The sequence below is a fragment of the Leptosomus discolor genome, chromosome 22 (genome assembly GCF_034619465.1).
Source record: "Leptosomus discolor isolate bLepDis1 chromosome 22, bLepDis1.hap2, whole genome shotgun sequence".
Classification (NCBI taxonomy): Eukaryota; Metazoa; Chordata; class Aves; order Leptosomiformes; family Leptosomidae; genus Leptosomus; species Leptosomus discolor.
This window is the reverse complement of record NC_141412.1, coordinates 4,050,038-4,193,140: the sequence shown is the minus strand read 5'-3', so window position 1 is coordinate 4,193,140 and position 143,103 is coordinate 4,050,038. Positions and strand designations below refer to the sequence as shown.

Genomic DNA, 143,103 nt, shown 5'->3' with positions numbered 1-143,103 from the left:
ACTGCTGCAGAGACACCCTTGTTCTTGGTGGTGTTTGTGGCTCTGAGAGCTTGTGTTGTGCTCGCCTGGGTGACACAGGTACATCCACATTGCCCGTTGCTGTTTCAGGCAACGTCTGTCCATGCGCTGTATTATTTCACATCAGTGAAAAGCTCACTCTAGAGACAACAAACGTTGCCCTTCTTATTCGTGCTGCTGCAGAAGAGAAGAAATCTTCCTGCACCTCACAACCCTTCCCGACAGCTGTTTCTCCTGCATGATGCTGTAAGGGCACCTACACTTTGTAAGCATCGCCCAGGAAAAATCAAAGTAGCAGATTAGGAAAGAACTCACAGCAATGCAATGGCAAAATGGTTCTTGCTAGGAAATATAATGCGTATTTCTTATGGAAGCTGGTTGTTCATGGAAGTCCAGTTCCTTATTGATTTATTTCTATATCCCCTAACCCTCACTGTGGCAATAGTCTCCCTCCTCTCCTGCATCCTTCTTGACCTCGCAATACTGCCTGATCAGGGGAACCTGGTGCCTTAGGAAAGAAGATTAAAACAGCAGGGCCCAGTGTGATGCATCCAGGTTCTGTCTTCTCTGTTTGCTTCCATGGGCCCGTGAAGAGGGTCACAAGAAGTTTTATAGGAGCCTTTGTCATCGAGCTAAAGGAAGGTACGGGGCCTCCCGAATCTCTAAATTCACTTGCATGTCTTTTGTAGGTCTTTTGCTGTGGTCTTTAGGCAACACTTAGTATTTTGTGTCAAATCTCCTGCAGTTAGTGTCCACAAAAAAGTGTTGAGTTAAATCGTGAGGTTGATGCTGAAAAGTAGGGCACCCATGAGATATGCGTATATAAGGAACTGAAGCACAGAGACATGAAGGTATGCCAATCTAGATCCTGTTAATCAGCGTTAGACCCCTCCATCCTTCCAAGGACACAGACCAAAGCAGCTTGTGCAGGGTCACTGGCTCCAAAGTCTAAGCCAGAAATGATAGTGAAGCCCAGGGCTGGTGAAACCGCCTTGCTTGAGCACCTCCACCCTCCCTGTCGCCTGGGGATGTGACAACCATCTACTCTCATGTCCCAGGACCAGGTGGGATGAAGACAGCAAGCTGCCACCAGCCTCTCCAGCGTGCTCGCTGGTAGGTAAGGTCCATTAGAGGTGGTTTTTAAAGGGTGCTAATTCTCTCCCGCAGCTTGAGGTGAAAAGCAAAAGGAATGGAAATGGGCTTTGCTACAGCCCTGCAAGACCTGTGAGAAGCAGCCGAGGTGGGTGAGTCTTGGTGTGTCTCCCTTGAGCTAGAAGGTGCGTTTGAGTCCACGGCTCATTACAGGCAGTGCCAATTGATGCTGGGTATTGACTGGGCCATTCACCGAGCTGCAATGGAAAGTGTCCTGAATTTTGTCAGAGTAAGTTATTAGGGAGCATTAATAAAACTTGTTACCCTAATTGAAACAAATACTTCAATAAAAATCAAGGCTTCAGGCCTTAATGGATGTGCGCGTGGGAGAGGGAACAGCACACGAGTAGCCAGGCTTCCTGTCCTTTTAGGGTTGGATAGCAATAAGCTTACAACGATGACAGCTAAATTAGAGAAGATGGCTTTCCCTAATTTCTCCAAACAATCACTTAATGGGAGCGGTATAATTCTACGAAATAGGTGAATGGAGTACTGATCCATTTTATGGAACCATCAATAAACGAAACCTTGCCTGCTTTTAAGATTAAACTAAAAAAAAAGCCAAAAAAAAAAAAAAAAAGACTACAGCTAGGGAAGGGAGAAAGAAAGAGTATTTATCTTTACACATAACATTTGTGTGCTAGTAAAGTGCAGGCAGTGACAGGAATTTCAATTATTTAATCAAAAAGAAAATGAAAGTGGCTTTAAGTGTTGTGATTTGAGCCAGTGAAATCTAATGTGGGCTCACATTGAATATGAGGAAAATGGGAAGAAAATTAAAGCTGCTCCTACTTAAATCATGTGGTTACAAATGGTAAATTAGTTTCTCGATGTTTCCATTTAAGTGTTTAAGTGGAAGGTTTTATTCTTAATGTAGTGTTGTGACACAGAATAAAAACCTTATCTGTCTCTACAGCTTTTTTTCTTCCCCCTCTGTGCTACTGCCTTAGAAGGCAAAAGGGGAAAAAGCTGCAGCAATATTAGACTGCTTTTGTTAAAATTGGGAGGTAATATGCTTTCACCACAAGCTCATTAAGGTAATAGATGAATAATGTCTATTAAAAATGCACTAGGCTAAATGAATTTAATGTGTGTTGGGAGGGAAATTGCATTTGCCAGAGGATACAAACTGGAAAATTCTCCTTTCTGTACTTATTTTGAGACTCAAGTACTGATGTCAGTTGGACAGAAATGCACAGACAAGGAGACACACAAGCGTGCACACACACGTCTCTTATTTGGGACCCTGTTAGCAAGATGCACAATATAGAATATAATATTCTGAAATACCCCCTTAGCTTTGGCGACGTTTTGTATGACACGTTGTTTCCCATAATTGTACTGCTGTTTTCCTCCGTTCAAGCTTATGGCTCTTGACCTGTTGAACTTCTAGGTTTTATTTTCCATGTATAATAACAAATGGCAAACTAATTTGCAAAGGCTCTTGAATGCCAAGTCTTGATCTCCCCAAAGTCAAAAGAAAACAAAAGCAGATTTTGGCAGAGAACAAATACTTTCCTTGCACTGGTGAAACTGGTGATTACGTTGCATTGATCGTTTCTAACATCAGCTTTGAAGAACAGATAACATATTTATGAATTAGGAAACCCCGTAAGGAAGCTAAATCAAGAGCAAAAATACTGGAATTTGTGCACCCCATAAGTAGGGAGTCATAGCGTGTTTCTAAGTCTGCGCAGTTTCTCAGCACGCTGCTTCTGTTCTAAAAGACCCACCAAACTCTGTATGTAACGATTTTTTTTTCAAATTGGGGAAGTCTTGAAAAACTTGTAACATACAAGTCTTTTTGTTATCCAGAATGTGTTTAGCTCGTGTACAAAACCCTTTAGCAAGCATATGAAATGCAAAGCTGTTCCTGTAGTCCAGTTACATTTGTCAGAAAGTTACCATTCCCGCTAGAAGCACCTAGAGACTTTACTGGCTAATTAAAAATGATCCTATAATGCTCTCCTATTACTTGAACAGGCCCTGGCCATACACTCCATAGACTTCAACGCATAATTAAAGGTGATCCTATAGCACCGTCCTGTTGCCTGCTCTGAAACTGCTACAATCCCAATAGCCTCCTCCCGTGAGCTCACTTCTGTGCATTTGCTTTTGCTACACCAGACCCAAACGAGGCCGTTGGGTTTGGGGGGAGCGTGGGGTCGGTGGCCGGGAGCCTGTGTGTTCCTCCGGCCTCGCAGGTCAGGCTCACACCGCCATCGTGAATGACCGCTTCTATTCAGCTGCTTATGAAACATTTGGGGAAAGCGTACGTCTGAGGCTGCTAATCGTCCGACTGATTTGACTGAAATTGGCTGCTCTGTTGAAAGCTTACCGCGGCGAGGGGAAAGAGGAGAGTTAGAGAGGGGTTACAAGCCTCATTTTTTTTTTTTAACAGGAAATCATACTAAAATAAAATACCTGAAAGGGCAAGGATGCATCATCACTTGTTTGAGATGACCTACAGCATTTTAATATTTCCATTTAAAAATAATACTCACAAGTATGAGGAAGTGTTTTTAACATTAGACAATATTGTATTACATCATATTGCTATTTGAATATCTCATCCTTGGAAATGTACAAAATACCATTTCAAAATGTAATTTCCCGTTTTAAAGCATTATTTGAAGATGCATTTGTGAGATGCTGCCTAGATTCTATCTTTTTCCCCCAGACCTGTCATCCACTTCTGGAGTGCTTAAAATAAAGTGCACGGATACAGAGTAAGCTGAAACAGTCAAGAAGCAATATAATACAAAAATGTTTTGAGTAAAGTGTGTTACTCAGATCTTTCTAAAGTACATTTCTCCCTTTATTCTGAAGGCCACAGCACAGACAACTCTGACTAATGCAAGTAATGGAACCGATCTCTTCCTTTGATCATCAAAAAGGTTATCTTTTTTGTAAACTAGGTCCAACTAGTTTTGCAAGCTGTTTGGAGCAAACATGAAAGAAAAAGGTTTAATTATCTTTCAATAAAGAACGATTCCTTTACTTTTAACAAAACGATCAGCTAAGACAGCACCAGTCTGTGACCACCACTGTGCATGTGACACACAAGGCGTGAGAGGTGCATGTAAGATGTGACATTTGTGTACATCTTCTGTCTCAGCATTAGACAATACAACAGTTTGTCTATTTAAACTAGGAGGAAAAACTGAGCCAGTGTGTTGAGGCTTGTCCTAAGTGATTTATAAAATCAGCTCTCTAGTAGAGAGTGACCTTTTAACTGAAGGCTGAATCATATTTACAAAAGCTTAGTGCAGAGTTTGTAAATAATCACAGGTTTTTCAAGGGTGCTAGTCAAAATATAAATACAGAAGAACGGAGAGCCTTGCTAGAGATGTAGAGATTAGAGAAAGCCGCTCATTCATCTTATTTATAAACACATATTTCCTATGTATACGTTGTGATGTATCAAACATAATTTAAAAAGTTAGAAAACTGGTATTCTTATTCCGCAGGCTGCCTAGGTTGGATGTTTTTTCTGAGTTTGATATAGGACTTAAGGGATGAAACTGGCTTGATTCAGGAGGTGAATCAAGGTGGTTCAGGAGGTCAGACTGGGTGGTCATAATAGCTTCCTCTGACCTTGGAGTGCACCATTTGTGTGCTTTTTATTTTTAAGGCTTCAAAATTAGGCACTTTAAAGTTGGAAAGTAAGGAGTGGAATTGAAAAGAATCAAAGTATTTGTGTCATTTAGATTTGTATGCTCCACTGGTTTTTATGTAAGTTACTCCTAATTTAGGCCAGTCTGAGATCAGACTTGGGGATTATATATTCCAAGTAGTCCTCTAAGTAGAAAAGGCATACGAGGTTTTCATGAGGAACCTGGAGCTACAGAAAGTGTGACAGATAGTCAGAGGAAAAACCCAAAGAAGAGTAGGAATACAATGGGACAAAATAAAGGTTGAATGGAAAAGAAAGGGAAAAGGCAGATTATCCTGCCCTGAAGGTTAAAAACAAGGATGTACAAGGTTCATACATCATGAAATTAGGGAAACAAGGGAGGTTCTGAGTTACTAGTACAAAAACGCAAATCAAAACCTTGATTTGTGCAGATGATTGTTACGCAGCTGGAATGGAAGAAAACGAATAAGTGTTAATGTGCTAAAGGCAACAGCAAAGCAGTGACTATGGCAGCAAGAATGGATTTTTTAAGAGCAAAGGATTAGCTGAGATCCCAAAGTACAGATGGTCTTGGGTGAAATAATCACCTTTGCCTCGAGGGAGTAAGTAATGCCCATGGGTTGGTCACACGATGAGGAGGAATTGATATGTAACCAAATGAAGAGAAGACTAATTGAAAGCAGGTCCCTGGGAAACTTCTAAGCCTCCCTCCCAATTTCTGACTCATTCCAAGAAAAAAAGAAAGAAAGAAAGAAGAAATAATCTTTCTGTGTTGTGGAATTGTACAGATAACCCTGCTGAAGTTGAATGCAAATATTAAGTAATTAAAAAGATCCTAGGTCTTAGTTAATAAGAGTCACTATCTTAGGGGAAGTGTTTAGACCAGATCTGTCAATGTTAGTGTTTTCATTTTCTTTATGTAAATACCCTGCCTTCAGAAAATGTTCAGGATTATCAGATGACGAGTGAAATTTTCAGTACAGAGGCAAAATTATGGAATTACGAATGAAATCCTGGAGCCCCTGTGTAGATAGTTGGGTTTGGCAGCCACGTAAGGAAGCTACAGTCTAAGATTTTACTCTCTGAAACAATTTTTTTTTTGGTCATTGATGACATATTCCTTCTTCTCACAAAAACTCTTGCAGCTATTGGTAACGATACAAGCTTCAAAAGTACCTTCCTGTCTCAATCCCTTAACGTGGCACCCTCGCATCAGCAACACCTCCATCCTCCCCTGTATTTTTTACCTAGAACTGTAGCCCTGAAATTACCCTGATGTTTGTGAATTCAGTGATTCAGTCAGAATAACACAGACCCAGCTTTTAACCTGAGCATTTATTGTCTTGGAGTACAATTAACAGGCTGATTACTACTTTATTTCTCATTCTGTTTTCTCTTCACGTCAGCTACAAATGAAGGAGAGTGTCAGTCCATGGGCTGCTGGAAGACATAGGTTCGAGGCAGCAAAAGCCAAGGGGTGGCAAAGGTAAGGAGCCTTGGAAGACCTGGCTGGATCTTCTCCTGGTGCTGCCATCAACCCCGCTTAGGAGGTAAACTCCTCTTTGACACTTTCTTTCCTCTCCCACCCTCTCTCAGCCCTGTCGTTTGCACTATCTGTCCTGAGACGACCTGCTAGGCCCTGTTATTTTAGGCAGCACTTGACCTCAAAGCCCATCTACCGAGCCCTCCTTGAACCTGAGCTGATGTCAAGGCATACTAGAGGGTTGCTGACATTAACATATTACCCGTGGCAACACTGAAATGTCAGTGAAAGCTTCTAGGGCAGACCTAACTTGGTACTGAAGGGGCTTCCCACCACTGCCTTAATGTCGTGTCAGTTAAGCTGAATTTATAAAATCTCTCACCTTGAACACGGCCTCCCTGCTGCTGAGAGCCACGGTGTTCCATGGTGAGCCGGAAGGGTGGTAGGAGGCAGGGCTGGGCGCTGGATGAGGCAGGTCTGGGAGACCTGCGGAGAACTGGTAGACACAGGCAGGCAAAGGCAGACGGAATGTAGATGGGGCAGGGGGCTGCAGTGAAAGACAGGAGTGTTTTTCCCTCTTGCCAGCAGCACCCGGTGAGCCCCTGGGCAAAGGCACCCTGCTGCTTTGGGGTGCGGAGCGGTTTTGCCTGAAGCACCGTGCGTGGAACATTCTCCATTAAGGCAGCTTTGTGTTCAAAAGCCCTCTCTCTGTGTTACGTGTGTGGCTACTCAAACTGAGCTCTTCAGACCTCTTTCCTGCAGCCAGCTCCCATTTTGATCATATCAAGGCTGTCTGTTTTTAATTTAACCCTTCCTTTTTGAGTGGATTTGTCTTCAAAGGCATGAAAAGGCTGGGTTCCCAAGCTACCTTACCTTTTCAAGAGCTACGGGAAGGTAAGTGCATGTAATTTTCAACTGCACCAAATGCAACACACTGAAATAAAGCTACCTTTTAAAGGACCCCCTAGGCTTTAAGTCAAATAAATTTCTGTTTTCCTTGGCAAAATTTCCTCATAATACCTTCAAACGATCTTAAGTATGCAAGTAATGACAACTGGTGTTTATGTAAGCGAAGCACATGTGTCTTATGTGTGTTATCAAATCATGAAAGGGGGTGTGTGTCTATAAATATATGGGAGATGTGTGTGCATCGCTACCAGTGAAGTCCATAAAGCTCTTTGAGCCTGTAGAAATCATTTTATTTTATTGAAGAAACAAACTCCACAGTAGTGTGGCTACCTGGGTTCACAGATGCGTGCCTCTAGGGGAGGTCTGAATGGTTTGGGGTTCCAGGCTGAGACATTACGCAGTCCTGCAAGGTGTTCGGGAGAGGATGCAAGAGCACAGCGTCGAGGGGCAATTCTGGTGCTCCCCCATGGGAAGGGAAACACACAGTGAGTAAAACAGCCAAACCTGCCTCTTCTCCCTACCTTGCACCAGACCCTCTCATTTTTCTTTCCTACATGTGTCCCTCCGCCCAGCAAGACCTCAACTTCTGTCTAAGTTTGGGGCAGTTTCTGTCAAGTCTGGGGAAAAGCTGAGGGACCACCTTGACAGGGGACCCCTGCTCCATTGAGAGGAGGCCACAGAGGGTCTCTTTGGAGACCCAACTCATCCATGAATTTGGCAGTAAATGGAATTGTGTGTGTATGCAAAAGTCCATAGGAATATCTGCTTGTGTGCACGTGTCTGGCCAGCCAGAAAAAAAAAGGGCTAATTGTGATCCGGTGGCTGGTCCTTGGGGAGGGCTGAGGGTGCAGCTGGGGCTGGGTGTGTTTGGGGGTCCTGGGGTGAGATCCATACTGCTGGGTTCCCATCACCGTGGGGGCCTGCAGAAGAGGGCCAAATGGGGAAAAATAAGTAAAAATCTTGTAGGGCAAAGAGGCCACCCTGCCAACAACGCTGGCTGGTGGTGAGAAGCACCTGGCACCCCCTTCCTGTCACAAAAACCCGTGAAATGTTAAATTTAAAAAATGTGTGGGAGTGAGGACTGCAGTGCAGAGGTCTCCCCTTCCTGGCGGTTTACCTTCCTTTTAGGGGACTTCTCCACAGACGAGGGGTTGTCACCTCTGCTTCCTTCCCTTGAAGCAGCACCACCAGGGAGAGGCTGCAGTGCCTGAAGTGCCACAGCCCGGTTTGGGGTTGGGTTTTGCTGCTGTTGCTGCAAGGTAACACCAAGGCAGTGTCTCCGTTCCCCCCGCCCCAGCTGTACCCTAAGTAAGGAGTGACTCCGAAAAGCAGCCCCTCTCGATGAGGCTGTCAGGCAAGCAAGCTCCTCCCTGAGTCCTAAAGCTGTGACCCAGTCTGGCTGAAGTAACACGACTTTAATCTTCTAGATCTGCTTTAAATATATATATGCACACATACACCCCAGTGGTGAGCAAAGCCCCAGCCCTCCCGGCGAAGCAATCTCAGCTGATGAAATGGCCAGTCAAGCAGCTTACACGTCCCTGGCTGCGCTCCCTCCATTAACAAGTTGGGCGTTAGACCCGTTTCATCACTGTTAATTCATTTGCTCCCTCGTTTGCTCCTCAGAGAAAGTTGTTAGCCTGTCGTATTTTTAAACCCCCGGCCAAAACCCCGGGCTGATGCCGAAACGGGCGTTTCAGGAGGGCATGCTGCAACAGATATTTGGGGTTTTAATCTCTAATTTTTTTTTTCCATGGAGGCAGAGGGGGCGTTTTGCCGGCAGCACGGGGACAGCAGCTCCGCGGGCTGCAGCGAGCCTTTTCCCCCAGCGCCGCACCTCCCGGAGCGCTCCTGCCCCGGCGCAGCGCTGCGCCCGCTCCCGCGCTGCGCGGGCACGGACGTGCGCGTCTGTCCGTAGATTTGCAGGGGTCGCTTCGGCGGGCGATGCGCGCAGCGGTGCCCCCCCGCGCGTGGGAACCGTAACCGCAAAGCGAAGGGTGTGCGTGGCTGTAACACGCACCGCCTGCGCGGAGAGAGGAAAACGCTCCCGTGGGTTTTCCCGGTGAGGCGGGGGGAGCTCTCTGGTGTCCCTTGAGTTTTTTGGAACTGGTGAAGGAGCCGCGTCTGTATTTTAAGAGCTACCAGGCGCTGCGGCGGGTTGCTCCGAAGAGCCGGAGCGGGCGCGACCCGCTGCCCTGCCCGCCCGGGGGCTGCCCGCGCCCACGCGTGGTGGTGCCCGGCGGCGGTCGGGCGCTCCGAGTTCCAGATTCATTAAAACCGGACGGTTGCCGCTCCTATTCTTTTAAAGGTTTTTCCTCATCTATTTACCATTTACCAGCTCATCCATATGGAAGACATGGCTTACACTTCCCTGAGAACTGTACTTTTAGGACTAATTGATTCTGGTAATTAATTTGTTCTACCTGCTGGATCAGATGGAAACGCTGTCCGTGTGCCCAAGGATTAGCACTTGCCTTTCTAACATCTTTCTTAATTATCTAATAGCATGGGTTGCGCGAATTCTGGCTCTATTAGAACACTTTTACTATTAACGGTAGTGATTGGAATTGTGATGACAACTCGATTTCAACAAATTAGAGCTTAAAATCAGGAGATGAAGGAGAAGTGCCTTCTTTTAATTTCCCTGAGTTTAACATCAATAATTAGAGCAATTTTCTGAGATGCGAACAGAAATTATCTCGGCTATGATGTGGTATATCACCCTCATTTTAGCAAATTGACTCCGGGGAAATGAATGTTACAGATTAGGGGGGGGGGGAGAGAAAAGACAAACAGAGGAAAGACCAAATAAAAAAAAAAAAGAAAAAAAGAGAGACATATTAGCACAACACTGAGCGGGGAATGGATGGGGTAATAACCTGAGCGGAAAGGCACAAGCTGCGTGCGGAGGGACAAGTTAGGAGCGGAGCGTGCGACACCTCGGGACAGCGCCACTAATTTTTTTTCCCCAAAGTTGTTTTTTTTTTTTTTGTTTTTTTTTTTTTTAAAAAAAAGGAGAAAACACTCATGTCTGGGAAAACGCCCCAAACCCGCGGCTGGGACTGGGGCTGAGAGCTGCCGCGCTGCGCGGGGGAGGCTGCGTGGCACCGGAGCGGCCCCGCGCCCCCTCCGCGCCTCGGCGGTGCTTTGGGTGGCCCGGTGGGCACGTCCCCCCCCCCGCCCGCCCGATCGCGATTGGCTCGCTGGAGAGCCCCCTTCCCACCGCGCCTCAAAGGCGCGCATCTCCCCGCGCAGCCCAAGCCCACCCGCCTCGCATCCCCCGGCTCTTTCAGTCTATTTCTAGCTGGGGAAATATATATATATTTAAATTATTATTATTTATTTTTGCTCCGGATTTTTTTAAATTGGTATTTATTTATTATCATTATTTTTATCTATTATCTTCGGGCCCGGGAGGTGCAGCCGGCCGCCCTCTCTCCTCGGGCAGCCAGCGCTCAGCCCGGGTCATTCCCTTCCCCGCTGCCCGAGTTGGGGGACACAACCGAAATGAACCTCAACTTCACCTCGCCCGTGCACCCCGTCTCCGCGCCCAGGCCCACCTCCTTCTTCATCGAGGATATTCTGCTGCACAAGCCCAAGCCCTTGCGGGAGGTGCCCCCCGAGCACTTCCCCGGCTCCTTGGCCTCCCGCGTCCCCCTCTTGGACTATGGGTACCCCCTGATGCCAACCCCGACCCTCCTGGCGCCTCACCCGCACCCTGCCCTGCACAAGCCGGAACATCACCACCACCCCTACTTTCTCACCACCTCGGGTAAGTGCAGGAGGAACCTGTGGAGTTTGTGGCCAGGTGGCGTTGAGGTGGGGACTGGGGTCGGGGGGGACAAGAGCCCGCAGCCCCGGACGGGACACAATCCAGCAGTGGAAGACAAGCCCCTCCGTGTCGCGGGCACCTCCACCGAGGTCGTGGCTGCGTCCCCCCGGGGCAGGAGCCGCCCCCGGAGCGCCCTTCGCCGCGGCGCCGGCTTCGTTACGGGGGAAAAGGAGCCCACCGCCCTGCGGCTTGTCAGTCACTCGATTGCCCGAGTATTTTTTAATTATTATTATTACTTTATTTTTGGACCCATAACGTATCTTTTTCCTTGCGTCGTCCCTCCAGACGGTGACCAGGCTTCGCTTTTCCACCTTCGGCAGCACGGCTGGGGCTGTGCCGGCACCCCTCCCCGGGGATGGAGAGGGTCCCCCCGCCCGGCCGGAGCCTGAGGCTCTGCCAGCGCAGGGATCCGCGCTCAGCCCTTCCCGGGCCCGTTCCTTGCTCCGGGAGGAAAACCTCCTCCAAAGTTTCTCACAGGGCAGCCCAAGTTGTGTACCGGCGCAGCCGCCGAGGACCGCCCTCCTCCCCCCCGTTCTTCTCCCAGCCTTTTCCAGGGCTCCCCTGTTTTTTCCGCGCCCATTTCGTTGTTGGTTTAATCGCCAGGAGGGTGAAGGTTTCCCTGCCGGCCTCGCCTCGCCGGGCGGTGGGAAGGCTGCGGGCGCTGCCCGGGCTGCCTTTGCCTTGCCGGGGAGGGTTCAGCAGAGGCGAAGCGCTTTGCAAAGCCCAGTGTTTTCAGAGGAACAAGACACCACCACCCCACCCCACCCCCCCCCCAAACAACCAATAAAACGAAATAAACGAAAAAAAAAATAATAAAAAAGAAACGGGGCAGAGCACACCCCAGAGCCGCTGCAGCCCACCCAGGGGGTCGCAGAGGAGGGAAGCCCCCGGGCATCCCCGGCTCCCTGCCCGACGGCAGCCCGTGTGTCCCCCCAGGAGTGCCGGTGCCAGCCCTCTTCCAGCACCACGCTCACGCCGAGCTGCCCGGGAAGCACTGCCGCCGCCGCAAAGCCCGCACCGTTTTCTCCGACTCGCAGCTCTCCGGCCTGGAGAAGAGGTTCGAGATCCAGCGCTACCTCTCCACGCCCGAACGGGTGGAGCTGGCCACAGCCCTCAGCCTCTCCGAGACCCAGGTAACGGGGCGGCGGGGACCGGCACCACCCCACCGGGCAGGGGTCTGGCACCTGTCCCCACCCTTTATCCCATGCAGCATCCCCACCCTCGCTTTTTAATTTTTATTCCTTTTATTTTTATTTTTTTCCCCCACTTCTCCCCGCTCCCCTCCCTCCTGCTCTCCTCAGGTGAAAACCTGGTTCCAGAACCGGCGGATGAAGCACAAAAAGCAGCTGCGGAAAACTCAGGACGACCCCAAGCACCCGGGCGGCGAGGAGAGCCGGGAGCAGAGCTCCCCCGAGCCCGAGCTGCCCGAGGCGGCCGGCGCCGACCCCCGCAAGGGCCCCCCCGGCCCCTTCCTGCTCCAGGACCCCGAGGACGAGGTGGACATCCTGGAGGAGGGGGACCTCTGCTCCGGCTCCCACCGCCTCTAGGAGCGCCGGGGCCCGGCCCGGGCTCACCTGCCTCTCCGAGGCGGCTTTGCCCCAGCCCCGGCCCCGCAAGCCGCCCCTGCCTCCTCAGCCTTGAGTAGTGCCGGAGCCCAGAGGGAAGGGGGTCGCGGTTTTGGCAGGAGGTGCTGATGCGGGGGAAATCCCCTCCCCGGCAGGCGGGCCCGGGGCGAAGGCAGCGATGCCCCGGAGAGGGCTGGGGACCCCGCGGTACCGCCGGCTTCCCCCCAGCATCACCCCAAGCTTGAGCTTTGCCTGATGGGGGAAGAGCAAAAAAAGGGAGAGTTTTCTTTAAGTTTCCCCTTCCTTTCGAAATACCGGACTTTTCTCCGTTCCCCGAACTCTCCTCGGTTTTAAAATAAATGTATACCCGTGCCAGGACGTTGTCGTTGCTGAGAGCGGCAGGCAGGGCACAGCTCGTCCCGACCACCCTAAAACCTCGCCGTTCTCAGTGCTCCAGCGAGCTAGGCTGGTGCTCGCCGTCTCCCTTTTTTGGTTGGAACCCGGGCAGAGCTTCCAGGGCACCCACATAGTCCAAAAAAAAAAAAAAAAAAATTGTAAGAACGCCCTCCAAAGAAACAGGTAAGACCAAAATTACCGTCTATTTAATTCCGATATGGGGAAGGGGGGAGCATCACCAATAACTCGATCCTGCCAGGGCTGCTCGGAGCAAACGCAATCCCAGCGAGCAAAAGAGATTTTCTACGGTTTGGAGTACCACCTGCACGGGCAGCCTGATTCCTTCACGGCTTCCAGGTGTGAATCACCTTCCGGATACTGTTGTTTTCCTCTCCGAGAGCCCCGGAGCTGGTCCCACGTTTGGCTGCTTTTTCCCCCTCGCCTGCATCTGCCCCAAAGCCTCTCTGAGCTCCGTATTGCTGTCAGATAGAGCAGTCACCGTCTGTGCTCGCTTTGCCTTTATCTTCCTGCCAGGGAAATGGTTTTAATTTCCAGGTAAATTAAGATTTTTAATGTGTTTTATTATTATTATTTTATTGTTGTTTTTCTCTGGGGTGAGCTGCTGGCTGGCAAATGTGCTGGGAGCGCGGTGGAGGCTTCGCATCTCCAGGGGAGGGCTGGGGCTTTCCTCCATAAAAACCTGGAGGAGAGGCTGTGCTTGCTCAGATGTCGGCTGTGCAGCCCCTGCTGCACCAGCAACCCGGTGGCATGTCAGTGTCCCGTTAAGTTTTTTTTTTTTTTTTTTTTTTTTTTTTTTTTTTTTTTTTTAACGGGAAGTTAATTTGTTTGTCTGATGTCATTAGCACTTTCTGGGCATTTTGGATTATGGGACATGCAGTTTCGTGAGGGAAAATGTGTCCCTGTTTAACTTGTAAAATATAGATGATTGAAGTGTGTGTTTGCTTCCTTTTTGTGAGTTTCACTTTATGTTTTTTACACATAAAATAATAAAAAACACACGTTGGGAGGGAAAAATAGGCAATACCCAACCATCTGTCCAGAAAACGGCTAGTTGTCTTTTACATGGACAACCATTTTCATCAACAAAATTTTCTAAAATGCTACTCACCTCCCTAAAACTTATAATTCAGAAGGCAAACCCAACTGATTTCCTCTTAAAGCCTTGGTGTGATTTGAAGCACCGCAGAGAGCCAACCGCGGGGTACAGCAGGTCATTTCACACTGCCACGCTGCTGGCTGGAAACGCTTCTCCCAGCACTGTGGCTCTTCCCTTCTTTCAGCACCTACCCGGCCGTAGGCAGGGAGGTGATGGAAACTGTCTCGGAAACCTTTCAGTTTGATGCTGTCGTTGGTCTGTACTCAGTCATCCACCGGGTATTTTGTTTGTTTTGCTCTGTGCTGATTGTCAGCCTCCCCCGAGTGCGCATTTCATTAGGAACTATTAAAAGCGATATAAAAAAGCAGCTCTACTGTGATATTTATATGATATTTTTTTCCTGCCCATGTCTACCGCTGCTGTTCCCAGGGCTGGGCGCTGTGCATCGCCGTGTGCGGTGCCGTACAGACGCCTGACTCGGAGCCGGCCTGCCCAATCGCACTGTGCTGCGGGGGTCAGTGGCTTCACACCAGTCACTTGCCTTTGGTAATAGGATGGGGCAGCAAAGTATTTAGAGAAGCACAAGAGAAATCCCTTTTGTTTAGTGAGAGAGAGTATCAGGAGCTAGTATAATGATGTAATCATTAAAAAAACCCTGCACTTGAGTGAAGAGGGATATTAAAAATCCTGTTTCTTTATATTTGCGTGTGATTCTTTTTACCTGTGCAAAGAGTTGTTCATTCTCTCTTATTATTATTACTAAAGACAAAGGTGTGTAAAAATACTCTGAGCTAGAAAGAACACAAAGAAAAAAGGCAGGAGAAGGTAAAAGTAGAAGATTAAGAAGCACAAGTTTTTGGGTATAGACACGCGAAAGCAACTTTTTCCTCCTCTGTGCGTTCACAGGGCTCTTTTGAAAGGCATCCAGCGGATGTCAGGAAAAGGGTGGTGTCAGCCCGTGGGCACAGCCAGGCTCTGCCCTCCCAACACTGATCGAGGAGTGTGATCAGGTCCTGCGTCTCCAAGTACGTTCCCGCTGCGCCAAACACCCCAAAAGTTGGTGCTCGTTTCCGTTGCAGTAGCAGGGGCTGGGGCATTTGCACACCTGTGGGCTGGCGATATTGATGGTCTGGTGGTGGTTCTCGAGGGAGAGAAGGACCCTGGGATTCAGGTGCAGGCACTGGAAATGTGTCCAGGAGCAGGCTCTGCAGCACAGGACCTTTACTGTGCCACAACACAGACAGCGCTGCAGATGACGACGAGCGAGGCAGCTAAACCCCACAGGTGTCCTCACCTCAGTCCCTGGGGCAGGGCCATGTGCATGGGATGCTTTAGCAGTGAGGTGCCACGGTTTCTCTGGGGCACAGAGGTGTTACGAAGAGCCCTGCTCCCCTTTCTGCCAGCAGCATCATCACACTTAGGACACGCCAGGTCAGAATATGAATCAATTAACATCCAAGTCTCTGCTGCCTCTCCCCTGCTACTACAGGAACTTTCTCCGCAAAGTATTTATCCGATCAATAAAATAAAATAAAATCCACAAATAAAATCCCCAAATACCCACCTATTTTCTTCTCTCTGCAGTTCTAGGCACCTTGGCTAACATTTAGAGTTACAATTATGTTTAAAACCAAAGCCACTGATCACTAGCACCCTCAGTGACAAATACACGCAGAATGTGAACCACCCAGCCCCGGGGAAGTCCCCATCCCAGCCTGGACACTGCAGTGGTGTGCGCTGAGCCTTGCAGGTAACAGGCAAAGGCTTTGGGAACAGGCTGCTTATGCCAGAAAGTTTGGTGCAAACAAGGGCAAAGCCCCCTGAGACTGAGACAGATGAAGGAAACAGTCGCTCCCTAAGCCATCCTCTCCTTCACCAGCCAGCTCCTTCCAGGCTGGGAAGCAACGCCTGCCGGGTTGGTGGTAGGAGGCTGCAGTTTCTAGACAGTCTGGGCAAGCTTTTGGGAAGAGGTTATCATGTGTTTGGAGAGCGCAGGGGCCCCTGGGAAGAAGGAAGGGCTGAAGAGGCATTTTGTTCATTTTTTTTTCCAGAGATTTTTCTCTTGAATAAATGAAAAGAGTTTTTACTCCCCAGTCCCAACTTGTTCAGTGACAACTGCTGGCTATTTCCTGTTCTCCCTTTGCTGCTCTCCTCAAGAAGCTCGAGGAGTAGGGGAGAGATCGTTTAGAGCTGGCTATCTTTTTTTTAAAAAAAAAATATTTAAATTTTTTTTTAGATTTTTATGTGTTTGGGAAATGCTGGGGTGGAAATGGCTTGCAGGAAATAATTTCTGGAAATAGGAAATCTTGGTGGATTTCCTATTTTTCAAGAGATCCACTGAAGTATTGTTTTTCATTAAAATTATTCTGTGAGGTTTTTTTAAATTAAATTGTTTCCTGTTAATTTATTCTAACACTTAAGTGGTTAATGTTTATTGTTTTCTGTAAAGAAAATTAAAAACCGGTCTCTAAAATCCTTCCATGAACCTTTGCTTTCTGTTTTGATTTTGAGCATTTTCCTGTTTGCTGCCCTTAACATTTTTGACTTTTTTTGGGGACTGGAAAGCAGTTCCGACCCAAGTTTTTCCCTTCTGTGGCAGGAGCTATGTAAAAGCAGATCGGACACGCAGGCTGTATGGGCAGTTATATTTGCAAAGTCTTGCTGTTAAACACAGGTGTAGTGTCAGCCCTGGAAGTACCACGGTGAAGGTGTAAACAACCTACAGCCAGGCCCATCAGTGAGCCAGGCATTGTGCGCGCTGTGTAAAATTCTTTCTACAACTTCCTCTCATTCCTTCTCTCTGCTGGCTGATGGACTTGGTGGCATTTGTTGCACTGGTTTTCTGGAGTTTCTGCAGGCGTGGGCCATGCTGAGGAGCAGAGGAGGGGCAGGTGAACGTAGAGAGGATGCTGCCTACAGCACCATGAACTCCTGAGTGTTGTAGCCTCCTGAACTGGTGACTTTGCTCTTCCTCTCTTCTGGTCCCAATAACAAACAGCATCACCTGAATTAACTACAAACTCCTGCTTGGATGGTCTCACTGGGCTTAAAATTGGCTTATTTCTGTGCCGGATTTATCTTGTTTCTATAGCATAATAGGCTTAGATGAAACACTTTAACTCCACAGCTAGAAGTGCCTTGGGGTGGCTGCAGCTACTGACATAGTATTCATGCAGCAGCAGCAATACATTGCGCTTGGTGATCAAGGCAGGTGGGTGTAAAGTGCATGCGTAAGAGAAAAAGAGGTGATCCCACAGCAGACTGCAGTGTCTTTTCTACCTGCTAGGGTACAGGTAGTCTTTCAAGGAAGAAGCTGGTTTTAACTCACGATAATGAGGTAACTCTATGATACAGGTTTCTGGAACGCCGGGAGCAGAGGCAAGCTGACCAAATTGCGTGACTCACTTTGTTCCCCTCTTGCTGAGACCACTCAACTTGCTTTCCCAAAGTAAAGACTCAGTGTTCTCTGGTGTTCTGTATCTTGTTGGCTTTGCTGTGGCTGCTGGAACAAACCCTTGAGTGCTCCTATGACACACAGAAAACTAGCCCTGTGGTATTACCTGCAGCTGCCTGCTCTGCACTCGTGATTATGCAAAGCTCTTGCTGAGCTGCTGGGTGCTGCTTTAGCATCTGCTCTATCCAGGTTTTTGGCTCAGTATCACTTCTGTTCAAAGCAGGCTTTTCTGTGAGGCAGGCTGCTTTAACTCACCCTGGCCAGCTGCCACCAGTGGAGATTCACTGCCTTTACCTATCCCCGTGAGTTTGTGCATCTAGAGCTCTTTCTCACACCACATGGGTGGTCACCGGAGTTGGTCCTTTCTTCACGTGCCTGCTTATTCTCATGAGAGAGCACTTAAGTTTGAGCAACGTGCAGGAAAATAATTGAAAAAAGGGGTATTCTTTGTGCTGTTATAATTTACTGTAGAATTGATCCCTAACAGGGGATGATAATGATCAAATGCTCGGCTTGTGGGTTGTTTGGACATTACAGCTTGTTCATGCCTATTTGAAGTATTCAATCACTGCAGGAGTGAGCCATAATCTCGTCTGGTTTACAATCCTCATCTTTGACAGTTTATTTTTAGAGATGTAATGACGGAACATGGCTTTCAGGCTCTGCCTTATTTAATGTTTTTGACTTACGAAACAGTATGTTTTTGTCAAGAGTCGGCAGCCTGTGAGCCAGCTGTCCCTACCTTTTGTGAGATGGTGGTGGGAACCCGACTCCAGTTATCGTTGAAAGAAACGCCATGGCGATGTCATTGCAGCAGCATTGCTCCTAGGTAGAACTGACCCCGGGTCTTTGACCGCTGAAGGTGGTCTCAGCTTCTACGCTTCCTGGATCTAAAATACTCAGAAATGGTGGCACTAGAAAGGGCCGGGCAAGTAAATGTGGAGAAGTTCCATTGGGTGGTGTATGCACCCTGTGACGGCAGCCTGTGCTCACGGTGAGTAACGCCGTGCTCTGTGGTAGCTGTGCTGGAGCCGTGGGACCATGGCAGGCAGGTTCTACTCCAGCTCAGTCTCTCCCTGAATACTTAAAGCAAAATTCAAGGCCTGCTTATTACTTAAATTCCTTGCCTTTCTGATTTGAAACACATTAAGTTTTGGCCGCTGCTTTCAAGCAGATGGATGTTCATAATTTACTTATATGCTTGCTCCCTTTTTGCGCCACTGTATCTGTTAGGTGCACGAAAAATTTGCATTAGTATTGAGGTAGATCAAAAGATTTTCATCCCATATATGCTGCAAATAATGTCTTTTTTTCTGGTAGAGAAAAAAAAACCAAACAAGAGTCCTTTCTAAATGATTTATGAGATGACCATGATCAGTGTTTTTAAAAAAATCTAGCCCCCCCCGCCTCGATGCAACATCGTGTAAGTATACATGGCTTCTAGTTTAGCACGGGTTTAGTATTTAAAGGTTTCCTAAAAGTTATTGTTTTATCAAAAAACTCCAAACGAAATACACCACCCACCCAAAAAGATCACCCTAATTTACAGGAGCTCTAAAAGGCAGTAGGATGACAGATAGGGAGGAAGGTGATCAATTAAGACATTAAGCATTTTGCACCACATGGACGCATCTGCATGTCAGCCAAATAATAAGGCCATCAGCTCATTTTCAGGGGGCTGTTGCCTACTTCAACTCAATCCTCAGATCAAAGAGAAAATGTCTGCTTGCATTTTCTAATCAGAAAAGGGATGCTAATTTAGGTTCCTTAATGTGTGGTGGTAAGAGACTTCTTCAATTAACTGAATTCTATAGCTCAGAAAATAAAAAAGGGGGATACAAAGGGAGTCAGGCTGGAAAGGCAGAAGTTCTCATTAAATCAAAGGTCCAATATTCATTACCTCCAGCATCTGGGGCTAAACACTAAACATGGAGATCATCAAAGGGGGTTTAATGGGTTAAATTGAGAATATAATCTAATTAAAATATTAGATACGAGTAAATAGCTCTTTGATATTCATCTGAAGGTTTCATTAAAATAGGTACTTGAGGTTTGTATTAAGGGGGGATTATCACTTTTAAGCAGAAACAACAAGTTGAGGTTCCTTAATCAGAAATGCTTCAAAGTGTTACCATTTGGTTTAAAAATGAAAGTAGAAAAGCAGCCACTGGCAGAGGACGGAACCATTTACCCAGCCTAGCCCGCTGGATCGTACCACAGGCATGCATACCCTACAAAGAGGGGGCAAACGCAGGGCCCAAAGGCGAGGAGCGAGGAGGCCGAGGCAGAGGACGGTCCTGTTCCAGAAGCTGCACTGCGATATCCAGAACGTTTCCCCTGCAGTCTGGCCCACATTCCCCACATCAGAAGACACTTCTTCCACCAAGCTTCCCCCAAAGACTATGTATGTCACAAACGTGCCCTGCGAAGCCTAACAGTCGAATTCAGCACGTGTGGTGGGAAGCTTCCTCTCTCTCAGGCGGCCAGGAGGGCTTTAAGGAAGGGAACATGCCCTTTTTCCATGATGGACAGATGCAGTGTGGGGACCAATTTTTCCCATATTAGTTGTGAGCCCGACTGGAGATCTTGCAGGGTGTATTTCAGCACCTAACCCAGTATTAGGATGACTGAGGCATCCTGAGGACTGTAGAATCTAGGTCAAACTCACCCAGGACTCTATAAAGTGAAAGGTATAGGACTTTTCCAGCAATGTCTGTCATACCTGCAATGCCTTGACTTCACTGTACACCTACTGGAAAATTGTATTTCCTGTGACACATCCAGCCAACGAAATGTTAACCCAGATATGTGTTAAGTCTTACACATTTCTGTCTTTAACAAAAGGTGCAGCTAGAAAAAGAGGAAGCCATTTCAAAGATACTCTCTCTTTTATTCCCCACCTTACCTTTCCATTGTTAGCCTCCTTCAAGGAGACTCAAACCCTTTTTTTTTCCTAAAGACTAATTCTCTCCCTCTTCTCATACAAAAAGGGACCTAATAAATTTGATAAAGCAGTTACACATAATCACAAGGTGGTTGGTTTTTTTTCTTTTAACTAGCCTATTTTCTAAGAGATTGTAGTGTGTTTTCTTCAAAATTCCCTTGCTGTGAGTTCTAATCACATTTCATATGTTGACTTAATCCATAATTTACAAAGTTAAAGAAATGGAACCATCATAAGAAACCCATCTGTTTGTTGTTATTTTTATGTATTTAATCTATTAAAAGCTGTTTCCTCTCAAACGTGTAGCTCTCAATTATCCTTAGTTACTCAATATATTTTGCAACTGCTTCTGGCTAATAGCAGATTGTCTGCATGATCAGCCAGTACTTGTTTTGAATTTTCTTGTCCCAGATGAAGCCTCAAAATTTTGGTCTTGATGTGACAACTATTCACTAACAGATAACCGAGTAACATTTGAATAATTAGTATTGTATCATTACCAACTTTGTTGCACATTTTTGTTCTCTTTCTTACCAGAGATGGATTACTTTTGGCTTTATTTCTGGACAATCTGCCAAAGTCTCCTCTGCACTTCAAAAAGAGAAACACTGCCGGTATTAAGATCATCAAATGAAAATAATGTTTATTTTTAATGTTTTGTAGATACGCCCATAGGCTTGACATGTCTAAAACTGATCCAGCTGTGACAAGCCAACAGCTGATTAGGCTGAAAGATGCAACTGCTAGATCAGTTGATTTCTAAGAAAAACAACAACAGAGATGACCATATTTAAAATGCTACATATGCAACTGTTTACATTTTTAAAAATTAGGTATAGTAGAACAGATTCTAAAATTTAACAATGATTAAACTTAAGCCACTTCACATTTCATTGGAATGGGAAACCCATATATGACAGTCATAGCTCATAATTAAATAGTTCAGACGTTTTTGCCTTGAAGAGATCCCTAATAATTTCAAAATACTTATAAGATATGAAGGGTTCTGAAAGCAGCTACAACTTGCTTCTCCTTCTCGTGTCTATTTTGCAAAGTTTCCAAGAATGTGATTTGAGGTAAACCGTCTCCATTTAAAGTCTGTAGCAGAACTCTTTCCTCTTTCACCTCTTCAGGTGATTGTCTTGCCATGAAAGTCTTTGGTTTAGGAATCTTCTTAGCATATTCCAGCGCCTAAAAACATGAAAATTGGGGTAACTGATTAAGAGAAAACCTGACCGATATTTCCAAGAAAATTTAGGCATTTCTATGTTGAGTCAAATTAATAGTTCTCCTAATTCCTGATCTTGTTTCTGACAGTGTGTTCAACACTACATCCTTTAGTGGTGACTGCAAGAAAAATCCGCAGTGGGCAAAATAACCCACATCAAGGAGATTTGCTTTCTGACACCACTGGAGCCCAACTTAAATACTGAAGCAGTGTTTTTTCTTTAAAAAGCAACATGACTCTATTAAATTTATAAACATTTTTTTCTCCCTCTTTTTTTTTTTTTTCAGTCTCATTAAGCTCTTGTCCTCAGTCATATCTCATAGCAGGGAGTTCTGCAGGTTAATATGACAAGATGGAAGCAGAGTACTCCTATGACAAATCCTAAGGAAATGTACTGAAAGGCCTAAAACGTTAAAACAAGTTTTGAAATGAAGTCAAGGTAATTGTTTTAAATTCTCTGGAACCTGGTTTAATATAATCCCTCACCAAATTCCTTTTAGGTTGATTTCAAAGCTAACCCAGTTCTGAAGAAGAAAAGCTTTCTGAACAAGTGAGGACGGTATTAGACATGCCAATCCTTAACAGGTAACTGTTTCAGAGTAAAACAAAGAATGGCCTCCCACAGACTTCCCAGAGTTCTGATGTAACCATGTATACTCTATTGCGACTGGAAATTTCTTTACCAGTAACACCCATTCAGCGCAGGACCCACACGCACTGTACCGAATACGAACAGCAGCAAGAAATAAACCACCCCTCCAACTCTTCCCTACTTCATACGGTCTGAATGTGCATATGCTGAACAAACACGCTGTGAAGCAGAGGGAAAGGAGGGCAGCAAAGGAAAACTGATAGGGACAGCGTATCTTGAAGAGCCGTACTTCCCACACCGGGCGAGTGTTTCTTTCCTTCGATCACGCGCTTTTCCAAGTATGCATTTCTGCAGCAGCATGTCGGTAAACTTGCATGTGTGAATGTGAGATGTAGGTAAAGCCTACGTTGCGCGAGCAAGAAGTACGTCAGCTCTGTTCAGCTGGACTCAGGTTCTACTGCATGATAGGCTTGACTACCAAAATTAAAAAGGAAAACGGGAGCATGCAAGCTGTTGTTCTAGATCTGCCATGTCTCACCGAAGCTGAGCAGGGCCACGCAGAAAGATGAGTGCAAAGAAGAAGCTGTGAGAGTGTCAAATAGTATGGAATGATGTATGGAATCCGGGAGGCTGTCTTGCAGAGGGAATGGAAACAGTACCACGGAAATCCTGAAACTGAGATTGCCCTGGTTTAACCTGGGATATTTTTTGATGTTTCAGTTGCATATATTTGGAAACTCCTGTTATGTCCGAAGTGGAAGCTGCATGATCTCATGTTCTTGGTGAAAGAGTGCCTGAGAAATCTTCTGAAGGAATCCAAACTCCTTCTGACATCCAAAGAATACAGTTTCATCTCTGTGGTTCACGCAAGGTTTGGAAATACATGTAAGTAACTGAGGAATTCAACTGATGTTAAACTCCAAAACATTTTTCCTGAATCATGCAGTTCTCATTTATCAATCACCTTGGAGAAATACCTGGTAGCATGCTTTCAGCACCAGGCAGGTGAGCTCCTGCAGAACTGATCGGACAAAATATATGCTATTTCCAGAGCTTTATTACTTCCTGCAACAGGGAAAAGGTGCTCCCTTTGTTTGTTTACATACGCTACTGTCATGCAGTCAGTCGTTGCTCATTTGGGCTATTTTTGAAGGCCAGTGAAGGCTAAAGTGATGTTGTATGGGCTTGAAAAATAAGACCAATTACTGTAGCTATGCAACTGAAGTGAAAAGAATTTGTGAGTGAGACTGGCAGGCAGGTGGATAATAGACTAACAAGAGGATATCTGTGGTCCATTAGAAGAGTGCACTCTGCAGTAGCGTGGTCTCTGCTGCTGACGTGAAGCAGAGCATGTCCTGCATGGGGTAATGTTCCTAGCAGGGTCCCACTTTCCTTTATTCCCACCCTTTCCCCAGGAAAACATCAGTAGCTGTTTAAGCCAAGTTGAGTGCTGGTAGCTTGGACGGAGTGCTGCTCCGTTTCCACTTGGCAGGCTCTCACGAAGAGCAAGGCAGACGCACGGACTGAAGACCGCTGTTGGCAAAGAAATCGGCGACCCTTGGCATACGGCTACAGCCATAACAGAATAGATGCACAGGTGAGCATTTGCCAGGATCCCATGAGAGTAGAAGTCCTTAGGGTTGTTAAAAGGAAAATCAAAATGGAGAAACCATTTTAGCCTACTGTGAGTTTAGTTTATGCTTTTTCTTTCTGCAAAGTCCAGAAACTCTCTCTGTACGTGTTTTAAAGGGACCCTGTTCTTACTTTCTGTCTTGACAGTGAAGATGTGACCTGTGGTTTTGTAGGCAACCTCTGAACCGAAGCAATGCTTTTCATATTGTGTTCCTTAATTTGCTTTGCATATTCCTTCTGTTGCTTTAACTTCTCTTTCTGACAAAAGGAAAAAAGTGTATGGTTAATTAAATGTCTCAGTGGATCCATCAATGAAACACTTTCTCTGCTGGCAGAGTCTTCCATTTACACCTCTGTTGCTGTTTAACCTGGCTATGCTATTGATCATTCCTCAGCAGAACACAACAGGAAATCCTGATAAATGGCACAGCTTTTTTAGTCATGCTTCATTGTTAAGAGCTTTTTCTTGGACTGTATCGAGGACAGAGCTCAACAGAAATGCAACAGACACATCTTTATTCTGAATGTTTCAATGTATCTGTTCAGTTCTAAAATGACCATGCTAATTTCTGCCAGCTTTTGCAATGACTTTTAAAGCCTCTGTACTTACTTTTAAGGCCCTGAACGACAGGCTTCATTTACTTAACTGATGCTGTGTGTCTTACATTTCCAGCAATTCATTATGCTCAAATTCAGCAGTACGCTCTACCTTGCCCCTGTTACCAGCCCATGTCAATTATTTCCTTTCAATGCAAAGATGCCCCAGTGGCATGCCAGGTTCCAGAAGTGTTATAATGGCGTTAAAAATGCACAGAGTCCTGGGCTATGCACCACTCTGTCCATTCCAATTTCAGATCTCTAATCTGTTTCATTTATAGCAAAGAGGAAGAAAATACAGGGGCTTCTCAGTGACTCCAAAGGGATGATCATTTTACCCTTTTTTCCTTCCTGCTGTCTTACAATGTTTCTACAAAGAATGCCACATGAAGCCCCTGATGTCAGATTAATAGGGTCTCAAAGCATGCAGGATGGAGTCTGCAGCACCTTAGACATACAGCTGCTACCAGACCCTCATTATCAGCAGAGAACAGGTCAAACGATACCAATTGTTGAGATGCTTGTTCTGAACAATCTGTTTCCATTTCAACAGGGGTAATGCACACCCAGCTATTTTCTTCTTATGTTTACACAACTTCTTACTCCCACTTTGAAGGCTGGGCAAATCTTCTACACTGGGAATGACAATGCAACTCAGTCACGTGGGTGTATAATTTACTGATGTGCAATTAGCCCTGTTGAATTCTGTGAACCACTCCCAGTTTCTGGAACTGCAAAATCAGAGCGTTAAAATCGTCCACAAGTCGTCTTTCCTTCTATTTGAATCTCCCCTTAGGATCTCAAGCTAGACCTAGAGTCAAGCACAGAAAGCACCAGACAAACGTAAGTTGCTTCTCAGCAGTGATTTCTTTGCCACTGCCCGAAGTGCACTTTGCAGAGCTGAAAAGCAGATCGTGGAATAAGGACCGCTTACTTTCTCTTTGATTGCTTCATAGTCAGGTCCAAGGCCTCCAAGCTTCACATTCACATTCAGATTTATGTAGGCTTTTGAGCTACATGGCTGAAAAACAAACACCAGATTTTCCTTTGTATGATTTCATGGAGAGCACAATTAAAGCAAGTCTTGTGGTGGACACCCAAGATAAAAGCAGGATTCAACTTGCAGTCTCAGTCTTACCTCTGGCATGTAAGTGACCAAAATGATTGAGTTAATTGCACAAGTAAAATTAGACTGTATTTCCTTTGAATCTAGGTGGGTAATCATCCAAATTACAAAGCAATGTTTTCTCAGTCAAAAATGATCTATTGTGAGCTTTATTTTTAAACAGCTTGAAGTGACCCATTTGACTGTTATTAAAAAGTACCTGATTTTGGTGGTAAAAAAACGAGGCAAACATTATTAGTAATAGTAACCTTCCTTTGTTCTCAAAACTGCAATGGAAAATTGTTCACAGACAGTTGAAAAAGACATGCCTTGCAGCACAGCAAAAGCTTTACAAGTGCCCAGGGAAGAAGAAGCTGAGCAATGGGTTATGCCATTTCAATACTTCATGACATTACTCGAAAGACCCCAATACTTCCAGAATCTTTTAAATCTCTTTCAAGAACATTAGATTGATTTTTAGAAGTGGGTGACATTTAAAAAACTCACTATGACCAGCTCTGTAGTAATTTCAATCACAAGAGTAATGCAGAAACACCAAGAAATTTCTACAGGAAAACAAAATGTGCATTTCTTCAAAGGGCATGTCCAAGTTAAACTCAACTGCAGAGAAACTAATTCCATGCACTGAATTTTCTATTTAATGTTTCTTTGTGTCAGTTATCCTTATTCTTTTGTGACATACTTACACCTAACTTTTAATTAAAGGTACTGTGAAGAGTTAATCATTCAGCTGTCTACAGCGAAATCAGGGTTTTCTCACTTCATTTGATGAGTATGACTGCATTCGTTTATCAGGAAAAGCCGGATTTTTCTGTGAGACATAAACAGTCTTATTCTCTGTGGCATTCCTCACATGCGAAGCGTGAGAAAGATACTGAAAATACAGGACAAAACCAATGGTTTGAACTCAGGAGAACAGAAAGGGAAGGAAATCTGCCCTTCAGTTACTATCATAATCCAGCTAATTCTTCTTAGAGGCATTCAAGCAGCAACACACAAACTGCCTCCTAGATGAAACACACGAGTAATTATTCCAGCTTAGTTTGTCTGCCCTGAGACTTGCAGCTAACTTCTTAAACATTTAATTTGTCATGGACACACAGGGATATCTCCATGCTGTTCCACTGCATCTGTGTTAACTGGTTACAGTATGAAACCGGACACACAGAAAAGACAAAAACAACCAAGTTTCAATAAGGACCAAAATTGGATCATCAGGGGACTTGTAATAATGTTTATGCCGTTAGCTTTACAAATCCTCTAAGTTTGTTGTTGTTCCACTTGATTCCCTTGGAAACCAGGAGATTTGAGTTGGATAGCAAATGAGCATGACCAGGGTAATGGTTTGCTCAGCTCTGAGGCCTGGCTACCTGCTGCTTTATACAAATAGCTTTATTCTAAATCATTTTATCACTGGGTAACTTAAAGGACAAACACTGCTCTGTGTGTTCTTAGAGCTAATCAAGACTGAAAGTGACACAGGGTGAGGTGGTGGTGAACCGCCTTGCTCTTTAGACTGAAATGATTGCACTGTCTGTTTCCACCTTTGTTCCTTGGTTTTTAAAGCTCTGGGCAAGTCAATGTGTGACAGTGTGCTCTCTGTAACAATGAAATACTTCTCAGTCCCCATTATTTTTTTTTTTTTTGGGGGGAAGATCTTTGGATTATTAAGAAAAAAAATATTAGCGAGAGGGGGAAATAGAAATGTGAAACCATCCAATCCACATTTCTTCGCTTACCTTGTTGCTGGCTTTAGGCTGTTTTTGCTTTTCCATTTGCATGAGATACCCTTCTGAGATCCTTCGGCTTATTTTCACTTGATTTCCTTCACTGGTCTCCGGATCTACCTCTGAACCACTTTCTGCCTGTGGGATTATAGGTGGAAGCAGGCTGAACAAGTGCCTGTCAGCTAAGTGAGCTTCTGTCAAACGAGTGATTTCTTGGTGACGTCGCTCCATCATTTGTGTAAATTGGGAGGTTGTGCAAGGGGCTGTTGGTGAACTGTGAACAGAAGATTGAGAAAGCCTCAAAAAAGAAAGAGGGGTAAAAATAAGAATCTTTATTCGTATATAGCAGATGGCTCAACAAGAAATCTGTACATGGAACGATCCTTGCTTACAGAATATATGGGGAACACGAAGATGGAAAGATGGGTGTTTCACAGTGACTGACTGCTTGCACCCAAGTGTATGGAAACTGTTTAAAATAAATGGAAAAATTGTAGATGGGGAAACTTTCAGCCTGATGCAAAGCTAGCTTAAGCCAACGAAAACTGCCTTTAAATGGCTTTGCATTGGGCCTGCCAAGTACTGAAAGAATTAATTGTCTATATGAAATAAAACCTTCATTTTTATCAAGGCAGGTGAAATTCTACATAACTAAGGATTTTCATGCCCTTCCCCATGTGTGGCAAGCCAGAATTGGCACTGGAATGACTCTGGATATTCATGCTGCAAGGCACGTTTTGATATAATTCTGTGCAGCTATCAGCAGACTTAGTTTATGCGCAGTCCTCTTTGCTAGCTATTTCTTAAACTTCACCTTTTAGCCTTTCAGAAGGAAACTTTCAGTTGTGGAAAATTCTGTGTGCAACAGAGCCTGGAGTACAGAACTGTCCTTTTCCAATACCATATTTAGCAATCAATAGTTGTAATGCATCTTAAGTTGGGAGTAATCTATAGTGGCAGAATAATTTTGTACTCTGAACTTTAAAACATTTTCTTGTCCATTTCTTTTTTGTTTCTGGGCATCATAGTGTTATAATACCCTTTCAACACTTACAGCCTTACCATAAACTACTGATAGCATGCTGCTGATACCTTTTATCCGCATATATGGGTCTTTTGCAATCCTGAAGTGATATTTGATTCTTCACCAATTCTTGAAAATTGGCACTAAAAGTAGATGAAATATTCCTCTGATTTGGATGTGCTTGACCATTGGTACTGTTACGACTTGTGAAACACAGCACAGGGACATGGTTGTATAAATGTTGCTGGTCACGTGGAAGTCCATTTGGAGGATCATGCTGATACTTCTTGTTCTCCTTGCTGGTATATGCTGGAGATACAACCTCTGCTGGGTTAAATTTATGTAATGTTGGATGAAAAGGATAGGTAGATGTGGTAAAATCATGATTAACAAAATGTCTTGAATTTGGAAAATTATTTAAGCAAGTATCTGAATTTGCTGCTGTACTAGTGTCAGGGCCAACACGACGTGGATGCGGCCATTTCTTCAGTGCGCTGCTGTTGTCTTGCTCTACTGCCTGCACGGGAGCAGCCTGAAATTCTGCTGTTTGGTGGTGCCTGTGATGCCAAGACTTTGGTTCTGCTGGTCTTCCTGGTGGTGGTTGGCTATCATGCCTTCGGAAAGCTCTCCCTTTGAGACTCTGATCGGATTTAATTTTGTTCCTCTGGGAGGATTTATTTTGGTGATCCTAAAAGAAGTTATCGAAAGTGGGGTGAATTTCAATGGCTGCTATTTTATATGTTCATTAAGATCAACAATATACAAGTGTATGGGCAAGTTTGCCTCTCACAATGTCTTTCATGAAGCTATGTCTTAGAATTCTACAATTTAACTGATTAACTGATGTTTTGACTAGATTGCATCATGTTCTATGATGCTAATTCAGGACAACATTCTTATTTTAGCCCTTAAAAAGCTGCACAGGTTACAATGAAATGAGTTCTGGACAGGTACTGAACTTTGAAATGTGTTGAAGCGGTGCCTTGAACAGGCCTGAACAGGCTGGAGTGCATAATCATCTATCCTTTTAAAATCAGTGATGTATGGGGCCAGCCACCCCTGTTTAATGTACACTCACAACTTGAAGAGAATTACCGGTTTTATAGGGCCAAGTGAGTATCGCGATGGAAATTAGTTTAAAAGTGAGCTCTTAGCAGGGAGTGAAGTGTAAAAGTAAAAGCATCTGTGTCCTGAAGTCTAGTATGGTATGGAAAACAGTCTCTCTTTTTGGTATTTGTAAGGCTTTGGGGTTTTTGAATTAACAGAACATGTCCTGATAGAAGGGCCCTTAAAGAGACCTAGGTATGGTATTGGTCCTTCACGACTATGAAACAGTTCTTTACTGTACTGATAATGAGTTAGGCCAGTTGCACAAGTTTGACTAGACTGGTGATGGCCTGGATAGACTTAAATCCAAAATTAAAATATGTAGGAACCCCTAGTCAAGAACAGAAGCACAGATGCTATTCAGGTGCTGCACAGACAATGTGTAATACTGCATAGAAGCTTTGCTTAATGGCCTGAGACAAATTCTGAAGCAGAACATGATGAAAATGTTTCTTTACAGATGCAGACCATATCTAAGAAATTATGCTCTGGTAAATATGGAATGAGGGAGTTCTATCTGAATGAGGTGCAAAAGTAGGTGCCCTTAAATGCACAGGACTACCGTCAACCATCTCCAGAAAATGTTTCAAAAATCAGATCAGTTCTTGGGTTTTATCCTCTACTGAAAGTAAACACTACTAAATTTCAGGAAAAGATGGCTACGTACACACTATGAGGCTGGTCCACAGTAGAGACAGACTGACGTCAATGACTTACATAATTTTGTTTCTAAACTAAGCACTCCTCCCCGCCCTGTATCCTGCAAAACATTACCCAAATGATAAGAAACAATTTAAGAATTTAAACAGATCAGGACTACTGTCTTGAGATAAACTGGCATACTCTAAAGCTGGAGTTTATTTAAGATTCATCACTTTCCAATTACAGCATCAGGTGTTGTCCATGTTGAGGGAAGACATGGCTTTCCTTCTAGGGAATATACAAATCCATTCTCAGTCCATTTAATCTTTGTCAGCACTAAAATCCTGCATTTCATCCTCCTGTCTCTCTAGGGTTCTTTTGTTAGCAACACTTGCAATCACTACGTAGCATATGCACTCAGAATAACTACTTAATGGTAGGTATTAAATCCACGTATAGAGCAGAATGTTTTGGCAAAAGCTTTAGCGCTGGGGAATCCCGACTCCTGGTGCCAAGATGATGATTTGTTAGCGCGACCTCTGCTGTAACGATTAATGTTCTGGCATACTGTGCCACTGGTGGAAAGCATGAACTGCTGCCAAACTGGGACCAGGCCAGTGTTTTCCCATTTAAATGGAATGAGTGGCTCTGTAAAATACCTCCTTCATTCTGAAATTCTCTATATAAAGCCCATCTCTCACAATGAACAGCAGCATAAAATCTTGTTTGTCCTTTATAGACGTGCAGTTTCCAGTCTTAAGTGAACAGCGGGGAATTTAAACAGTCTGCCTGAATTACTTCAGATACTTGCAATACAGAGAGAATTATTAGGTGTGCCAATAATAATTCCAGTTGGCTGGGAGTTCTGGTTCTGCAGTTCTTGGTTTTCATCGGTGATGATAATCTGGTCTCTTTTATTGCTCCAAATACATTGGTTTGAAAGGCCAGCATAAAACAGATCTATAGACATATGTGCAGACAGAAGGTCAGTGCATCTTTCCTACATGTAACATTTTCTTTTTTATGGTAACTCCTTGATGTTCACGGGGGTTTTAGGAGATGGGTAATGCAACAGCAGTTAAGTTCTAGCTCAGAATCCTCATGAACCATCAAAGGTGACCATGTACTAGTTTGTGCTTTTACATTAATATCAAGCAAATAATGTGCTAAATACATAAGATTATTTGAGCTCAGAATTACAGCTTTAAATATTCACACTTCAATGCTTTTACGAATACATTTCAATTATCATGTTCTACGCAAAAGGAACCTTGAGCTGCTGTACTTTCAGGTACCATTTGTCTTCAGGCTCCATTTTCACAGTCTGGAATGGCAGGACCCTCTGAACTGGTTCCTCGTCAATAGCGTTAGGATCTTTAACCTAAAAACCAAGAATGTTTATGGCCATAGCCCAACTACATGAAAGGATTTAAAAGTCTTGGGGAAAGAATGAAAAATAATTTGCCTCCTATTAAAGCTAAAATGCTAAAGTTAGGCATTATGTAAGAGATAACAAGAAAATGAACAGCTAAAAGACAATGTGAAAAAGGAAGCACAGAACCATTTAACAGTGGTGTGGTAGTAGGGAGTATTCCTTCTACTTTTAAGAAGAAGAGAGGAAAAGAAAATTGCGGGAATTACGCACCACAGAAACCTACTTGTAAATCTCAAATGTCTGGCCTTCTCCATTTATATGAGAGCCAGAGGATGTACCTAATAACAAAAAAGCAGCTAGACAATCATCATTGTCCAAGCAATCAGCCAGTGTACCAAGATATTGATGGATGACACACACCATGGCAAGGTCTTGAACAATAGGGTCATGCAGAAAAAGATGGCAAAACATACTCATGTTGGTAGAAGAGTACAAGGAGTAGCTGCAGAAATGAAACATCTAACACACACACAGCCTGGCGACAACACCAAACAGCTTGTGCGAAACAGCAAGCCCCCACACAAGAACATCTTCACACAGCCACAGTTGTGGTAGCACGATGGCTGGAAATGAAATTTGAGCAATTTTTTGAGGGTGGCTGCTGGCGCTACAGATTTCAAAGCCAAGCAATACCCTGGTAAATGTAGCAACAATAAACATTTTTCTTGAAAACATCACTTTTTTTCCCAATCTATAAAACTTCAGGAAAAACAATGCTTTTTTATTTTTTATTTATACTTGTTTTGTCCCAACCTGTCCTGCTAATTATTATAGCAGGTGTGACCTCAATTAAGTGTGCAGTTAGGCAGTCTCACCCTAGAGACTACAGCTAACTATGTGCTGGACTCATGCTTGTGGTAAGTACCTGTGCACCGCTGCAGAGTGACACTGGCTAACACAGGAGAACTTGCACCGAGAAGATATTTGTGACCAAGAGAATTACTAACTGAAAATCACAGTCGTGAAGGAAGTGTTAAACAACCCTTCTGGGGAGCTGAGCCTCTCATCTTTGGCGGTGAGAGGTTGGGACAACTAGGAAAATGTAGGTGGGGTTTATTATCGAGTTTTCGCGTGATCTCATTGCTTCAAATGGCAATGCAGATTCTATTAGATGGGACCAGAAAAGTTCACAAATTGAAAGTTACCACACAGTTTTCCTGACGTGTGGATAGATACGGCTTTGCAGGCAGCAAGATGTTTTTGGAGGAACCAACCAACTCACCGCACTGATAGTTTACTGGGCAGGTAAAGCATACTTCTACATTATCTCTTTGAAAGAGGAACAGGACACAACCTCTGCCAGCATTTTTTGTGAACTATTCTATTAATACCAATCAAATTGAGAAAATGATCAAATGAAATTGCATTTTGAGAATCATAAGCTGTATAATGCCTATTCTGTTAAATTGAGGCCCATAATTGCTTCTCTACTGAAAAGATACAACAAAGACAGCAATCATGGCATGTCATTATCCCAGACTAGAAAACCGGCCTTTGCAGTGAGGACTTCAAAGGCTTGTGGTTCTCGAATTGCATTTGGCTGCTATTGTTGAAGCGCAGGCAATCTTGATTAGGTGTTTACACTGAGGTAAGGCGCAGTGCACAGAGAGTCTGAGTGCCTTGGTCTAGAGCCATTAAAAAATTGTACATTATGTTCCTTGCTTTGAAGTAAGGAGCTTGTAGGTAGGAAAGCAACTCATATTGAGTACAGCTGAGCTAGATTGGGCCACTACTTCTCTCTCTTTCTCCCTCTCTCTCTCTCAAAGAAACTCATCATCAGGTTCTTAAAGGATCAGGCAACATTGCAAAGAATTTGATGCTTTATAAAATGCTATATAAATTAGTAAATATACAGATCAACACACATTTATGGTATGTTTTGGTACATACAGCCTGCTTTCTATGCACAGAGATAACAGCTGTAAATCTTGCAAGAATGAGGCTGCAAATATTTACCTAATGTTATGTCAGTTGAAAAAAGCTGTAGGCAAAGTACTTACTGCAGTGTAAACACATTACCACAGGACCTGACAGCCAACAGAGACCATATCAAGAGAAACAGCGTCAACATCCTGCAAAACTCAAAATAATCCAGTTTTGGAAAAAACAGTATTCAGAATATGTTTGATCACTCCAGCAGAAGACATGTGGCTTGTTTGCTTCTTCGCATACTTGGTGTTTTTGCAATTTTGATACAGTTTTCCAGGCCTTATTTCACTCCCTTCAACAAGATGGAGCAATGGATGTCTTGATTAAGAACAAGAGAGGTATGTGCTTCTTCCTATGCTCATCTGCAGCAAATACAAAGGCAGCTGACAGTAAGTGGTGATACTTTTGCAGCTGTATCAACCTGTCAAGGAAAGAAACACACCTTTCTACACGCATGCTGCCCGGCTCCCGCTATGTCACAGCTCTGCTGTCCCCATGGCTACTTCAGCAAGGCAATCTTAGAACATAACCCTAATTTTAACACATTTTTTTTCTATTACACATCTTTGAAGAGTGTCTACACAATAAAGTCCTGATCCCTGGCTCCAGTACTTACATACGAAACATTTTCAGAATTCCCCAAATAGTAAACATAATCATATCAACGCAGCTTTAATTAGCATCAATCTACAGCAATTATTTTTACCATCAACCAAATTATAACTGAAAAAACCAAGTGCTCTTAATAGCTCTGCTAGAAAAAAGCTTGTCCACCATTACACTCATTGTAATGTAGTCAGCAGATGCCCTCTAATGTTGTGTCAACTGTTCATTAGACTTGGTAAACGTGTCACGTGAGGCCGAAAGTCTCTGTAGTTTTGCAAGTTAAGAATCTCCGATGCTACAAGCCGTGGAGTGATTCAATGACTCCCACCTTCCCATTATGCATAATAAATAGCAAGTAAAAGCAACAAACTCATGTATAATCGTTCATTAGGAACTGTAATTACATTTCCACTTAATCCTTAATACAAGTTGTCTGACATTTCACAGCCAATCGTAAGAAAGCTAGGCCCTTCAAATCCAAGTACATGATTGATATCTGCTGACTGATTTCAAAGATAAGGTTTGGTCTGGCTGAGAAAGCAAGTAGAGGGAAAGGGTTGTCTGACCACCCAAATCTAACACGTATTTCTTGGATATTCCTGCATTCATGGCCCTAAATGACAGTGACAAGCAAGAGCGTGCATGGCCCTTGAAAGCAGCGTGACCACGTGTGTCTTCTGGTTCCTAAACTCAAGTGCAACTTCACATACACTTTTTTTTTTGTTATGATCAATGTATGTGGAAAAACACTAATACGGCTTTTAAAGCCAAACGGTGACATCAAAGTTTTCCTACTGCCATTAAAAAAATTGTGAGTGTTCTGTTATTAGAAGCAATTTGCATTTGCTGCATTGAGCAAAACTTGGAAAACGCTATTAGCAGAGATAATCATCATCAAATTCATGTTGGCCAAGCAGAGAAAATCAGAGGCAGCAAAAAAGAACCACTGCTAAGGTGCAACGTAGATCTCATAGAAAGGAAGACAGCATTTCTTTAGCATCAAGATAAAAAAACTAGTGAGAGTTCACCTCTGTGACATGCTTCATGGCCAAGAACATACGCAGCTTAACTAGGCTTGTAACAAGGCCTTCTCTGGGGTTGTGAATAACTGAGGACTTGCCAATTATTCCATAAAGGGTGAACAAGATTCTTACTGGAAATCATAAGTTATCAGTTGCATGATAGATTGTAAATCTAATTACCTCCTCTGCGAACCTGATCACACAGCTATTCCACTTTAACACCAGGCAGTCCTCAGGTTGTGCCCGTTAGGAAACATGTAAAAGTCACCTACCTGCTCTTGAAGAACTTTCTCTTGCTTTTTACTGTGTAATTGAAGATAGGAATTTATCTTCTCTGAACGTAATCCTAAGGTCTGTTTATTTCTTTCCACAAAATCTTTTTTTACTCTTTGTGATTGATCTTCTCGCATCTGAAGACAAAAAGCATGGCCATTTGTACTGGGACTATCTTTGAAATGACAGTTATCTGCAGATTCCTTCCCTTTGGTATGTAGCCTAAAAGGTTCATTGCTGACCACGGCAGTTGGTTCACAAAAGCTTAGTAATTCTGTACCAAACTCCGAGAATGAATCTTGTGACTTTACCTTCTGCTGATTCTTTTTTTCTGGGGAGCCACTGGAACGGAGGTAAAACGAACCTTGTGAAAAGTCCACACTGCTTCCTCCAGCAACTTGAGATGCTTTTTCTGCCTCAGAAAATTCTGCTACCTCTTTTGTGTTCTTCCAGTTAGGATTGTATCTTAGGCTGAAATATTTGTCCACAGGCTGTTCTTTCCTATTTAAAAAAGAAACACTAAATTATTTATGCATAAATTGTATAAATTCTATATTATTTCAGTGTGCAATTCGGGCCAAGGAATGTCCTGCAAATATGGTCAACTGAATTATTTCAGTGCATACAGTATGGCCATTTGTGGGGCTGGGATCAGAACAGTTTTACCAAACATTCTTTTAGTTGAAAATTTAGGCAGGAACTCCTCTTCATTTTTAGTTTTCATTATCAGTGAATGATACATTGGCCTAACATTCAGACCACAGTAGAATACAACCTGAAGTAGAACACAATCATAAGTACTAGTAGAATCAACTAAAAGATGAAATAATCTATTGTAGCTTCTGTTGTTTCCTTTAAAATGATGTGGTCTACAGAACACAGCGTGTGTTGCTCATTCTTCAAAGACTCTGGTGTGTGAAATAAAAGTGATATTCCTGGTAAAATCGCTCTCTCAAATACCAGTTTGAGACTGCCTAACAAGAATAGCCTACAACTCTGTATTTTTAATCTCTCTTCTCATTCCTACGAAACATCATGATGTTTCAATAAAAAACTCTCTATAAAAGACTTAAAGCAACTTCTCTTTTAAAAACAGGCTGTAATTGAGATAAGTGTAGAAAAATATAAATCAGAAAGTTTTGTGGGTTTGGCTTTTTTTTTTTTTTTTTAAACAAGTGTCCAAATCATTGCTCTGAACTACATTTGCCATAAAGCAAACAAAGATGATCTGCCTTAAAAAACCCACAATTGATTCTGTTTATGATTTATGGTCTGATCCAACAGGAGGAAAATCAACTGCAGGAGCAAATACATGCAAATTGGCTTCCAGGAGACTTGCAGGCAGTGGCAGGAGTAAGGAGTGTGGGAGAAAAAAGCTTTTAACTGTTTTTTTCTCAGCTGGACCCGCTGTACAGTCCTGGTTTCTTGGGCACTGGCAAATGGTAAGCCTTTCAGAGTGACATTTATAGGCACTGAAACCTGGTTGACTCTTCAGTTCCTATTAGAAGAAATGTACTCATCTGTCGGATTCTCCAAACTGTGGCATAGTTAATTATAGTAACATTTCCATAAATTATTTATTCATCCTTTCTAAATTAGTTACATGCTTATGCCTATATTTCAAGTGGCTCCTAATTATAAAATAATCTGTTTCTCTAGCAATGCTTTCAATTTCAGGTAGCATTGGTGCCGTGGTATCCTGTATACTACAGATTAGACGATTTACATGGGTGAAAACATTATTCGTGGTTGCCATACACCACAGGTAAACAGAACTAGGTGACCATATTTTGAAATGAGTACAGAAATATGTAATATAGTTGCAATGATTCAAAGAACAAAGTGTAATGCTAAAGAGTTCTATTGTGCTGAAATGTGTGCACAGCAGCTCAATTGTATTATGCAGGCCAGGTCACTGCACGGGAACAAAATGAGTGTGAAGAGCTCCTTCATCTCTAATCATCTGCAGACAAAAAGTGCACCTTTTATTCCTCCCCCCAACTTGATATAAAGGTTAGATGGACTCTGTGCTCATCAACAAAAGTGTTGTATGTCGACAACAGATGCAGCGTTTCCTCTTCAAATTCCGAGGTTAGTAATGGATGTAGAGAGGGGGTTTCATATGTATATGCTGTGATATTTGCTCCGGTTAATGGACTGTATTTGAGTACTTACTAGGCTAAGTTCAAACAAAATAAAATTAAATTTCCATTTAATGAAGAGCCTCACATTCAGCATAGTATTCAGTCAAAAAAATTACTAAAAATTAGAGCATGTTTCTAGTACAATTAACATCATTTGCACTCACAATAAAATATTCAATAACTGGCCATTTTGCCTGTTGAGGAGGTGAATAAAAGCATGCTATTAATCATTTAGCCTTCATTTGTTTGCCATTTTATTTTAAGTAGACAATTAAATTGAAACTGCACATTATTATTACTTCAGGTTTAATTTAATCCCTTTAAGCTTGAGAATTATTCCCAATTTATACAATGTTAAACCTTCCAAGCATATGACGACAAATTAAATTTTATTTTATGTACCAAGGTAATGCTTTCTAAAGAATGTTTAAAGGTGACAGTAACCCTGGCAATTTTAATTTTATACTTGTACTGTGATAAGGACAAAATGCATTTATTCAACCCTCCAATTTTTGCCTCTAAGTTTTCTTACAGGAAGTGGCCTGGTTTGCTCAGCACAGGTGTCTCTGTAAGGAACGAAAAGTGGAGTTGTTGGTTCTGGTTCTTGTTTTCTCTGGTCCTTATTCACAGACTAGCTCCAGAAACCTCCAGCCCATGATCTCAGAGCTGCTACGCATCTGAAGGTCTGACAGTTACATGGCAATGGCTGCCCATTTGGGATGGCAGCCAGCACGTACTGCTAAATATTGTAGGGCCTATTACAGTCACTGGGGCTCCTTCCACTGACTGCAGTTCTGGATCACGTAGGCAGGAATAGGAAGGTATCTACTTTTAACAGGCCTTTACCAGAAGAAACTGCAGTTAAATGCTCCCCCATTAGCCTACCCAGTTATGTTTCTGTTGGCACGTATCTGCTTTCCACTTCTTACCTTCTTGCCTGCCCGGTTTAGAGGCAACTAAATAGGCACACAGCGTTCGCCTCTGTAGGCAAGCGCCTAAAGCCAGTATGTGGGGAGCCTATTCAGGTCTGTGAGGGACCTTCTTCATCTTACCCTCCTACCTCCTATGCTTCAGCCAACATAATAAATGGTTGAGGCTGTGTTGGAGAAATGGGTATAATAATTATGGATGTGGGTAAGATGAAACAGTACGTCTTTGTGTGTAATTAAGTCCATAGGTGCTCTTAATAGCACTTTGGCAATATAAATTGGTCTGGAAGACGTCATGTATATTCTGAGGACCATAAGGTTTTAAAGCATCAGAGCTATTCTACTCATCTACCAAAATCCTACACCTTACCTTCCATTACCACAGTTTTGTATCTCATTTATATATTGATTTGTGTCATACTCAGCTCCTTGTTCTCTTAAACTCATGTCTTCCAAGCTATCTTCTTCTAAGCTGTCGTTCTCCAATGCATCAGAACATAGTCCTACCAGCTCTTCATTTTCACGAATCCGTTGCTGGAGTCCTAACTGATACTGTTTCTCCTGAAAAAGGCTTTCGGAGTCAGACTCTTGGGAGTCGTGCAAACTTGAGGCAAAGCCCCCTTTGCTTACAGATGGCCTTTTGCAGTTCGCAGGGTGGAAATCTGGCTGCTTGAGTACGTTTTGAGGAACATGAGTTTTACTCATGTTGCAAGTGTGTGGAGAAGAAACTGAAATATACTCCGTATCCGAAGAATTCATTCTGTGTTTTTCACTGGTGGCATATGCCAGCCCTGTATTTGGAAAACATGAGAGTAAATATAAAAAGGTTGTTCACTCTCTAGTAATGATTGTGTTTATTAAAAGCTGGAATTGTGGGTAGTATCACTGGCTTAGGCTCAGAATTTGACCTTCTATAGTTAAAACAATTCTTTACTTTCATCTGTTACACTGATTTTCCTTTAAGCAGTTAACGTCAAGGTCACTGTACAGTAAATGCATGATTTATCGCTATGAAAGCTACCTTAGTGGTAACAAAGCTAATCATGTATAAACAGCTTATGAAAAAGAAAATGAAGACAAGACAAGGCAACAAAGTTTTATCTGTTCACTTTTGAGAAGTAAAAGAAACTTTATATGCTCTCTTGATTCAACTTTATACCATGGTGACATGTAAGCTATCAGCAAGAAGGCGTGTGTGACAGAGAACGCAGTAAAAAGAACTGGACGGTTCTTAAATTAGGAAGAGTTTCTTTTCATTTGATTACAATAGGTGTCCATAAGTCATTTGCACCGTCAGATACTTACAAGACGGAGGAAGGAAAAAGGCAGCGTCTGGTGAGGAAATGTGCGTTAGTCAGTTACAGCGCACACCCTGCGACCAGTCCCTTTAAAGGTACCTCGTGAGTTTCACTTTAGTACAGGGGCAACTGTTAAGGTATGGAAATGCAGAATAATTTCTAATTTTTCAGAGTTATCACTGCTTGTTAGACGTGAGTTTACCCTCCGGGATGCCTTTTACACCCGGGCAGACACCTGTATCCACCGCTGCCACCGCTGACGGCCGATGCGCGGTGGCGCACACCCTGCAGCCCCGAGAGGAAAGCCTGGCGCCGGCAAGGAAGCTTTCGCTGGGCACTGCATCTCTGGCAGCAGCCCCCGGCAGCACCCGCAGGGCGTCCGCCGGGGGAGGTGAGGCCTTGCCCGGAACCCCTGTCCCAGGAGCCTCTCCCCGGCCTGAACGCAGCCCTTCATCCCCCCCCCCCCCCCCCCCCCCGAGAAAAACCAGCCCAGGCGTGCGTCCCCCGCAGAGGCCTCGCCGAGCCCCCGGCCCCCTCCCCGCAAACCCCTCGCCCCCCCTCCCCCTTCACCCCTCCCCCCAAACCCCTCACCCTCGCAGGTCTCGGCTCTGCCCCAAGGCCTCGTCCCCAGCCCCGACCCGCCGCCGCGCGCCGTCGCCATGGCAGCACGGCGGACGCCGTGCCGCGCCTACCAAAGCGCGAGGACGGGGGGGGGGGAAGAGCGCCTGTCCCGCCCCCCCCGGGGAGCGTGGTAGCGCCCGGGCTGGGCGAGGGGCTGTGGGGCGAAGCCACTTTGCACCCGAAAATGACGTCATTCCTAGCAGTGACCTCAGGGCATTTATTTGATTCGGTATGCAGAAACGGTTCGCAGCGTATTTCTTACTTCTACTAAGAAGTAATAAAGTCCAATGAGAAGAGTAAGTGCAGCTTTCTGTTGTGATGGGTATTTCCTTTATTTTAGGAATTCAGTTTTGTATCTTTCTGCAACAGAAGAGGTTGCCGCTGACGGCGTGGCGGGGCTCTGCAGGTTTAAAGTCTTGGCGATGCTCCTAGCTCACCTGCTGGCAGCCAAGTGGCCTTGTCCCTGGATTTGAGGAGTTCCATGTGTATCATCGTGCCTCCTCCTCATGTTTGCCAACCCCTCGTTTGAAGATTTCCATGTTCTCAGTAATACCTTGGAAGCTTAGGTGACGTGGGAGACTGTGCAATTGTAGCACTCAAACGTTTTGATTTCAGAGCCCCTTGCAGACTGGTGCTGATGCCGTCTTGTGCAGCAGCAAGTGATGTTACCATTGTACAGGTGAGAAATTGAGGCAGAAGTCCTAGCAAGGGGGAATAACCTTATTTTTTTTTAACACTTTGGACATCAGAATGCTTTCTTGCTTGGTTAAATACAGCTGGATGTCCAGGTTTGTGGTCAGAATGAGACAATACAGGTCCCAGTCGGTTTGCAGGTCCCAGCGTTTCTTGCTCAGTGCCACGCTTGCAGAGGAGGTGGCTGAAGCATTACAAGAATATCCCCGTATCCTGTGGTTCTCGGGGCTAACTGCATGTTCCCTTGCCAGGACTCTAATCGCCGATAGGACCTAGATGGGATCGATGAGATCTATTTCTGACAGTGGTTAATTAAAACCTCTGAGGATTACAGGTAAGTCAGTGTGTTCCTTGCTAGTAGGTGTCTAGGAGCACCCGTGCCATCTACCTGTCTCACTGTTTAAGCAGTCCCAGTTGGCTTTTGGATTGGGGGTAGCTGTTTGCACTTCTGCTCCTTGAAATCACATTGATACCTGAATGCTGCAATATAAATACCAGGAAACAGTGGTGTTTCTGCACATTGTACAGACTTGCCATTGCTATACATCCGTTTCCTTTCCACATCCAAACAGTTTCTCACTTATTGCAATGTTTTTGTCTCTTGGATTCTTCTGTGTTGTTTCCACATATCCTGTTACATATTGCATGTTGGACTTCTGATTGACAGCTGAAAGATAAACACACATTTGTTACTGATTTTGTAAAGGGGGTGTACCTGCATGGTCTAAATATTTGATTTAAAAATATTTGAAAAAGAAGGAAAGTTTTAGAAATATTTTGACAATAATCATGAGCCACTCTCTCTTTTAATGCAGTTTAGGTGCTGCAATAAGCTCATGTTGAAAGATGGCAAAGTTCCCTAATTTTTCCCATGTGGGCTTATTATTAAACAAAAGCTGCCTCTGTTTAGACAAAAATCCAAGTGCGGAGCAGAAATACCTCAGCTGAGGAGGCTGACAGACCTGCCTCGTTCTGTTGTCACTAACTGAGGACAGGACTGATGGAGCACCGATGTTTTATTGGTGGTGAAACCAGATAAGAGCCATTCAGGACAGTTTAACAATAGTAGTATTTCTGCTACATACACATACATATTGTTTCAAATAGTGTTTCAGTAGATTATAGAAACTAGATAAACCCATTGTGATTATCCAGTCTAACCTATCAAATAAAAAGCAATGATTCTGCAACACTCTTGCTGAATCTATAATATCGGTGGTGGACCTCCAGGCATGAAAGGTTTGGGTTTAGAATGTTCAGGTTTAGAACGTGCAGTCTGCAAATATCTTTGTATAGTAAAATCAACTGTAATCTGCTCTGGGTGTGGTCAGTAGCAATGTTCTAACAGGAATTAGTTTATGTTGGTTAAAGCTTTTTACCATATCCATTCTTCTCGTGGCCTGGACTGTCTTCATTAGATTTGGATTTATAACTCTCCAGTGTCTGCTCTGAAACATCATTTTCTGTGCAGAAAACAAATGTAGTTAAGATGATGAGATTTTTCCGTGACTCTTTCTCACTCTCTGCCTTGAACATAAAAATCCTGAGAGACTAGTTACAAAATGGGGTTCAGTCATCCTGACCATCTAAGAGATATGCTTAAGACAAAAATTTTCATCGGCTTTTGTGGCACCTCCTGCCAGTTGAAGCGTGGCCTGAGGCTGCCAGTTACAGGGACTCTTCAACAGTTTTTTGCAACAAGTCACAGTCACTGTCCATGGAAGAAGGACATTTAATCGGTGGCTGAGGAGCCGCGTCTTATCTCTGCTTAACAGGCTTCTCAGCTCTCCAGCCCTCTGAACAAAGCAGCATGAGCAGTTGCTCGAACAGGGCCACCACCCACCTCTCTTCCACACTCCATGAGCTTTTTTCAACTTCCTTATAAAAAGCAGGACAATGATGAGCAGCGCGAAAATCAGAGCAGCCACCAAGATTGGCAGCAAGAGATTGTTCTCCTTCTTTTTGATGCCTTCAGATTTCAGATCTTGGTCTGTAAAAGAGGCAGATGTATGTTTGTGTTGTTAAATAGCTTCCTGTGAGTCTCTGTTAATCAAGACATGATATCCTGGACTAGGACAGATGAAGTGGGAGAGCAGAAGTCACCTTATAGGACTTACTTTTAGGATGTGAGGGCAAATTTTTTCTTCTTGTATGAGCAAGAAAAACTGACTGAGATCAGTGGACTTGTGCTCTAGCACAACAAAGAGTAAAATGTTTTTTTTTTTTTATAAACAAAACAGATAAAAATGGTTGTGTTTCTGTGGTCTCAAGATTGCAAGCCAGCATTTACCCTAGTGTACTGACAAAAGGTTTGGAGGCGGATATGTGGTCAGAGAGAACCAGCTTTGTGTAAGAAAGCATGTTTGGAAGCTGTCATTAAAGAGTTCGTACCGAAGGTGATGATGGAAATCTCAGTTACATTGTCACTTGGCAGTGGGGCTTCTGTCCTGGAAATCTCCTCTTCTGTGACATTGCCATTGAACGCTGTTTCAGTCCCTGGAGGAATGGAAAAAAGAGCAATATTACTCTGAAGGGCAAAGAAATGTGTATTTCCCCAGCAGCTTTGAAGCCCAGGGCACCTGGTACTGTAGCAGAAAGGGACTTCTGGAGCCCTTGACTTAAAGCTCTGTGTTCACTTCCTTAATGCTGTATTTTATTTTAATCTGAAGACCAGCTAAGCTTTATGAACTGAAAATCCTCAAGAGTCTCTTACACGTTGTTGAACTCAATGGCTCCCATTTACAGCCAAATTAAAACAAAGCTGAGCTTTGACCCTTTGGTTATTTGGGGGCTCTGTCTGTCCATCAATTTGCTTCTCTTGCTTGCAAAACCAGGAATGACCATGTATCCTTTTCCTTAAAGCAGATAATTGTTTTGGTATTCATATCCCTAACCGCTCTTTTACTTTCTTCATAGTTCACAGTGTTGCAGTCGCCCTGTGTGAGAATCCCTGTCCTTTGCCACTGCCACCCTTGTCTGATGATGTAAGGTCATACTGTTGGGGACATGGTAGCTCAATGAACCAGCCAATGCTTCCTTTCCTGATGCAGCTGGCGTTACTTTGGACCCTGCGCAGAGAGGTGAGCTCTGACTTTCTTACGCACATAGACAATATATCCTTGTGTAATTAACTTTGATTTGTAAAACTGAAATGATAATGTGTGCTGTGTCTACCAAAACTTCATAAGATATTTTCTTCCTTACCAGGTATGTAAGCACATCCAGTGAAAGTCCTGTTAAAAGATTCAGACTCCCTCTCCATGTCTGTTTATCAATGTTATGTATGAATAGTTTCTCGGGATGTAGCCATTCTGTGACGTTTGTAATCACTGATGTAGCACTTTTAAACAAATATAAACAAAGAGTTCATGTATTTCTAAAACAGCCAATTGATTTTTCACTGCAGGGCCTGTGACACTAAGCAGGTGTGTGTGCCCACCGTGGTAGGTTTTGGCCAGCCGACGTGGGCTGTTGAGCTCTTAATTCTGCTGGGAACAACTCCTCAGTTCAATACCTGCAACCTGCAGCCTGCTATATGCACAGATAACTGTTGTTGCACAGTGCCACCTAGTGCAACCGTCCAGAGAGCCTGGGCTCCCACCATGCTGCAACAGCGGCTGGTCCGGCTGCTGCTACAAAAGCTCATGTTCTTCTGCATCTAACGAGAGAGACTTTATCTGCTTTCATGGCTGGAAAACTGAGGGCTCCCTGCACAAGCAAGGAGTGCTGTGTTTTATGTCATATGCTTGTTTGTAACATGGAATGTAACGCTGTTCTCGGTAGCATTTCTGTCCTGGTTTGGTAAATTCACGTAACTAAGCCCAAACTTACAAGGAGGTGTCACATCTGGTTGGAGGTTTTGCTGGGTTGTTGTTGACGCTGAGCTGGTAACTACCGGATCCTCTGGTACTGCAGAAGGGACGGTTGGTTGTTCGGATCCTAAAGGAAACCCTCCCCAAACACAAGACAAAAGTCAGAATGCACTGCCGTTGAACTGATCCTTGAAAAACAAAACCTGCCCTGTATGCTCCATGCTCTGGATTGTTTGGGTGCTCTATCTGATCAGTGGTTAGACTTACAGTCCTACAGCTTCCCTGTCCTCTGAATATATTTAATGATATGAAATGAGGAAAAAATGGAAGTGAAACCCTTACCAGTATGCTGGGGGTAGCTTGGAGTAGGGGCTGTGCTGCCGTTCAGATCTGACACTGCTGCGGTCACTGGGGAAAAAACCAAAGCAGTTCTGATGGCTGTGCAAAATGTCCCTCAGTGCTGATGGCAACTGGTGACAGATGCTGTGTTTATCTGGCCTGTGCGTTAATTAAAAAGAGGCCAAGCGGTTAACGCCTACCTGTAGATTGCTTGTTCTGAGAGACATGTGTGTTCACCTCTAGTGCAGGATTTGTTTTTGTCGCTGAAAAAAAACAACAACAGTAGAACTTTCAGAGCACTTTATAAATATTTGTTGAATCAAGCAATCTAAGGAAGAATAAAGTAAGAATAATTAGATCCATCCTAAAGATGAGTGAATAGGCGGAAGGCAAACTCTACTCTGAGAATTATTAGACAAGCAGCTTCAGAGTTAATTTACAACATTTACACCCTGCTAGCTTTCCAGGTGGATGTGTCTGTCTAACATGCAGAAGACATGCAAAGCTCACAGTTTTTTGAGAACATAAAGTTTGAGTTACCTTTAAAGCTTCAGGACAAACATCACTTGAATTCTAGCAGCAGCATTGGCGAACTGACCTGCCTGGGATGCTGTGGCTTAATGTTTAATGAATTTTAAGGTAGTTAAAAAGCAGGAAAAAGCCCTAAAGTCTTGGTTTGGATTTCTTCCTTTGCCCCAGGTAGCCCTCTCATTTAAAAATAGATTCCACACACGGGGCAGCAGACTATGGGCTTCAGTTTTGCATACGTATCTGCATAACTTTCACCACTTCAGAGTGGTGAAATGGGATAGCTACTGCTGAAGAAGCCTGCAGTACCTGTCCTAGGGAGTTCCTCAAACCGGAGAGACGCCATCAGCTTCTCTTCTCTTAGTGCTTGGTGGTGAATGATGCAGCTGGCTGTTGAATTGGACCCATAGGCAAGGACTGTCAGCGTGCTGGTTGTGGTCCATTTCTTCCCATCAGCTTCTAACTTGTGCTTAGTGTCACCTGTACACCCATTGGAAGAAAGCATTTAAGTGCTTTCTAGTCAAGAGCAATTTAATGAAAAACCTTCCAGGCACAATCTCCATCACTTTGTTGGGCTAAAGCGACATCCGATTACTGTGCAAAAGTGGTTTATTATGTAAATGGATTACTTGGGAGCCCAAAGGCAGCAAGGTCATGTTTTCTTCCTCCACAGTTGTTTAAGTGCAGACCTCACTGCACCTCCTGCGCTCAGCACAAAGCCTCTGCTTGGTTTCAAGACTCATGTGGGGAAATTCCCCTGCAGCACCCTGCAGGACCGCAGGGAAATGTCCAACCACCCACCGGCATTTTTGGTCCTTACTGAACGGAATAGATCACTTTGCTGTGTGCCACAGCCATGCATGGCCCACGGTGGGGAGCCTCAGGGCAAGGGCCTGCTGTTTTGCAGCATGGCTGAGATCTGGAAAAGTTCTGATTCTGCTATTTGATATCCAAGGGCACTGAATTTGTGTCTTAATAGCTGTGGACGTAAAAAGAACTTGTGCAATATTTGTGCATATGGATAAATATGCAGAGTAAATATTGATGTGCAATGTTTAAATTTGTAATAAATAAACATTTATATAGCTCTATGAAATCCTGTGCAAGCGCTCCATCACCCCTACAACGCAGTTCTGACTCTTCCCCTTTTGCAGCTGGGGGAAGTTAAGTACAAAGATTAATTGCCTTGCCATAATGAATTAGGGAGAGCCATGTAACTTGTCTGATGTAGTTCCTAGTCTTCTAGGTAGTACTGGCTTTTATTCATTTATATGATATGGGAAAATAAAGGTATATTTCATGTGACACAAAGAGACGTGTTTGAATAGCTCTGGTGGAGAGGGAGTTTTTTTCAGGTGTTTAGCTTAAATGCCCATGGTGGCACAATAATTTCTACTGTCTGTTTATGATGTAGAGGTTCTCTGGAAACAAACTAATGCTTTCTTTTGATCTATTACCCTTGGTAACACCCTTATTTCTTAAATGGAAGAAATTCCTTGTTTCCAAATTAGCCTTTACAGATAACTTGCCGTATCACATAGACCAGTATTTTCTCAGATACTCAGAAGCTTTTGCATCCCCAGCAAGGTCATGTCAGAGCTCAAAGGGATTTCAAAGTGGTTTTGCTAGGAAGGAAATACTCTTTGTCAGCAACAGCTCAGTAATTACAGCTGGTTCGCCCCTGCTGAGCCCTGGTGGAACTGAGGTGCTGCCAGTAATTAAGATATATTAGCTATTTTCTGATTAGTGTAAACATTTGCAGTAAGTGATTAAAGCTGAGAATGGAAAGGGGAGGAAGGAGTGTTACTCAAAGACATTCACCTTCAAAAAAGCACATGCAGAAAATTTGATAAGCTGTGGATTAGGACAGCTATTTTTTCCTAGGAAACATTTTAATTCGCGCCTGCCATAAGCAGGCTGCACGGTGAAATCAGCACCCCTGCACACAAATATTCGTTCCCCCGAAAACCAGCCCAGCTGAAGCCAGCCCAGGCCCAGTGCTGCTCAATGGTGTTCCCAGGTCCCTGTGGGGTGGAAGTGAAATGTCAGGCTCCTCCCGGCTGCAGCCTGCTCTGATGGCTGGCGGGTCACTGCTACAAAGGCAAGGAGGAGGCAAAGGTAAGTGTAGGTTTTTGCTAAAATAAGTGGAGAAAGATGTCGCTGGCTTTGTGTGTTGTGGGAGGTGTTTAGTGCCTGTGTTGTGATGTTACCAAAAGCATACTTCATCAAGCCTGAACTGAGGTTGTTCTAAGTTTAAGGAAACCTCTGTTTTTAGAAAGAATACTGGGAAAACAAGTCTGTATGAACTTAGAGGTGACATACTGCTTCTCTGAGCTCTTCGTAACTTCACAGCTGGTGTTGCCCCCAGCCCTTAGAGTCACATGCAGCCAGCTCTTCCCAAACACGTGCAGGAGTTCAGAACCTGCTTTTCCAAGGGTCATCTGCTGCTCCAGGAGCATCTTCCCCCCTGCACTTGCATGTAGCTCTCTGCCCTGGCTTTCATGTGGCTCCCTTAATAGCTGTGCCGCTTCCCAAGTGCGATTTCTTTAAGCATAGGGCTTTAGATGTTGGCATTAATGCCTGTGTATCTGGCAGCCTGCATTTTTTTTATTTAATCTTGATTTCTAGTTATATTCAGGCCAGCACACTTCTCTGTTTTCTAGAGCTCTTAGTTAAAAAAGCCATTTTGGGGGGAGGCTAGGCTTTGAACACATTGCTTGACGATGCAAAATACAAATAAGAGCTTGTTGATATGTAAAGGAAAATACATTTGCATCTATGGGTATTTTCCTCATGCTTTGATACAGACCTGCATTTCCTCTCCACTGTGCTACAGTTACAGCTAATAAGGTAGTTATTATTAGAACATGGCCTTCAAAGCAGATATTTATATAGTACACAAGTTAAATTGAGCTATGTGGCAGCTCTGTTCCTTCTCACGTGTGTCCACCCAGACATGTGCAGATCTCTTACTGGGGGGGAGTGTTGTGGGGTGTTGTGGGCTGTGTTTCCTGAGCTCTTTTCTGGCTTCTGCTAGTGAGCTGCCTGGACAGATTAATGAGAGAAAGCCTACTGGTGTATGTGTGTGAGCTGCTCAGCAAAGCTGAGGAAAATCTGGCTACCAGTTACAACATGGAAATAGTTATAATGGATTTGTTAAATGATTTTATACTAGGGCTTTGATAGTTCTGCCTCCAGAGTTTTTGTTTCATTTTGTTTCGATGGAATTTCACTCCAGGCTCTCGAGGGGTTTTGGTGCCAAGTGGTGTCGCTTTGCACTGAATGTGAGCAAAGCAGATGAGCCCTCTCCCTTGCACAAACACTGGAACTCAGTGCTGACTTTTCTCCAGATCTGCGCCATGGGTGCTAAGTTGTACTAAACAAGTGGAGGATGAGTTGTAGTCCCATCTGATGTGTTGCAGAAGGTGTTTCACCCTCCAATATTTTTGAACATGCCCAAGGCTGATCGGAAGAAATTGTTAGTACTCAGTCTCTGATCCTTTAAAACTTACCAAGGAGCTCTATCCTGTTGTCCAACAGCCAGGTAATCTGGGGCTGTGGTTTACATCCTTGAGTATAGCAAGACAGTGTAATGCTTCTTTTTGCGTCTTGGGATACTTCCAGTACTGGATTAGAAGGTGCAGCTGCAGCAATAAGATTTAGAATCAGTTATAGTACATCTTTCTACTCATTTTTGTGAATGGCTGCATACATAGTACTATTTGGGGGGGACTGAACAAAGACCAGGATTATGTTGTGTTAAGCACCATACAGCTGCATGCAAAAATGCAGGCCTGGTGTTGAGGAGCTGGGTCTGTTGTTCTGCTCCTCTAGAACAAAGCAGGTGAAGGAGCTTACCTAATACCTCCACAGTCTTGCTCTTGCTTTTGAACGGGATGCCATAGTAGAAGCACTTATATACGCCTTCATCGTGCACTGTTACGTTAGACAGTTGGATGGATAATTCATCCTTTGAATAATGGATAAGTTTGTACCTCTGATCTCTTAAAGCTGTAAGGAAAATAAAACCCAGCATGATATGTGTGTTGCTACATAAGAGGAAGACAGATAATCAAAGCAGTAATGAATGAGGATAGGGTTTTTTTATTGCATTCTTTTAATTCATCAACACTTGACATAAGGGAGCAGTTCCAGCACAAAGCATTCCTAGCTGGTGCTGTGCTAGTACAGAGGCAGCAGTAAACTGAAGAAGGGGATGTGTGTGCTGCCAGTGGGGAAAATGACATGTTTTTTCTTGCTTTTATTTTCAAGGGATCTTACTCTTGGGTTCCCAGATTATTACAGCAAGTTGGGTTAAGTATTTAGGTGGATAAGTATAAGCAAACATTGGGTTGTGAGGACATGATATGTGGTCAGAAAAGTAATGTGACCTTTGAATATAGAGCATAGATGCATGAACTGAAGACCTTTCTGTTCTCCATTCCCCAAGCCTTTATTTGGCCTCGAAAAAATCACTTCCCGTCTTTGGGTGTATTTTCTGAATATAAATGAGCACTATGGTCAGGACACACCTCTTTATTAACTGCTTATTAATTGGCCGTTTTGCTTCTCCTATCCTTGTCTAACTACCTTGATTTTAATGAGACCATCTCCTAGGATATCTATACTCTGCTGTACAGTCCCCTTTTTCTCAACTTTCTAGTCTTTACTTCATTCTTTCTGCTGGATGACCCGTGGGAGTCCTTGGGGTCAGGCCAGCAAGTCACATGGACTTTTCCCACAATCGCAGCACAGAAAGCGTAACTTTCTGCCCTTAAATTGAACTGAAACTGGGGATGTGTACCAGTCATTAGGGAGAAAAAGACCTCAAAACCTACATTTTTATTTTTAATTTTTTTAGCTGGGATATTGTAAAAGTACAGAGTTGAGAGAAAATCACAGCAGTACTATAATATATAGAAGTGATTAAATGTTAAAGGATTTTGAAATCACCATGATTTGAGACTTGTAGCTAGCTTGTCATACTTTTAACTACAATGAGACTGGAGGGAACTGATTCAAAAAGTGGTTTATTGGAGAAGCAATGTAACAGAGATTCACAGTGGTGATTCAGAATAAAAAATGAAAATGTCCATGTGCAGTGTAAAGTTTGGTTTCTCTCTAAATGAGGAGTGTTTTCTTTTGTGTTACAAAAGAAAAATAATCAGTGTGTCTGACTACTCAAGGATGCAAACGCTTTGCGAATTCTAGTCCTTGTGGATGTTATATCATGTGTCTTACAGAAGGATAATAGTGGGATGTTGAAACTATGGGTTGAATCCCCAGTTGATTTAAGACAGATACTGTTTTGTTCAGTTGGGTTAGAGTCTGCTTCTATAGATACCAGTGGGTATGTTCTTTCTCTAACTTTATTAAATTGCTGTGTCAACTCAGAAAAACTTTAAGCATCAAAAGGGCTAAAGCTGTTAAAAGATGGAGATGTTTAAAACTGGATATGGGCAGCATAAACTGTCTCAGTCCGAAATGGTTTGTATAGAAAGAAAGTGTTTGTGGCCATAGCCAGGGCTGTAGAGAACTTGCATAAATGAAGGAATTCTTGCTACTCTTGCCTACCTCTATGGTGTAAAATACTGACAACATACATATGTATCAAAAATAGAGATAACTGATGGACAGGTAATTTCCTCCTAGGTCTTGCAGTTCTCACCTGCATGACTGGACTAACAGACAGGGAAGAGGAGCTCCCGCCGTAGCCTGCTGTGGCTTTTGGAAGCCTGGATGTCAAAGCAGCACAGGGAGGGTTGCAGTAGCCCTGTTTCCCATACTGATTAACTGTCAGTGGCTCATCACCGAGTATTTTTGATCCCATTTGAATCTAATGTTTCGTATGCATTATTCTGAGAGTACTGAACCTGGGATCCTGGATTCCACAGGAAAACAGTTCCTAATACATGTGTGAGTCATTTAAAATTGCTAATGAACACTCATCCCACTTGCTTTTATAAGTGAATAAATAGGAGCAACAGTTACTCATGACATTATCCATTTATAAATATTGGCAATATTTGCAGGAGATGTTAGTAGGCTGGTTTGTGGTTGGCAAGATCTGATGTCTGGGATTCCCAGAGCACCTGAACAGGACCCTCAGTTCCTGGGCTGTTTCAGGAGGAGTTGGGTACCCAATGTCATTTGCATAAAACCCAGTCATTATCATCGTTAAAGCCTAAAGGCTTTGACAAGCAGGGCTGATGACTAGGTACTGTACAAATGGGGAAGAACAAGGCAGTCTTCATCTTGCAGAGCTGTTGGGTTTTGACCAGCAGGAGGAGAGATAAGGACAGAGATATATTAGGTGTAGAGAGTGGAAGAGAACACAGTGATTGTAACTTTGGCTTTGTCAGCACATGTTAGAAATCAGTGCTTGTTTTCTAAAATTTTCCTCTTGATGCACTACATTGAATTCCATGACGAGTAGAAGAGTACTCAGGGCTTTCAGGCACATCCACTCCTGTCTCTCTTGTAAGTCAAGAGTGTGTTTTTGTGCTAATCTCTTCGTGCTGGTGTTAATGACAGTTTGTTACTAAAAGCTCTAGTGCCAGACCACTCCTGTGAGGGTTTCCATTTCATCAGTTTCCTGCCAGAAAGGGGTTGAATATAAAACCATCTTGAGCGGTTGGGTAGCAAGTGAGTCAAACTGGCCATGGGTTGGAATTGGGAAAGCCCACTTCTGAGTGACCCTCCAGCCTCATGTGGAAAGTGATGCATTCAGTTTTCACACTTACCCCGCTGGGTGTTGAGAAAAATGGCAAATCCGTGAGGGTTTAACCACTGCCGGGCAGAACTGTCGTGGCTGCTGAGGGTGCAGTGGAGGTTTAGGTCCTCTCCTTCCTTTAGAGTTATGGTCTCACTGCCAGCACTTGGAAAATCCCCTGCCAGAGATGAGAGGGGAAAAAAAAAGTATTGTGACATGAAGTAAAGCGACAGTGTTTCGCACAGAGTAATATGTCAACTTTCCTTTTCTCAAGGGTGTAAAGGTTTTTCTACTTTAGGAAACCTGCCAATATGATTGTACTGATATAAATAAACCACAGATAGGTCATCACAGTCACTGGGTAAAACTTGTGTCAAAGTTTTGTGATCTTGACCTGCTAGCCCAGCCAGATTTAGTTATTAAACATTATTCCACATGAGTCAATGCAGGTTGGTAGCAGACCCATTTAATGCACATTCTCCCTGTATGTTAACACAAACATTAATTTTTATTATTCCATGTTCTGGTCTGGAGCGGTTGAACCTGATTTGCAAGCGAATGTGACTGAGTAGTGAATGATCAGCACCTCTGAAGTTTCAGGCTTTTTTTTATTCAGGAATTGTAATGCTGCAACTGGTTTGAACTGACTTTGAGACTTCTTTTGAAGATAGAATCCACAAACCTGGCCTGGTAGAGGTTACTAAAATTAAATTTCATTCTCTCTACTCCCAGTTCATTTTACAGATGGGTAGTAAAGTGGTTTTCTCTCCAGACATTCTAAGATACTTTGTGAAAATATTTGATGACCTGGAATAAATTGCCTTTCTGAGAAAAAAGCATGCCCTTGAGAAATTACTAACAGCAGTGCCTGGGTCAGAGTTAAGTAAATAGGCAGTAAGAAGGTTTTGTTTTTCATTCCTGTTTTGTGAGTTTTGATTTTATTTTCCAGGTAGCTGCCTGCTGCAAGTTCCTACTGCACACATGAACACTGTGGTTTGGGGAAATTAATCTTTCTGGGCTTCAGGAAAGCTTTTCATTTTCTTGAAAACATTTTAAAATACACCAGAAAAGAAACTATCGTAGGGCATTCTTGCTGTACCTGATCTTTTATCACTGAAATCAGAGGAAGGACTTGTCTCGCTGTAAGACAGTATTTTCTCATCGGGATCCGTTGCGATGCCTTACCCTTGAGTTGAGCACATGTGATATTTTCTGGGCCAGAGGTGGCATGAGAAAACGATCAGTGATGTAGCTTGGGACTTCGCAAATAGCAAATACACCATAGATCTTTCCTCTTTCTTCACTATCTAATCTTTGGAGTCTATAAGCCGGTAGATTTCCTTGTAATACCTCAATATTTTTACTTCTGAATTTGTAGGTATGATGTATGCTACTTTAGCTAAGGAGAAATGGTACGATACAGATCTGCTGTCTGTCCTTACTGCACGGTGCCAGGAGACACCATAGGCTGAGTTTGACTGAATCACTGTACACCGGTGAAGCCCTGTTGATCTTAGAGTGGCTGTAACGGGTTTACTATCACATACAGCACATCGGTGCCTTTGGCTTATATTTCCTCTTGATTCCACCTCCATTTCCTAGGGTTAGTGTCTCAGCTGGTTTCTCAGGGCTTTTGCCACGTGGGAGTCATTTGCAGAGGAGCAGTAGAAAAGGAAAACCTACTTGCGTGGGTTCCACTTGTGGAGACCTGTGTCAGGAGGTGCATGTTGTTAAGGTAGCAGAGAGGGCCTTGTCTGTGGTTTTCCACAGGGCCCTTTTGCACTTTTTCATAGTGACGGTTTCCTGTTGCTAACAGCAGTGTGTGGTCTTTCGAGTCACACCTTTTGAGGTAAAAGCAGCAAGACTGAACAAGAAAAGGCTGGTTGGGGGTGTTGCTTGCTTTTCTAAAACAGGAAAAAGTAGCTCCCAGAACACAACATATACGTAATTTCTGTGAGAGACCATGGTTTCATTCAGACTGTAAGTCAGAGGTCAAATTTCCTTACTTGTATAGGCTGTGGTCTTCAAACCACTGTAGCCCACCATGGTACAGTCACTGGGGTGCGGGAGATGGTCCTGTGCCAGCTCCAGAGGACAACGGTTCTTGTACCATGTGGATCCCTGTTGCCCTGGCTACCTGGAAGAATCAGTCTGGCATGTAGTATGGTGATATATCCACCTTCTTGGCAAGAAAGGGCAATAATTTCTTGCTAGAAATTGCAGGATGCGACTGAGCAGAATGGTTTATGCCTCTGGTTGCTATTACTTTGGCCATCAGCAAAGCGCACAGAGAACTTGCTGTGGTGATACGCACTCGATGCATCATTTCAGAATTATCTTTAAAACTGTAGCCTATAGAGATGTACTGTTTAATGAGTTATTTTTGAGCTGTGGCTGCTGACCTGTGAATAAGAGTCTGAATTAATTCTGATAGCCAAGAACAGCCAGTCATTGTCAGCAGGTACAAATTCATCATGCAGGAGTCTGTGGCAGTATTGGGGGAAGAGGGGTTGTACACTGAAACAGAGTGAAAGCTGCTGATTTGGAGCAAGTCTAAAGGGCACTGCAAGTGCTGGTTCAGCTAAGGTATAACTGACAGCTCCTTAAGGCCTGGCTTCTGTTAAACCCAATCAATAGTAATAAAATATCATAATCATATAGTATTACAGTATGTTTTGTTGCTGTTTAGACACTGAGAGTGGATGCGGCCTCTGTTAACAACCCCTTTGTGCGTGAGAGTATTAGCAAAGCGTCAGCAATAGCATTGCTATGGTTTCTGCTCCAGCATTTGTTAAGAAGGGAGAGGGACTGTTGCTTCAGCCAGGACCAGGCTTATGCATGCATTCCTCCTGCAAAGGCCAGGAGTGAAGCCTGCAAGAATCCTGAGCTGTAGGTAACTGTCTTGCTGCTTTCCTTACTTAAATCTTTCCATATTTGACATGGTTAAATATGAATCTCTCATACTCTCTTGAGTATGAAAGACAGGAGACCAGCAAGGTAGGTATAAGCTACATGCTGTAGTAGGAGTAAGCAGATTGTGCATTTACAGTGCTTTTCATTTTCAAATGCTTTCTAAATTATTCTGACTTCTTCTATTAGCCTCTTTTTACACAACACCATGAACAAAGGCATACACTGATATCCAAGCTGTGGAAACTAAGCAGCAGTCTGTTGTCCAAATTTAAGGGAGAATCTTTCAATTTCCCACACTTTGCCATCTTGAGCATTCTGCCAGCCGCTAGGAGATGAATTGGTCTCATCAATACTGGGTTTAGTAGTCAGCTGGAATTCAGCACCAGAGTGCTTTGGAAACTGGGTGACAATACAGCATTGTCAACCAGAAAAAAAACAACAGCAAAGCTGCCTTGCACACGACGTGCTGAAACTCTGGAAATCGAGTTCTCCAAGCTGGCCTGCTTGCGAAGAGGAGATCATGCAAGACAAGGTGTATTGCTTACCTTGCAGCAGGAACAGAGCCGTCATGTGTAGCACCCTGGTGAAAGCCATGCTGCCGTGTGGGCGCAGGCAGTCTGTGCTGGCTTCCTCTCTCTGCTGGGGCCGCTGTGCAGCAGGTCCCTTTTCAGCACAGGGGGAGCAGATTTACCATGACTTCATCACTGCTGGGGTCTCTGCCTCCTTTCCTTCTCTCTGCTGTTCCACCACTCTCTTCTCGCCCCGTCTCACATTTCCGATGTGTTGGCGACTGCTGAGAAATTGGTGACCTCACAGGTCGCTCAAATGAAACTGGTGGGCAGCAGGACTGGGGGCACTTCACCTTGCACCTCCTTCAGCTCCGTCTCGCTCAGCGTCTGTGCGGGGGAGAGATGTTCATGGTAAAGGTTAAGAGAAACGCGGGCCTGGGGTAAGCCCGCTGGGGACCCCTGCTGCAGTGATCCTACAAGTGCACTGTGTGCAGGATTTAATTCCCCAAGATGGGGAGGCACCCAGGAAGGCAGAGCTTATTTGGTGGACACTGCTGTGTGCGGTAGTGCAGTACTGCTGTAGTGCAGTAATTGGCAATGTTGCTTGAAAACCTAGGCGTGCCGTTTAAATCCCTGGAAAAATTGCCTGGCATCACTCTGCATCTTGTACCACGCCGTGCACTGGAGGTTTGCTTTGCTCTGCTTGCAGGGATCCTGGCAAAACAAATAACAAGAGAAAGGTGATTTGCTGTGGGTAGTCTGTGGCTCTCTGGGGAATGAAGAGCATTGGTGAGGTGGTTATGAAAGGTTCACTGAGCACTGAAGCATGGGGTGGAGGGATGACTGCATCAAGGAGGTCCCAGAGGACCAGTGGCAGAACCTGGGTCTCCTGTGTCCCCTTCCAGGTCTGATTATTTCATGAGCAATCTGGGGCATAGGAAAGCTTTTTGTGTCTCCTGGGTGTGTGATGTCCAGTAATATCTCAAGATTCATCCAAGCCTGTTGTAGGCAGAGCCTGTTTTCATGACGTAGCCACGTGTGCTGATTTCCAAAAAGGCTTTGGCAGATTCTCTTCTGGCACTTCTCTGTCACTGTCCGACATTTAGTGCAAATGACTAGTAACGTCAAAATGATCTGACTCTAATAAGTTAAGAAATATGTTTTAAAAACCATGTCCATTTGCAGGACATGGCTTTGAGTGAACTGGACAAAATGCTTAATTATAAATACATTATGCATTTCACTTCTAATTCATTAGAACCTGTTCGTGTTAAACTTCCAGGTGCATGGAAATGCATCATTCTATTAGTGTATATTTGATTGATAAAAGCTATGGCTTTTATGTTAATTGTAATATAATCAGTCTTACTGGAAAAGAGAGCTGTAGGCCATAAAGTTAATGTAGATAGTTGATTTGAAAGGAAGGAGTCTCACTGGCTGATAAAACTACTGCTGGATTAAAAAATCCAGATCAAGAAAGAAGACAGGTGCTGTAAAGGTAAGCATTGCTTTGGTTTAAAAGTCGTGCTTCTGGTTCCACACATCTAAACCTGATGGTAAAATAACTCTATGGAAAAAATCCATCAAGCAGTAGAGACGCTGAAGCCACCTGCCTTCAACCCAGAGGGAAAACTCCATCCCTGTGCGGCAGACGGAAAACCAGACTTGAGATGGTTTTGTGCCATCTACTGTCAAAAAAATGAACTCCATCTTCAGTGGAGGGAAGAAAAATGTAGCTCAGAGTCCCCTTTCTCCTTGATGCTTCTGAGGCTTACAGCCCATCTGGGTGGGCATCCCAAAATGGGATGTGGTGAGGGCAGCATTGCAACCCAAACTGAGAAACAGCCCTGACTCCCTTTTTGTTTCAAGGTCCCGGTACAGACGTTTTCTAGGCACACGCCCAGTACAGGCGTCTTTCCTACCTACATCTTGCTGGAGCCACTGAAAATACTGCTCAGGTGCACCCCAGCAATGCATGGGCCACTCTGAAGGGGCACTTCATTGAAGATCTGTGTCAGATTATTCACTCCAGCAAAGTCCAACATGCTTGAGAGGAAAATTTAAATAAGGAAGGCAAGGTGTGGGTGCGTGGCATCTTTATTAAATCATCTACGAGACATTTTTGTCTGACTTCCGAGAAATCCATTTAATGTCATAAGCAAATTAAAATGCAGTGGTTGTTTCAACAGTTGTTAGCACTTGAAATTGAGTTTAAAAACAACCAACCACCTCCCCCCCACCCCCCCAAATAAAAAAATACAGATGTCACAGGTAATTACAGCTATTTTTGGCAATACAATTATTGGGTTTTTTTTAAACAGCAAACATTTTTCTTAAATAAATACAATCTGCTTACACTAAAAAACATAATAAACAGAATGATACAACAGGTTTAAAATGGGAAAAAAGAAAAGTATCCATTGATAACATCAAGTTTTAAGAGATGTCCACAAAGCGAAACTTCAGAAAATACGTTTTAATGAGAAGTAACAGAGGAACTGGCTTCGTATTTTCTGTTATGTAGCATGTATGGTTCATGAATATTCTCTGGGGAACAAGTATCTGAGGAAGTGGTGAGAAGTAAGTAGCAATTTAGAGTGTATACAGCCAATCACACTTACTACTTATTTTTATTTTGTTTGTTTCTTCATTCATTCACCGTTTTAAGTATGTCTGCTACCACTGACATTTCACATCTATTTTAAAAGTTCCAATAATTTCCTCTATGCTTAGGCTCCTTTTTAAAAACAAACCAAATCAAACCAAGCCTATTAAGGCTCGATTTCTAAACAATAGTTTTCATACAGAATTTCAATACATTTTAAGTTGTGAAGCATTGCAAACTAATTTCCAGCTGTGGGTTTAAATGAGGGTTAGTTGACTACAGCTTAACTCAAACATCTAGCATCCCTCTTTTTGAAATGAACACGAATGTAATCAAACACTAAATCCCGCTCTATTTCTGTATGCATTTCTGAAATCAGGACTGGAAGGGCTCAGCGCCGCACAGGTACGAGTTCTCCAAATCCCTCATTAAGTCAGTGGCAGGTTGAGGGGAGCAGCCTGTGGTAGGACCAGGCTTTGTGTGGCTTCATCCCAAGCCTGAGGAAACAATGAGAAATCTTCCTCTTTGTTTCCCTGGGCTCTAAATCAGGCCTTTGTAAGGACCCACAGGATGCAGAGGGAAAAGTTTACAACACCTCGCATCCAGTGCAGTACGCAGGAGCTAAGTAGAAAGACCGAGTTTGTCACAGGGCTGTACACAATCCCCTCCCCATCCTCTGAAATTTTTATTCCAACAGCTGCAGCTAGTGCACAGGCAAAGATGACAGTACCCACCTCCCTAAGATATCGCTGCCTGAGGGGCTCAGGGCTGTGGATACAAAATCATACGCTGGGAAATATCACTGTAGTGTCCCTTCAACCCTCTTTGTTTTGCAGTTACCACTGGCACTACCGTCACTAAAGCTAAATCCTACAGAGTTCTTGTAAACTTAATTGGTGATGTGAACTACCACTTTCATAATAACATTGGCACTAGAAGCTAACATCAGAGGTCAGAAGGAGGCTCCTACCATCAACTGACTTCTTTCTGAAACTGTTCAGACTGAGTGAAAAGGGAAATAAGTTTTTTTTTCTGACGTTATGGCCTGGATCTTCAGTTTGCATAAACAAGGAAAGCTCTGTTGATTCGAGTATACAGTGTTGATTTACACTCCCAGTGAACCCGGCCCCATGCTCAGAGGATTTACGTATTTGGCTGTAGCTGCCACTGCACTAAATGTAAGCGAAATGCATGAAACTTCAGACCTGGCACCTGCATTAAACTAGAAATCCCCAGGCAGAGCTCAAGCCTTGGGGTTGGGGCACACTGCAGCCCCCTCCCATCCACTTTAGCAGAGGGAGATACAAAGTCCAGTGATAAGGACAAACTCTTGGTCAAACCTGAACTTTTTCAAATACCTTGGCTTTGACCTTCTGGTGCCGAGTGTCATCCCGTCAGCTGCTGCTGTGCTAGAATTTGATTCTGCACTTCGATTCTTGTGTTCTTCTAGTCCAACCCTTAAGTTGCAGTTCATGAAAATACTGCACGAACAACTTACTCTTGTCAGATTTCCAGTTTTATTCCTTAATTGGGAAGAGAAGGAAAAACCTAGGAACTGCTATTTACCTCCTATATCCTAATTACACTGTTGGGATCTGATGCAGCTCACAATGAAGGCACGGAAAAGACTTGCCACACTTTAGATAGATCAAGTCTAATGTTCTTCTGGGACAAAACAGTGAAGCGACATTAAGTACACATTAATGAGCAGCAATGGAGTGAAAGTGAAGCAGCAATTCTTTTGTATTATTAACATCACACTTAAAAATTTATACGGAACTTTTTTTTTCTCTCAATAAGCCTTACTGACATGAGACTACTTAACACAAAACCCTTATGAGAAATCAAAATGCTAACGGAAAATAAGTTTTTTCTGCTGAGATTCTTGACACCTGAAAAATCTAATTTGAGACAAGACTACAATTGTTAAAATACTTTCCTGAACATCCAAAAATATACTTTTTTTTTAAGAAGAGAGTATTTTAACATCTACCTTCTCAAACAGAACACTCTTCTATATTACTTACTATATGCAAAGATCAGCTAGTACAATATTCAAATTGTGCATTCAGGTTTTGTTCCCTCGCTGTTTCATGCTTCTGTCTAAACAAACTCCTTGTAATTTTGCTTCACTGCAGTAGGACCTGAGCAGCCTCCACTGTTTTGTACAGGCAATATTTGTTGCCTCAAATTACACCTTGCTGGCCCATAGTGTGAAATAAAAAGCAGTCCAGAGAATTACACGTGCATCAGTAACCAAATTAGGTTTGGTGTGATTGTCATCTATTTAGTTTTAAACTCTTTGCAAATTTGCAGTGAGTAAGCATGGAGGAAAACAAGCCAGAAATGCTCTTCAGAATGTCTGTACACAGCCAAAAATAGTTTAAATTACAGGTAAAAACTAAAGTGACAGCAGTATAACTGCACGAGAGCAGTTTCTTCTGTCATCTTGTAAGTTATCTCCCTGACTTTTCAGTATACATCCCTGGTATAATAATGCACTTATGAATGGCCTACTATGTATTACACAGTCATAAATGTATAAATAATAGACTATTGTTATGGATCGTGACAATGTACATATTGCACAGGATGAGCTCTCTGCTGACTCAAAATATGTACAGAATCTGGTGTACTCTCCCTGGCAAGCTCAATAAAACCTCGAGACAAAGCTGAGCTAAAACCCCTTAAGATTTGTTACATTGCAATTGCTGAATGTTCTGCCTCATTTCAGAAGGAGGGATTGCAGTTTATCACTCCTTATTTGTTCTGACTGCTGAAAAGTGCAGCTCAATCATATCCTCGTGAGACCAGTCCTGCCGATGGCTTGATGGGTGAAAAGAAGCCACACAAAATTCAAACTTTGACCTTGCTATGAATAACAAGTCTTTGTTGAAGCTGGCCAGCACAAACTTCTGTGCCATGCAACCATTTCAAATGAGGACACTAACACTTCCTGCAGAGGAAAAGCTGGACAGAAGAGGGGTACCTAGGATGCCAGAATTTCTTTCCTGGTACTTCTGAAATTGTTTTTGATGCTATTTATGGGAAAACTCAGCCTTATGGCCCAAACCAAGAAAGGAGTATGCCTAAATCTCTTTCATCCTATTTAGGCCATTTTTTAAGTACCTTCTGAAAGCGAGCCCACTGATAAGACCCGTACAAATGTCTGCAGGAACTTTTTGATCCGAGGCTGATGACTTAAGATAACATTAACCTAAAAGAAGCCTGCTCTGAAGCCAGTTTATACTATAAACTACCCACTGTAGTATATTTTGCATTCTCCTGTGAAGCGGCTGGTATTGGGATCTTGCAGGCTGTTGCCTTAAGAGGACACTTGTGATTTCAAAGATTTTAGATACAGATAGAAATCCTTCTCTTTCCCTTCTCTCAAAATCCTAATCCTTCCTCTACCAGATAAATAGCATCTTAATAGGCCAAAGCATGTTGCTCCTAGATTTAAGTGTACTGTTTTTTCAGCTCTGCTTTGTCTTTATGACAGATGGCACCTTAGGAATGAAGGAAAAGGAAGCAAAGCATGCAGTGGAGGCTGAATTTCAGCATCTTTTGATTTCATCATTACCTTCTTAAGAAAGCTGCTTACTGCAGAATCTCACCAGGGCTGACAGAAAAGCTCACCAGGGACAGCAAGCCACCACTGTGTAAATGACCAGCACAAAATCTCAGTATAAAAGGGAAAGCCCTTTTCCAAGGTCTTCTGAAGGGAATTTAAGTGACACAAACACTTTAGGCTGCGTCTGTGCACAAGGGTGGATTTCAGTAACCTAAATAAAGGAACCCCCCCCCCAACTTTCTAAGTCCTTCAGGTTTGGTTGGAAAAGGCTTATTTCATCCCTGCTTAAAACAAACTGCTCCCACTCTTTGTTTATAACTTTGCTGTCTTTTGATGTGCAAACATTATCTGTAACTGATGTGAAATTCAGAATTTTCTTCTGACATGGATCAGTGTCAATCAGTCTTTGCCTCCACGGTATGCCCAACACAACACTTAACACAGTGCTCAAATAGAGGAGAGGAATAGTTTGATGCTGCCTGCAGAGGCAATGCTAGACTCTTACTTCCAGCTGGTGGTGGTACGCTTTATGGAAGGTGCTGAGAATTTGGGGGTTGTGAGTGAGGGGGTGTCAACACGTGCTCCTGAACAAGCCTGCCAATGCTTTGCAAAAATAGTAGTGAAAAAACCCCCAGCATCCTGAATGCTCGACTTTTACACAGTGCTCGTTGTTTCTAATGCGGTGCAGAAGGCAGTGAAAGTTACTGGTGTTATCAGAGCTCCGTTCAAGGTGGGAAAACCTACCCGAGCTACTGACTAAACAGACTCCCTGCTGTGCAAGAGCTTCAATCTGTATTTTAATATTTTTTTTCCCCTCAAATCACTCTCTTTGTATTTACTAGTTGTATAAATGGAATTTTTGCATGACTGTGGCTGTATGAGAGATATGCTAGAACAGCTGTTTGTGTGATCCACCAAACATATTATGACTATTTTTCCACTGTCAATAAACACAAGAAAGAGACATTCTCCAACACTTAGAAAGGCCATGGGTTTTCCTTGCTCATGTAGCTTTGACTACTCTTGTAGTAAGGTTTCTCTCCAGTTAAAACCTCCAGTTGGTCCATGTGTGAGAGGGAGGATTGGGGGGTCCGTAAGCTGCCAAACACCTGTATCTCCTAGTTCTTCGCAGGAACAAAACCCCAAGTATGGAATCTGTGTGAAGAGAGATGGAAATAAAGGCAATGATCAGGGATCAAGCAGTGCAAGGAAGGTGGTCCCCTAAAGGCTGAGGTCCTGCTGTGCTACTGAAGCATTTCACTGTCTTCTTTCTCCTTCCCTCTCCTCAAAGTCCATTTTCAAAAGATGATTACAGGACTCAGGTGTGACAGGCAGACTTTGTGTACCTTTGTACGTGCAAAACACTGGGAAAACAGTTTATACACTTGTAACGTTGTTTAAATAGGGGCCAATTCAAACCAAAGATGTCCTGTAGTCTGACATGGTCCAAAACCCTGAAGTTCAGCACAGCTATGGAGCAGAAACATGGATGCTACTCTGGCTCGGGTGTCCTCAGGTCAAGCATCAGCTATGAATATCCCCGAGAGTGTCTGCAAGGCTGGCAGTGGACAATGCCAACTCTGCCACCCTTAGCCAGGGTGGGAGTAAAGCAATGAAGGCAGAAGACCACATTGTATTTTTCAGGCCTTTTCCCTGACCATTAAAAGCTTTTCAGAGTGAAATGGGAAAGGGAAGTGTCGTAGGGCAGAAGTGCCCTGTTCACTGTGGTTAGGGTGTTTTCGGCACTGGAGGGCACTGTGGGAGTCTCTGTACAGCCCCAGTATCTACAAGTGTAAAGCAGTCACTGCAAACCCAGTTGTAGGTGGGCATCTGATCCCATGTATCTGTTACAGAAGTGACACATTAAGATAAGCCTCTTAAACCAATCTGCTTTACTCTCCTGATTTCTGAAATGGATGAAACTCAGTAACAGGCGGAATGATTAGATGAGAGGAACAAAGCGTCCTCTGCCTGGTTAAGCAGATTGCAAATTTCTTTGCTCTTTGTAAAGCCAGCGAGCTGTGCTCCTTGCTGGTAATTACCTTTCGGACCATCTGTACAAAGTCCTTGGAGTTCTGCGGCGAAAGCCCTTGGAGCTGGCAGGTACAAGCCTCCAGGGAGGATGCGTGTGCCACTATCAGGATGTTATTTCCTGAAATAAAGGGAGAAACGCAGGCTGAGGAGGGGAATGAAGCCAGCTTTAGGGACTCGTGCCCAAGATCAAGCTAACCATTTAAAATGTTCACCACTTATCCGTTTATCATGTAACAACACATTAAACTACTTGTATATGGGGGAAAAAGCTTGGTTTAGTAACGTATTTAGAGCATCTCTCACTTTCCAGGATAATGGTTAACTCAGTGCTACTCAGTTTTAAAATGGCTTTCTGAAGAAAAGAAGTCCAGCGAGACTGCAGCTGCCTTGTGAAGCAAATGCTTTTCTCCTACCCAAAAATCAATTCTGATTAAATGAAGTACTTTAATTTCAGTTGCTAGTTTTCCACAAGTTTAGATAGCTTTAGATTTCCATTTCCAAGATTGAGGTTTGTGGGCAAACTATTAAAATAAAAGCTTAGAATGTAGAGAAGGATAAGTGAAATGAAATTAGTGAAATCACCAGAACTTGGAAACATCCTATTTCTATATTGTGAATGAAAAATAAAAGCTGGAGATTTTTTCATTTCAATATTGTGTTTGGAGAAATGTTCTACAGTCTTCATGGTAATATATTTCAGAAGAGTAGCTCAGATAGGGGATGGAAGATGCCCCATCTGACGCTGGTAACAGCAGAGGGCAAATGGATTATTTATTCTATTGAGAAACAGACAGCTTGCATTGGGTATGGTTGCCTAAAATACTTCTGCTACTTAAGTTTATGGACCTGTCTTGTAAGCTGAGCATATCTGAACTCACAGTTCTGATACATACAGGAGTTTCCAATGTCTCTGGGAGAGGGGATGAGAGATTCAGGTATGGGGATTCATCTCCTTGAAGAGGATAAGACTGGTCAGGAATATCGGCATTCACATCCCAGAAAGCCTGTCTTGTTTTTCATCCCCTCCGTAGCACTTACCTTTGCCTTTACATTCACTGATGATTTCTTTCGTTACTTGGTAGCTTCTGCTTATGTATGTGTCATAAGATTCGGAAACCATTAACTTGCTGACAGGAATATGAGGTCTGTGAGCAGAAAAACAAATACAGAAAACTGGGAGAAGTGATAAAGTTTTAAGTGCAAGTTATGATTAATTGGAAAGTATCTGTTTCTTTAACTCTTCTAATTCCCCAAATCTCCGGAGCTGCGTCTTGTGTCAGGACCACTCTGATGATTTTTAAACTTCAAGACCACGATGTTTACCGTACCTGCATTAAGATATTTCGGTTAGCTGGGAAAAACGGTAACTCCTTTCTCTAATGTGGACCAGTTAGTGGAGGCAGCACATGACAGGCTGATTATACTCATGTTACTTTTGCAATGGCAGGCAGCAATAACGATGCCACTTTGTGTTTACTTAGGCATATGCCCTTTGATCAGCAGGATTCAGAGCTCACCCATCCACCCAAAGTTAGTGAGTGGCAGGAGAACAAAATCTGTAGCCAGCAGGAAGGGACAGTGGGACAAGGACGGTGTCGATGCAGCTGCCTGCGGACGGATGGGTCGGCTCTGCTGGCTGCGAGCTGCGTGGTCACAGCAGCGTGAAGAGCCACCGCCCAAGCCGTCCTTGCCAGACGGAGGTCTGCACTGTGCCACCACAGCTTCCAGCTCAGAGGGTGGGCTGACAACATCTGTGTCTGCCTGAGGAGACTGGGCAGCTACAGGGAGAAGTGTGGAGCGTAGAGAAGGCAGATGCTGGCTGTCTTCACTGCTCATGCTTCGATGGTGAAGGGCAGAGACAAACTGCTGCTTTGGCCATCTGTAAAGCTGCATCACTGGGAAATGCCTGGAATTAGCCGGCCTCCTCCTGGGCCAGGGCGTTTCAGTGAATTGCCTGGCGGGACTCTGGCCAATTGTATCAGCTGGAGTAGGTTGATGTGCACAGAGGAGCAAGGGATGGGAAGCAGAAGGCTGTATTTTCATGCTGTGGTGCAAGGAAAAGACCTAACTTTTCGCTCCATCCAGTAATCTGATACATCTACAGGAATTATCCTTGTGAGAGGAGACAGAGAGCACCAAGAGGGCTGTCTCCCAGTCCCCCATGTAACCAGCTGACCACACAAGAGCAGGCTCTTTTCTTGTGCCGAGAATATTTGTTATGGTCTTCCCAGAAGGCATGTGTTTTCTGAAGCAGAGGCTCTCCTGTGGTCCAGCTGCTCTGCTGAGTGTTAGCCATGTGATACCCTTTCAGGGATAAATACAGTGTAAGAACTTCTATTTAGATACCTTCAGAGTGCTGGAATTTTAGCTGCAGACCAAAAGGACACAACACAAGTAATTTATGGTATAATTAGGTATGAAAAAATCAGGTTTTCTTTTCTTTAAGTTTTCCTTCTTTTTAATGTTTCAGCTGCTTATTCCACTTGAGTGTTCTTAAACACATGGGTGCACTGGGACACTGGGAAGCACCAGCGTTTCTGGTGATACCATAAACCACAAAAGCCCAGCCACAAAATGTTTGTCACCAAGCCCATGTTGGTGGAACTCCTGTGTATATATATGTGTATGTATTATAAACATTTTGTTTTTATCTAAGATTGCTCAGCTGGTGATCAGGCTTACACTAAGATAGAAAGTGCAAGTCTTTGCAAGAAGTCATAGCAATACAGATATTTCAGCAGTGAGGTGCAGTGGAGGGCTGGAACTGTGTGACCTTTCTAGAGTTTTGTTCTTTGTGGGAGCTCTTTGAGTCTGGCTTGTATAAATGAATCATAAATTTGAGAGTAGGAAGCCCGAACAGATCATCTTGTCTATTCTTTGCCACATGACTATTTCTGCTGGGTTTTATTTAGCCTTTCTCTCTGCAGCTTACAGTAAAAAGCATTTGTGTGTTAGGCTGGAGGGCACCATGGCTGTGATGCTTCACTGGAGAGTCAGATGAGAGAGTCTTGAGTTTCCCTCCAGACTCAGGTTGCTCCCAGCAGCTCCACGGTGTTTGCTGGCAATGATATTGGGAACGCAGAGGTATGGCCGAGTGGCTGGATAAAAGGAAAGCAGCAGAGACTGGCAGCAAGGGCACGAGTTTGGGGTATGGAGCCTAAGCAGGCACCAGGACTGGTCTGTGTAGCTGCAGGGGTGGCTGGCAAAAATGCCGAGCTCTGGGAAGGTCAGCTCTGCGCTTTTGGAGCGGCTCTGTCAGAGCCCCTGAAAGCCGAGCGAATTATCTTTGTGTTTCCCTTTTCTGCAAAGCAGGAGGAAAGATCAGTGGTGCTTATCCATTTGCCATTCAAATGTTTTTTAACCACACATTTACTTTGTTTGCTTTCACCAGCTGTTTTTGGGTTGAATACCATGAAAACCTGAGTCAGAAAGCTGCAATTTTTTCACTAGAAACATATTAGATGTAACTGCTGAGAAGTGATAAATGCTTAGGGTTTAGCTCTTTGATAGAAAACCTCTGAATTTTGATGTGACAGGAGACCCTGAATTCCTGACAGATGTAAACATGTTCCTCAGGGTGATGCAAAATTTACAGTTAAGATCCATCACCATGCTAATCATAATAAGAGAGACAGACAAGCTTTTTCCTCTGGGGAAGGGAAGGGCAGGTGTGAACGAGCCCATGATTCGGTTCAGTCTAAGAACATTATGGTCAGGGAACTGAGTCAGCAAAACTAGTTCTGTTAGCTGAGCCCAAACTTTTGCAATGGCAGGCATGTTACTTTTATGTTACATAGTTTTAGGAAAAGGGTTAAAATAAACAAAAATACTTAGAGGGTTTCCTGGGCACCTGAAAGATGCACAGGATGGAAGAAGTAATGGAAAGAGGACCTCCATGATCAGCAATATAGCTGGACCTTGCCAGTGATCTGGGAAATTTGGTTTATAATAAGACATCCTCAGGTCACGCTCAACAAAGGAGCCTCAAGCCTGCTCTAACTTTATTCTGGGAGCCTCAGCAGCTCTTTCAGTCATTGCTTAAATTTAAAAACTCAGCAGAGTGTTACCCTTCAAAAACAGAGCCAAAAAGCAATGCAAGACCCTCTCACCCCCCGCTTCTGCTACCTGTAGGTTGTATCAACGCTTAGAGTAGCTGCAGCTAAATCCACAGGGGGTATCCAGGCAGGTAGTGTGTTCCCAGAGACCCACTTAGTCCATTCAAACAAGCCTGGCTCTATTCGAATTTTCAGGTTGTTCTCTTGTTGCATACCTGGAAGAGGGAGATAAGAGACCAGATATCAATGAAAGTGCTGGGGAGGAAGGCAGGAAGACTTTGCAGCTTTAATACTTCAGTTTGATTGTAAATTATTTTTTCTAAGGAGTCAGTTAATTAAAAGTAGGTATGAAAGAGGAAGTATTTAATGTATGTATTTGGCATATGATATGCCAGGGAATGTAAACCTCTGGCCAGCAGCTATACGCAATATAGTGAACCTAGGTGTGTATTTTAGAGCTGGTTTTGGACTTTTTCCAATGCCCGGGCATCTCATGCGTCTATCACTATTTCCCTTCCCAGTTTCTGCAGTAAACTATTCTTACTGGGGTTAGCAAGTTTCTCGGTGGTGGCAATTGCTGTGGGAGCATGCAGCGATGAGCAGCTGCAGGCAAGGGCACAGGGCACGCTGAGCTGGATGTGTCCACCCACCCCGAACACGCATCTGGCAAGGCGGGCAGTAAACCCAACCCTGACCGGCAGCTGGTGTTAGGGCCAGCACGCCGCCCGCCTGAGCACTGGTCACACCACGCAATTAGAAAAGGGCTCCTTATGGACAGTGTTGCGCTAACATAAAGTATACTCCCATGGAAATAATCCTCACCCCAAATTATCATTTACTTGCATCTCCCATGCCAGGCTCCCTTTTATCTGGTTGGCAGTTTTTCTGGTTTTCCCCAGCAAGTGAGGAGAATGCAGCCTTTCTTGCTCGTTGGGTTCTTACCTTTCAGTATATTGTGTGCTGTCTGTACACACCGTAGGGATGGAGAGCTGTAGATGTAGTCTACAATGGTATTAGTTTCTAGCAAGGCTTCACCTGCAAGCAAGTTTCAACACCCGTGAATAAAACCAGAGAAATGGCATTGTAACAGCAATAGCAGCATGCAGGGTGTCTGCCACCCAGCAAGGCGCTAAAGCAGCTTCCCAGCTGCACTGCTTGTGTTTTGGGAAATATCATACTTTATTTCAGCAGCGTGCTGGGCACTGTGATGTGCACAGCTGCGGAACTGGGTTACATTTTTCTGTGTGTGTTGTCTCACATCTAGGTACTTAACCAGGTATGCAAAGAAATCACAGCAGCTTTTGCTCAGTTTCTGCTTCTCTTAGATTTAGCCAAAAAGCAAACAGTGTGCTGAGAAAAATTGTAGAGAGCCTGAATTTAATTTCATCTAATTTATAAGCTGTAAATCAGCGTGATTCAACTTAACTCAAACCCAACTTAATTCAATTGGCTCAATTCTTCACTAGTATAAATTACCATTTCATTACACAGGTGGAAGTTCACTGAAAATGAGATAAGAATCAACTCTACTATTAGGGTTATTAATATTCTTGCAAAGCCTAAGGGAACCGAATGAGAACAGGAATCTGCTCAGCATTGCACAGACTTGTAATAAGAAAGAGTTATATTTTTGCTATATTTGAAGAGGCAGGACAAAGAAGTGGGAGCAAGAAGGGTTATTAACCTTGACTTTGTATGTTTAATGATGGCTGTAACCATGTCAAACCAATCTATAAATCTCTGGAGAGAAGTGGGGTAATTTAGAAGGAGCGGCACATCTAACAGCCCTCCGTCACGGGGAAGCTGCTCATTTGCTTTGGTCGTCAGAGGAATTACGGCTCCAGCAATCGTCAAGGTCGAGTCTGTGCCGCTGCAGCGGGGAGCGGTTGCCTGCAGATGGCTGGCACGCCGCAGCTGCGCTGGCAGGTTGATGGCGTCTGGGTCACGTATGCAGTTGCGTACTCGGACCCATTTAATGATATCAGCAGAGTGTGCTGTGATTGCTCCCAGATTCACCTTCTGTTATGTGCATATTGCAAACCCTGATGCCATGTGGCCGGGAGTCTGAGCATCCTGCTGTTCTACAGTGATTTATTTTTGTTTAAAAAGCAAGTATAATTTTAGCTGCCCTAGTTTGAATGTGACCAACTCAAAGTACTCGAAAGGATATGAATCTGAGAAAATGCTAACTACTGCTCTCTGAAGCTCATGTCTTTAAGAGGCTGGGCTCCCCTAATCACAAGGCTCAATATGTGCTCTTCGACTAGCAAATAATTTTCTGTCTATACACAACCGACTCAGAAGTCAGGGACAAGGACTGGGGGGTGGGAGAACACCGAAAATAATTTAGACTGTGTTTTTGCCGCAAAACCATACAGCCATACAGGCTGATAAAAGTATATTGGTGTAGCAAACTGCAGGCTAAAATTTAAGATTGTCAAAGTCAAGGAAAAAGCATATTTTGCATGAGGTGATTGTCACACTGCTGCATTTCTCACCAACAATGATAATAACAGCGTCTTCCAGTGTGGCACGTTTACAGGGTGGTAGTGAACACTCTGCAACCGCACTGCTGATGGCTCTGATTTCATACCATGTCCTACATTTTGTGCTTTGTCTTTTCTTCAGCTGCGGCAGCTGAAGGAGACAAGGTTTCCTTTGAAAGAGGCGGCTTGCTGGGGAAGGTGAAGGGACTTTGCAAAGGTTCTTGAAATGTATAAATCCTGTTAGTTCAGGGCACCCAATTCATTTTTTTCTGCCTTGCACTTTCTCTTTCTCTGGCTGGGTGTGTGGGAGGAAGATAACAAAGCTTCCTGGGCAAGCTCTTGTCTGCTGAGGACAACTTACCAACCAGCCTTGCCTGCGTACAGCCCAGCACGGTGATTGGTGCGTCTTTCTCATAATCCCTGAAACCGCCGCTTCTTTGAGGTAAACTGTGAGGCATATTCAGGTTACTACGCATGTACCTTCCTGTGAGGGAAAGGTTAGAAGCAGTTGCTGGAATTATTTGATCAGAGAGAGAGGCAGAGAGCATCACGCCTGTTTCTACCCTCTTTCACCACAACGTCTGCATCCTTGCACCTAGACCTGGCTGTGGAGCACTTTTTCCTGTGTAAAACTATCAGGAATCTGAAAAAATCAAGTTAAGCAGCTGTATCAGTTCAAAACCAGCAGAGAATGTTGCTAATGTTTTTCAAGTTATCTTTAGGACAGATTTCCCCAAAGGAAAATAATTTCTGTCCCACAACAAAGTAACCTCAAATGCTACACTTTTATGGGAGGCTAAAAAGTCAGAGCTCTTCGCATGTAATTTAGAAAGAAGATAGTTGTAAAATCATCGTTGTTTCCAGTAATTCTGACTACAAGATATTGGCATTTTTTGAATTAAAAAAAGACTTTTTGGACAAATTTCTGATCAGCTCTAATGCCAACAGAGCCTGAAGTTGTAGTCTCTTGAATAGTCTGAAACTCAAGTATGTTACTGGGTTGCGAACTCCAGCTTATGCCCCAAAAGGCGCTCTGAACTGTACCTGTAGTGGTGTTACTTTCATTCAGGACTGAGAGCCAGCTGTGCAAAAGATTTTCCTGATGATAGTAGATGTTTGCACTGGACACTGACGACTAACATCGTGCCTTCTTTTCCAAACGAAAATGCTCTTTGGTGACATTACTTTAACGTAATCTTTCCTGCAATAGTTTCCCAAACATTAGCGAATGTAGTATTTGCTCCCTGGCTTGTGTTTCTGCTTCTGACCTCAGCCCTGCCATCACAGAGCTCTGCACTGAGGTACTCTGCCACTTCTAACGGCTCAAAGCAACACTTTGTGCTAGGAAACCACAGCTTCCATCTCAGCTTTGCCCCAGGCAGTTCCTACTCTCCTTCCTTCATCTAAACTTAGAGCCTGAGAGACCCATGGGAGCTGACTCACCTTTGGCATCAAAACACTGTGACAACCAGTACTTCCCAAAAACGACATCCATCCTTTCCCCATGTCTGCAGACAAAGAGGCAGCGTTTCTGAGGCCCTGGCTGGCTGGTTATTCTCAGGGGCTGGAAGAAAAATTACAGGATGTTTGACCTTCATCAAAGTGCAAGGGCTTTTCTGAGATCTGGTTTACTAACGGGAGTCAGGACCAGGCACCTCTTGCTTTACCTTAGTGCAAATACGGGTACAGGAAACTCTTCTGAAGTTGGTAAATTTATGCTGATATAAAACTACTAAAGTGAGCAGAGGGTGGGGCCCCGCCGCCCTATGTTAAGAGCAGGTTTGGGGACAGTGATGTTTTCTGTGCCTGTGGTTAACTGTGTCATTCAAAGGCTTGTAGAGAACTTTAACTTGTAACTTTTGATGCAGACAATGAAAGGAGACCAGAGGGTAAGTTGGTGGGGAAAACCTAGTTGCTGTAAACTTGCCACTAAAACTGTGTGTGATTTATGCATGTGTGTGCGTCCCTACCTGCACGTTCTGGCAGATGATAGTGAGTGGCCCCGCATCCCCGGGTCCTTGGTCTTCCTGCTGTCTTCTTTCCAGAGCTCCGTCAGTGAAGGCTTGAAGTGACATGGAAGATGTAGTATTCAGAATTGAGTAGGACCTGCCAAAAATAGGAAGATGTTGGCTTTGGGAATACTTTGGACTTTGTGTGCTCAGGCTGCAGCAAGGACATTTCTGTAGTCTTGAGGAACTGCTGGTAACTACTGTTGTCCTGTTATTACATTATTATTTGTATTTTACTGCTGCCTAGAGAGCACCTTGCTAGGTGATACACACACATGAAGAGACGAATACCATCTCAACAGGCTTTCTGTCTCTTTAGAAACAGTTTCACAGAGCCACGGTTCCCCAACTTTGGTCTGTGAGGCTCTGTCAGCCTTCAAATATTCTTGTGGAAAATGCCAAGACCTTCCTTACAGCCACAGGATGCTCACTAACATCATCTGGGGACCAGATGCACATCACTTACCATGGTCTTGTGGACCAAAGTTTGGAACCTCACAGCTACAGGGAGTTTTCATTCACCTTTGCAGCATAAGCTATTGCTTCAGTAGAAAGCTGGAGCACAGCCCTGCCTCTCATGCCGGGCAGTTTTCAGGGTTCCTGCACACAAAATAGCTTGTGTCCTCTGGTAGGGACATGGCATACTCAGTCTGGGCTGTTGTTTCTACATTTTTCAGTGCTGTCTATTCTATTTCCCATCTACAGTGGAATTTATTCTCACCAGTGCTTCCTGTTAAGTGTAGCCAAAGGGATATAATTGATCCCATTCTCCCTCAAGGGCCTTATCTAATGATGGTCCCTGTGAATAAAGCTCTCATGCCCAGATATTCAACGACTTTGACCAAAACCCTTGGGAGCAAACTCTTGACAGGCAATTACAGAAGGTGAAGTGACCCTCTGCTGATTCGGTTACATTGTATGGGTTACGTTTGCTTAGTCATTAGAAAAAACATTGTCAGATAATATACATGGTCATTTACTTTGACAGAAATAGTTGCTGTTGCTTGCACTTTTCAGTGCCTTAAATATGTCAGAAGTTGCTTCCTGACTAGCACCTAGTTAGGATAAAATCTCAGAGGGGTTTCATAGCTGTTAAAATAACACCAAGTGCCTCTACCAATAGAACAAAAATAGGTCATCTGCATTTTTGTAAAGAACTGATCTTCTGCGAGATCATATGATTTGCACCAGTTTAAAGGAGGAAAAAATACCACACTGTTGGTCCTGACGTCGGTTCCGTATCTAGTGGAATTAGGGTGCGAGGTTGAGACTGAGGTACTGGCTTATTCAGTCAGGTGAAGATGCCATGCAGAGAAGCACTGGCAGGCAAGGGGAGCAGGAGGTGGGAACCAGCCGGGCAGGGGACAGCACTGTTGATCCCCACCCAACAGCGTGAGGCAGCAGCCTTGCAGCAGCCACCAAAGGCATGGCCCTCTGGCAGCAGATAGCCTCTCCAGCCTCCTGCTCTTATTCTTTCAGACCTGACCTTCTAGGTTTACAGGTTCTTCTAACTGTATTTATTTTATTCATGGTGAGTTCCCAATAAGGGCTGGGCTTGCTGCAAGGAACTGTTCCTCCCATTGCCTAAATGCAGGTAGAGCATCACGGGTCAGGCCAGCAAATACCTCTGAGTTAGGCGTGGTATGAGTCTGAGGTGCAACAAGGGTGGTGGATCTTGAAGAGGAGTTATATGTAGATAGGAGAGCTTTGTGGATAATCTGAGGGAAATATTACCGGGTGTTGTGGTGAGAAATCACGCCTAACCCTCCTCCTCACAAGATATGCATGTGATATATCGCAGGCAGAAGTACACTTGGACCACACTTTGAGCTGGCAGGATGAGGCCAACTCCGATCCAAAAGCTGCCTGAGTGCATTAGTGTGTGCCAAGCCCAGGGTGGCTAAGCCCTGAGCAGGGAGCATGAACAGACATTTATCACTGTATTAAGTGGTCAGCTTGGAGTGCGGGTGTAGCTAGCACAGATACATCCTCACTGACCCAAAAACTTGAATATCTCAATATAAGAAGAATCTGGATTTCTTAGCTAGGACCCATCTCTATTGCTGTACTAAGTGGATCTTGGGCCTGAGCTCTCTGTCTTTATTTCTGTGTTGCAGCTTCCAGCCCCTCATCCCATCTCAGCCCTTTCCTGCTTTGCCCAAATGACAGTCTTTTAAGGTTGCTGGCCTGGAGAATACTAAGGATTTGTTTGGTTACCCCTCTTCCCTTTACCCCCAGGAGCTACTACACAATTTCTGAGACTTTCTTTCTCTCTAAGCCCTTATTAAAAGGCCATGAATGCTTTGCTGTCTATTTATAGATGCTAGGATTCGCTGCAAATGATGATGAGGCAAAGACATACTATCTTGCTGTGTCTGGAGGAGAGCCACCAGCCTGTCTGCAGTGGTATCTCCTTGATGTTGCTGGAAAACAGAAACCGCTCAAACTATTTCAGCTTAGTCATGCTCTAAGCATAGGTCATTGTTTGTAAGCTTTTCCCAAAGGCTTGTGGTTCCTCTGCTTGGCAAAGAGAGACTGAAGGCAGACAACAACACCTACTGTCTTCTGGATGATGCCTTGCCTTCACTGCTCTGTCAGTGATACTGCTGCATCCCTGGAGGCAATGTCCTCCCAGTCAGGAAAGGTCTTGAAGAATGGAGATACTGCAGCAGAGGATGGAGAAAGGGTCTCTGTCATGGCACAAAGCACTGGTCCTCAGCTCTGTGTAGGAAAAGACTCCTCTGCTGCATCGCTCGTCATTATCTAGAGGAGAGGGATCCCTGGGGAAAATGAACCAGCCACTGTTGCAGAACGGGAGGAAGACAGTTGAAAAAATACTACTGAGGCACAAATATAGCTTGAAAAATTAGAGCTGTTTTTCCTCCCCCTGGTACTTATGCCAAGTCTGACTTCTCAGGCTTATTAAAGGGGCATGGGCATCTTACAAGGAGCTGAAATAATCTGTTGTGTAGTATCTAATGTGCTTCTATCCGTTTTGGGACAGAGGAGGTGACTGTTTCTGGCTTTGCTGGTAATGGAAAAGCAGTGCAGGGAACCATCACAAATCTTAGCTCTTGCGTGGTGCTGGGTCCACAGATACAAAGACAGCACACTTACTTCTGCTGTATGTCCCTACATGCATATGCAGAGCGCCCCACGGTCTTGAATGCTTGGGGTTTGTGCCTTTTGTGGGGCAAGCAAATTCTTGTACCTTCGCTGGGCTTCATACTTCCTCTGGGCTCCATGTGCCAAGGGTGGAGAGTTTCTTCTTTTGACTTTATAGGTCACTAATTTTCAGGCACAAAAGACAACTTAGAAAATACCTGGCAAGTAGTTTTCTGAGGAGCTTTCAAGGTGGAGATATGTATATATATCTTTAATTCTGGATCTGTAGTTTAGATTAATCCCAAGTAGTTTCAGCCCACCAGTAGCTTCTGCTGCTACCAGGAGAGGATTTTCACCTTGGTACCATACAGGGGGAAAAGTATTTTAACATAGCTATGGCCAGGTCCTCTCCTAGGCTCACTCAGAACAGATCTCCTGACATTGACACGAACCCAACCACTTCGTCCCCTAAGGAGAGTCCAGAGGCTGTTTCAGAGAGGTTATTCTTCACTCTCATATCCTTACTGAGGGGATGGCAAGAATGGGTTACACAGGCTTAGGATCTGTGTTGTGTTGTGTAGGATGCCTAAGTAATTTATCTTCAATTATTTCCCAACCTATAGCACTGATCAGAGATCAAATCTTTCTCCTTGCTGTTACCAGCAGGTCCAGTCCTTGGCATGAGAAGATATCATGCAGAGATGTGCCACAGCCAGCGAAGAAATGTAGTTTAGATATATGGAAAATCCTTGGGGTTTGCAGATTAAAAATGATACCACTCCTATTTTTAGTAGACAGGGAAAGGATTCAGACCTTGAGTCTCTCAAGACACAACCTGGTTTCCTGGGCAGTAACTCTCCCTTGAAGGCAAAGCCTCTTCTCCCCTATTAAATAGATCAAGCTTGTCTTCTTAGTGTGGCAGCCTATTGGTCTGCAGCTGAGGTACAGACCTTACCATAAGGCAGGGACATCTTTTTCTTGTATGTTTGTACAGTGCTAGCCAGAAAGGTCTGTGGGCTGGGCACAGCTCTTCAGGCACTATTTGGAAATAAAGCCCAAGTCCTGCAAAGGCCACAATTCCGCTTCTGCCTCACTTGAGCAGTGCAACAGGGAAACCTTTTTCACGTGAAATGTGCAGGAGCTAGCAATCTAATTTTGCTGTGTTAAAGATTTGATCAAATAACCCAGAAGAGCACTTTGCCTATCGTATCTCTTGCGTGGTACAGCCAGGGTGCTGCAACCCAGAGTGAGCTGTATTTTTGCAATGATCTCAATGATGCATGATTTTCACTTGAAGAATGCAGTCTCTTGTGACTAGGAGGGAAAGCTCCATGGTTGTTATTTCTTTCTTTTTCATCCTCTGCAGGGATGAAACAGGATGGGCCTGTGTACACAGCAGCAGCACAAACCAGCCCCCAGGATCACAGCATCCCTCACCACCAGCAGCCTCGGTTCCAACACCACGAGCTGGGTCCCATCTCCTGCATCGCGGCAGTTCTCCCGCAGTTCTGGTGAGTACTGCCATGCTTTCTTTCATGTCTATGATTCTGTGATTCTTTGTCTTTGAAATGAAGGTATCCATGTGCCGTTCTTCTCTTACCACAAGGATCCCACCATGAATACCATGGCCTAGACAGCAGTGGGGCTTAGGTTGTCCTTAGCTTGCTATATTGGTTTGACCACATGACATTCTGTAACCTAATATTCCCAGTGGGAAGCCATTGTGTAAAATGAGACTGGTTCCGGATATGTCCTAATGTTTTTGATAAATGCTCCATATTGCATGCTCCAATTCATGATTTATAGTCAGCGAAGGGGCATTTCCTTTCTTGGCTTGTCTGGAGGCAGGGGTGCTGGAGTGACAAAACATTTGGCTTTCCTTTTAGTTGCTGCTGCAATAGTAATTTTTTCCCATGCTGCTCCCTAGGCCTCAAAACTCTTTCAGGCACTGTAAGAAAAAAAAGCAGAATCTACTACAGCAGGCTGCTGTAGCATATGTGGACCTGAGATCATTTCGGCTGGCAAATTTTAGGGGAAGAAAGGATGGTCTTGCTGAATTGCAGATTAGAGAATCTGGATTAAGTCCTGTCTTCGTATGAACACTCTGATTGACTTTGCCAATGTGTCTTGATTTTCATTTCCTTAAGCAATGGTTACTGGAGGTCTCTTCTTGCCTTGTAATGAAAGACGAGCTGGAGTTTGACAGTAACAGACTCAGTATCGATAGGTTTGTTCTGTTTGGCAAACATATGGATGAAAGCTCTTTATTAGTGGAGTCCATTTCTCAGAAAGCAGGCAAGAAAAGAATAGATGCTTGTGACAAGAGGGGTAAATGAGTGATCTCTTGCTGTGCTTGTCCCTACCTGATGGACTTATGGGTTGGGGAGGACTCAGGGCTAAGCCCGGGCTGGTTTACAGAAGGGCAGTGGTCAGTGGCAGTCACATCTGGAAGCCAGCCTGCAAGCTATGATTGCCCTATGCCTGCTCTCCGTCTGTCATTCACCACGTTGTGTGTGTTAAGCCTGAAAAGTCACAGGCAAAGCAAATGACTGATTGCCCTTTTTGCTCTTTTTGTTTCCTGCATTTTGCGTGATTTGAGGAGTTGTTGGATCAGTTTCTATTAAGTGCTGTGTTAAGTCAGTTCCTCTGGCTGTTCTGTGCTGACATGAATTACCGAATTCTTTCTCTTTCTGCTTAGACTCTCTCTCCACAGGTCATGTTTGCCCACTGAAATCTGAAATACTATCTGTGTTTCATCCTGTATCTCCATCCCTTCCCTTTGTAACTGATCTATTCACTGGTCTGACTGTAACCAACCTTCTGTACATTCACAGTGCTTAGCAGAGGGGCAGCAGGCAGGAACGTCCCTCTCCTGCCTCCTTGTCTTGTGCTCTTACGTACAAACTACTCCTTATGCTCCAGATTTGTCAAAGGTGTTTGGGTGCTTAGAGAAGCAAACAGCCTTGCAGGAATGCCCAGACCCACCCCTCAAGCACTAGATTTTTATCTCTGTTTAATTAATTTCCACCAAAATCATGAGGCATAAACTTATTCAAAAGGTGACGTCTGCATCCTCATTGAGGCCAATGGCAGGCAGGCAACTAACCGCTTCTGAAAATCTTGCTAAGTGTCTTAAGAAACATTGCTGACCCCAAGTCCTTTTCCCCAGGGAATTACACACAGAAGATCTCGCTTCCGAAATTAATGCTCAAATTTAAACCTTCCTGATCCTAGTCCCACCACAGAGGTGTCTACCCAGCAGCAGCTGTACAGTGGCCATCTGCTCTGGCTCCATTAACCAGCAGCAGTGATCCTAGGAGTAATAGTTGCTGTAACATTTTAGCTAAATAAATCACATTGTCCTCTAATCCCATGCACAGGCATAGCATCTGCTCTTCCTTTGCTTAGGAGATGGAGTTTTGTGTGCCAGTATATTTCCTCCAAGCGACCTTCTCAGCAGCCCTGGGAGACTCTTCATTTACCCAGGTGAAATCACATCTGCTGAGCCCCCTTTTTACAGCGATGGAGACTGGACTGAGCAGTTTTACGTACCCATGAAACACCCAGGTCCCACATTCATCCGCCTTCGTGATGTAATTTTCAGGCAGTAGCCCAGAACAGCCAGTTGCAAGGGAAATGCCATAAATCCAGCCCTCACTTGTACTGGTTTGTTCCACTGGGGACATAAAAATAAAATCCCCTGGGACCAGCTCCAGTTCATCATCATTCTGGGGGGTGTAAGGATAGATCACTTGCAGAGTCTGGGAGAGAAACAGAAGCACAAATGAATGAAAGGATTGTTGATGGAAGAGAACCTTTAGCAGAGTGGTGCAGAAGCACTCCCACACCAGACCTGTAACCTTAGCAAGGTGGGAACAGCTCTTCCTTGTAATGCATCACCTTGTGCTTTATCCAGGAAAGCTTTACCTTTGGAGAATTCCTGCCACTTCCCACTCCTTGCTGTTGGAAAGCTTTTCTAGTTGTTTACTCCTTCCCTCTTTGATTCCAGTCATATCTTTGGTAACTAGGGGGGAAAGGGGGTGATGATTTCTTACAGAGAGGAAAAACATGACTGGGTGCTTAAACCTAAGCGCCCTGTCAAAAATGGAACCGAATTCTTATTGGGACCTGGAAATTACACAGCTCCAGTGGTTAGTGACTGATCTGAAAAAGCAGTTCTCCTTGTTGCTGTTGCTTTTGAAGACAAGGCAGAGACACTGTCAGGGGGCTAACAGGTTTGACTCTGTGACGTGCTACTTTCAAAACTGTTCACAAGAACGCACAGGAAAACACAGGTGATGAGGAACACTGGGATGTGGCCACATTGTTTTCTTTGTATTTCATAACATGAACAGGATTAAGTTAAAAGGTGAGGGAAAGATCAGTGAGTCACCTTCTTTTCACTGGAGCATGAGGAATCTACACATATTAAATGTCTATCAGCAACTTTGCTTGGAAATGGCTACAGCAGTTCCCCGTTTAAAAGGAGAACTGAACGTGTTTTATTCTCCCTGGCCAAGCCTAACTTCTGCAACGGCATCACGCAAAGAAAAACCATAAGCTGCTGAGGAGCTCTGATCTCCTGACGGTGTCAGCCTGTTTGCTCACTAATCCTCCTAGACTATTTGTGGTATCTTCAAAGGAAGATGGAAACTAGTCACTGTCACCTGATACCACAAGGCCAAAACTTTCACACATGGCTGCCTGAAGTTAGATATGCAAAGATGTGAGCTGGTTTTCATCAGCAACTCCCTTTGCAATCAGTGATACGTTGACTACTTGCAGCTTCTAAAGGAGAAGATGATTGTTTGGGTAGGAAAGGGGGCTGTCAGGCATAGGAAGTATGGCCTCGGCATGGCCAGAGTGCCATGCACAAGACTTCAGCTCTCCAGAAGATTTGGCATCTGTTTACTCTGCAGTGTATTATGTGCTGGACTAAAAACTTCTTCCTCCTCTGCCACAGGTTTTGTGTGTCTGATTCTGTACAATGCACTTTGGTGGGACTAATCACCCCAACCTTCGGAGTCTAGTTAGCCGCCTAAGCCTGAGCAGGCACAGTCTGGAGGTTCCCTCCTCCAGAAGCTGATTCATCTCATCTTGAGGTTGTCATCTTAGATGGGTCAGATGACTCACTTTCTGGAGGTGCCTGTTTCACCGCACTGAGCTTCAGTGCAACAGGAGCCTCAGACTGGTGCAGACTCAAGAAGTCTACCTTGGGGTATTTGCAGGGAGGTGAGATGAATCTCATGCATGGTTTCTCTAAGCCCAAGATCCCAATCTACAAAATGGAAATAATATCTTTTTTTTTCTGTATATTGTGTTGGAGAACAGCATTATTAAGAAAACTATGTTAAAACACTTAGAAACTGCAGTTACAGAATCCATATAAGTAACTGAAGTATACAGGCCATGAGGGTAAATGTTTCTTACATGATGAAACTAAATGCAGTAATTAATAATAAGGTTAAGTCTGTACAGAAGAAATGGATAGTGGTCAGGTTAAGATACTGGCCTAGTTCTTGAGAGATCAGACCAGCTTATGTTGAGCTAGCAGGAGAGTCATTGTTAGAATTAATTAATCCAGCAGGACATTGCTTCTGCAAGAAGCAAGAAACGAGGTGGGTGAAATAGCAAGTCTAGACAGTATGAGTAAAAAGCAAAAAACTGCAAGATGGTCTATTGGTTAAGATGACTGGCAGGATGTGGGAGATCTATGTTCTGGGTGTCCTTCTAGGACCTGAGGCGAATTCCTTAATGTCGGTATAGTCTGTGCTGCATACCTGTACAGCTCATAGCAGGACACATGGGAGTCCTCCTTCAGCTTGCAGCTTGTGAGCACTCTTGAGCTGCAAATGCAGCTAAAACAGCCTGCAACTCTGCTAGGTCCTCTTTTTAATTAATTTTTGGACTGAAACAAGCTCCAAAAATTTACCTCATGGTTAACGAAGCGTATGTCTCGGGAGAATATCGCGGCGACCCAGTCGCAGCCCAGCTTGACATCGATGTTCTGCGCTAACTTCTCCAGCGTGGGCAGGTGGCTGGTCTGGAAGTGATAGGCCAGCGTCACGTGGAGCTGCTTCTTGTGGGGCTCTACATGAACATCTGCAAGGAGAAGATGACAGTTGACAACAAGTGACTGTTGAGATTACGAGCTTTTCAAAGATGTAAGAGTGTGTGTCGCCTCTGAACAGGAGCTGGGAGACGAACTTTTCAAGGTAGCTCAAGTGGAACAAATTGTAGGCCAGTTTCTGAAAAGGCTTTGGGGAAGACCAATGTGAGTTGCCTGTACGTGTTGCACCTTGGATCAATATATTAGAGATTTGTGGTCTGATTCAGTCCTGAGTCACACCAGGGTGGTAGACAAGGCATCCTTGCCGAACTGCCAAACCTCATTTGCATTCAGAAAACAACGGGTTTCTGGCTGGTGTGATAACAGTTATTGTAATTTTGAACTCACTTGGTCTTTTGCCAAAGAAAGACACTTTTCCAGGAAAGGGGTGGCCTTTCTTTCAGTAGCAGACGAGGATCTCTCCAAAATAAGCAAGTTAAAAATTGTAATTTTTACTCTTCCTCCTCTGTTCTCTCTCTTAAAGCAATTACAAATCCATGGAATTTACAGGTTCATGCGAGTTTATTAAATCTTTTTCCTGGGCATTACTTGGATTACTAGTTTGCCCACTGAGGGTGAGGTATTCCAAAATTGTGGAAACAGACATAGATACGATAATGATTCAAAATGATCCTGCAGAAAAAGAACCTTTATTAGGAAAAGATTCCAGGAAGCAGAAAGGCGAAAAGTATGTGAAATATTGAGAGTCTTCCAGTAGATTTGGAAACATGGGGTACATTGTTTGCATGTAATTTATTCTTGCTTATTCAACCAAAAATTGCAATTAAATTTGACTGATTATTCAGTCAAAATTGCATCTATTCAGAGACTTGGCTCCAAGTGCCAGCCATGGGTAGCTTTGCAAGCTCATCCATCTTTTTTTTTTTTTTTTTTTTGATCAGCAAGAAAAAATATGCTCTGGAACTCTGAAAATGCCCCAGAGACTTTACTGTGATAACCCGACCAAGCTGTGGACTGCTGCAATGCAGCAATCGGCTTCCCCTAAGAAAGGACCAATTTGGTCTGAATTGGAGCAGTCACAGGGGCAGAAGCTTGCTGGGAGCCATTGATGCTTCCTTCTTCCGGGTCAGTGTTTTTGGGGTAAGAACTGCCCCTTCTGACTGCTGGTTTGGAGGGTATGTCTGCACTGTGCAGGGGAACACTTGTACCATTCTCACACGGCTGCAGCAGTCCTTGGACCCGCCTAATGCCTCTGTGCCTGTTGCTGCTTTCCAAATTGTGCATTTGTAAAGATAACAGCCATTTCCTCCTTTTTCCAAAGGGAAGAAAATTTCTAGGTCACTGTCAGGTGAAAGCAATGCATTTCAGAGCTGTGATGAACCTACGACACATCTGTGTATCTTCCTCTGAACCAGGGGCAGAGGCCTGTAGCTGTTCTGCATAGAGTTATGGGGTGTCTGTTTGGCACAGAAACATGCCAGGGACTCAAAAGTTGCTTTATCTTGATGCACTTAAACCCCAGAAGAAGCCTGTGATAATAAAGGACTAAACTGGTTGTGCTGTGACTAGTCCAGGCTGAGCACTACAGCGATGGAGGGTGGGAGGATTAGTCAGGGAGCTAGCGTAGTGCTCCGATGCTGTTCTGACTTCCAAGACTGGAGGTAATCAGAGGACACCCAGAGAGCCTGTTCAGCAGTGGAGATCATTGGAGCATGGCTGCTCTGGTTATTTTCGCCCTCCCAGCTCCTGATGGGTTCCTCCCTCCAGCAGCAGTACAGGACCAGGCAATGGAGCCAGACGTGTCGGTACTGAGATTTGAAAAAGTTCCCTTCTAGATTGCCAGGGCTCTTGAGGTCTTCTCGCAGAGCCCTGTCTGCATCTCAGAAATGCAGTGAAAAACCGAACACAGCCCTTAAATGGCTGAGGAAAGTTTTGTGGCAGTGGCTTGAGGTAGTGAGTGGAGCAGGAAATGCTCAGCCTTGCAGACAAAGCGTCTATCTGAAAGGTTAAGGAACCACCAAATGTCAACTTCCCTTTCGGGAGATAACACTTCAGACTAAGTGTGAGGTGATCTTTCAACTGAAAAAGCACTGAAACCCAAAGCACCCGATGGGGTGTTCCTCTTGGGCTTTTAGCCTTCAGGCTGCTTTTAAAAATCAGGTATTACCTTCATGAGCTTTGTTTCTTCATGCCATCACAGCTTTGGTTTTTGAAAATGCCCAAGCTTTGACCAAGCCATGAGCTCTTTGTAGCTGCCAGCAGAGTCACTCACCTGCTTTAGAAGCAGCTTCTGCAGCGAAGTCTGCAGCAAACTTCTTGAGCACCTCAGCACTTTCTTCCTTGACAAAAAGCCCAATGAAGTTTGAGGACGTGTAGAGCTCCAAAGGTAGAGGGGCAGGGAATTTGCATTTCCACCGCATCACAGTGGCCTGCAGAGCTTCAGTGAGAGCGTCGACCTTGCTGTCCTCACACTGCCAAAGGAAACGGGACAAGCGTTTCTCAGGTGCAGAATCATTCCTTGCGCCTGTGCTTTGCTCTCTAGTGCATGCAGTAGAGAAAGGAAAGGCTTGGGTGGGTGGGCATGAATGGTCTACTTTTGCTATAATGCAGTGAAAAACAGCACATGGTAATAGAAAAAGGTATGTTTAGACATCATCTGCCCCTTCCTTGTCCTCAAAGCAGGATCAGCTATCCCCAAGTAACCTTCCTAATCTCCCCGCCTCCCCACCCCCCATCTATTCTCATGTTAACGATCACTTGAGACTATGAGAATTTGATCTTCTGCTGCTGCTCTTCCCTGAAAAACAACCTGCTTAAAAACCAGTTACCTCCTCAACAAGCCCAGGTATTGGGCCATTCTGGTAACAAACCCCCCAACTCCCAAGCACAAACCCTTCTGCAATGACTGAATGAAGCGTGTTACATCTCTAGTCTGAGCCTGGCAAAGGCTGTTCATGAATGCATGCATAAAGACAAGGGAAAGAAGAGCTCTGGTTTACCATGAAGAACTGGCAAAGGGTGATATGTGGGAAAATGTTATGAGCTTTGTTCTTCCCACAGATCTGCTTTGACTGCTGCCAGAACTCGGACAGCTTCTGAGCCAGGGGGCCAGTGGGGCGCAGGTAGAGGACGTACTCCCGGGGCAGGGTGTCATCGAGGAATGGGTCACCCACATGTGAGAACAGCCTGAGAGGGAGAAAGAACTGTTACACTGACAGATAAAGACGTGTATTTTTTCATCAAAATCAGCTTCCCCTGTCTTCACTCTCTTTTGTTCTCGCTTTATGGAAAAAATCAGCTCTGGCAGGTCAGGCGGAGAGATGTACTGTCTCACTTGCAGCCCATTACCACTGCTAAGTAATACAGAAAATTGGTTTTTAGTTTCAGACTGAGGCTGTCAAGATCTAACCTGGGTCACTGCTTCTGCCTTTCTGTGTACAAAACACAGGGAGAGGAGCACTAGAAATTGCTCAATATCTTTGAAAAGGCAGCTCTCAGTTTTCTGTTTAGGTGCTAGGGTGGAGAGAGTAGCGGTTCCTTTCTCCCACAGTTTTTTTGCCATTACTTGAGATCACACAAACTCTCTCAGACAAGGCTTGTTTCTGGACTGCTTATTTGCAGCACTTAAATAACGTCTCACTATTTTTTCTAGTGTTTTTCATGTAACGACCCTGTTTAAACATTCCACATTATAATGGCTAAAAATCTTAAACATTAAATTCACTAATTTCTTCTACTCTTTCTAACATTTATTACTTCATACCAACCAGTCACATGCTGCTTGAACACTTCTTCCACCTGTCGACGCCAGTGCTTTTTGTCTGAAGAGAGAGCAAAATAAAAAGAATATTTCAGTGATGCTAGGTTATATGTCTACAGTCACATCTATTGCTTGAACCTGAGTTCCTGCTGGGGAGGGGCTGTAATTGTGTTTTTAGAAACCTGCAGCATGTGCTTTTCAGACTGATTCCCTTTTGGACGTGCTGCCTGTCAAATTGCTGCACACAGTCTGAGGGGCAAAGTCATGGCAACCTGTTCAAAGTATGAGGTATGGACATCTGGGTTTTCCTTGCTTGGCCTGGTGTTTTTCTGGATAGTGAAGCACCAGCTATTGGCATTTAATGATCTCTTTGGTCATTTGCTCAGCACGAAAATCAAAATGTTTGGGTCTGGAAGTACAGACATCGCAACAGCACTGAGAACAAGAAAAATTCAACTGCCACCAGGGGGCACAAACCAGAGATTTTTCAGGTTACAATAACCTGCCAAAATTTGCTACCTCCGTTCAGTCCCTGCTACACTGAAAGTGCTCTTTTGATTATTTGCCGTCAGGATGCCTATAAATCCCTTTTCACTCCAGCTAGGAAGACCCAAGCCTTCTGTTCATCAAATTTTCCAGTTGCAGAACAAGCCAGCACAGTGCTGTTTAACTTGTAGACATATAATAGTGTTTCCAAATGCTCGACATCAGCTGTGGATCGGCTCAGCTTTGTAACACTAGAGACTGCCAAAATGAGGAATTCACCCAGAATCCAAATGACATAAATATGAATGAATGAAGGAGGCAGAAAAGGATAGAAACATTAGGGTCGTGGGGCAGAAGTCAGGCCCTCAGAGGTGTCAGGAGGCAATTTCCCCATGAATAGGTGACTTCAGAGCTTCCTACTTAAGGGAAGAAGGGCAGTATTGCTCTCCAACAAGTGCTACAGATCTGGTGGGAAGGAGACTAAAATGAACAGGATGCTGGTTTAATCTAACTAACCGTCACAAATGTGTGCAAAATGGCGTGGGTCTGAAGAGCAAGAAGCCTTCGCAGGAGGTGACAGTGGGGTCTCCAGGCAGCTCTTCCCCAAAGCCAGGGAAGGGGAAGGGATCCTACAGGTAGGCAGCGACAGAAAATGATCTGCATCCTACAGACCCACCGTGCTGCACTGGTAGACGTGTCTTTCCCAGCATTAGACTAACAGGGAATGCATTCAGGCACCAGCACAGCTCCCACTGAAGGTAAAGCCCCATTGGCTGCCATTTGGTGTGTGAAGCACGAGCAGGGGCATAGACCAAGGACTGACAAAGGTGACAGCCAGTTGTATTCTCCTCCTGTTAATTTGGCCACAGCAGCTGTTTCCTTTTTGCTCTGTGAGTTATACAGCATGTCTCAGAGCTGCCTGCTGTTAGTGACAGAAACTCCGACTGAGGACAGGAAAACTTCCAGTTTACAGGGGCTGGCCTCAAGCCATAACCCAATCTTACTAAAATATGGTATGTTACAGCTTAGTAACAGTGCAAAAGACTTGCTGACATCTTTAAGCTAGAGGGAATGTGTCTGACCAAAGGGACAAGATCAATGTACTATGCACTCTGTGTTACCCGCTGTGAGAAGATGCTGCTGGGTGGTTATGGGAAGCAGGTCCAAGTGAGGGAAAAGGATTGTGACTCCAGGGTCCAACCCAATGCTCTAGGATTAGGGCAGCTGGGACTCTTCAGCATTTCTTATTTCTGCCCATAGTGCTGTGTAGGATGTTCACTGTGCTCCTGTCGCCCTTTCTGTATGCAGTGATGACTTTTGAAAGCACTCTGATAACCATGCAGGAATAATGTTACCCACCAGCTCGTAGACATGTGTTGTTGACTCAGCTGTGTTTCAGCTCTGCCCTTGGCTTCCCCGCCCCTTGAATATACATATTTTTGTTCATTTTGAGAGTAAGAGGAAAGCAGAAAGATAATGTTGCAAAAAAGGGCTGTGTTGCAAATGTGTGATTATGAAAATACTTCCTCCTGAAGCATTTTGCTGCCCTTATCTGCCAGCATTCATTTCAGATCAGCAGTGCTGGTCCAAGCACCTGCATTCTGGAAGGATGTATCTTGTGCGGTCAACATCATAGTTTGGTCTGTTCTGTCTTGCTGACCTTTCCCTAGTCTGACTCAGATACACTATGCAAAACAGCCACTGCTTTGCTTTGAAAAGTAGTTCAGACAAGAGCAAAGAGCAAAAAGGTCTTCCCTTGCACAGGCTGGGAACTTTCAGGGAGGCTGCTCCTTGAGCAGACCAATGTCCAGCTGCCTCAGGGTGGATCTTCCCTACCCTGGTTTCATCATCCATTTCTGCTATGTTGCCTTTGCTCAGTTCACCTCCCCTCTTGCCTGGGTTGTTTATGCTCTTTAAAACATGATTAAAATGTGACTCTCCTAACTATAGATCTTGCCACTGAAGTGTGTCTGTCTGTGTTGCATCTGAGGCAGTGAATTAAAAACGCCCTCCCAGTAAAGCTCCGGCTTTGAAATGAGCAGTTTCTTCTATTGCAAAGGAGGGCAGACAAGCTGGCTCTCACTCGTTATTTACTCTCTCCAGACCTTAGAGCAGATCTCTGAAGGAGTCATGCACAATCTAGCAGGACAGATGGTTCTGCCACCCACCCTTGTTGACTTGTTCGCTTAATGAATTGATGTTTCCTTGGAACAAATCGCACAATAGAGCTCTGCTGGAATTGACTGCAGCTCCTTCTCTGCTGCCTTTGTGCTCCTGGGACCCCAAAGGGCGTTAGAAAGCATTAGGCTGTGCCCCACACACGTTTGTTCATGAGTGATTTCAAAAGGTGCCTATCTCTTCCATGGGGACAATAAACTCCCTTTTCAATTTAATTTTCAGTGTGAGGAGGAAATACTGCATAAAGCAAACAAAAGCCAAAGTATATATTTATCATGGGACCTGAAGCTGTAAGACTCTTTTATTGTTTTGTTTTTTTTTTTTTTTTTAAATTTAGTTCTGGGAATGGTGATCACCGATAGCCTCTGGTTAGTCACAACACAGGGCACGCACTGCATCTCTCCCAAATACCCTCCTCTGTAGCCACCAGCCAGAACCTGGAGAGGACCCATCCTCCAGATGCTCCAGCTCCCAGGCCCTGTCAAGATCAACTTTAATTTAAAATTTCAGTACTCAAAACTAGTCACAGCTATGTTTGGCCACTGACAAAAGTGGCCTGATTTTCACAACTGCTGAGTGCAGTGGGAGCTGGGAGACACACTCTGCTCCTGAGAAAATCAGGTCACTTAATTAGGTGACTAGCTATGGCTTAGGTGCTCAGATTTACTCATACTGGGTAGCAAGTGTTGGCTGTGTTATTGTTGCTAGTGGTAAGAAGTGGTTTTGTGACATAGATGCACCAGAAAAGAAAAAAAGCCGGAAAATAACTTATTTTTCAGAATCTACCAAATAGGCATCACACGGTAACCATTTCTGGCCATGCAAAAATTGCACCTGGATTCAGATAGGAGGTGAAAAGCTTTGTGCAGCATTACTAGTCCCTCGAGCCACCCGATTCCTCCATCTCTTAACTTCTGCTGCCTGCGAGATGAAGTATAGGGAAATCATTAACAATTCACAGAAACACGTAATAGCAATTTTGAACAGACAGCAAGGGAGCTGCTATGTCCAGCTGCAGGTCTGGAGATGGAGAGTGTAGGGAAGGGGAAAGAAAATCCTAATAGCAGTGTCTTCCAAAAACACCGCAGGTATTTTAGCCACCACAAAGAATCAGACGGTTTTGATTCTTCAACCTCAAAGGCCTCCCTGTGCAGTCTTCAATGTCAAGTCACAAAGAAAGTCTTCCACTCCATCACTGGTTAAACAGTATCAAAATATTGCTAGGATACAACCCAGCTAAACAGTTGACTCCTTAGCCTGAAACATTACAGCAGAACCGGTGTTGCTGCCCTGGCATATATATTAATGTGTAAATGGTGCCCATTTTAACCCCAGCTCACTTAATGGGCGAGCACACAGCTCTGCATGCTGCAGAACTTAACTCATTACTGTTGAAGGATTTTTTGACTTCCTGCAATTTCAGGGTGGGAAAAAAAGGCAACAGGGGAATGTCAATTCAGCTAGGAAATATGTATCAATAAACATGAAGTATAATGGCAAAACTCCATTTACTTCAGAGGAAATGACTGTAATGAGGAATGATGCATTAACCATAAAGAGAACCTTCAGTCTCAGAAGCACCACACAAAAATCCTTCCTGTGTAAGTGCTCAGCTTTCTTATTCTAGTCCACTTTAAAAAAGGAGGGTGTGTATGGCTGCCAATGGTGCCATAGCACGCAGCGTAATGAACTGCCATGCGGGAAAGTTAATGCAAACAGCATAAGAGCAAGGGATGGGGGCGAACTATTTTGAGATAGTTCTTCATCTGCACCTGCATTATATTTTATCACTAAAAAGGTATGCAAACTTTGAGGTGTTGATGCCCACAGCAGAGATAGGCTGACATGCAAGGTGCTGTTCTGGGGCAGGGAAGATGAGTGCGTTTGTGCTTTGTGGCCGTGCAGGGTCCTCAGCCTCCATCACGGCCAGGCTGGGCTACAGGGGCTGAGACATTCAAGCCCTTGGAGCTGGCCCTGCAGGCATGTGCAGAGCAGGGACCACTGCAGGCAACCTTCTCTCCTCTTCACATGTTCAAATACACCAAGGCTGAGTCATACAGCTGGTCTGAACCCTTGGGTCCAGAGAGCCTATTTGTTCTCCAGAAGCAATGCCTAATTCATAGAAAGTTGGCCTCTCTGGCTGCTGCTTAGGACTGAATTTCCCTGTTTCCACTGGCTCTCTCTTTGCTATAATAAGCCGAGATGCAAACCAAGCCACCGGCAGAGCTGACCTCTCTCTGTTTGTAAGAGGAAGCTTGCTCTGCTGCGTGTTGCTGCTCACAGAGGCAGTACAAAATGCTAGCAGCAGCCTCTACCTCTCATCCACCTACAAGCTGTCTGCCTACGGATGCACCGAGGGATTTGTGAATGAGCAATGGAAGGACAGAGGCAGCCTGTAAAAGAAAGGGAATGACTAAATCTTCCCTTTCATTATGTGCCTCAAGCCTAGACAAACTTCTTATCCGTGAACAAAACCCCTTGGAGGGATGAATTCATCATTTCAAGTAGCCCTGAATCTTTGGCCCATAAAATATTTAGCTGTGTAAATAACGATTTTTTGGAAACTGCATTACACATGATGGAAATACTTGGCTCTCCTCATTATTAGGTTCAGTTTGAAGGAAATACTTGGCCCTCCTCAGTATTAGATTCAGTTTGAAGGACTGCCTGACATGATAAGATAAGAATTATGGATCATACTTTATGCCAAATGAGTTTGAAAGAAGAATGTTGTCAAATAGAAAAATTTTCTTAGGATTTTAAAATAAGCACCTTTATTTTTGCTTGTATGTATGTATAAAATATGTATTTATGTAAACGTATATTCAAATAGATATATGCATATTTAAAGCTTGACTTTTTTCAGTCATGGTTTATGGTAAAAGAATAGAAAACAAAATGCTGGCTATCTCCAGGGAATGACCAAAACCAGGCCTTTTCTAGACTTGGCTGCAGTTGCTGTTTGGAGCATGCCTGTCAGTCCAGGTACAGCTCAGAAGCCTAATAGTTAACTCCCTTAGCTTACATGTCAAACTCTGTCATGGTGTGGGAGGTCCTGAATTCAAACCCTGCTGTATAGCAGTATATATAGGGGAGCAGTTATAAATTCTTTGCAAACAGTAAAGTTCCCAGCTTTACTGCATGTATGTGTTTTTTTCCAAACTGCCCATCAAGTGACCTTTACAGATTCCTTAGTTTTGCAGTTTTCATCAATTGTTTATACCATTAACAGTACAATAGTGGAAACACGTCTATTTTAGGCTTTCAATAAACAATTGCACATTGAAGAACAGTTTTGTGAGGAAAATTTCTGTCCATCTAATGACTCAATTATTTGGTGTAGGGAAAGATACCCAAATCACAAATCGCTGACCATGTGGCTCACGAATTGCGTAGCTGTTCTACACACAAAATGGGCCACAGCTAGGTGTTCATTCCAAGTGGTTTTTGATGTGGGTTATTCAGATGTGTTCCTCTGAATTCTCAATAAGCAGAATTCAGTTGGTCACCAAAAATCATATGATATTGTTTCTGTTCTTATTTGGGTGACCTTACTGCTATAAATAGGGACAGGACAGGAAGATATCACTAGGGATCAAGTTCCTGTTTAGGGTAGGGGGTTGGGTAGGTTCCTTTTCTGCAGTTTGTTAAGAAATAACCCAAAAAACTTGGGGTTTTTTTGCAAGACACAAATGACTCTAACATAAGTGCGTGGCAGAAGAATTACTTTTTCTTCCCTTCACTGAGCTTTGGCTCAATCCTTCAAGCATTACCTTAGCGTATCCTTCTGTTGTTTTCCGTGCATGATGGTGGACATAAAGTCCTCCTCATGTTTAACTGACTCTAATTGCAGCCACATCCTCCCCAAAACACGAGTTCATCGCTATATGCCGAGATCCCCTTAGGAACACGCCGTTCGGTACAACATCCTCAATTTAGGTCAGCGAATGCTATAAGCAGATCACAGCTATGTAAAGACCTAGGTCTTGCCTGAAATACGGGAACTTTCACAGGAGTAAGGGGAACTGCCTGACTGCACAGTGGCTACGGAGACTGCAAGATTTCAAACTGTGCTGTATCCTGTAGGTCACATAAATATTTATAGAAGGTGCCTGACAGCATGATAGGGGCTCGGTAGTTCTCTTCCTCCACCTTCCCGAGGGGTGGCTGCTTACTCCCAGCTATTGAATACCAAGCTCTGGTAATAGGAGAGAAATGGGAAACGCCATCAGAAATAAGTTCGGGAAATGAGCTGCTATGTGTTTCTAGTTTTCATTATTTAAAATGTTCATTTTTTCAGAGGACAGTCCAGCTGGCAAACTGCAGTCTGGCCACATGATGATGATGATTATTTTTAAGCACAAAGAGTGAGGGCCTGGGTATGTCTGTTTTATGTGTTTATTTTTTTAAGTTATGTAAGATTTTGAAGGCGGATTTTTTTCCCCTTCTTTAGCACATGTGCACTAAGTCATTCCCCTAATCCTCTGCTTAGCCGGCTCGTTTAAAGCAAAAGAAGAGGGAAGTACAGACTCATAAAAAGTGTCTCGGATAAAGGCAGGAATGTAGCAGCCATTTAACATTTTTAAAGAGACACACAGTTTAAAAAGGAAACAGGATATTATTTTCTTTAGAACAATAACAGTACAGCTTTTTATGAGGCATGGGCTTAGATGTCAAAGTCCTGAGCTTGCAGTTGCCAGCCACTCCACCAGGTCCCTGCGTGATGGAGGAGGAATGAGGTGAGGGTATTTTGGCTGATTTCAATTGGTCACACACCATCAAAATTCCTCTGTCTTTTTATCCTCCCCTTCAGCTTCAGCTGCAAAGACTTGTCATTAGTTTTTGCTTACAATCATGATGCTGTTTTTCTTTTCGGTTTTTGTTTTGGCTTACATTTGTTATCTGGCTTCAAGCTTTACTTTCTTAGGCTTTTCTCCCTGTGTGCGAATCTAGAAATGTGCTGCTGCTCAAACGAAGTGCAGCAGTCTGAAAAGAACAGAGGTCCTGAAGCTGGAGATTTAAGAAAATGATGTCACACAATTCCCTAATAAAACCATAAGAGTTGGCAGCACCTCAGCTGGCTGATTCAGAAAGGTTCAAAATTTGGTGCAGAGCAATCACTGGAAAAGGGTGACAGGGTTAAGGAAGACAGGTAATAACTGTTGCTGTTTAAGGGTTTGCAGAATTCTGAATATTAGCAAAATAGTAAAATAAAGATCATACAAACAAATTCAAACAGAAGGTGGTTCTAACTGGAGCACATTCAGCAGAGTCTTGTCCCCTTCAAATGCCTAATTTTAATACCAGTCAAAATGCTGCAGAATGACCAAGATTTCATTATTCAAACAGCGCAGTGCAGGAGAGCAGGAGCTTTCATCCCACTACTATTAATACATTTTTAACTAACCAGGAAGATAATGTCTTTGCAAGGAGCCAAGTTAGAGGTTTAAGTATGCTCAAATGTACCATCTGGAGTTTCAGTGATAGCCAGAAAAGGAAGCAGTTGTCATGCTGATTGGAAATAAGTAGGTTCCCGCGCAGCGTTCAAGACAAACACGATGCTTTCTTCTTTCTAATTGCTCTTCTTCCCATAAAGAAATGAGCTGGAATGAAACAGAGATTTGCCATATCTCTGTTTTCTGTATCAAGGTCCTCTTATTGCTCAGGCCTCTTTTCCCATCATGGGTGGGTTTTAGGCAGAGTGCGGATCTGTCACACGGCTTGCCAGAGCAGGAAGCCAGGCCAGGTGGCCACTCATGGCACGTGGGGCCCGGTGAGCCCTGCTCGGCACGTGAACCGCATTTGTCTCGCTGCCACTTCAGAAGCACCTGCCTCTCCATCTGTCACCTCGCCTCTTACTCCGAGTGGCACAGCTCGTCTTTGTCGATCGCCATTTCAGCAGGTGTCCGCAGTGCCCAGCACAACTCCAGCTGGTAGCACCAGGACCTGCTGCTGAAAAACTTAGCAACAACCACAGCGACGGAGCACACCCCGTACACTCTAATTTGGAGAGGGCAAGATGCGAGGTGGAGAGACAACGAGCTACCTAATGTTACACCGGTCACGGGAAGATGGGATGGTTTTGCTACGGGTCTTCTGACGTGCCGTGCTCTGCCTGGCTTGAGGCTCCCTGAAGAGACATGTACTTGCTCTTCTGCCCCCAGTTCCTTAAGGCAGCCCCACTTTACTGCTTTATATGTAGACTTTTTTAGTATCACGTAGATCTTTAGGAAGAAGGAAAAAAAAAAAGCCACAACTAGCACTTTAAAGTGCCGGTGTTAACATTTTCCAGCTTCTTGGGCTTTCAAAACAGGAAGCTTGGGGGCGGTGCAGTTGCACAATTTGCCAGAAAGCTGCTGTTCTGTGAGGTCGGTGACACTGGGCTGTACCAGGAACTTGAGCCCTGCAGGCCACCAAGGCCCTCATTTTCTGGGACGAACCCTCGGTGCGATGCAAGGAGGCTTTGATGTGCTGCTTCTATTAGTAGGAGCTCCTCTTGACTGCCAGTGGAGAGTTGACTTGTTCTCCAGAGACAGAATAAACCCCAGAGCTAAGGGGAAGTTTTGCCAGCCTGACAGAGAGGAAGCGGGTAGAGATAACATAGACCAGTGTCAACATGGTATAGCAAAAGACTGAAAACAAAGCATTGAGGTACTCATTTTGGATCTTGTAATGAAACTTGTGATGCAAACTTCCTTCTAGGTTAGAGTCCAGGTCTTTTAGCATACGCATCCTAAGAGGGAGAGTTTGAGTGTTTGTTTGAACTTGCTCTGACTTGACAGCAATGAGATTTGGAATATACCGTCCACTTATGTGCTTACAACAAGCACCCCTGAAGTTTTGTTCAAAGAGGGTGAAGCATCAGGTTGAGGCCTACATAGCCATATCCATTCACTGTTTCAGTCCCCTTGCACCTAGTAAAGGGAAGGGATTATATCACAACTAAATCCCACTGTGGGCTCCACAGTAAGGCTTCACGGCCCTATCTGGTATTTAATATTAAAGCTGGTCAGTGTACAAGATGGAATAACTTTCTTCCAAGAGGAGAGATGATGATCAAAGCAATGACATTTTGTGGTTAGTCTGAATAGCTATTTGCCAGCAATGAAAGAGTTAAGACATTCATGTCCTGACAACTGGACTCAGCAAGCTTAATTTGGTATTATTTGCACTAGTCAGTTTTTGCATTATTTCCAGCATTTGGAAGAGCGTAGCTGTGTTCATTCTGACACTTTATTTTCTTCTCAAGTAGTTATTTTCTCTTCTTTATGAGCAATGTCTGTTTATCATGAGGAATCTTACCTGTTGCATGTACTAACGGACTCACAACTTTGCTGAAAAGGCAAACCCCAGAGAAAGAAAATGGGAAGTTGATGCCTAGTGAGAAGCTAACCATGATCTCACACCTAAAATAGACTCCCGCAAAGCAACAAGAAGGAAGTCTAAGAAATTAAGGAAGGTGGAAGGAAGAAGGGTGGGGTGCTGAGATAGTTGGGTTAAAGGCAAAAACAGATACTCAAAATAGTCTCCTGCTCTAGACAGCTCTGTTCAGGAAATTTGTTAAGCCTCGCTGTTTTCAACAATACAAATATTTCAAAATATTTCCAATAAGTATTCCTCGCTTACTCTTTCTTCCCATCTAGATAGGACCAAGTTATGTCAATATTTGTATGGGAGACCCGGGCAAGAACACCAAAGTGCTGTAGGAAATGGGGGAAAGGAGGGTTAATGCAGCAGCTGATGAGGCACACTTGACACTGACTCCAGGCTAAAACACCCCCCCAAATAGTCTTGGGGTTGGGAATGCCACGGTTCTAGAAGCTCCATCTTGGGGTGAGAAATTGCACACAGGTCTTAGCCTCTTGCCTCTTAGCCTCTTGCCTCAGAGATTTTGAAGTATGTGGTTAAACCAGTAAGCTCAACCCAATGTCAATGTTTCCACTGGGCGGCGGGGGTGGGGGTGGGGGGTGGAAGTTAGCGTGCTCTGGTCTGAATTTCAATTTGGGTAACTATATTTGGTCGTCTTCAGGTCGCCCTGCGTCTTTGCTAGTTGTGGTGAACTTTCTAAAGTAATTCTGCAGACCCAGGACATCGGGGAAACTGCAGTCAAATGAAGCTGTAACAAAAACTTCCATGGAGATTTTTAAGTTAGCTCAGCTTTGGCTTGCCTCTTCTACTTGTTGTTGCAAGAGGAGGAAATTTAGGCAAATGCGGATACTTTTCAGAGTCCTGTACACTAAAGTAAGGTGGGATATACAAATTGGAATGAAGTATTGCTGCGTTAATATCTGTCTTTTACCTGCCTCAAGTGGCAGAAGCTATAAAAATGCATAGTACAATTATTTTGCTGTTACAACATTAATAAAATGAGAAGTCATAAACTCTTGGCCAGACTTTAAACTCTAATACCAGATTTTATATTAAAAATGTCCTTGTAGTGTCCATTTAAGTAATCTGGAATTTATACATGAGGTCTAGCCAAAAGTCTCTGAAAGGTTTAAATACTAGGAAGGGTTAAAGAAAGCCCCATTAAAAATATATGTTTGAAGTCTAAAAGGGAACAGGAAATGAAGAATTGTGATAAACTGAGAAACAATGAGATAAAGAAGGATCTAAGAATGCAATGAGAAAACTTTACCACAGACTGGGAATATTTCCCTGCATACTTTCCTGATTTTCTTATGGCCTGTCAGTTCTAACTGTATAGTCTTTATTCCTGTATCTGATCATATTCTTGCAGAATATGTAAGTGAATTACAAAAAAGAAAAAAGGAAGACCTTAATGAGACCTGGATTCAGTAATTATCCCTACACCAAAGAGTACTTATGCATATATTTAACTTCAAGCACGTACTTACAGACTTGCGAGGCATAAGCACATGCTAACTGCTCTTGTGCAAAGCACGTGCTGAAAGGTTATTCCAAATCAAGGCTTTGGGTCTATTCGTTTTTCTACCAGAAGTTCTAAGGATTTTAAAACAAGTGGTTGCCACGATAAAAGTAACTTTTTTCAGTTCACTGAAAACCTGGGGATTTGATGCTAGCAAGTAACAAATAGATGCGTATTTGCTGGCGCGGGGCTGTACTTAACACCTCTACCCCCTCACAAAAACACCCCAAAGCAGCATACGTGACCTAAGGTCTGCCGCAACCTTCAGCACAGCACATCACCCGCATGGTCCTACTCCATCCCCTCACCATGGGATTCTCCTTGACCCAGTTCATAGCCTTCAATTAAGGGCTCCCAAATCTAGCTGGTATTGTAATGCACCGGTTACTCCAGTGCTTAGCTCTCATATCTGTGGAGGAATACGGAATCACCTTTCTGTGCTCCAAGATGTCTGTTTAACATCTTAAGATGCTCTCTGCAGCTGCAGCACTCTCCAGTACCTGGCACAGTGGGGCTCAGAAACCTCAGTAAGGCACAACCACGGTGCACATCATAAAACATCAGCTCAGTGGGTCTCTCCCCCAATCATTTCAGTCTCTTCTGAGTAAACACAAGCAGCATTAGGTCTTAAAAAGTGCTCAGCACACAGTTTCACCTGACCGCAAGGGTTGGGAATTCCCAGGGGCTACGCACTGCTGAAAACCTGCCAACTTTACAGCACTGACCCTAAAGGTGCTTGGCTCCTATTCTGTGTTTTTCTCATCAAGAATCAATGTGAAGTGAGTCCCACAGTCTAGTTATGCCTCCTTCCTTCTCCTCCTCTCACCATTATAATTCTAATTTCTGACACCTAGTAAGTCAGGTACTGGGAGCAATGGACTGAGAATAAAGAAGGAGATAGTCCTCGCTCCTTTTGCTTGAGAAAAGCTCGTAGTGTGTGTGTATGAGGATCAGAGACACAACCTGGCCTGTCCTCTGCCTTCTCTGTTCAGATGCTTGGCCAATATGACTCCTGATGTTTTGTGATTGCTTAGGTACCTAAATAGCGAGAGACTTGGGGCTTCCCTTTAGTTGAGAGTTCTGACCATAAGGATTCTCAGATAAAACATGTTGTCTGAGTATGAAGTGTTTTTTCTCATGATTTTTCCTTTGCCAGTCACCAAAGGAAAGCTAGCACTTCGCCTTAGCACTCTACCAGAAGCATCTCCCATGTGGAGGCACGCTTCATCCTATTGCCAGGGTTGTGTAGGAGGCCAAGTCTTGGATGCTTGCCTTGAAGACCTTGTTATCCAGATTGATCTTTTCAGGCAGGTATTGTTAGACAGACAGACACACATACACACTAGCGTTACCTCATTTCCATAGCGTAGTTCTCCCCTACGCTGGAGTGTAAGTACTGGTGTGGGGGTGTATTTCTAAAATTATTCACGATGCAAATCTTTTACAACTGATTCCCATCTTATCTATTTTGCGTGTGTGTCTTGATATCTTGAAAGCATACTAAGAAGTACAATTTTTTTCCTTAAACGCAGAAGGAATGGTAATAATATTGCAGCTTTTCTTTCCATCACGCCGACGAGGCAGCCTGTCCTGTCCTATATGTCACGGATCCACTTCAACTCTTGCTAGCCAAGCAGCTGTCAGTAACAGCAGCATTAGCAAGTGCAGCATGTCAGCAGCAGTACCCAGGAACAGCACCTTGCAGCATTGGTGCTGCAAAAGAATAGCTGTGCTTACAGCAAGACCCCCTCCTCTCTCTGCCCTGTCAGAGTGGGCTCTTGGGAGATGAAATAAGAAAGAGCTATAAATTAAATGAATGACAGATGCTCAGTGTGGATAAGGATATCCCTTGGTTTTTAAAGAGTAATTTGTTATGCCAGCTCCTGTGATTATGGTAGAGGACCTAGACTGACATGAAATTCCTTCTTGGTAAATATTTAAGAGCTGCCTTGTGAAAAGTAGGCAAGAAAGGAGAATACTAGATATCAGTTCAGAATAATTCTTTGCAGTAATTTCAGAGACGAACAGCAAGGCATGTATGGTAAATCATGCTGTAAGAGGTGGGAGAGTCTTTCTGGAGTCCAGAATCCCATTATTCCAAGAGACAAACTCATTCCACTGGGTTTCACAGGAATAGAAAGCTGCAGCTCTGCTTTTATCCCTGCCCAGCATTGCCTTCTGAATGCAAACGCATTCAGGGTGTCATTGCCCATTTGAGCCACTGCCCTACAGTCTGCAGCCCCAGTGAGCTGCAGGCTTGCCATCACCAGGCCAGGAGACAGTCTCAGAGATTCTTAAATAAAGGCAAAAAGAGAAAATACAAAATTTTAAGTCAAAGGAGTTGAAAAAATGGAACCCATTTCTCAAAAATATTGAAAAGGAAGAGATTGTGATTTCTGCTTGCATTTTTTCTAGGTTTTAAAATTTGAGAGTATCCTAAGAACTCTTTTCAGGCTTTTCTCTGTAGTGAGGCCTTTCTTTAGTCTGGTTCTCAAAGGAGCTAAGGCTTATAGGACCATGCTGCGTCCGTGTGTGTGTCTGCGAGTCTCCCCAACTTCCTACAATAACTTCTGAACCTACTAGTATATTTAAACCCAATATGACAGAGATGTAGAGCTGTCAAGGATAGCAACTTCTGTAAAAATAGGTTCTTGAACAGTAACCTTAGGAGTGCAAAAACTGTAAAAGATTGTGAGGTGAGCTTACTTGTTATTAGATATCAGAGGATCCTCACAGAAGCAAGTCCTAAGAAATGCTGCAGTCATAAGAAAAGCATCAACCATCAGAAAGACATGTGCACAAAACGAGGCTTTGTGAGTTCTGGCATTCCCAGAGCTGGTTGTTCAAAGACAGTGAAGGTTCAAAGGCAGCTATGGCATGCTCTACACATTTTTCTGCTGTAGATTCATCAGGGCAGGCAGGGCTTTTGTGCAGACAGTGAAAGCCTGAGCAAGATCAGGACTGTACAGGAGTTCGGATCTGAAAGTGAATGAACTACATCAACACAAGCAGTTTTATACTGCCACAGTTGCAGATATATCGGGAAAGTTTTGCAGAAATTACTATCCTAGGAAAGCAAAAGGAGCAGAATATGTGTTTCAACAAGACATATGTGTCTGAGAATGTCAACAAATATTGCAGGATAATGTCATCTCATGTGCAAATCTGCAGGCTCCTGTGCCCGCAGTGCTGGCGGCTGCTGTTTCATGTGTGTACGGGCATATGAGATAATGTAACCTCTCCTCAGTCCTTCCCTGTTCTCTGAACAGACCCACTTCTGCTAGCCTCTCGCTGCTCCTACCTCCCTCAACGATTTCACAAAACACCCTTGGGAAGCACAGATAAGGAGGTTCCTGTGTGCATGCAGGGGTGTCCTCTCCGTCTCCCCATGTTCCTTTCACCTGTGGCAGTACATGATTTCAGGCTGCAGCTGAAAACAGACCTGTATTGGTGCATCCATCCCTCTTTGCCCCTTCTGCAGTTTAACATTTAATGCTTTACCTCTGCAAAGCATGTTGCCAGGCTTGTTTCTATATAGGGTGCAAGTAAATTGCATGGAGTGAGGCTGAAGAGTATCAGGGCAAATTCTGTTGGTAGGAGACAGAGCTCCGTACCATTTTCTGCTGCTCAGCACTTACTCTTTCCTGCATTGAGGTTTTGGGATGTTGATGGATACTAAGCCCAGTTCTGCATGGATCCCTGTCTGGACAGGCTAAACTGCATAGAAATTACTCCATCCTGCAAGACAGATAAACATGCAGTGTGCTAAACTGCATCAGGACCACGAGGCTTTCAGAAAAGCTCAGCATTAGCCCAATTTTGCTCCCAGTGGTATTGAATGAGGCAGAATTAGGCTAGAGCTGAGCTTCTGAAAGCTGTACCCTATCTTCCTTTTGCTGTAGTTGTCTAAAAATGAGTCCAATTAAATCAACAGCAGTACAAAGTATGAAGGAATGTATAATTAATTAAAAAAATCAAAGGCTGTCTTACAGCACTGATCAGCATTTAGCAATCCTGCCACCAGCTCTTACTCTTTTCATTCTTCCTTTTTAATCAGTGATTATTGTTGTATCTCCTTACATTACGATCACATATTCTGGTAGTATTTCAGTATGACTGCATTCCCTGGGAGCAGTAAACCTAGTCACAGGAGGAAAATGAGAAACTACATTAAAAGAGGAAGGGAAAAATCTGTTATTAGCTCCAGCCCTGGTCCTGACACCTAACTGGAGCCCTGAGATTAGTGAAGGATAAAAATTTGCTCACTGTGGTAGTCAAGGCCTTCATTTGCAACGCGGCCCTGACGAGAAACTAAAGCCTGAGAGATAAGAAATTGCATGTCCAGGGTCATCTCTCAGAGCTATTGCTCTCCCTATTGCTTTTGTTTTTTTTCTAGTACCAGCACCCCACCCCCCTCAAATGGGGTTTTTTGGTCTACCAAGAGAGTGTAAGGCCACCTGTAAGCACAGGGCTTTGCCACCTCCCACACAAGTGTTTCACACTTTTACTCTTCCAGTGCAGTGTGGAGGGAGCTGGAGAGGATGTGCTCTTCTCAGTAATCCTGGCACGAGTCCCCAGAAACTGTGCTGGATTCACAGCAAATCTGGAGTGACTCCATCTGGGGCGCTGGGTGCAGAATCTGGCTTATATTTTGAGTGCCAGCTGTTAGTGGGAAACAGTAAGACAATATGGAAGGAGAATCTGTATCATCCCACCCTGGTGGTTCTTCACTGGTTTACGCCTGGATTGCTCCACCTTTCCTTTGCCTAGTTGAATTTCAGGTTGAATCTGTTCCTTTGTGGCAGTAAATGGTGGACAGTTAAAAAGCCTTGTGATATGGCAGCGGGTAAGGATGGACTTTTGTCTCAAGGAAACATTTTCACTCCAGAAAACCAGCAGTGCTGGCACCAATTGCTCACTTCGTGGGTAGTTTCAATGAAGTGCATGAATCTTGTGGTGGTGGCATCCTGCCTTTTAAATTTATTCATACTGTAGATACCTGCATCTAGACTTCTCTCTACAGTCAAGGGAGGCACTTGTAGGGCATGTTTACTTTTGGTGAGGGTAGGCATTTAAAATAGGTCAGATGACTCATGCTCCATAAGTGCCTATTTCTCCCCATTGCCTGGAAAAAGAGTGAGATGACTAGTCCAGACATGGGCATCACCTACTGACATGTAAGGTTATGTGGAAGTATGCCTGTCCTCTCTTTCTCTGTGCCTTTTCTCTGTCTCATGTTGGTGCACTCTATCCTTTTCTCCTCTATATTTAGATCATAAATTCCCCTCAGCACTGTAAACTCCTGTAATGCGTGACGTCAGTGTGACGGTATCTCAGGATCTTTCAACAGTACAATCACAAAAATAACAGTACAATTCTTTCCAATTGGTACATACAGACAGAAAAAAAAATCAGTTGTGAGAGACAAACTATTCATAGCATGGTCTCTACGCTATCAAAAGAGCTGATACCTTAGGCCATGCAAGCAGCTGTTATGTATGAGTCACAGTTTCTTTATCCTCAACTAAATACCCCTTACAAGAAGCCTGATAGAAATTACTAGTAAAAGATCCCCCACCTCTAGGTTTCAGTGAAGTCTAGTAGAAAGTTATATCCCTGCTGTAGATTGGTGTAGAACAGCTCAAGGAGGACTAAAAGGGATTGTATTCTTGTAGAGTTCTCTTCAGATTTCAAAGTGACGGGTTTACGACTTGTATTTGTACAAATGCCTGCCGTGGGCTATATTACAGTGGTGTGTCTGTTAAACAGAAGGGATTCTTTTCTTTTTGGTTTGAAATACAATTTTGGATAGTTCCTGCATTGTTGATTTGCAATGTCCTTTTTGGATATCCAGTCACGTATGAAGGAAGAGTTCAGTACTGCAGACCCTGCTGCCCTGCATGCAAACCTTGTCTATTTTGTTCACTGTATTTCTGAAGAATCACCCCCTCAGATAAGTCCTTCAAATAGATTCGGGATTCCAGGATACAGCCCTGATGCTGCCAGATTTAAAAATAAAGATCTCTACCAGGTTTTTTTTACGTAGGGAAGAGTAATTTTTACTCCTCTGCTGCCTTTGCTGACTGTGCATTTGTTTCCAGCTATAGGCTGTGCTCTGAACGACGCATTTGAAGTTATTTTTGAAATGCATTATTAGCCTGAAGTTGCATCTCTCCCTTTTTGATGCATAATTTAGATTTTAGCCTCTTACAAATTACATGCCTAAGGAACTGCTGATGCTTTTGTGAAAAAACAACAATAATAAAACTGTACAAACTATTCTTTGTGGAGACTATTCTGGATATAAACACATTTATACTTCTCTGTATAGTTTTTCCCTATTTTTGTCACTGGGGTGTTTACGTGAATACAGAACCTCTATTGTTTGGTAATTAACCATACTGATGACACCTCATGGATTACCACTGCACATCATCTGCGTCATGAAATCACAGTTCTTTGTGGTACTCCGACGGATGGATGGACAGACAGACTATGGGTGGAAAGGAAATTAGAAGTAGCTTTTTTTTCTAATGGAGGAGCTTCTTCATTGCAGAAAAGGAAGGCCAAGCAAAACTTGGAGAGAAATATGACTATTAAAGTATTGAGGGGGTTTGAGTAGCTAGATCGAGTGCTGGATTTGGTTCTGTTTCGCTGGTTGATGTTGACAAATCTATTTATGTCTGGGCGCATTTTATACTGTGCCCAAAATAGGGGTAGTGAGGTCTCTGGCTGCTGCTGCTATTCTTTAGGTTACCACAGTCCTCTTCCAAAACCTGCTGAAGCCCGCAGAAGAAAATCCCTGTGGCTTACAAAAGCCTTTGGGACATCTATATAAATGGGTCTGACCCTTTCAGGATTGTTTCATGTGTGCTGCAGTTCAACACAGCTACACGGAGGGAGAGATCTGCTCCTCTGCATTTCATTGCAGCATCTGTAAGACGGAGGCGGGTTTTATAAGCTGTGGGCTGCACAAGGCACTGTGAATTTTGATTATTTGGGCAAAAAAATTCAAATGCCAGTCACTGAGGTCAGGCATCTGAATAGGAACCTAAACAAAATTGCCTTGATTTTCAAATCTGTTGTTAAAATCTGTGGCTCTGAGGATCAGCAGGCGCTCAGTATTTTTGTCAACCTGGGTTGCTTTTGTTTTGCTTTATATGGATGTTGCTGCTTGACTTAACAAGCCTGACTGTCTTTGGCTTTAACATTTCTAATTAAAGGTGTAGGCATTTTGGATAAGATCCCACAGTATATGAAATGCCACTGCTCCCTACTGAACTTGGCTTGAAATTAGTAATACCAAGTCCAAAGTTAATTAAAATCTCAGAAAATAAACCTTCTGTTGAAAAACAACCAGAAAGACTGAAGATTTAAGACGGCTCTGCATTGTACATGCTATCTAATTGTAACTGAGTTCATCTGTACTGCTCCTGAGGTTAAAAACATTTATTTAAAAAATTGTCTGGAAGTATCTATTGAAGTAAAATTGAAATACAGTGTGGGATGGAAAAAAAGTCTAAAATGGGATGTTTTTCAAATTATTGGAGGCAACATCATCAGCATTTTAAGTATGTAATTTATAGGGGAAGTGACTCAAATGAAATTATGCACTTTAAAAAATCAGCAAAGTGTTGAGGGCATAACAACCTTTGAAGAATTTTAAAAGCCTTTCACATTCGTATTATTAGAGTTTCTCAATCCTGTAATTGTACTTCCTTTTTTTTTTTTTTTTTTTTTATGGCACAGCTCCTAATATTAAGTGATAATTTCAGAATCAACGAGTTTCATTAGTAACAGCAAAATCAATCCATATTCTTCCTGGTTGGGGTGAAAAGCTTAAGAAAACAACTTAAGCGTATCCTAAAACCTTAGAGACCATGATGAAACAAAAGTCAAGTTTTAGTGTTCTGGTTATTAAATCTCACTGTCTTTAAGCCAACCTCATGAGCTTCTGTCCAGAGTCATAAGCCCCAAGTTTTGCAGTGGTCCACTGGAGTAGGTGCAAGATGGAGGGAAAAAGGGGTCAGAAACTCTATCCCTCAAACTTTGTGGCAGTTTCCCAAAGGAATTACAAATATAAGGCAGTTTACAGTAAGGATGTGGCTAATTTGCTATATCCCTCCATTCCATTAATAAGCAGATCTGCAAGAGCATTTTTGCGGGCAATCCACTATCATTTAAAAATCTACTCGCTATATCATAGCCCCCACCATTTTCTTCCTCTTTTCTCTCAAATCAAGGTGGCTTGAATTAATTCAGACATTACTCATACAGAAAAGGCAAAAAAGTCTGTACTTGCTGAAAAAACCTTCTCTGTGAGCATTCTAATCCACTGTTGGTATTTTGGTTTTATTGCAGTATTTGACACTTGATCTCTGTGCTACTTGAGAAGTGTTGTATTAGATCAGTTCAAAAGCCCATGCAGACTATTATTTTTTCCTATTCCATGGCCAGCAATGAGTACTTAAAACCAGTATAAAAGCAGGCACATAAAAGTCATCTTCCTCTTCGCATACCTTTGTGCCTTCCCAGCATTCAGCAACTGGCAGTTTAAGTATTTCTTGAGCAAAAAAGTGCACCTGAATGACTGTGATAGATGACCTCTGTACCCACGTTCACTTTCCCCTTTACAACACCCTGCGTCTGTGACTTCCAAACTGTAGTAGTTTGCTGCATGAGCCTTTTGCCTCCTGCACCACCTGTAGGACCCAGGCAGCCTCTTACACTGCTTCTGGCCAAAGCAATGTTTAAAATGGTAGCCAAGACCATCAATGTAATATGCTAGGGAGCCACAGATCAAGCCATGGTGGACCTTTACTGAGACCAGAACACATGATCCTGGGTAAAAGCCAAGTAAGTGACAGCCTCACACCTTGTCAGTTTCCATGAGGGTTAAGCATTTTATGTAGCCTGAAAATCAGCTTTTTTCTCCTGTCTGAGAACTAAATATTTGCAAACAAACTCTGCATTTTTCATCACTGTTGAAAAGAGCTGAAAATGTTCTGACTTCAAACTTAGATTTAGTTTTAGGCCGTTGCTTTTCTGATGTAAATAAAAAATTCTGATAAACTCTTCTACTGAACATTTCAACCTTTCCTTGCCTTTGTAACAGAAATTATGGTCTGGTAGATGTTTCTGAAGGGTCACCTGGAGGCAGGTTGATTTTGTTATCCTCCAGACTAAGTCTGGTGGAAGAAAGGTAACACCACTGAATAAACTCTCTTCTGCCTTTGACCCAAAGATTGCAAACACCCTTCACAAAGAGGCTGGAATTTGCTTGAAAAGGAGTCAAACAATAACCTTTCAATGGATTCCATCACTTCCGTAATAAACAAAACATGATTCCCTTTCAAGCTTATCTGTGTGCCAAGTTCTGTGGTTACAGTACAATAGCTGTATTGTTCTTGTATGCTGCAGGCTAAAATGTATTTTGGTAACTGCTGCTCTTTATAACCCAATTGTCTAATGACAGTTATTCTAACAAACCATTAACTCCTTCAGTCCAAGAGGACCTCTTCAAAGCAGGCTGGATAAGCCTCAAGAAGTCAGTTTCTCCCACTGAGCACTGAATAGAACAGAAAGTAACATAAACTTGGGACTCTCAATGTTAGATAACATGTAAATTATGGTGACTCATAGTGGAAAAGTGTAGATAAAAATTACACAAAGACTTATTTAACCACCATCTTATGATTTTTCCCCTGTACATAAGCGTGTGAGATATACTCACACATACTTCAGAATAATGCTACTATTTGTCCATCCCCCCACCCCACAGCTGTCTTGGAAGATATGAGATACAGAATAAAAATGTACATGCATATTCATATTTGTCTCACATTCCCCATTGAGGCATGAATGAACTCTGAAACAGTTTTAATCACTGGTACATTTGTGACAAATATGCTAATTCCCACAGTTACACTCTCATGAAAAAGCTCACTGACTTTAGCAACAGTGCTTGGGTTACTAATGGGATATTCCCATTTTACAGTTTGGAAAACAGGCATAGGGAAAACCCAAGAAGTTAGTGGGTGATCCTAAGCAGTGTTAAGACTGGCGATAGATTCAAGGTGATGGTTTCCCAGGCTTCCCTTCTTGATTTAAACTACAAGAACCACACAAGCCTACAAGAGCTGCTTGGAAAGAAGGCCAGAATAGGCAGAGTATCTGGCTCTTCATGGCAGGAAACATTGAGAACAAGGTATTTTTCTTCCATGTGTGCATGTGATATCTTTGCAATTCAAGCTCAAGTCACAGCCAAACTCTGAAAACAAACCAAAAAGAAGAGACAGATATGTTAGCATGGGTTGGAGACTAGTTCCAGCAGTGACTGAGAGTTTAAGGATAGGAGATTGTCCTTTCTCCTGTATCAGTAAAGCCTAACATCCTAAACTATGCTAAGGAAACACGCCAGTGAGGAGAGAGAAGACAGCTTGTCAAGAACAACAAAAGAAGATTTTAATTTCTGATGGACACAGGTTCATAAATAAGTGCCAGAAACTGTGGCTTGATTTTTAGAGAAAGGCTCAAAAAGTGCATTATATTATAGAGAAGGAGTTTCCATATTACTCATCCTGCCCATCTCCCAGATGGCACAGAATTGTTCCCGGTAGTATTGTCTGATTTGCTTTCTTCAGCTCAGTATTCAGAAGCTCACGGAACGAGGCCATCCGACCTTACAGTTAGAAATGTTCTTCCTAATAGTCTGCGGTAATTTGTCTTTGCTCGTTCTCATGCATTAGCCTTTATGAACCTCACAAGGCAACCTTAATTGCATTCCCTTCTGGCTGCTTAAGGAAGGAGGTTTTTTTGCATGGATTGAAAGCAGGGTTTGAAGCCAGGGTCCTCATAGCCAGAGCACAGAGCTTTGGCAGTCACATCAAGGCAGCGTGATCACTAACTGGTAACAGCACTGGACTGTTACTCCTACGTACCCAGTGCTTCCCCAGTGCACGATGCACCAGCAAGGGCACGAGATGCGTATCTCTGTCACTCAGCCAACTTACATTTCATTCCTTCCATTCATTCATTGCAGCTTTTCTCTGAATTTCCTCGGTTTGTCGACAGCTCTCTCTGCTGCAGATACTTCAGCAGAACAAAGTCTTTGATGATTTTTTTCTTCCTATGTGCTCCGCAGCACCTGAACTGGGATTTTTACAGGCACCCTGAAGTTTGAGTTTCCCAAATCAACTTTCGTTTTAAAAATCACCTTGCTTTTCCAAGATCTAAATTCTTAACTTCTTTAGCCTCCTCCGAAAACCCCCCTGAAAGACTTCGTAAGTTGGAGCCCATCTATAACATCCATGCTGTGCATGCTGCAACGGAGCTCAGTGTGGGGTCAGTAACTTGCAGAGGGAAACAAATAGCATTACATATACACGGGCTAATGTTTCCCTCTTTCTAGGAAGGGTAGACAAGGTGCAGTCCTGCACTCCCGTTTGCCACACGAAGACCAGATAATCTCTGTATAGGATGATGAAGCAGGCTGACAGTCCCTATCTTTCCTTGTATTTTCCCTGTCTCTATTCACATGATGTTACCTCTTCATGACTTAGGTGGAGCTTTTTGTAGTAAAGGGCATCAATATATGCATGAACAGTGCTTACTAGCTTGTGACCCTGATGTCAGAAGGAGGCTTTTTGGTTCTACCAGCATATGCATTATTAATGCAAGTATCATAACAACTGGTTGTGTGAGGAACCAGAATTTTCTTCCTTTGTACTATGCTATATAAAGATCTGTGAGGATAGATCAAGAGGCTTCATTTCTATTTCCTGTGGCTAAGCTAGAGCTCCTTAAAAATGCTGGCATTTTCAAAACTTCAATAGATTTTTTTATTCACTCAAGAAATTGTTTTTAAAATCGTAAGCATTTTTTATATCTCATCAACAAAACCTGATAGTGGTCATGTGGTATGGGGACTAGCAGACTGTGGAGAAAGACAGAAAATGTATGCTAGGCTCATTTCAGGTTTGAGGGAGGCAACTCAGAAACGAATACACATGAAGAGCCACTTACAGTAACGATATATTCAGCTTTCAACTGTATGTGTCTGTTCTTGGTGCATGAGTCTGCGTAGTTCCTTCTGAATCCAGATCTCAGTCAACTGCAACTGTATTTTTTGACCCTGTAGGAACCTTTCTGATGAGTTTTTTTCAGAGAATCATTGCTTTTCATCTTCTAGCATTGCTATTTGCCTGATTCTCTCTGAATCTAAATCCTGCTCTACTAAATTCAGTGACAAAACTCAAATTTTGGTTTTTTGTTTGTTTAAACAAAAAAGGCCAAATTGTCTGCTAAGAATTTTTACTAGCAATTTTAATTCCCAACAACTTTTATAAGAAGAAATAGAAGGTAAAGGAGCGTGGCAAAATGGAGAAATCAGTACTGAGGTTTGTATAATTTACTCCATCTCCTACAGCAGGAACTTTTGTAGCTGGGTAACGCAGTAATTAGATGTGTGATAGATGGGGAGAGAAATTGGCATTGAAATTTGGGTTCATTAAGGAACTTTCACAGGGCTGTAATCCAAGCTTAGGAATGATTTTTGAGTTTGGTTGTAGACAGAAGAAGTTTCATGAAAAAGCCACCAGGATCCAATGGAAATTATATGTTTTAATCTTTAAGTAAAAAGTATAGAAGCCAAGAGTCTGACAAGCCTTCTGAAGTGTGAGGAGTCCTTCCTGGCCTCTCATCATGTCACCAACATGTGACACGTGACAGTGTGAAGCTGCTTTTGTATTGTTGCAAACTGACATTTTCAAGGTGAATAAACAGGCCTGAGAAAACTGCAGAAGTAGAATAAACTCTCACAACCCCCCAAAAAGTTTGATCAAAGCCAGCTCAATTTTCTGTATCAGACAGAGGAGTTAAAAAGACAAAAACAAAAAAAGAATGCTTGTGCAAAAGCGGGGAGAAATGTAAAGGCTAAAGGCTGCTCTAACCACTAAGTATCAACTTCATCACCCACCCACCTCCCACACACAACTAGAAATAACTTTAAATAATTTATTTAAGTGTGTCTGTATTGCAGTTACCTATTTAATGACTAAAAGGGACAGTGTTTCACTTAGGAATAAATCTGAATTTTCCATAATTTGAAGGTAACCGTTACTCCTGCACTGTATTTTCTCAGAATTTCAGAATGCTTTACAGTGCTCAGTGGATTCAACTCTACGCTGCCATCTCAGGTAGTCATTACCCTTATGAACAAAGAGAAAAACATGGCACGAATGGGTTTAGTAGCTAAACTTAGAACACGGTAATTCAGTGAGAGAACAAGGAACAAGCTAATTCCCCTGTCCTGCTCACTGAATGTTAGAAGAATAAAAGTATCTCTCTTTCTTCTGCTCCTATTGGTTGCTGCCTCAAGAATTGTCTTTTCAGAGATAGATAATATATTTGGGGACTTAAGGGCAAAAAGTTAAGTGGAATGTTAGTGGCAGAATGACGGAGACATCATTTATAAAGGAAGAAAAAAGGAAGCATATAGAGTAAAAATTCATGTTGGAATTATCTAAACTCATTAGAGATGAAAATATTGGACTGAATCATGTTATGAATTTTATTAATAATGGTGAGTAGTTCATGTTTCTGGAATTGTCTGTCCTTTTCTGTAAAGACCATCGCTTTGATAATAGTCATGGTTTGGTCCAGCTGCTTCCAGGAACTTCTGATTTTCATGTGTTGAGCATATCAGTACATTTATAGAAATTAATTTGGGTTTTATCAGCACAGGAATAATCCTGAATGTGTGGGGTTTTTTTATTTTTATTTTTATTTTTATTTTTTTTTTAATGGGGTCCCAGTTATTTTGACCTCGCAAATGGGCAGGAGAGCTGATGAAACCAAGTTCTGGCATACTTGCTCTTTTACCACACCATGTTGGCCGATTTGGAAGAGAACAAGAAACAAAAAACCCAACAAACTTTGTTGGTCATTTCTGTGCTTATGGGTTGCTGGGGATAGTACACCCCCCGAAAAGGGAGAAGACTTAAACTTACACTTCTGACATCATTTTCCCCATCGCTCTGAAAGAGCTCAGTGCCTTCATGGTAGGATGCTGCATTCCAGAGCACTGAGGCACTGCAGAGATATCACAGCACAGATAATGTCCCAGTGCAGTGCCACAGATGTGTCCTTCAGTCTCCAGCTATGAATGGAGTTTGGCAACCCTCTACGTAAATACCGAAAAGAATCACAGTCGAAATGCACAGCTATTTATAAATTCATGCAAAGTTCCTCAAGTCCTAGCAAATTCCTCTCTCCTTTATCCAAACGCTGCCCCTCCCCAAACCAGTCCCTTTGCATGCCTTTACAGAGATCAAAGTGTCTCTTCTTTCTGTCAGCAGTGAATCCATCTGACTTGTATAATACCATCTGGTTCTTGCTCCCTTCTGCCTCCATCCTTAGATTAAGACCATTATGGAATAGGTGCTGCACTTGTCTGTAGGCTGGCGTATTTTGTGGGTGTCCCCATATGAATATAATTCCCCTCGGCCTTTTGGTCTGGACCTGGAGTGTGACATTTGGGAAGACTCGCCTTGGTGAGTACTTCCTTCTTGTAGTTGTCTAGGAAATACTCAGAGAACCACTTCCTGTGCTATTGACGGGGTGAGATGAACGGGGTTTGCATTCATCTGAGTCCTGAAAGACTCAGCAAAGAGAAAACAGCATGTGGTACACCATTTTGTTAACAGAGGGAAAATTATGATCTTTAAAGCACCGTTTTCCCCTGTATAAATACATGGTACAGAAAAGCTAATTATAGCCCCAAGGCTGACAATTATCAATGACAAACACAAAACCACAAACAAACCCAACAGTTTCTCATTTTCCAGGAGTTATAGAAATGCTCTTTTAATGGCACACCTGAACTATTGTGTCAGCTTTCTTTTCTGCAACGAATCACTTAGGAATAAATCTGAATTTTCCATAATCTGAAGGTAATAGAGGGAAAGCAGAAAGCAAGGAGGCAGTCAAGTCCTGGCAGCCGTCTGAATCTCAGGCATCTTGCTTTAATTTCCCTTTCTTGGTGGCAGATGGTAGCTTTGCAGGGGTGTTAAATCTGCTCATAACTAATAGCGTGTTGTTTCTTCGAATGCTCCATCTATTTCCACAGGAACAAACCATCAATTCTCACTATAACATGGCACAACCAAATAGTCAAGAAACTATGATACGACTGGGAAAAAAAAAAATCACACCACCTACATCCCCCAAACCCCTATCAAATAAACAGTAATAACCCAGAGTTGTTTACTATACTTTCTCCCATCTCTTATATTCTGTTAGTTTAAGAGCTGAACACACTGCGCTGTTCCCCAGAGCTTTCACAGCCAGGCTCCTCAGGCATGCTAAAATATGCAGGCTGAGAGAGATGCTTTAACTTCCTTCAGGCCCAGAGCTGCTGTTTGTTCAAATGATAAGACACAGTCCCTGCCCTGAAGTACTCGCGGCTTAAACAGAGAAGACAGAGAATGGAGTAAACAGTATGTCATCCTTGGGACCTCCTAGCATCAAAGAGAGAGTAGGTCAGATGTGTTGCATAGGTCTCAGCCCTGGCTGTATGAAGCTTTCCTTTCACAACGCAGTGTAATTTCTGCAGTAGCACTATCATTTTGGTTCTTCCCCTTTCACATAAACTAGCCCTTGGCTATATCTGGGAGTGTTCGGCTGCCTGACAAGCCACCGAGCAGGTAAATCAATAATGGCTCAAGTTGCTGGAAGGGAAAGAAAGCAGAGCTTGAACAAGGAGCTTGCAGCACTCTTATGGACAGACAGAAGCCAGGGTCTTGGGGGGACGGGGGGCAACTCCTGTGCCTGGAAAGCAGCTTTCACACAGGACGTTCCACTCTGCACGCAGAGAGTGGCTCCCCGACACCCCTGTCATTCAGTACTGTAAAATGCTCTGAGGCTCTTGCATAAAAGACTATTGTGTCAATGGAATCACTCTTAACGACAGGTAGAGGGGCTTTATATGGCAAGTACTGAGATTTATCAGCTCTCAGCACAAACACTCAAGAAAGTAGACTATGTGATGCTGTAATCTACAGTTTTAGCTGCAGGCTGTTAACAGAAGCCAATAGACTAATGCTCTCCCTTTAGTATTTCCCCAAATCACAATCCTGTAGACTTTGGCAACTCCCCACCCCCCGCCCCAGATGTGTGTGGGATGTGTGATTGTGGCACTGGGGAGGCGGTGGTTATAAAACTGCCCAATACTTGGTCATTCACATGACTTTCAGCTTCGCACCAAAACTGAAAAGTGACCTGTTTGTGTGAAGCTTTTTTCCATACCGTCAGCAGCTGAATCTCCTGTCAACTACAACCGCTGCACCTGCTAAGAGCAGAACCACCAGAGATCAGAGCAAAGTAGCTTTCAAACGCTGATGAGCTTTGAAGTGGCCCGTGTTTTGATTTTATTCTGACTTCCTAGAACTGTAGGGAAAAGTTTTCAGTTTTAATCTCAGCATCTGGTGTGCATTTGGTTGCAGAATAAAGGTTCATTCATACTACACATTCAGATGTGTATTGCAGATTTCAGTTTTCACTGTCAAAGTGCTTCCACCCAAACTCATCTGGGTAGAGTTCTTAATCCGGTAGCCTGGAAATTGTCCCTGAACCTTTTGGTCTCTCCTGTTTTGCCAAGGATCATCTTTTTCTCAAGGACTATACTCAGTGAAAATCCTCTTGCAATTCAGGTGACCTGTTCTAAAGAAGGAGGGGTAAAAGTGCAGCTAGCATGAAGTCACTGGTGGTCTTAGCATGATTTTACGGCCTTTGTTGCGCTCACCTGCTCACCCAGCTGAGAGTCCGCACACTGCTTGCTGCTCAGGGGACAAGGCACAGATTTTAAAGCAAGCTCTGTTATCAAGCATCCAAGACAAATGAACAGGCAAAAGAGACACCAAACAGAAGGAGTTTTCCCACCCACATAGCAGATACAATGACACCTTCTCCTGCTACTAAAAGGTAGCCCAGCTGTTTATTAGTCTTCGTCACTTTTAAAATATAGAGGCTGTGACCTTTCCATTTAGGTCGAAGGAAATCAAATGGCAGGGATCCCAGTGATTTCACAGTTTGGCTCTTGGTCAGTTTGTAGGCTACGTTAACTGCAGGACAAATTCTGAGGTCTTCCCAGTTTTTTGGTTGTGCAGATGTAAGCTCACACGGGGCTACTTTTTTCTGGGTAAACTGCACAGACTTTGCTTCCAGCTATTCCTGTGTTGTTTCCCCCCATGTTCAATTAACCTTTATCATCCATCCAGTGATAAGCTCAGCTAAGAATCAAAGGAATTAGGTGATGGGATTTGCTTATCTCACACTTCTACATGATTCTATAAACTGGTTTATAATTCTGTTCATCCCAGAGCTGGCTCAGAAAAGAAACACATTAATTCTCTGACTGATAATGGGTCGCTCCTGTTCTTGGTGACTAATTTCTGGGGTGTTCAACCCAGGCTGAGTTCAGAATACTTTTAGTATTAAAGTATTACGCAGCTATTTTTGCAGACTGGAGAATAGGGGAATACCGAGCAGCAGGCTGGAGACAATATTCTCATCTGAAACTTGAAGCTTATTTTTTTAATCTAAAAGGGAGAAGGGGGATTTCCCACTTCTACTGAATGCCTTTTTCCTTCCCATTAAGAGAGAACGCAGCTAAATAACAGCCACCAATCTCTGTTTGTCTGGACTCTTGCAGTAACTTGCATCCTTAGTTCTCTCCATTTTCTTCAAAAATCACTAAGATCCGACTCTTCTAAACTGTATTCACTATGACTGGATTACAAATCAGAACTGTGCTCCCATTGATTTTCATATGGCTTTGCAGTATTGTCTTTGAAATCCCTCCATAATATGCTCATGGCCTCAGTGTAGTACTTGAGGGAGTTGCAGCAAGTAGATGCCCAGCCCAGATGAACTATGGATTTGTTAACACCCATTGAAGGCCAGGATTAAAACGTATCTGACTCAATACTTTCTGTGCTGTCAAAACTTATACTAGGATTAATAACTAAGTTTTGTAAAATGCATTTAAAAGAACTAAGGGCATGCCATGTCCATGCTTTTTCCCAGGTCTACCAATTTAAAAAATACACAAGCAGCACCCACATGAGTGGCTGAGAAATAAAGAGCTTTGAGGAGAGTGAAGAAGGCAGAGATTTGCCTTTTTTTTTTTTACCAGTAAAATTCAGTCCTCTCTCCTGAATCTTGTTTGCTAAACTCAGGTTTGTATGCTTCTCACATAACTAGGTATGTTTAACTGAGCCACCTAAAATAAAAGCTTAGGAGCCTTGGGGATCCTCTGGAGTTGATTTAGACGGCTATTCAGGCAACCCAAGATCTGAGCTTAAAAGAGTCAAGATCTTTTGTGCTTAAAAGCGTAAGCAAACTGAAGTGCTTTCAAGGTAATGGTGGAAATTACTGGCACATAGTGTTGCAGAGGTTAAAGTATAAATGCATTTAAAAAAGGAAATTAAATTAGGATTGGCTTAGTGGTGGCTTTCAAGCATTTTGGGCCGAATGCAAAGTTTGGCTTAGGAAATTTCCAAGTTGCTGATTGGCACAGACTAAGGACAGAACTGCTTAGTGGCGTTTTAAGCTAAATGAACTTTTCATCTAACAGGCTGTGCAAGTCTTATATTTTTATGCATGCACATTTGAGGAAGGGCAAGCCATTACTCTTTATAGCCTGGATGAATGACTTCTGACATCTCTCGTATCGTAGCAGGCCAGGACTGGTCGCTGAGTTCGGTGTGACAACTGTGGGAGAGCCCCACTGGCAGCAGGGGATTTGGACTGCTCACTTATCACTGTGCAAACATGATCAGAATTAAGCCCATTCATTTCCTGAAACCACTGGCTCACATCCTGTATGTGTTCAACCATGCAATGGTGTGCATCTCTTAGATGAAACCACAGAAAATGAGGCCTCGTAAGACAATATATACACACCACTTTCCCCAAAGCGCTGCTCATCTCAGTAAGGGTCTGAGGGTGATTTGCTGAGTGTCCTGTTCTTTTAAGCCCTGACCTTTGTTTGACAATATCCCGCTGTTAATCCAGGCCACAACTTGCAAAGCATGGGTGAAGATTTTATTAATCAGGCATCAAGTTCCTACGAGTGTGGTCAGGAAGACATATCTCATCAGAATAAATATGTTGTAGGACAGGTTTGTGTTTCTAGTGCCAGCACTTGCACATACTCTGCTTGTGGTCTGAATCACTTAACACTGTAGACCCTCCGCAATAGTTTGCTGGCTCGTTGGGATGTGTCTTTCAGCTTTTTAAAGTGGTGTTTGTCGTTACTCTTCAGGTTCTCTTCCGAACCAACAAGCTCTTCTGGCTTCTACTGCTAATTCTGATGGTTTGGTTTGTATTGTAGAGAGGAAAACAAACAAAAAAAGAGAAACAAACTCACACGTTGGCCACAAATTGCTGCCTAACTTCAACTGTACATACCCATACTTCATTGTATGTATTGTAGGAACATATGCTTGTGTATACGTGTATAAATGTGTGCATATGCCTGTGTATATATAGTAAGTACATATATAGCTCTGTATTTTTACAGCTAGTAGCCCTAAGTAATCTCAGGGATTTTCAGCATTATAGATATGTTGTATTCAAATAGATACGCAATTGCCTTAAGATGTTTGGGGTGAGCTAGATAGTTGCAGAAGGATTGCAGAGATGGAAGAAGTCCCTTCATTCCTTCCCAGATTCAGAAATACACAGGAGACAAACTGTCCCTGTGTTGTGTCACAACAAGTTCCCCAGGATGGTAGGGGAGGCAGAACATGGAGTAAACCTGAGTACCGGTGTTTGGGTGGAGGAAGGGGTCTCCATTATCTTCTAGATACTCTGTGCTTCTGTTATGGCTTGTAAGGATTATGGAAATGGGTAAAAGTTGGAAGTGCTCCAGAGGCTGCACTGGCCTTGGCAAGAAACCAGGAGAATATGACTTACAAAAAGTCATAGCAGTTTTAGAACTTGCAGTGTTCAGGGGGGAGAATTATTGTTTCTCTTCTTTGAATGTGTCATAAAAAGGAGGGGAGAGGAAGACACAAAAATCCTGTATTTCAACATTTCTTTTCACGTAAGATGGGCCAGCGAAATCACCTGTCACCAGAGCATATTTCTGTAACCGGAGCTAAAACCAGAAATAGCCACTAGTGGCAGATTTACAGCTCCAGATTTCTGACCTTTGTTTCCTGCCCAGAGCAAGGACAGTTGTGTGCTGTCCTCTGTCTGACATGCTCCTGGGAGAGGGAAGGGATGGAAAGGAAGCCAAGGACTGTGTTTCTGGGACACACTCAATGCTGCTTTGCTGTGAGCTATCACATCATAGGAATACAAGATCTGCAAAAGCGGAGACCCTGAGAAGGGAATGCACAATAGCCCCGGCAAAAGCCGCTGGTGGAGCATGCCTGGAAAGGTTTAGCACGGTGGGGAGGAAAGGTTTGCCATGTGTTTACACTAATGCTGAATGACCTCTGCGGGGAGGGAAGGCAGGGAGGGATATGCTTCGCAGCTGGACAGGAGGTTACGGTGGCTACAGCCCACTCCACATCTGCTCTTCTTGTTTTCCCCAAATGTCGCTCGTGGAGACAAACCTCTGCAAACATGTCAGCCCACACTGAAAGCCCGGTGGGGCAAAAGTGGCACAGAGCTGGATGCTCACAGTGATTCAGAAACCTCCTAAAAGTCAAACCTGCTAGCTACTTCAGTGCGTTCTGAAAACTAACCAGTATCAGTAAAGCACACTGCTCTCTGAAACCCGGAGGGTTGGGTTTCCTACTTCCATTTGCTTTATGCAGCCATTTTGAACACATGCAAAGTGGGAAAACGACTCCTATTCTGACAGGCTGCCCGCTGTGCTTAGCTTGCACAGGGAGGGAGAGAGCAAAATATTTCTCTACCTCAGTCCATCCCATTCACTGAAATCAATGGGATGTAAACATGTGTTTAGGGCTTTCTTGAATGGGAACCTAAATGTCCTTCTCTGCACATCTTAATAGATCCCATTCAGCCATCAGCATAGAAGATTCATTGTCACCAATTATTTGCAAACATTTACACGTTCTCTTCTCAGCCTGGTCTTCTGACCAGCTGAAGCCATGCCAATCTCGCTGGCCAGGCTAATCACATTTCCTGGCTGAAGCTGGTTATAGGTGACTTGGATATCACTAGCACACAAGTGAGGGAGGAAAATCAATGCTTCCAACCCAATTCAAAGGCTGCTGAATCCAAGGGAATGATTCCTCTTCAAGCCGGCATACTCTGAATGAGGCTAGACAAAAGAAAGCTTTGATAGCAATTGATTTTTGAGGGAAAGGAGCTGCATCTTTCGCTAGGTTTGAAAATGAGTTATTTAAAAGTATAGGCAAAATCCATGCTGGTTTGGGGAAGGTGATTGTGGCTGTGCAGAGGTTGTGATGATGAGACGCAGGCAGGCTCCAATCTCTAATGAAGAAAATTGAGAGGGGCTGTGATGGATATAAAGATGCACTCTACCGTGAGAAATAAGACGGTGAGAACTGATAATGAGAATGAAGAACTTCCTTTTATTATTGCTTCTCATTTCCTATAATGCAATCTACATCTTTAAAGAAAGCTCTTCTGTTGGATGTTTGATCCCCTTGCCTCCTCTGTGTGGTTAGAAGATCTTAAGCACTAGTATTGAAAAAGAAATGTTAACCTGAATAAGGTAGAATACAAGACTCTTTTTCTTCCAACTTACATATCGCATTAATGCAGTGTAACACCACAGGTATGAATGGAGCATTTAACATATACCACAAAATCTGGCAGGCAGGAAAGTGCAGAATGGAAGGTGGTAGCAGCCAAGATGGTGCTGAAAGAATTGCTGAGAATGAACAGGAGGTGATGGCTGAACCCACCCTGGGTTGGTCCTGGGTTTCACATGGGGATCAGGGCAGGACTGTGCCTGTGGTTTCTATTAAAAAAGATAGCTGGAAACAAGATGGAATTGTTGTGTATCTAGATGCCTAAATACTTTTGAACCTCTAGCCCCAGATCACCTTTCAAAATAGCTACTGAATTCGTAGATTATGTTAGACCTGTCACACCAGGTTGTATATTGGACTGGGAGTTCGGCTTTGGACAAATTACATAGACTGAGTTTGTCAAAAGCAGGTGCTGATTTTGAATGCTTTGATTTCAGTAGTGCAAGGGTGGTAGGCACAATGCATCTGGGATTGGATGTGTGAGTGCTCACACATGCCTGTTTTTACATGTTTAAAACTGAAAAATTGAAAGCCAGTTTCAAAAACAGAAGCCTAATCCTTCTGTACTTGCAGTTTTCATATCTGTGAAATGGGGATGGCGATAACACTTATCACCCTGCTGATGGCAAAGAAAGCTGCCGGAAATTTCTGTCTCTTCCTTACATTGCAGTGGGTGGCAGAACATTCACAGTTATTACAGGGCAATGTCTGTACTTGAAACCCCGTTCCTTTACAAGAAGCAGATAACGGCCAACAGCATGGACAGTGCGTACAGCAATAATTAGAGCCAAATAATGGAATTGCACATTTCAGAACAAACAGGATGCACATAGACACATAAGAGAAAAAACCTTTTTCATTAACACCCGGGAGGAAATGAAATTAGAGACACTAATCCAGATAACCAAATCAAGCAGTTCTAATGTAGGATGGCAGTTAGCTAATGGTAACAACAACAGCAAAGGACTAACAGCAAAACTCCACCCTGCGCCACAGTGTTTAAAACCAAAATTGTTTCAAAGGCACAAGCTACCCGCGCATTTATGCGCCTGAGTAATTCAATTAAAACCAATGGAACTATTCATGTGTTTGAACTTGAGCCACGCCTTTGAATCCTTTGCCAGATTGGCACCTGAATTCATCCCGGTTTCCTCCTTGAACATGGGGCCTGGCGGGGGAGCCTGTGGAAACCTGTGTGGTTCCTCAGAGTGCACTGTTCAAAGGATGACATTCCTGCTGCCTAGCATGCAGCTGCAAAGCTCGACTTTGCCTTAAACTTTGAAAGCCACAGGGATGTTTGTACACTAGGCATACCTCAAGCTACTCTTCAGCAGTGGAAACATCTCTGCCCAGACCTTGAGGGGTGTAGATGGGGTGCTGCTAGCATTTGCCGATTGTTTTTGCACCGACCACCAATAACAACATCAAAAAAGGTGTCATTTTCAGGAATTTTCATTCCAACTGAAAACTTGTCTCTGCTTTGACGCAAACCTTGAAGCAAAGGGACAATTATCTAGTCACAACATTCAATCCCATTTGCGTAATCTCATCTAAATTGTTCAACTACTTCAAATACTTTTGTGATTAGAAAGATACTCTACAAATAAACTGACTGCATGTTCCTGACACTCAATACCAATATGTTGCAAGTAAGGGAAAGATAAAGCAGCATGGAAAAAAGGATTCCTTCCTCACCATTACTTACACTGAACCTATGAAACCACAAAATTTCATGTCTGTTACTGAATTGAAAGTCACATCAAAGGTCCTGTAAGACTTGGGGATATGCTGCAGCAAAATCAAGTAGGTGGAAAGTTGAGCTAGATGCCTGAGACGGTTTCTAATTGCCACATAAGAGTACCTTTTTGTGTTATTTATGGCCTGATGGCAAACCCAAATTACCGAGATCTAAACCCAGTACTGTAAGAAACTCTCTTTGTGTCCCCAGGCAAATACCTTATAATGCTTTCACGCTTGTTGGGAGCTGTTTAATTTGCAGAGACACTGAGCATCAGTTAGCCAAGATTTTCCAAAGTGGTTGCTGAGTTTAGGTAACCTGTTTTGGACCTCTGAAAAGGGCTTGGTTTCCAGACACAGCAAAGCACTCAGGTTTCATAGTTAGTGTCTTTTGGTAAATCAACTCCCATTTGCAAGGAAAATAACCCCAAAACCCAGCAATACAACTTTCTCCCGTGCGCTGCTAAGTAATCTTTTTTGTTGGTTTTTTGTTGGTTTTTTTTCGGCTTTTGGTGATCTGGGGGAGGGGGGAATCATGCCTTTTTTGTGGTCCATATACAACTCCTGTGCCCTATCACTTCATAGCTTGCACTTTTATATTCCCAATCTTTAATGTATTTATCCTCCAAAACACCTGTGAGACGGGGAGTTACTCTACTCCTCTACCAATGGGCACCTGAAGCCAAAAGAAAGAAGCACCTTGCCCTTGAAGCTGGCTGTGATGCAAGGAACCGAGGCAGATGTTTCTTCTCTTAAGACAGCAGCTGGTCTGCTGGGCAGGCAGCTCCAGAGGAGCTCTCGCTGCATTGCTCACTCGAGCCTTCTGTTAGATCTGACGAGGTTTTCCAGCGACCTTTAGATGTCAGAAAGAATGATACACAGACCCTGGTGACTGTGTCCTCTCCACTGCCCCCCAGTCCCATAGAAGTAAGAGAGGATGTTAGGTGCCTGGTTTGGGTTGCATGCTCTGGAGTACACTGCCCTTATCCCTTCCCATATCTGATTTGTCAGGAAGGACTGAAATGACATCTCTGTCATCCTTCTGCCCTAGAACAAGCTGGTGACAGCAAGTATGTAGAACTCTTAAGCTGTTGTCCATGGAAATCCTATGACACCTCAGCAAGTACCTAGTCCTATGGCTGAAAAGAGACAGTGGCAGCAACAACAATGGGAGAATTTTATCTCCATTTGTCATGCAGACTGATGGAGCAGAGGTGGGGGGTGAATGGAGAAAGGACAGTTAAGACATGACAATCCTGTTCCCATGATAAGGTATCTCTAAGGCTGAAGGATCCCAGTACCTACTTCCAAACATAGTTCTGACAATCTGCGCCTCAGGCTCTTGCAGCCTGTTTCTGTGTCATCCTAAAAGACCTATTCCTTTTTTCCCCCGCTTCTCATCACATTTTAGCTGGTTGGCCTTGGTTCTACCCTATTAAAGTTCACTTTGCAGAAGATGGGACTATCTGAACACCAGGCGCAAGCAAAGAAATCAGCAGCTGGTCACACAGGAGTTTCCAAGGAGAACATGAAAAGGATCTCAGCAGGCTGCCCAGCACCCTTGGTTAGGCTGACTCACACAAGAAGCCTGGTGAGACACGAGTCACTAAGACACAGCCTAAGCTAAAATCACAGGGGCGATGCAGTAGCAAAGTTCCTCTCTGTGTGATGCACTTTCAGAGGGGTTACAAGGCTGTGTGAATGACAGCTGTCAAATGTTGATAGGCATATGGGAATCAGACAAAACCCCAGTCACACGATTCGCTTCTAACACGCCATTCTCCACCTTAGAATTACCAAGGGCTTAAAGTCCTTTAATCCCAATGAGGACCAGCAGCTTTGGGGCAGGAAGCGGTGGAAGTCAGAAAAATACATTGACCCCCAAAGTCATGGTCTTCATTGGGAGTTAAATCCTTTCTCAGAGATGGCATCTGATGAGCTGCTTTGGGAAGCTGGATGACAAAATGGAGAATTCTTATAAAGGCAAGTAGAAAATTTTACCTTAGGGAGAAAAGAGGAAATACCATGGGGGAGTGGGTCAATGAGACTTAAAATACCCCCATACAGTTGGTTTCAGGTTGGTGTAAAAGGTCCCAGTTGTGCAACTCGCCCCACACAGGAGGCCTCTTGTACACATCAGGGCTAACTCTGAGAAGAGAGGGGGTTAAACAGCGCAGACGAAGGATGCTAGTGGAGCAGTGAACCTGTAATCACTGTAATATTGGAAGGAAACAGCATCAGCTGTCCTGCGCCATCACAGCGCAAGCTATCTGCCTGCTGCAGGGAGTGTGCACGATGCAGGTCTCTGTGGACCCATTCCTGACTCATCCTTTCCCCAGCCTGCTGTGCTTGGCTGACGTGTTTCAGACCCAAATAATCAGGGTACCTGGGGAGCCAGCTGCACCCACGCTGCCCGGGAAAACATTATTACGTGCACCAGCTCTGGAAAGCGCTTTGAGGCCCTGGTGCTCCCCCAGCACACAGCAGCTGGGCAGTGAGTAGCTGTGCTGTGGCACAAGAGCTGAAGTGACTATTTATAAAAGACTCTGAGGTCCCAACATAAAAATGCATTTTGAACAGGTGAGAAACATCTGAGGTTTGTATTTTTCTCCCAGAGGCTTCGGTACTGATTCTTATTTACACACAGGCTCTTTGTATTACCTGCATGGTGTAAAAAAAGATTTCTCTAAAGGAAGCTTTCATAGCAATGAAAGGGTTGAGTTATTTCTGGGTAAGATCCGCAGTTGGTGTGTATTAGTATCGCTCCAACAAAGTAAATGGTGCTGGACTGATTTACACTACCGGATGGCTTTGCCCTTTAGAACATGAATACACTTATGATACAGCTATGCTATGGGAGAGGGTTAAAGGGAATATAAATGTGTCTTGTAAGGTGCAGCTGTAAGTTACATTTACTCAAGGTTTGTTTCCATTGCCAGTGTGAATATGAACCAGATCCAATTCTTGTTTAGTTTGAGATTTCTTTGAATGGTGCCTGGGAGAATTGACTGCAAGTTATCCATGGGTAATATATTGTGATTTGACACTTGCTAGGACTTGGCAGCTACTCTCAGAAAGAAATATTGATTGTGAAGAATAAATTCAATGTAATAGTAGAACAAGGGAGCAGGACATCATTGACACCATTTACAGCCTGCAATTCTGGAGCGCCCTTTGTCTCGAGTGGATAGCAAATGTTAATTAAGGTGCCCTCTCTGGCATCAAGCAACTTGATGTGTTGTTTCATTTTAAATTTTTCTGTCTGTAAAATGGGAATGATACTTAATTTCAAAGTAGCTGTTCATAACAGTGCCATTCTCACGCAGCTGTAAATTTCACCCATCAGTCCAACTTGCTGTAACTACGGGTAACGACTGGGAGTAAAGGATTTTGGAGGCAATGCTGGGATCACTGCCTGTCAGCAGGAGATGATACTTGTCCGCTTCCTCATGTGGCCTCTCCCTGTCCTCCTCCCTAGAGGCATTTGCTCTTTCTGGCTCCTATTTAGATTGTCGGCTCTTGGAGCAGAGATGACGTTTTCCTTTTCTGTTTGCACAGCCCCCAGCACAACAGGATTGTGGTGCATAAAAATCAGGCTTCTACTCACTGGTGCCATACAAGGGAAAAACGATACTAGTGTTTCATGTCAGGACAAACTCAGGGTTTGAAATTTGCGTCATGAAACAGATTCAGTTGCTCTCAGTAAAATGAGGAACAGCTTAGAAGAAAAACAGTACCACCTAATCTATCTCAGGTATTTCCAGTGCCATTTAACACACCTCCCTTCCTGCTCGGTAGAAATGTATCAAACATCTTGATCTCAGCCATTCTAGAGAAGCACGTGCTCACGGGCTCTGCTGAATCAGGCCATTAATGAGATGTGTGGCATGTAAGAACTTGCTATATTTCATTAGGTAGAAGAGAAAGAAAATAGTCATTTTTACAAATCGGGAGATTAAAAATCTTTCTGAAACACACCCGCCTCTATGCTGGCAATTATTTCACAGTCACCAATCACAAATGATTAATTCTGCACTATCATGAACTGCAGAGCCTAGCTAATACTACATGAAAGGGAAAAAGTGGCCCTTGCCTTGCGTTTGATAATAGCAGGGGGGTGATGGGTGTGAGTGAAATACAGTTAAAACCTCTTTTGATGTCAGGCTATGGAAGGCCAGGGCGTTTATCAGAGTTACATATCTTTGGATATGCCTCTGCATTTCTAGCACAGAAGACAGATATCCAAATGCTTACTCAGGGCTGCTGTTTGCTCAGCCACATGCATAACCTTTCGCTAGCATTTTCATGCTAATCTCCTGCTGACAGGGACTGGCCTGCAAGGTATTCTTGCTGGCAATGACAGGAGGCTTCAGTCTCAAGGACTTGAATTTGGTGTCTGGGGAAAGCAAAGATATCAAACACATCTCCCGTCACTCATTCCAGGTTCCAGTTTATAATTGCTTGCTTCCTGTTTAAATTTTATGCTGCTGCTTGGTGGGTGACAGAAACCACTCAGGTCCTGACAATACCTGTCAGGATGTTGTCATATCTGCACATGCAACTCTGCTCTCCATGCTGATCTTTATTCTTTCGGGAATCCATGTAAAAAATGGAAAGGCTGAGGCTTCCCAAGGAACGGAGGAGCAATGGCTCCTGCTCCCTAGGTGTGTGAGATCGACATCTCCTAGCTGCATACCATGAGTTGTGGGTATTCGGGAGTACCTTAAAAAGTGCTTTTTGCTGCTGGGACTTGTCAAAGCCTCAGAAGAAATACGGGGATAGTGGATTTGAAAGGGCAGCATCTGTGTCTTATGAACATAGACAAGAGGTACAAGATGTCTAAAACACTATTTATGTAGGTTGTCAGCTGCTTTGTTGCAGTGACTTTAGCAATTCCCTCAACCCATCCTGTTATTTCTTGCTGTTGTATTTTTCTCCTCCACTTTATGTTGCTCTCTAGATTCGGTCTTTGTGCACGTCTGGGCAGCATAGGATATGGTGGGGACAGAATAATGCCAAGCAAAGCCAAGGCCTATTCTTTTCAGGTCTGTTTATATAGGGGGTGAGTAAGACACAGGCGCCGTGGCGCACTCCATTGTAATGCACAAAGCCTGCAGCGAGTCTTGGTGATGGAATCCAAAATGCTGTCAGCTGCTAAACTACAGCTCTTTTGATGACTCTGCTTGTTGAGGATAATTAGACTGGTGCAGTACAGACACACACATGGATGTCTCTATTCTTTTTGCAATTGCAGAGCACATGCTGTGCATCCACTATGAGCGCCAGTTAAAACCTAGGGCAATGTTTTCAAGTGTGAGCAAGACTTGGGAGTCTAAGATTCACTTTCAAAGGTGACTTAAAGATGCAAGTCCCATCAGGAGCCAGCAGGGTTAGCACTTGACATTTAAAAGCACCCATTTTTTTTTTTTTTTTTAAACTTTTGCTCATAATCTTTCAAAGAGCAGAATTCCCCCCTGACTTCTGTCAGTGTATTTATTCAGGAGGTCCGCAGGGCTGGCAGCACCCTTTGAGCATAGGCTCTTGTATAGCAAAGTGTCAGCAGTAATCTAGGTGTAAACTTCCAGAGGGCTTTATAAGGAAGCGTTGCAGAATTCTGCAGAAACAGGCCAACACACTGCCACTGCCACCAAGCCTCCAAGGGGGAAGAATAATCAGCATTTTATGCAAACAAGCTCCATTCAAATAGTCCACGCTGGATATCTGAAATCATGAGTCTCTCTAGTGAGTGTTTGTCTTGAGAATCTCATCAGTAAATTAAAACTGGCTCCTGAGAGTAGTATCAGGTCTGTGAAGCAAGAGAGAAAAAAGGACAGAAAAAGAAAAAGATAACACTGGTATCTCTATCACTCGAAACTGATACGTATCTTGAAAGGGAATTGCATACTAAGGAGCAAGTTATTAACTGGTTGGGGTTTTGACACAGAAGGCACCAAGTAATTTTTCAGGCTTTGTCAGTGACATGTGGTGTCTGGGTTGCACTTTCTGGAGCTCCTCTCCTTCCTACTGTAAAGGGGTAGGATGAAGTTCTTTTGCTCCAAGACAAAAAAATCAGAGAGACAGAAGCACAAGCAAATGTTTTCTTATCACCACGTTATTTTAATACCAAAAGGAACAAAGTACTCAGGGACCAGGAAACTTTCTGACATCTCTTACAGCATTTGCCAAAGTTGATTGCCCTGAAAAACACATCTCGGAAATCCAGGGATTGCTGTCTTCTGGCTGACTTGCCACTAAACCAGGAGTTCACTGCATATCATGATGCTACTTAAGACATTTAAATATGAGATCCCAATGAAGCAGAATGTGTGAAGGCACTATAAAGGTGGCTTGTGGGGTTTTTTTCCCCTCCCCTGAACACGTGCAAGCTTGCTTTCTGGGCAGCCAGCACTTAGGCTGCAAGTATTGCAGTGACTCGCTGACCTTGGCTCTACTGTGAGCAATCTTTGTACAGGGATGATCTGGCCTGAAACCATTTTCTCAATGTTTATGGCAGAAGCATTTTCTTTCTTGATATCAGACCTGTCTATCTGATTGTTCCACTTCTCCCAACCCTCAGATGGGATTAATGGCAGTTATATATACCATATCCTGAATCACTGAGGTAATATGGAATGCTACTGCTGCCATTATCATTTTAGAGTGTGATCTTATCACAGGAATGACTTCTTCAGCCTCTGATAAGAGAAGGTGTCTCTCCATTTGAAAATTTTATACAATGTCATGGAAATAGATGTTCTACTTAGCCCAGATATCTAAATCTTGGGATTAAACTAATAGACTGAAACTCTACAGATTAGGTGCAACTGCCAGCCTAACTATAGATTTGACATATATATCTAAGCTTCTCTGTGTCTCAGCTTCCAGACTATACAGTGGAAATAAAGAGCCCTCTATGTTTTATGACTTCAGATCTTTAAAGTAAGGAACTGTCTGATAGAGATCTCCCCCACAAACACAGTGGAGCTGCTGGCATGTAACAGTCTGAATACTGCAGTAATCATCTCAGTACAGGTCCCACAGCAGAAATCTGCAATACAGCCAATGAAAAAAAATCATATGCAGAGCAGCCATGGGACTCAGTCCCAAATGTATGTTTGCTCAAGCCTTTCTCCAGTGCACCTTCCTGGCAGCTGCTAACTCAATTGCAGTATCCATGTTCGACCGCGCAGCGCAGACCTGTTGGATCCCTTCCAGCACAGATGTACAAAATTGTTCAGAGGCCTCAGTGCTGAACCTTGAAATTGCAGTACATGAACTAGACCAGTTAATTGCTCAAACTGCTGCTCAAGTTACAATGCAGATCTCATCTGTTAAACCCCGGCATGGGCAAAGAGCTGCATGCCTCACAACTTCTGACAAAAGCCTAAACAGGCACATAGAAAGGGAGGGTCACAGTAGGGAACGCAGGTCTTGTCTGAGTGATCCGCCAAAGGGTGCACCTCGAACAAATTCCTCCTCTTTCACTATTTGTAGGGTGTAAACAGGTCACAAATGCTTCCTACGAAGCTCCTACTTAAAAATGTCCATCAGCCATCAGGTTTCTCTACTGCATGGTCCAGTGGCTCTATCCAAGCCTGAAACTCACTGTCTTGAATGATGAGCACAGACAGAGCATTAGGAGAAGATTTTGCCTAAGCCGTTGTGGCTACAACACCTGGATTTTCCATTCAATAGCTGAAGATTTCCTCCAGTGCTGTTAACAAACTTGGAAATCCACTTTCAACATAGCCTTCTAAACTGTTGCTTTCTATCCATCAACTTCTTCAGCTGGGATGGGGTTTCCCTCCACGCCCTGGGCCCACACAAGTTACTGTGAATCATGAAAACCCTTCTAAAGCTTGGGCTCAAGCGGGACTTGTAGGATGTCTACGTTTGGGGCTGGTCCTTTGTAGTAGAATGAATTTCAGCCAAGAGTATTTGCAGAAAACTAATACCCTGAAGGCAAGGCCGTGAAAGAATAGAAACCACTTCAAAATCGAAAGATTACCTCCAGCCCTTTTTTTTCCATGCAGTATTGTCCCAAATCCATCTCAAAGCCTAGAGGAATGAGAGACTTTGCAGCCTTTCTCTGCTGAAATACTGCTAGGTTGCTAAGTCTGTTACTACACAAACATGTTTTAGCAGCCTAGAAAACATTTTCAAAACACAAGAGAAGATTTTACTGTTTATAAACTGGATCTGAGCTTCTTTTCTTTGAGAATAATGAAACTCCTAATACTCCTAAATTCTTATAGTTACTGAGAAACAAAATCAAAATAAGACTGGCTTGGTTCTATTCAAGACCAGGGGAAATGTGGTACCGCTTTGTGAATTAACTCCTCTTCATGCCCATGAACACTTGAGTTAAACCCAGGTGGTCTTTTGTGGGAGGGAGGAAGGAGGAAATGCGTAGCATAGGGGAAGCGGTGAAGTTGATTCATGGTAAACTGTACAATATTCTTGTCTATCCCATTTTTATGAGGGGGAAGTGTTTGCAATTATGTCTAGCGTCAGCAGATCCACCCAAGAGCACAGCATTACACAGTGAACCAACATCATGGACCTGTCTGTAGAAAGTGGTCCCCCCTTTTCAGGCTGAGATGATGGGAAGGAACATCAGTTTAGTTTTGGAAAGCTTTGCCACCTGTGTCAAGAACAGTGCTGATCTCTTATGCTTGTCACTCAGAGCATGGCAACCAAAAAAGCATGATGCCTGTAATTTAAGCGTTCTGTTTATGGACAGTGATTTACCCAGTTCAAGTAATGACAGGGGCCAGAGAATTATTTTCATTTTTCTAGGTCTGGATCTCTTCTGAAACAGTACCTTGGGGCTGTGGCTTGAATTCAGAGTTGTGTGCAGAAACTCAAGTAACGTTTTCAATTCTATATTTATATTCATGCACACATGTGCACCTAGAATTAAAACAAAGCAAGCAGTATTTTTTCTCATACTAGAATCTTAACTTTTTGGTTTTGAGGACGTTATGAAGGAGTTTAAATTCTGACATCAAACTTTCAAAACTGAATCACTGAAATCACAGATTCTGGAGCCACACTGATTACTGCACCGTGCAGACTAGAGGATTTCAACTGCGTATCCCTGTATTAGTTCCAATAATTTAATTTTGGTCAAAGGCCTTCTTTCACCCTGAAAGAAACTGGAGTCCATCACTAAATTTTCCTATGTTTACCATTTTACAGAGATACATGTTACTCATAGATTTTTTTAATTGCTTGTACGTGCATAATAGTTATAAGTGATCCCCTGTGGTTTCAATGGCCTGTAAACTACATTGTGCTTCCCCTTATATTTACTCTCAGAATGACTATCAACACCTATATAGGGATTATCACACAGTAATGAGAGGTGCTGGCAGTCAGATTAGATCTGTGGGTGCAACCACTGACAGCAGATCCATAACGAGATGAGGTACAATATTTCAGGGCAACCGGGCAATAATAGTTGTATGAAATCTCTTTCGAGAGGAAGCCTGTTCTCCTGTTCAGGGTTGACACACTGGGGATCTGGTTAGACTTTCGTGTGACCCCGGGTAAAATGCTTGTCTCTGCGCCCGAATTGCAAAATGGCAATCATAACATCACCTTTGCCTTCCTTCCCTGTTTAAATCAGAAACTACTTGGGATAGGGACCGCCTCCTCCTGTGTGCCTAGACAGTACGTAATATAATGGGCTAATTGCAAAATAAAAAAATGATTGTGCTGACAAAAAAAAAACCCAAACAACAAAACAGAACAGCTCTTCATGGTAGTAGTCCGAAGCGATGACACACTACAGTGGTTTGAGCAATTGCTATCCACAGGTAAACGCATCCAAAGGTGGTTTGTACATCACTGCATCACCATGTAATTTGGAGTAGCCCGTCTGAACTGAAGCTGATGCTGGGAAGGAGGAAAAGAGACAGACAGATGTCTGTGCAGGAGCACACAACAGAGCTGCTCTTCTGCTTGTGCTGACAGGGACTTCAGTGGGGGAGTGGGGAAAACCTCCAGGGTTTCAATCTGTGTTGTGGGACATTGACATCAGTGGAGCTCCGTTAATTTCAATACCTGCTCTCAATTGATCCTAGTTCAGAAAGGAAGGATATGTCCTTCTTTGATGGACCCTTTATCCCCAGTTCCCCATAAACCACATACAGGATGGACAAATAAAGGCTTATTTAATAGCGCCTTGATTTGAACAAAAGATCCATGAGGAGTTTTGCACTTGATACCTGAAGCATAAATGCCTGTGACATCCTTTTGTGGTTTCAGCCTGGCTCATACCATTTTCTACGCTTAACTGAGCTAGTCTACGCTCACCATCCAGTAACACTTGAAAATCATATTTAGTCTTTCACCTTTGTTTATTTTAGCATACATAGGGTAGAAGTGGCCTGCCCAAAGTAACACAGAACCAGGGAAATAAAATAAACATGAGAATCCTCAGCTGCTGTCAGCAGTGCAAGCCCGGGATCATCATGGCTATCTGAGCTATTATTGTTGTTATAAACTGCAAGCATGGAGAAGTATTGTCAAATAATTAACGATTTCAGTTTTGAAGAGACAAAAGCTGACCTGTCCATTGGTAGGAGTATGAGGTACATGAAGTTATTCAAGCTGAATTAGAAGCTGAAAGTTAGGCAATGTGAGTACTCCCCAGGATCTCAGTACTGTCTCAATACCACATCTGAAAACAGCACTCTGGTGATCTCCAGGTAGCTCCTGTGTCATTAACCCTGGCTTCAACAGTCCTCTCTGTCCCCTGCCCCAATCAATCCCCCCGGCTCTAATAAGAAGCCAGGAGGCCACTGATGCCGACAGCTATGGCATTTTATGACACGCCTGACAGACTAGTCTGACAACTTGGAGCTTTGTTTTGCATAAGCCATCCAAACAGATGGTCACCACTTTTAAGTATCAGCCTGGCTTGTATATGTACGCAGGATCTACAGGCACAGATCTGAAAGCCCCCATTTTTCTGAATTCTTGGCCTCCTGTTGTAACTGTGGCTTTGGGGTAGAAAACGTGTGGGAGAGTTTTGGGAGAAGACTCAAAAGGGCTTTTCTCTAAGGCTACTTCTCTATGTTGTCTTTGGGAGACAGGGTGTTTCTACCTCCTTGGCAACTTAGTTACTGTCTCTTTCATTCACACTTGTGCAGTAACATGCTGAGAGTTAAAAAACAGCTTCTGGGAAGCAGTGACCTTTAGGGAATGTCCTTTTGCCATGAGGTCCTATCTCTCACGCTTCCGAATCTGTGTGCCGTTCCATAGTGTACCCTTGGTGGGGTGGCAGTACTTAGTTGCTCGGGTTTATTTCCGTTTTGCTTCTTATCTGAATTTTAATGACGAATTACTTGTAGTATTTCCAGCAGGCTGGAATAGGGGCACTAATTGCTACTTAAGATCGGGAAAGTTGTCCCCCTCCCAGCAGACAGCTGAGCTGTCAAACAGGGTTATATCGCAGTATCTTGAATTTAGTGTCAAGACAGTTTTACCTGTCTGGCTGGCTATGTTTGCAATAAGTACTCTTTGCAGTTGGGGATATTCTACCCCTTTCTCTGGCTTGCTCTCTGTGTTCAGCATTCCTTATCTTGTATGACAAAGCTTTGGCTCCATTTTTGTCCCATGTTAGCTTTTTCTTGGGTAAGAATATGAACCACAGACAGTTGCTCAGCTAATAGGTAAGACCAGGGCTGACTGTCAGCCTTGATGGCATTGTTGTACAGGTAATAACTAGTTTCATTCACAGTATCAAGCTGCTTTTTTCTCTAGCTACATTGAAAGATGCACATCTGTTTTTCCAAACAAGCAGAGCATGAAGTCACCAGTCTCCTACTATCTCCATTTGCATTCATTGTATATAAATGCTGTATGTTGAACTCAATAGATAACTATGGATCACCGACAGACATAAGGAGCGTAAGTAGGACAATGGAAAACACACGTTAGACTTTCTGTATGTGCTAGTGGATCCATGGCAATGTCATGAATCCACAGATGACAAATGTCCTTAAAAGTGCATGTGTGTGTATTTATAATGAAACTGCACTAAGGCTGCAAAACCACTGAGTTCTGACTGGTATCAACAACAAAAGAAAAACTTAAGCAGATCAAGGAATCATCCAAATCCCCGTTGGTTTCATTTGCATCCTAAAGCACACAGTCCCACTTCAGGAGTCACTATGTTGAAAACTGGGAGAGTCATTATTAAGTTATCATTAGGTTGCTGCCTAATTAATTTAAAGCGTAAGTACATGCAGGGAGATTACACCAGGGCATTGCTAAACTGGGCAAGAAAAACCTACCGCTTTGGACTATGGAAATTTTCTTCTATCGCTCCGTTCCTTTTTGGTTGGCTTGTGCACGGATTAAAGATCTCCTGGGTGACCGAGTTAGCCAAAGCAGTTGCGCCAAGGACTCCTTATTTTCAAAGCATAGGAATGGTGGGCTCTGATTTCAACTCGGGGTGCAAAAAACTGCCTCCCTGTCGATCCCAAACTTTCCAGCGATGCCTGCCGGTCGGTGAAGGCGGGCTGCTCCGGGCAGCGCGGAGGCCCTTTCAGCACCCGGCGGCGACGGGGACTGGACGGGACGGGACGCGGCGCGCCCCGGGTCGGCACCTGCCGCCCCCCCAGCACCTCGCCGTCCCCCTCGCCCCCCGGAGCCGGGGCAGCGCTGCTGCCTGGCTGCGGCGGCCGCCGGGAGAGGCGACCGGGCGCATCCCTCGGCCCGTACAGCATCCCCGGGCCGCTCCGGGAGCGCATCCCGCCGCCGCCCGGCATCCCCCGGCGGCCGGAGCTCCCTCCCGCAGGCTCCGCGCCGCGCCGCCCGCCCGTGGCGGTCTGGAGCAGCGAAGCAGAAAGGCGCCCGTCGCTTCTCGCCGCCGTAAACCGAAAGGGGGAAGAGCCGCGGGGAAGGGGGCCGTGCGGCGACTTACGCCCGGGCTTTGGGGAAGCCCATTGACAGCAGGATCTCCAGCGACGAGCCATGTTTGATGGTCCCCGCGCGGTGCTGCCGGTTCCGCCGGGGGATGACTTTGCTGTAGAGCTCCTCTTTGGCAGCCATGGCGTGCGGTGCGGGCTGCCCGCGCTGGGCCATCACGCAGCCATCGCCGCCCGCGCAGGGCCATGCACACCCGCAGCGCCCAGCGCCCCGCCGGGGGCCGCGGCCGGGGCCGGGGCAGGGCCCTCCCTCCTCCGCGCCCGGCCCAGCCCAGCCCAGCCCAGCCCAGCCCGCCGCCCCGGCCGCCCCGGCCGCCGCCGCCGCCACACGTGCGCGCCCCACGCAGCCCGCGCCGCCACCGGATCGGCGGGCGGCGAGGAGCGGCCGCGGCCCCGCGCAGCCCGCCCCCACTCTTAGAGCCGCCCCCGGGCGGGCGGGGGCAGCCCCAGCCGGCAGCCGCGGCCCCACGCCGTGTCCCCGGGGGCTCGGTGGCGTGGGAGGGGGCCGGGGCGCCCACCGGCCGCGGGCGCTGCTCTGGGGATGACCCACGGGGGGCGGATGCGCGGAGCGGGGCCGCTGCTGGAGCAGATGGGAGAGGTGGAGGCTTACTTTAAAATACAAGAGCACGTGCACAAAGAATTATTTTGGGGTTGGGGTTTTTTTGGTGTGTTTTTGTTTGTTTGTTTTTTTTTTTTTTTTTTTTTTTTTGAGGAGAAGCCCTGTGCGATATTGACCCAGCTACCCAGAGGGGAGGTAGGGTGCCCTGCGCCACAACGCTGGGTCTTCAGGGGCTCCGTCTGCCACTTGGCACCGCTTTGATGTGGTAGCGCTCGTGGTTAAACTAGATGTAGTTAGAGGCAAGACAGCCGCGGTCCAAAATTTCCACCTCAGTCTTGTGTTTCTTGCAACCTTCTCAGCCCTCTCCAGGCCGTCACTTGGAATCCATGGCCTCAGAGCCTGTAAGTCCCAGGGCAGGGGCTGCCCTTCCCGCCGTAAGGTCTGCTGTGACACAGCTCTGGTCCTCTCCCCTGCTCCCCACCCACGCAAAAGCAGCGTGTTCCTATGGGCTGGGCGGGACAAATATTGCTGCTTTCTTCCTAGTCGTATTTCGGTTCAGACCTCAGTCTGATATGTTTGGGGGTGGAAACCAAGGGGTTTATATGTGGCAAGACACATCCTCCTTTGTCTTTTTTTCTGACGTCCCCTTCTTCCCTCCTTTACCACACACCCCACCGCCTCCCTGCTTTCCCCTTCACTTTTAAAGGCAAGCAGATACCACTTCTGATCTCCCCAGAAGAGGCCCAGCTCACAGAGCTGTGGAGAACAGCCTGCAATTACAACCCTGCAAAGAAATAAAAAGCATTCAGAGGCATTTTTTAAAAGTTCAATAGTTTATGTCAGGGAAGGAAAGCAATGTCGGCAATGACAAATATATCACTACAGTTATTATTATTAGCGTTGGGGAAAACAAACAGCCCATTTCCATTTTGTTGTATCAGTGAAGACAGAGAAGGGAAAAAATCCCCTCCCAACTCTCTGCTCATTCTCCTCCTGTGCCAGTTTACTTTTCTGCCGCTTTATCCAAAGGCGTGATGAGGAATGGCCACATGCTGCAGACAGCACTCCCGTGCTACACTGGGGGCTGTGTTCCTGCAGGGACAACAGGCCGGCAAGTCATCCTTGCACTGGCTGAACTAACAAGCACCATGAAAATTAAAGCTCCAGCAGGACGTTGCACAAAGCGCTACTTGTTCACTTCTTGAAGTCACTTTTAACTCCTTTGATGTTGGTGAGGCACCGATTCTTTCGTTTACCCCCTCTATTAATTGCCAAGAGCTTCATTAAAGTCAGTGGGTGAAACCAAGAAGCGTTTAGTCATGGATTTCAGCCGTGTTAGACATTTTGCAGCCATGAAATCAGGATCAGGCACCCAGTCTATCCCATTTAACGGAGGAGGAGAATTAAGGATTATGAATAACAATATTTGCACTGAAACATATATTGCCAGAGCCCCCAGAAGCGTTCTACACCGACAAAGTCATACCCAGCCGTGCTAGGAACACCACAAAAGACACAGCTAGTTCTGGACCTGTAACAGGGGAAGATGAAAATCCCAAATTAACACTGACCCCACCCTCCCACCTCCCAAACAAGCACTGCAGGTGATTCCCAGGAGAATCTGATCAATGTACAGGGATTTGCAGCCGACAGAAATCTGTGAGGATTGTTGTGTTTTGACTTAACTCTCTATGTTCACTCATGCGTGGTTTTTTGCACCAGCTGTATTACTCAATCAGGAAATAACAATAAAAATGTAATTTGCTATGGAAGTAGCTTCCAGGGACTTTGCCCAGATGAGAATCTCTTTCCTCTAGCTGTGACAGATTCACATGATCAATTAGAAAAAAAATGCACACAATAGAAGTTGTAATATTGAATTTTGTTGGTTGGATGAGTTGCTGCATCTAACTCCACTGGAAGCATTGAAGATGCCTCAACAAAGAGGGAACAGAAATAGGATGTTTACACATCTAGGCTAGCTGAGTGTATAATTCCTAGTCCATCGGTGAAACTGGCTGCATCCTGGCTTGACATAATTTTTCAAGCCTATGAAGAGAACTGCCTCATGTCCTTGTAACTTTAGTGAGTGCCTGTGCATTTGATCAGGCTGTGCTTTTTTACATTAAAACCCTTTCACTGGGAAGCAATCCTTTTTTTTTCCCCCCAACAATTAAATATGTGCCTTGAAATAATGCTTCCTCCCACCTTTTTTTTTTTTTGATTGAAAGCTGAAAATGAAAGCTGGGTTAGTGATCAAATAGTAAAGGAAATAATAGTAGAAAGCAAATTTTTAAAAACTCGAACACCCAGTAAACTGTGTTTCAGTCCTCCAAATTAACAATGATTTTAGTGAAAAAATTGAAATATATGAAAGGATTGTGCCTGTATGTAATCTGTGATATGCAGTTTATTTTAAAATGCTGTCAGATTTTCACAGAAAACCTTTCTTTTTTTTTTTCACATGGCCTTCCCTCTGCTCACCTGATCCTAGAAATTTATACGTGTGCTTAAATTATTACTGCTAATCATTTTTCTGACTTCAGTGCAACAGCTTCTGGGTGCCTAAAGCCAGGCAGGTGTGCAAGTTCCTGCAGCAGCACGCTTGTCAGTGTTCTTTCTGCTCTTGTACTATTTTCCTGAGTGAAACTCAAATATTGTCCCTTTACCTACAGGAAAATGCATTCTTAGGGGATTATTTATATCACTTCCTTTAATGCAACACAGAATTAGTTGGGGGGTGAGTGTTTAAAAATGCCACCCTGAACAGCAAGGGGGAGTATTGCTATATACTTCGATAGGAAGAGGTCAGGCTCCTGAGGAATTTGATCCAAATTTAGCTGTCTTCCCAGCCTGATGCTACCTCCCCACATTTGCATGCCAAGGGTTTACTCTCTAACAATGGAAATACTCTGAAATAAACAGCACAACAGCAGGAAACAGAGCAGGGGTTTTGCTTTCCTCCTTCCTAACTTCCCTCACTTAAAAAAGGGGTCAGATGCTTTCAGAAAGTCCTTGTTCAAGACTCTGCTTTTGGATTGTTACCAATTGAACAGCGTTGTTGCCCCAGAGGGGAGGGAGGGACAGGGACAGGGACAGCAACAGGATGTGGAGCTCCTCCTGGGCCAGCACCTCCTCTGTAGAAGCAAGGGAAAGATTGTCCCTTCTGCCTCCCACCCCTAGAGAAGAGAAAAGAAGTCTGCTGTAGGGCAAACATTGAGCAAAAGCTGAACAATGAAGGACAGAGCAAGATCGCTGTTTCCTAGACTTTGAGCCTGATCTTGCAGCGATTCACATGCCTAAGCCGTTTTACACGCGCAGATATTCCACATGGTGGCTTCAGGCCCATCCGCAGCGTCGGGAAGGAGGGCTACAGCCTTACTCCTCATCTTGCTTTGGCGAGTCCACCCTGCGATTATTTCCCTGCATGTTCAAGTGGGGTCAACATGCCTTTGGGACTGAACATCTGAATGCGCTAAATAATTAAGAATAAAATTGAGCCCAGCCTCAGCACTTTCTCCTTTTTTTTTTCTTTTTTTTTTTTTTTGCCTTGTCTCCCGAGTTTCCAAATGTCAAGAAATGGTGATTTATCACTGAGAAAAATGAACAGCTGCCTCACACTTGATTCAAAACAGCATGCAAATTGAGTCAAAATTATTAGTCAGAGCTTTTACAAAGCTAAGACCAAATAAACTTCAGCAAACTTCAGCTGATTTCCTATGGAGTTGGTTATTGCTCTGTGGGCAGTGTTTTGTGACTGCCTGGGCTGTGTGTCGTAACACCCATCTGAGCATGTTTGGAAAAATTGCTGAGCCTTGGTGAAAGTGCAAGAACAGCGTTCCTGAGAGCAGATTAGTCTTAAAGCCTAAAACACCTTTGTCCAGATATTTTACCTGTTTGGGCTTCGATAATTGAGCTGGAATGAGCATTTATTTGTGGTTCTGTCCCGCAGGGATAGTTTCCTTCCTTTGCTAAGCATCCATCTGCCTAGGTACTTATATGAGCCTCCTCTTCTCTCATCACCGTAATATTTGAGTCCCTCCAGAGTATTTAAAAATAGAAAGAGCAGCTGGTTTATAGGAGAACTGGATTCTGTATTTTGTCCAGAAGGCTGTGAAAGGACTTTCTCACCCTTCGCCACATCTACCTCACCTCAAACCTCTGCCATGAGATTTGGGCTCTTGGAGGATTCATTAGGGCTACAGAGCACTCCCTGAGGACCAGGGATTTTTTTATCCATCCCTAGCATTTATAGCCTTGAAGCTGTAACTCCAAACTCTGCTGCAGACATGGAGGTGTGGGGGTGGATTCAGGCCCAGGGCTGGTCACAGCACTATTGGCTTCATTAGAGAGCAGCTGGGGCTTAGGCCTGGAGGATCTAAGCTGGCCACAGGCACAGGAGAATTTGCTTTTCTAGCTTGGATTTCCTTCAAATTTGGAGTGTATTTTCCTCATTACAAACACTTTAATTTCATCATAATCCCTTCATTTGTGCATAGAACTGTGGAGTTGAGCAGGACCATCAGGTATGAGCCAAGAGGCAGTGTCCTTCAGATACTTCACTTTGAGAGCAGAGGGCAGGAGACGACACCTGGTGCAGCTTGCCTAACTTTCAAGCCCATTTCTCAGTGTAAAAGAAAAATAAAATTACATATGTACTTTAAAATGCTTTGAGCTATTTTTGATTAGAAGGCAACAGGAGAGTCTGTGTGAGGAAGAACTCCTGGCTTTCTCGCTGGATGTGTCTAGGAAATGATTTACTGTGCCAATTCTTCTCTGGAGCCCCATTCTCTCTGTTCGGTGGCCCCGTGGAGTGAGGGAACTCAGGGTACATGAGAGCAAAATTTGCCCGCCGGGAGGTGTGGCAGCTTCGTTTGGCGATCTTAGCAGAATGGCCTTTCATGGGTCATTAAAAAATGAACAAACGGCAGACGTAGGAGTAGTGAGTAGCTGAGGCTTTTTAAAGACGGAGTTTACCCTCTCCTAACCTGTGCAGCACTACGTTCTGTCATATATTCAGCAAACAGTTGCACGCAGCAAATCTTCCTTTTAATTTCTGCTTGCAGACTTGCTTGCCGCAGCAGCACGGCTGACCAGGGGGAAGGGCATGTACAGTGTGCTGTGAAAAATGCTTGCAGAATCTGTTCAGTAACATAGGTGGGATTTTCAAAGGGAACCAAAGCCACTGGCAAATTAGCATATCGGTATGAAATCTGCTTACACTGGGCTTGAGAAACATGGTTAGCTAGTTCCTGCCATGGTCTGCTCTCTGTAATCCTGGTCGCTATAAGTGGAAGAACAGTTGAGCAAACAAAAGATTAATAGACTCCCTGTTCCTAGCCCATGTGCAAATAACATCTTGAGCATTGGCTATCTTATCTCTTGGATTTCATGTCTGTTTCTGCTACACTTGTATGAATCTAGTTTGTTAGGATGATTATTTATTTGCTTGGGAATGAGCCAAGAAATAACGAGATACAATAGAAAGCTGCTGGGATTTCCCCAACTCCCACACAGAGTAAAATATGCTGATCTGCAGGAGGTTGTACAAAGTCTGCAGCGTTTCTGCAAAGGCCTTTCTTTTTGACTTTTGCTCTTGTCGTAATTATTATTTTTTGTTGTGATTTGTTTAGCTGCATTCCTGCATCATGAATAGGGCTTTTGTCAGATTACTTTGAGAAAAACATATTTGTTTTATGTAATATTGAAAAAGAAGGGAAGGGGATGTTTATGGTCACTTGAAATCTTCCTAATTCTTCTGTAGAATTGTTTGAAAAGATATGAAGATTGGTGATTTGGTTTAGTCTCAAGGACAGGCAATAACAAACAGCAAATAACAAACACAGTGGAGTGACTCTAAGGGTTGCTTTGGATCCTTTTCTCATTTTTCTCTAGTTATTTTTGTTTTTTAACTTTCCTGTCTTTGGATACGGCAGCAGCCTTCGAATGGAGAAGAGGGTGAAAGTGTTTACAAGCAAAAGTGAAAATGATTAAGTTTCACAAAGTTCATTGAAATAGAAATAATAAAACTGCAATAAAGCAGGAATGCTAGAGATAAGCAAAATTTGAAAAAAATGTTTCTACTGTAGTCATTGAACATACTTAGGAGCGTAAGAGACCGATTTTTAATGTTTATTATAAGAATTTTATCTGGAAAACAGCACTTTAATAATACACATCTTTTTATTACAGAAGAGGATTGTTTTACATGTACGTGTGTGTCTATTATAGGTACATTTATGTAGCTTGAGAGGAACTTAAAGATGTAATTTCAATATGAATGAATATCATCCAATATCCTGCTTCAGCTGCAAGTGTTTGCAATTTATTTCATATTTAAATCTTCATTATATGAATAACTAAAAGATAGAGGCTGTTCTCTGTAAATTGAATTCCACCGTATGTGGCTCCATGTGTAACTCTGGGCAATCGTTTGCTAAAATGTTACATTCATACTTAGAGCACAAATTTACATGGTGCTTTGATTTCAGCTGCTACTGTCTCTATCTGACTGAACGATGCAGCAAATGAAATATGCTTAGTCAAAACTCTAATCTCTGCTAATAATACTTAGCATAAACCTTGCTCTTGCTGTTCGCAAAAAAAGAGTGATTAAGATTTACTTGTTAAGGCCACAGTCCTAAAACTGTACACGTATGTTTGCCTTCAATGCTCAGCATAGCCTCGTGGTACTACCAGCAATGAAATTAAGTCCTTGCATCAGCGTCTACTGGGTGGGGGCTCAAGGTAAGACTTGGTGCCTTACTCCACACATCATGTAAAAATAGATGTGTTGCTTTGTCAGTGTTTTGTAGTTCTGTTTATGCAGCTCTGCTAGCATGAAGTAGCTTGCAGTCGTATTATCCTACTTGTGTTTCTTGTTAGGATTTTGAGGGGTAAACAAAACAAGGCAAGCAAACAAGGAAAGAAAAGAGTTCCTGTTTGCAAATAATTTCCCATCTGTTTCTCGTTCTGTTTGACTCCGGGGAACATTTCCACACTGAATACATCTCGTTTTAAAGAACACAAAGTCTGGATGAACGCTTTGAGCTTCCTACTTCTGAACTGGATTCCTGTTTCACTCAGTTCTGTGTAAATGGCTCGTGGCCCTGCAGAAATCCTTGGTGTTACTGGGCTAAAAGCAACCCCAGAGTAATTACAACCGAGCTCCAAGCTGCTGCCTAGTAGAGGAGATAGACCCTGGGGCAGGGGCTGACACTTGCTGCACACCTACTGAAGCATAGATGTGCTCAGAAATCGGAAAGAGTAGGAAATGGCTCAGCAGCCAGATCAGGAGCCTGGGGCAGAGGAGAGCTGAGAGGCTGCTGAGGAATATGCACCAGAGCCACTGATGCTGCTGCTCCGGAGCTTTCAGCCCCAGCAAACTAATCAGCTGTTGCCCCTTCGTTTCTCTGCCTGGGCAGATGTTCTCCTTCGGTGAGAACGTGGTATTGAAGCACGAGGGACTTTCATCTGCTGAGAAGGGGTCTTTGGAGAACTGCTAGAGTTCCTAGAGTACAGTCCTTTAGGTGTTCTGAAAATGCAAAGGGATCTTGCAGTGATTATTTTACAACTTAAAAATAACAACAACAACGAAGTGTAAGTTTTTGTCGGCCGAAGGGTTTTTAAATTATTCTGTAGCATCATTAAGATGGAGAGTTGTTGTGGTTGTGTTCAAAATACAGTCTGAAAGCTCATTATCTCCACTAAATCTGGTAGGATTTCCCATATCAACCTCTGAAATACTGAAGACAAAGTCGTAAGTGGCTGGATTCTGATTCCTGCTCTAGGGTCTAGTAACATTGTTCTTTTAGGGGCATTCTGTCAAAGAGTAGATGATGAAATAGTTGAATTTAGACGAGCAAAAATATGGATTATTACAAATGTACCTTCATGCAGTACAGTTGAATTAACCTTGGGCTTAAATGACAGTTGCTTAAGTAGTTGGAGAGTGTGGCTGCAATGCATCTCGCACTCAGCCTGAGCTTGCAGTGTTCACTAAAATGGCCTCCTTGAAGCCATGTAAAGTAAATGAGATTCTTCATGGGTCCAGGCATAAGAACAAGGGGAGGGGGGAAAAGGCTCTACCATGAAATGACCCATCTCTTTTATGCCATTGTGCCGCAGTGTGTGAGCACAAACCTTCAAGCCGAGACTGAAAGCCTGTTGCTCTTTCCCCGCAGCGGGCTGGATTTTGGTGCTGCACTTCCCTCTTGTGTTTGCTGACAATAGTATATTTCTTCTCTGCCTGCTTGCAAGGCATGCAGAGAGCCTCTCGCTCACCGGCAGTGTCCCCCAGATCCTGGTGAACGGTGAGCAGCTTTTGTTTACCCTTCCTTCATTTTCTTCTTTCCTAAGAGTTGCTGGAATTGAATAATTCCCCATGCCATTAATTTTTTTTTTTTTTTTCCTGAGGTAGGAGCCCCGTTTTTGTGTGCTGAATATAGCATGAAATAATTCTGACCAGTTTGTATACTATATGGTTGAGGTCAGAAGAAGAGGAGTTGCCCTGGGACAGTGACATTTTGACTTTTTTATGAAAGAAAATTAGATGTAAGGGAGCAGAGATTTCTCCCAAGAGGGCAAGGCTCTGCCTGTCCTTTCACACTTCAGTCTGTGGAGTTTAAACTAGCCTATAACAACGGCAAAATCAGGGTCCGGTCCCAGAGCTATTAAGTCTGAAGTATGATTGTATACGCTGACTTTAGGCAAGAGATGAAGCGATGATGTTTTCTATCAGCAGTGGTGTTCCAGCACATTTTTCTAATTTTGCTGTAAAGAAAAATCATGTAATAGTGAAAAGGCCAGAACTACAGTGACTCCAGTAAATTGTTTCTCACCAGGATGAATAAGGAGATTGAAGTTGCTTAATTACAGTGTGACTAATAGTGACTTTTTTCCTGGTTTTGCT

The 143,103-nt window shown here is 43.8% G+C and overlaps 4 protein-coding genes across 4 annotated transcripts; 1 reads left to right on the top strand and 3 right to left on the bottom strand.

Annotated features, from left to right (window-relative positions):
- Nucleotides 1-10,706: 10,706 nt before the first annotated feature.
- BSX (brain specific homeobox) lies at nt 10,707-12,578 on the top strand. Its single transcript, XM_086476970.1, has 3 exons — nt 10,707-10,971; nt 11,968-12,164; nt 12,333-12,578. Exons 1-3 carry the CDS (start codon nt 10,707-10,709, stop codon nt 12,576-12,578), a joined length of 708 nt encoding a protein of 235 aa, XP_086333096.1.
- An 8,916-nt stretch (nt 12,579-21,494) lies between these two features.
- Nucleotides 21,495-39,225, bottom strand: JHY (junctional cadherin complex regulator). Its single transcript, XM_086476955.1, has 7 exons — nt 38,891-39,225; nt 35,447-35,948; nt 28,502-29,121; nt 27,422-27,683; nt 25,491-25,577; nt 24,092-24,217; nt 21,495-21,698 (listed from the first exon to the last, which is right to left on the bottom strand). The coding sequence occupies exons 1-7, from the start codon at nt 39,223-39,225 to the stop codon at nt 21,495-21,497; spliced, it is 2,136 nt and encodes a 711-aa protein (XP_086333081.1).
- A 2,446-nt stretch (nt 39,226-41,671) lies between these two features.
- On the bottom strand, nt 41,672-56,030 carry CRTAM (cytotoxic and regulatory T cell molecule). The gene is made up of 11 exons (XM_086476950.1): nt 55,982-56,030; nt 52,555-52,701; nt 49,670-49,822; nt 49,324-49,455; nt 46,121-46,291; nt 45,484-45,546; nt 44,964-45,083; nt 43,524-43,628; nt 42,976-43,122; nt 42,512-42,595; nt 41,672-41,799 (listed from the first exon to the last, which is right to left on the bottom strand). The coding sequence occupies exons 1-11, from the start codon at nt 56,028-56,030 to the stop codon at nt 41,672-41,674; spliced, it is 1,299 nt and encodes a 432-aa protein (XP_086333076.1).
- Nucleotides 56,031-63,141: 7,111 nt separating this feature from the next.
- Nucleotides 63,142-133,790, bottom strand: UBASH3B (ubiquitin associated and SH3 domain containing B). The gene is made up of 14 exons (XM_086476840.1): nt 133,630-133,790; nt 85,651-85,704; nt 84,883-85,069; nt 84,156-84,354; nt 81,746-81,915; nt 79,366-79,574; nt 72,670-72,805; nt 72,143-72,263; nt 71,061-71,183; nt 69,156-69,248; nt 68,284-68,428; nt 65,197-65,303; nt 64,167-64,276; nt 63,142-63,279 (listed from the first exon to the last, which is right to left on the bottom strand). The coding sequence occupies exons 1-14, from the start codon at nt 133,788-133,790 to the stop codon at nt 63,142-63,144; spliced, it is 1,953 nt and encodes a 650-aa protein (XP_086332966.1).
- Nucleotides 133,791-143,103: the final 9,313 nt, after the last annotated feature.

Excerpts from the sequence above, each read along its gene's own strand:
- BSX (XM_086476970.1), top strand. The coding sequence starts at position 10,707 with ATGAACCTCAACTTCACCTCGCCCGTGCACCCCGTCTCCGCGCCCAGG. Across the intron at positions 10,972-11,967 it reads CTACTTTCTCACCACCTCGG|GAGTGCCGGTGCCAGCCCTC; the intron begins GTAAGTGCAGGA and ends GTGTCCCCCCAG. Across the intron at positions 12,165-12,332 it reads TCAGCCTCTCCGAGACCCAG|GTGAAAACCTGGTTCCAGAA; the intron begins GTAACGGGGCGG and ends TGCTCTCCTCAG.
- JHY (XM_086476955.1), bottom strand. The coding sequence starts at position 39,225 with ATGAGTAAAACTCATGTTCCTCAAAACGTACTCAAGCAGCCAGATTTC. Across the intron at positions 27,684-28,501 it reads CCCATATATGCGGATAAAAG|TTCACCAACAGCCCCTTGCA; the intron begins GTATCAGCAGCA and ends TTCTGTTCACAG. Across the intron at positions 21,699-24,091 it reads CTTCACTGTCAAGACAGAAA|GCGCTGGAATATGCTAAGAA; the intron begins GTAAGAACAGGG and ends TCATGTTTTTAG.
- CRTAM (XM_086476950.1), bottom strand. The coding sequence starts at position 56,030 with ATGGCTTTCACCAGGGTGCTACACATGACGGCTCTGTTCCTGCTGCAA. Across the intron at positions 49,823-52,554 it reads TTTTCTCAACACCCAGCGGG|CTTTAAGAGATCAGAGGTAC; the intron begins GTAAGTGTGAAA and ends TTTTCCTTACAG. Across the intron at positions 49,456-49,669 it reads CAAGACTGTGGAGGTATTAG|CTGCACCTTCTAATCCAGTA; the intron begins GTAAGCTCCTTC and ends TTATTGCTGCAG.
- UBASH3B (XM_086476840.1), bottom strand. The coding sequence starts at position 133,790 with ATGGCCCAGCGCGGGCAGCCCGCACCGCACGCCATGGCTGCCAAAGAG. Across the intron at positions 85,070-85,650 it reads GTTCAAGCAGCATGTGACTG|GCTGTTCTCACATGTGGGTG; the intron begins GTTGGTATGAAG and ends TCTCCCTCTCAG. Across the intron at positions 84,355-84,882 it reads CCCTTTGCCAGTTCTTCATG|TGTGAGGACAGCAAGGTCGA; the intron begins GTAAACCAGAGC and ends TTCCTTTGGCAG.